The sequence below is a fragment of the Notolepis coatsorum genome, assembly GCF_963971535.1.
Source record: "Notolepis coatsorum genome assembly, chromosome: 5".
Classification (NCBI taxonomy): domain Eukaryota; kingdom Metazoa; phylum Chordata; class Actinopteri; order Aulopiformes; family Paralepididae; genus Notolepis; species Notolepis coatsorum.
Window position 1 is genome coordinate 86,215,825 of NC_140169.1, and position 144,179 is coordinate 86,360,003.

At 44.8% G+C, this 144,179-nt stretch overlaps 1 protein-coding gene across 2 annotated transcripts; it reads left to right on the forward strand.

Annotated features, from left to right (window-relative positions):
• Nucleotides 1-2,304: 2,304 nt before the first annotated feature.
• nus1 (NUS1 dehydrodolichyl diphosphate synthase subunit) lies at nucleotides 2,305-64,275 on the forward strand. 2 transcript variants are annotated; one of them, XM_084314790.1, is made up of 6 exons: nucleotides 2,305-2,877; nucleotides 17,225-17,356; nucleotides 37,435-37,587; nucleotides 51,061-51,160; nucleotides 63,894-64,108; nucleotides 64,224-64,275. In XM_084314790.1, the coding sequence occupies exons 1-5, from the start codon at nucleotides 2,511-2,513 to the stop codon at nucleotides 63,982-63,984; spliced, it is 843 nt and encodes a 280-aa protein (XP_084170916.1). In that variant the 5' UTR covers nucleotides 2,305-2,510; the 3' UTR covers nucleotides 63,985-64,108; nucleotides 64,224-64,275. The 2 variants fall into 2 exon arrangements, with proteins under 2 accessions (XP_084170916.1, XP_084170917.1); XM_084314791.1 differs by lacking the exon at nucleotides 17,225-17,356.
• Nucleotides 64,276-144,179: the final 79,904 nt, after the last annotated feature.

A 144,179-nucleotide genomic window follows, 5' to 3' on the forward strand; every position in this document is an offset into this window, starting at 1 on the left:
CCCAATGAAGTTAAATGACTGGACTTTGTGAGAGGGTCGTCATAGGAATGTTGGGTCATAATATAATTTACATGATTATTAAATCTGTTAATACATAATGAGGAATGTGTAATTTGACTTTTTGTGTGTCTGGAAACCAATATGTTTTTTCTGTGGTTTATCTTTTTTTATTAGAAGAATTTATGCAAATGTATACATTCCAATTATACATCTTTCATTTCATTCCCAATTCCTATCCCCTAACCCCACCCCATCCCACCCAAGGAGAGCGACAACAAACATACATATAATACACATAAATAAAAATAATTAAACATAAATATAGATGTGACAGAAAAAACTATGCAAAAAAGAAATTAAGTAAAATTTAAAAAAATAATAAGAAGAAAAAAATAAGAAGAAAAAACAACAGTAATGATAATATATAATATAAATAATACTCTCCATTCTGGTAGCATGTTTTCCAGATAGTTATAAAAAAAATTGAAAGTAAATTGAACCCCCTCAGCTAGACCACCACAATGCCATCTCCCCAGCCATACGTGGTCCAGCAGTGTCAGAAAGGTAGGTGGGGGGGCGGATCTGGGCTTGGGGCTCTAGTGGGCCGGGGGCCTGGCGGTCGGGCGGGGGTGGGTGGGGGCTCTGGGGGCTCGGCTCTGTGCATGGTGGACCAGGATATGGGGGTGTTCTATCTCTCGGGGAGGAGGGCGGGAGGGAGGGGTCTCTCACAGGGGGATCAGAGAGTGCTGGGCCCCGTGTGGGACGGACCTGGGATGCGGGGGAGCCCGGTTTCTAGGGGGGGAGGGTGGGAGGGGGGGGGGTTCCTCTTGCGGGGGTCTGGGAGGATGAGCGCAGCCGAGTTCAAGGGGCCCACATCATTGTACTGTTGTGTTATTGATGTTATTGTATATGTTGTGTTGTATGTCTATAAATGTTCAATAAAAATTTAAGTTTAAAAAAAAAAAAAAGTAGGTGGGGGAAGGAGGGGGGTCATGGGGTCCAAAGTTTGGAAGGAGAAGGGACTTAGGTCATATGGGTTTTGAAGTGAAGTAGGAAGGGCTGCCATGTTTTGTGGAAAGTATCTGTGTGGCCTTGTGTTGTTGATTTTCTCTATATGTATGAGAGAGACATGACCTCCCTCATCCAGTGTAAATGTGAAGGGGGAGTGGCTGCCTTCCAGTTGAATGAGGCGTCTGGCAATGAGTGAGGCAAAGGCCATGGCATTGGATTGCCCAATAGAAATAGCGGCGTTCTCTGGTGTCAGACCAAATAATGCAATGAGAGGGCATGGGTCAACATTCACAGCAAAGATATCTGGCATCGGTCGCATGTGGGATCCATGCCAGGATTTATCTTCGCAAGTCTAGTCTTTGACCAATATAGACGGTGGAGGAGCTTGAACTGTATCAGTGAATGGCGGGCACATATTGAGGATGAGTGTATTCGGGGCAAGAGCCTTTTCCCATTCTTTGTCTATAAATTGATGATGAGTTGATATGTTTTTCTTTTGAACGACCAATCAGTTAACAAATGGGTATAGCCCCAAAACCTCAAATTAAAAACAGCCACGGAAACATATTTTCATTCTGTAGTTGACCACAGAGTTCTACTGAACACTAGAGAACAGGTACATATGAGTTTACAGTATTTGCTGTATTTTGTGGCTGCCAAGGGCTATTTTTTTTTCTTTTTCTATCGTATTCTCAATACACCCTACCCTATACAGTCAGTAGGTACACCACATGAGTTCAATGCTGTAAACCACGTGGGCCGTTTTCCTATAATAACACTTGTGGTTAAAATAGCATTGAGTGGTCATCGTTGACAGGGACTTAATACATTCATCTGAATGAATACACACACACACACACACACACCACACACACAGGGAGGGAGGGAGAGAGAGAGAGAGAGATAGAGAGAGAGAGAGAGAGAGAGAGAGAGAGAGAGAGAGAGAGAGAGAGAGAGAGAGAGAGAGAGAGAGAGAGAGAGAGAGAGAGAGAGAGAGAGAGAAATGTTGTATGGGAAAAATCATCAAGTAATGCAATTTCATGCACGTGAAATCGTGAACAAGTTTTACGATTTCAATGTCATCCTTAGAATAAAAATAAAACCAGTTTAGGGGGGGGGGGTCTTATTATACCGCGGTGTCAAATCATGTCTGCCACCAGAGGGCGACAAAATATCCCAACGAAAAAAGAAAAGAAAAAACGCCCACCGCTCTTCCGTCCAATCAGCGAGCTACGTGTATCACCGGTTCAGGGTTCAAGGGTCGCCGCCGGTTTTGATGGATGAAGATGGCAGCCGGTGGTCTGAGACTCTGAGGTGTTGGCAATGATGATGATGATGACGCTAAACGGATCGGAGGAGACTAAAGTCGATTAGCAACAACAACTACCCCCATCATAATAATAACTACCACTGGAATGCAGCTCCATAGAGTCTTCTGACAACACATCCTGTTTCCTGAGAGACGGAGAGAGAGAGAGAGAGAGAGAGAGAGAGTGATCATGGCGCTGGTCTATGAGCTGGTGTGGCGGCTGCTCCACGTCCTCCTCCACCTCCACAGGGCGCTCGTCACCTGGTGCCGCGTCCGCCTCCGACACTGGAACGGGCGGCTGTGGAGACGGGCGGTGGCCGCGCTGCGGAGCCCGGGGCCGGGGGTAGGAGCAGCCCTCCCGGGGTGGAAGCGGGCGGGTGGTCGCCGCCTCCCCCGGTGGAGCAGCAGCGCCGACAGCAGCAAGTGTCTGGAGAAGCTGCCGCGGCACGTCGGGCTGCTGGTGGCCGAGGACGAGCCCAGCTACACGGACGTCGCCAACCTCGTCGTCTGGTGCATGGCCGTGGGGATCTCCTACGTCAGCGTGTATGACAATCAAGGTAAAATAATAATAATAATAATGCTCATCATTCTTTTCGTTTTTGTATGGGTGCTGATTGATTCATTGATTTTAAATTGTATGAACAGATTGCAGAATGGGTACAGTGCAGCTCAATACTATACAAAAACCAAATTACAAACATCTCAAAACTAACTGGTCAGACTACTGCTTGACCTTACTCCTAGAACCCACCTCACCCCTGCCCACTTTGACAACCTAGGATGGCTTAGAGTAGACGACAGAGTACAGCAACTTGCAATGGGCCTGGTCTACAAGATACACTACATGACCAAGGTACCCATGTACATGTCAAAATACTTCCCAAAGGTCAGTGAATACCACGATCACAACACCAGAGGGAGCTCCACAAATCATGTAAAACCCAGATTCGGCTCAAACAAGGGACTAAACACGTTTCGCAATTGTGCCACATCAATGTGGAACGCCCTACCCAAAGCTGTAAAGGAATGTGAATCACTACCCACTTTCAAAAACACTCTCAAAGAACACCTACGGGAGACTGCAATTCGGAACTGGCCCCTGTAAATGTCCTAACCCAGTTGTACAGTAAATGACCACGTATGGCCTTGTCAGTATTTCAGTGTCCCCCCCCCCCACCCCACCTACCCAACCTCCTCCAATGATTATGTACAGTTTCTACATCAAATGTATATACACTCTTTTCTGGACACTTTTTGTATCACAAACAGTACTGTATTTGCAAATCTGGTATGTTATAAATGTATAGATGTAGCAGTACTGTCTATCTGTATGTCGTGTGTGTGTCATATTATGTTATGATGAATTGAAAATGGGGGACCCTGATGTAAACAAGATGAAAGTCTTTCTCTGGTTTGCATCCTCTTAACAATTGTATGTATTGAGCCGTACTGTACTGTACCCATTCTGCAATCTGTTAATAAAGTTTTCAATCAATCAAAGGGGATGCAGACGAGAGAGACTTTCGTCTTGTTTACGTCAGGGTCCCCCATGCTGCTGCTTGAACCGGAACATCTCGGGTCGTCACGTGTTGTGTTGGGCATGTTTTTGTTGTATCTTGGCCTCGTATGTAGGACCACACCGTATGTATATTTTTTCTCCCACAATGTACAGTCTCCTCCCCATCATATGTATATAATCTTTGTTAGGATCTATCTGTAACAGTACTGTATATTTGCATATTGTATATGTCACAAATGTAAGTTATGTAACAGTACTATATACCTGTATGTCATGTATGTCCCCATGCCATAATAAATGTCATGTATGTTGTGTATGTCATAAATGTCACTATGAATTGAAAATGGGGGACCCTCATCGATGTAAACAAGACAAACGTCTTTCTCTGGTCTGCATCCCCTTAACAATTGTGTGTATTGAGCCGTACTGTACTGTACCCATTCTGCAATCTGTTAAATAAAGTTTTCATTCATTCACACAAACTCGTGCGGCTTGTCCATAGATTGATTGATTGAAATGTATTAACAGATTGCAGAATGGGTACCTGGGTACAGTACAGCTCAATACACACAACTGCTAAGAGGATGAAGACCAGAAAAATATGTTCGTCTTGTTTACATAAGGGTCCTCCATTTATTTAAGGGTCCAGTTAGCAGTCTAATTCCATCCGGATTTATATCTTGTCAGTTTTCGCCACATCCACAAGGCTACGTTCAGACAGCAGGCAAAAGTGGCCTGAATCTGTATTTCTTTGCTCATGTTACTCTGATCTGATCTTTTCCATTCAGATATTTGCCACTTTCAAGTCAAGTCAATTTTATTTGTAAAATATAGAAAAATTATTTGGTTAAGTTTCAAACAATGTTAATTATGTTTAGAGCAAGAAATAATACACTGCCAGAAAAACTACAAAATCTTTTTCATTTAGAAAGTGAGTTTAGTAGGAGAAAATACAATTTTAAACATCAGTTTGCACGTACCACACTTAAACAGATGTGTCCATCAGTTATTGGTGTAAAGTTGTGGAATTCTCCCCATAGCGAGCTTAAGGGAAGTAATAGTGTTTATCAATTCAAAAAAAATTATAAAAAAGAAATATTTAGTCAGTATGAAAATCAAATGTGATATGAATAGTGAGATCTTTTCTTTTTTTTTCTCTTTCTTTTATTCTTTATTATTATTTAATTTTCTTTGTTTAACTGTGGATTGTGAGTTTCTGTATAATGGTATAAATTATTATTTGTATAAATTAGGTTGTACGCCGACCATTAAGAAAATATTTTTTTAGTTTAGGAATAAGGGGCAGGTAACTATACGATTTATTCTTCTTCCTGCTCCTTTTGTCCATGGAATGTTATTTATGATTGTGTAATGAAGAAACTCTGATTGTATGATTCCATGTGGCAAATAAAAACTCTGAATCTGAATCTGTATAGCACATTTTAAACAGCAGTTGACAAACTGCTGAACAGTTTGAATAAAAATCAAGGTACTACTTAAAAACCATAGCAAGCAATTTAAAACATGTATACATTAAAATCACATCAAAACTAAGCAGATACTCTCATATGTGCAACAACAAGATACTATCACAACAATATACTAGCATAACAAGATACTGTAGCATAACAAAATACTGTAGCTTAACAATATACTAGCATAACGAGATACTAGTCTTCAACATACTAGTCTTACAAGATGCTAGACAAACAAGATACAAGATAATAGAATAACAAGCTAATGGAATAACAAGATACTAGTTTCAAGTTCAAGTTTCTTTAATAGTTGTCATACAGAAGTACAGAATACTTTTATACAAAATGCTTCTTACTGTTACGCTCCAGAGACTGTGCAAGACAAGATAAGTATGAAATAAAATAACATAGTATAGCATGTAAATTAGAAGTAAAAAAAAATGAGGTCACAGTGTTCAGTATAGACATATGTACAGGGAGCGAAATTAACTTTTTGACTCACCGGCCAGTGGCGGGTAGATGGGAAGAATCTACCCGCCAAGCATATTTCTTACCTGCCAACTTTTTTTTGATAAAAGAAAAAGTATTATTATTTTATATAATTTTTCTTTTTAATAAAATATATATATTATATAATCATACTTGTGATTGTGTTATCTGCGAGACATCGCCACCTCGCTGTCTGCAAACAGCTCCACTGTCTGTGTGTATACTCGAGTGGCCTCCAGCTCCAGCAAGGATTCTCCGGCGCTGCAGCTGGACCCTAAACGCTACATTCAGCATGCAAAAGAATTCTCCTGAGCTACAGCTGAACCCTATTCATGCGATGTAAGCCAGGGACTCGAATACGCATGTTGTTGTTGTAGGACATTGATGTCAGGAGCTTTCTAGCCAACGGAGGTATTATGCACTGGACTATTGCTGGAGCATTTGTTGATGTCGGGAGCTATCAGTAGCTAGCCGGCTGGATAACGTTGCACAATGCCTCATGTATTAAACTAAGTGAATAGTTGACTGGGTCATTTTGTAACGGTAGCTAACGTTATCGCCACCACGCAACAAGTCAAAATGCTCGCTATCTGCAAACAGCTCCACTGTCTGCGTGTATACTCGAGTAGCCTCCAGCTCCAGCAAGGATTCTCCGGCGCTGCAGCTGGACCCTACTGGAGCTAACGTGTACTAGGTAGCTACCTATCCAACGGAGGTATTATGCACTATTAGACTTGCTGGAGCATTTGTTGATATCGGGAGCTATCAGTAGCTAGCCGGCTAGATAACGGACAATGCCTCAGTATTAAGCTAAAAGTGAATAGTTGACTGGGTCATTTTGTAACGGTAGCTAACGTTAGAGCAGTCAGCAGACTGCCCGGCCCGACTCTAGCCTCTCTGTTTACATGGGGTTGGGAGGGGCTGGAGGAGGGAGGAGCAGCGCATTGCATGTCTGTGTGCTTGAGACAGCGAGTGAGAACTCCGCTAAGAATTGGATCATGTTATTCGATCGGTTTTCACATGACTATTTCGTTGCCCGCCACATGGCGGACAGACCTCTCAGTCCCACCCGCCAAACGTAAAATCTGCCCGCAAATGGCGCTTGGCGGGCTTTAATTTCGCTCCCTGCATATGTACAATGTTCGATGCAGAATAGACGTAACTGAGTTACCATATAATATACAATACTGTGCAGTGTACTAATACAATACTATATAGTGCAAGGCAGAAATGGGATGAGGTGCAATTTAGGTACAATTTACAGTGGGTGTACGAGTTGTAGTGCAAATCCTTTATCAATAAATATAAAGTGTGTTTGTGTGGTTTAAGTGAGTGTGGGTGTGTGTGCTGTGTGCATTTGATGGTTGTTGCATAGTGTTTATTGTTCGTTTAGCAGCCTGATGGCCTGGGGATAGAAGCTTCTTCTGAGTCTTTCTGTGCTCGCCTTAAGACTCCGGTATCGCTTGCCTGACCGCAGCAGTTCAAAGAGGCAGTTGTTCGGGTGGCTCGAGTCCTTAATAATTATCTTAGCCTTCCCCCTGCACCGCTTGTTGTAAATGTTCTGGAGGGTGGGAAGCCCCCCTCCAATTGTGCGTTCGGCTGAACGTGTCACTCTTTGTAGTCTGCTACGGTCTTGTGCAGTGCTAGACTAGAAATATATTAGAAGAACAAGATACTAGACTTGCAACACACTAGAATAACTATACTTTACTAATAATATATACTGTAACTAGATTAACAATATACTACTGAATAACTAACGTTCTGTATCGTTAGTGGCTTAGCTTGGCATCGCTACTGCACTATCTCGCGTACGTGCACGCGTACTGAATAAACCACAAATGTACCTCTAATACCAGTATTAGTCTGACCACACCCCTCATCAGCTTACCTTCATAAGCAGGTGTGTGGTCACCTGCTCTCCTCCTTCTCGCTTTCACCACAAGGAAGAGGTGCCTCGGTAGATCCCCACACTTGACACCATGATGGAAGAAATTGGATTAGGAACAGCTTGGGAAACAAGGATACGTTGACATCATATCTTTATTTTCTCTCTCACTATTTTCGAGAAAATACGGCGATATTGTCTTCGTACTGGAGTGTCTAGAAGATGATGATCATTCTAAAAACCCTCCACCGGTTTTCGTATTGGGAGCACGCCGCTGCATGCTTCTCAACTGCAGTTCCTTGCTGTGTTTGTTGGGGTGAAACCTGTCAGGCCACAGCTGAACTGTCGGACATGCCACTGTTGTGAGGAGCGGTGCGTTCCAGGTTGGGTGAGTAGTGTTTGCTGGCGGGCTCCACTTGTCTGTTAGTGCTATGGGGGCTACTTGACAAAGTTTATGGAAACCGGCCCCAGGCTAGGGTCCTTTGTTTAGCCGCCTAGGCGACAGAAGGCCTTGGTCTGGCGACCATTATAGTTTTAACTAGTGGGCCGCGACCATTGACACTGGTGATCCCTGTGTGTTCTGGACGAGTGGATTCTCTCTGTCACCGTGTTAAGACCCCATCTTTCATATCCAAATGAGAGTATTCCTTCACGAGGGGATATGTGCATGTAATGTGCGATAGCGGCAGATTCATGTTCAAAGTCAGCTATACAGGCCAGTTGGTACTGTGCTGATTCCGCCGGACGTGGTAATGTCACCGTTGTGAAGCGGTGTTGACGTCTTGTTTTCTCTTTTCTCTTAAAAAGTGAGGAGGGGTTCAGAACGGCGGCCTGTCTGGGTGAGTGTTATGTCATTGTTTACATGTTCATGGCTTACGGTTAGCCGGTCAGTGGCCTGGCGCGGGGTAGCTTAGCTCTCGCGCGCCGCCGGGAGCTCGCTTCTGATCGCGTGCGTCGTTAGATCGGCGTCTCGCGAGCGGAAGCAATAGCACCCGAACGGTTGGAGCAGCCGTTAGCTTGATGCTATTCTGTTGAACGTGCTTTGATTTTAACATGTTTTACACTCTTGACCACGACGTCATCCTTGACAGGGGATGTTCGTCGACCCTGCCTGAGCCTAGACGGGGATTGCGTCAACAAAGAGGACTGTAGCAACTGGTGGAGCGGCGACGCTGCCCGGGTCGAACAACACAGGACGGCTGTGTTCTACGGTGTCTTGTGACTGCACTTCGCTGATCTGCGTTCCGGGTAGGTACGGGGTTGGCCAGACCTCATAACACGTCTTCTGGTTTTACTTTGCTAAATGTATTGTGAATAACAGTGTTTTTTCCCAAAACGTGTGTTGTTGCAATGCATTTGGGATACGTTGCGGGTTGTGTGTGAGCTGTTTTTGTCACTGGCAGTTAGCTTCTCCGTGCAGATCGTGATGTATTGATCTGGTTGTTGTGTGAGAAACATCATGGTGTTTATGTGTACCGTGTACTCACTACTAAGGCAACTGACCTATGAAGCTATGCTTGGTGACAAGTGAGTAAAAGAATGTTCTTTCTCAGACTGTAATGACAATGAACAGTGAGTTCACACATTAACAGGTTTTCCTGTTTTAACTGGCCGTATTGAGGGTAAAATAGGAGGATTGTGTTTTTCCCCCCCGGTTCCCTGGGGACTTTATCACCTCCTATCAGACATGTTGTGCATTAATTGTGTCTTTTGTGTGGTAGGGATACGATGTGACTCTTAGCTTGATTGCTGAGGTTGTGCTAAATCTGCTGGAGAAACTTATTTCCTAAAGGGAAATTGGTTTGGTTGCTGTCATGTGTGCTTAGCAAGGCCTGTGGTCGATACTAATCAAGAATGATGTATTCTCTCATTGTGAAGAAAACGGCGTTCCTCTGTTGAGTGTTTTTGCCATTTTTTGTAGGTGATGATGGGTTGTGTGTGTCATGTGACCTACGACTGGGTTGTACTGGCCACAGAAGCACATGTGTATGTTGGACCGGGGTTCTTAGAGCCTTCTCTATTCTGTGTTTTTCCTTAGTAAAAATCAGATAGCAGGTTAGCTCATGCGCTGTGTGGAGCTGTGAAACGCTTCATAGAGCTGACTATGACATATTCTCTTTTTGTCGTTACGTCGTATCATGGGTGTGGGGTCGTAAAGGGGTGGACTGGTAACCTTTCCTCTCCCCATTGTTCTGTCGGTCAGGGGTACACCCCCTGTCCTTCAAGGTTCCCGTCACGTGGCGGTTCGGCACGTTACGGGGGGGGGGGGGGGGGGGGGGGGGGGGGGGAGGGAGTTCCTGGTCCCACGGCCTGGTATATTGGGCGTGTGCACCGCAGGAATTCCCCCGCCATAGAGTACGTCACCGTGCGCGTCTCTGTTGGTAGGACTTCCGTGTGCTGTTCAGGTCCATGTGATGGATCTGTTTTCAGGGGGGGTGGTCAGGGCTCCTCCTCACCAAGCGCCTACTCAGGCCTTCTGTGAGTTCGGACTCCTTCTTCCATGTGAGGAAGCCTCCATCAGAGTACAGAGCCTTCCTCCTCAGATTGTCAAAGTGAGTGGACCCTCTAGAAGGGTCCTTTTCTATTGTATGTATATTCGATTCAATTCGTTTATTGAGTGTGTATGGGTTCGGTGCCTCTTCCCCGGAGGCCCTAAAACCAGTTTTTTACATGGCTCAAGGTGCAATATATTCTTTTCAATCTGTACAGCTCGCGTGGGAAGTCTCTCTGGGGATCCCCGTCTCTTTCCTATGGGAGGGTGGTGGGATGTAAAAATGTGAACATTTTTTACCCCGGCTGTGTAGACTGGGATACATACTGTTGATGCTTCCTTCTTTCTATTCCAGAAGTGTTGGAGTTAGGGAGTGTCACACCCCTCTTGTCGTTCCCCTGGGCGCCTTGGGGATTCAATGACAGGTCTAAATAGCCTGTTCATTGATGGGGGTGTGTCCCGACGCACGTATAGTGCTAGCTCGCTGTAAACAGGCGATTGACTGGCACGCCTTGGTTGCTTGTGGTTGAAACAGCGTTTTTATAAAGCAACTGAGATGGGGGTTTTTCCTCTTCCGGCGACCGCATCCCATGACCTGGGTGGGTTGTCGACGGATTCTCGTTCATGTCTGGGGGATGATGACGGGATGGATCTGAACATATGTAGTGGGGTCTCACGCCCTTGGGGTGGGCCACCAGGCGCGGTTCGTCCGAACGTCTGGGTGGCGCCTTCTTTTCATGTTAAGATCAACACGCATATCTGCCCTTCTCCTGGAGTAGGCATGTCGGCGTGGTTAGGGCACGGGACTGGTTCTGGTCACGCTGGTCCAGATCAGTTGAACCCGTTGTCCGCCGGGGATGCAGATCTGCTGTTCTGGTACCCTGAGGGACTTGGGCTTTTTTCAGGGGGAAAAATGCCAGGTCGGTCTGGGTGTCACAGGGTTAAGCGCTATGGAGACCCTGGTTGGGTATGTTTTTACTCAGCACTGTCGTCATGGCTTACAGCCATGCCATTCTGTACGCGCTCGATCTCGTCGGATCTCGGCCGCTACACAGGTTGGTCCTGGTTAGTACTTGGTTGGGAGACCGCCGGGGAATACCGGGTACGGTGTGCTTAGGGGCTGGTTCTCCATTGTTTTTCGCTCCTCTCTCACGCATGGCGAAGAGGGGCCTGTGGGGGTGGTTTTTTGACCTCCTCTGGTGACCCTGTGCTTCCCGTACCGCCAGGCCCGGTCCGAAGTGATGTTTGCGACCCGTAGGCCTGGGTTAACCCTTTTTGGAAACTGAAACACTTGTACTGCGGTATAGCCGGTGTATACCCGCAGGTGTGTTTTGGAGTTTTTTCTTGAGGGGTTATAGGAACAACCACCGCATTGGGTAACACCGAGGTGGTTGATTCCCTGGTGTGTTGGAGCAGTGTCAACTCCCGGGTTCACCGTTTGAGGGTGCCCCTGCACGTTCATGACGTCTGCCAATCGTGTCAGCCTTCTCTGCCTCGACCCCTCTGGGTGGGGGTTGTTAAATGGAGGCTTGGTCATGCAACACCGCCAGCTTACGCTCCTTCCGCCGGGGCGGCTGTGTTCAGCTGTCCCCTCTGGCGCCTGTCTCGTCCGCAGTCTCCAGGCTAGGGTTAACAGCCTGTTGCCTGGTTTTTCCCCGGTGCGCTGCCTGCTTCCGTTGGTTAACCTTTTTTGTGTGCTTACGGCCATGCTGACTGCCTATTCTGCAGGGTCAGTGTGCCAGGCGGTGTACTATTGGGGGGACGGGGCCCGCTCGGCTTACGGCCATACCGACCTGAACACGCCCGATCTCGTCCGATCTCGGAAGCTGGGCAGGTTCTGGCCTGGTTGGTTCCGCCTGGGAATACCAGGTGCAGTAACTGAGGGGCCTTTGTCCGAATACGCTGGCGATGTGGGGGGCGGGGCACTACGTGCCCACCTGGTGGGGTCTTGATGCTGGCATCATGGACTTCTCCGGGCCCCCATTCTAGGGAGTCCAGTCCTTTTGGTGGGTCTGGGTCTTCCTTCGTGCTCCGCTGCTACGGCCTTGCCACGGGGTTGGGTTTGCCCTTGACCCCGTGATTCTGGGGGCAGTAACGAGGTTGTTCCTCCGTTCGTTCCCGGGTGGCATGCGGGTTGTGCGTGTGTGTAGTCGTGGGGTCAAGCCACGGTCTGCTCACCCTGTGCGTTGAGTTGCTTGAGTGCCTCTTCGCACGGTCGGGTCCGTCGCCCTCCCGTGACGTCCCTAATAGGGGGGCTACCCTCCATTAGGGGGGGTCGGGGGGGCTCGGCCCTCCCTGTTCTGATGGTTTTGGGGGGCTGTCAGCGGGGTGTATTTGTCAGCCAAGTGGCTCCGCTTGGCCTCCCTTGTGCAGTAGCGATGCCAAGCTAAGCCACTAACGATACAGAACGTTAGGTTATGACTATAACCAAGTTCTGTTAGTTAGGGGCGATGCTTGGCATCGGACGGCCGCTGCAGCCCTTGTCCTCACCTTGTGGTGAAAGCTTGGGAAGGAGGAGAGCAGGTGACCACACACCTGCTTATGAAGGTAAGCTGATGAGGGGTGTGGTCAGACTAATACTGGTATTAGAGGTACATTTGTGGTTTATTCAGTACGCGTGCACGTACGCGAGATAGTGCAGTAGCGATGCCAAGCATCGCCCCTAACTAACAGAACTTGGTTATAGTCATAACCTAACGATATACTACTGAATAACAGATACTAGCCTAACAAGATACTAGTTTAACAAGTAGGGATGCACCGAAATTTCGGCCACCGAAAGTTTTCGGCCGAAAATGACCAAAAATGGCCTTTCGGCCGAAAGAGTTTTTTCACCGAAAATATATCACCGGAACAGAAACAACCTGTAACCTAACGCGTGTTGTTGTGATGAACTGATGATGTCATCAAAACGTGGCTTCAGTCATTACATGCGCTGTTTCTATGTGTCGCGCTGTTTCTATGTAAACTCAGCGCGCAACGCGTCCAATAAATGCGTCTTTAACATGCTTTATATCCTTATTTACTATATGCCCGTCGCGGTTAACTTAAGAGGGGGGATTGTGTTTCTCACATTGACGCTGTCTGTCGTTGATAATATAATCTGAAGAGCATTATTATTATTACCATTCTCGAGAATACACGTTGCGCGTCTACTGTGCCAAAGTCAAGAGAGCACATTCATCTGCGGACTAGAAGGTGCGCTCAGTAGAGCACAGATGTCCGCCACTTGACTTGGAATTAATGTACTGTATGCATTCAGAAGTGCTGAATAAATGTTTTATGGACCCATAATAGTGATTATTTAAGTTTAGCCATAATCATATATTTTTCCATAATCAGGTAGCTGAACAACATTGGTAAAAAGAAAATTCTATTCTATGAATCATTTTCGGTCTTTCGGCATTCGGTTTTTGGCCAACTGTTTCCTATTTTTGGTATCGGTTTCGGCCAAGAATTTCCCATTCGGTGCATCCCTACTAACAAGATACTAGACTAACAAGATGCTAGAATATCAAGATACTAGCCTAACAAGATACTAGACTAACAAGATACTAAAATATCAAGATACTAGACTTGGTAGACTAACAAGATACTAGACTAACAAGATATTGTGTGGGTTGTGTCATGTGTCGTTCCACTGAGACTGTTGTTGGGTTGTGCGAAGCCACTGATGTGACTGGAGAGGCTAAATCAGGATTGTTCCATATGTGTCTTTATTAACACAGTCGCTGATGAATAAGCTGCAGTCGTGCTTATTTTCCAGTCCCTTTATGGTTGGCTATATTTTGTGGAGTGGCCATTTTGGCCCCATGGCTCCACTTTGGGCACCCATTGCTTTACGCTAAAATACATATGCCTAAACTTAGGTCCAAAACTAGGGTTGGGCACTGAAAATCTGTTCCAAATTGGAACACTGTTTGCAAAATTTAGATTCCAAAGACATTTTTAAGACGTTACATTTTTAAAAAATTTGGATTCTGATGATAGGTTGCTATTTAACAAATTTCACTTGCGCTGGTTTCAGTTTCCGTGGCGGCCACCAGGGTTTCTGCCTGCATCAGTTGAATGGTTAGAGCTCCAACCTGGAGCACAACAAGCTGAATGGTTAGAGCTCCGTCCTGGAGCACAACAAGCTGAATGGTTAGAGCTCCATCCTGGACCACAACAAGCTGAATGGTTAGAGCTCCGTCCTGGAGCACAACAAGCTGAATGGTTAGAGCTCCGTCCTGGACCACAACAAGCTGAATGGTTAGAGCTCCTTCCTGGAGTACAACAAGCTGAATGGTTAGAGCTCCATCCTGGACCACAACAAGCTGAATGGTTAGAGCTCCGTCCTGGAGCACAACAAGCTGAATGGTTAGAGCTCCGTCCTGGAGCACAACAAGCTGAATGGTTAGAGCTCCGTCCTGGAGCACAACAAGCTGAATGGTTAGAGAGCTCCATCCTGGAGCACAACAAGCTGAATGGTTAGAGCTCCATCCTGGAGCACAACAAGCTGAATGGTTAGAGCTCCGTCCTGGAGCACAACAAGCTGAATGGTTAGAGCTCCGTCCTGGACCACAACAAGCTGAATGGTTAGAGCTCCGTCCTGGAGCACAACAAGCTGAATGGTTAGAGCTCCGTCCTGGACCACAACAAGCTGAATGGTTAGAGCTCCATCCTGGAGCACAACAAGCTGAATGGTTAGAGCTCCATCCTGGACCACAACAACAACAAGCTGAATGGTTAGAGCTCCGTCCTGGACCACAACAAGCTGAATGGTTAGAGCTCCGTCCTGGAGCACAACAAGCTGAATGGTTAGAGCTCCGTCCTGGACCACAACAAGCTGAATGGTTAGAGCTCCGTCCTGGACCACAACAACAACAAGCTGAATGGTTAGAGCTCCGTCCTGGACCACAACAAGCTGAATGGTTAGAGCTCCGTCCTGGACCACAACAAGCTGAATGGTTAGAGCTCCGTCCTGGACCACAACAACAACAAGCTGAATGGTTAGAGCTCCGTCCTGGACCACAACAAGCTGAATGGTTAGAGCTCCGTCCTGGACCACAACAAGCTGAATGGTTAGAGCTCCGTCCTGGAGCACAACAAGCTGAATGGTTAGAGCTCCGTCCTGGACCACAACAAGCTGAATGGTTAGAGCTCCGTCCTGGACCACAACAAGCTGAATGGTTAGAGCTCCATCCTGGAGCACAACAAGCTGAATGGTTAGAGCTCCATCCTGGAGCACAACAAGCTGAATGGTTAGAGCTCCATCCTGGACCACAACAAGCTGAATGGTTAGAGCTCCGTCCTGGAGCACAACAAGCTGAATGGTTAGAGCTCCATCCTGGACCACAACAAGCTGAATGGTTAGAGCTCCGTCCTGGACCACAACAAGCTGAATGGTTAGAGCTCCGTCCTGGAGCACAACAAGCTGAATGGTTAGAGCTCCGTCCTGGAGCACAACAAGCTGAATGGTTAGAGCTCCGTCCTGGAGCACAACAAGCTGAATGGTTAGAGCTCCGTCCTGGAGCACAACAAGCTGAATGGTTAGAGCTCCGTCCTGGAGCACAACAAGCTGAATGGTTAGAGCTCCGTCCTGGAGCACAACAAGCTGAATGGTTAGAGCTCCGTCCTGGAGCACAACAAGCTGAATGGTTAGAGCTCCATCCTGGACCACAACAAGCTGAATGGTTAGAGCTCCGTCCTGGACCACAACAAGCTGAATGGTTAGAGCTCCGTCCTGGAGCACAACAAGCTGAATGGTTAGAGCTCCGTCCTGGAGCACAACAAGCTGAATGGTTAGAGCTGCGTCCTGGAGCACAACAAGCTGAATGGTTAGAGCTCCGTCCTGGAGCACAACAAGCTGAATGGTTAGAGCTGCGTCCTGGAGCACAACAAGCTGAATGGTTAGAGCTCCGTCCTGGAGCACAACAAGCTGAATGGTTAGAGCTCCGTCCTGGACCACAACAACAACAAGCTGAATGGTTAGAGCTCCGTCCTGGACCACAACAACAACAAGCTGAATGGTTAGAGCTCCGTCCTGGACCACAACAAGCTGAATGGTTAGAGCTCCGTCCTGGACCACAACAAGCTGAATGGTTAGAGCTCCGTCCTGGAGCACAACAAGCTGAATGGTTAGAGCTCCGTCCTGGAGCACAACAAGCTGAATGGTTAGAGCTGCGTCCTGGAGCACAACAAGCTGAATGGTTAGAGCTCCGTCCTGGAGCACAACAAGCTGAATGGTTAGAGCTGCGTCCTGGAGCACAACAAGCTGAATGGTTAGAGCTCCGTCCTGGAGCACAACAAGCTGAATGGTTAGAGCTCCGTCCTGGACCACAACAACAACAAGCTGAATGGTTAGAGCTCCGTCCTGGACCACAACAACAACAAGCTGAATGGTTAGAGCTCCGTCCTGGACCACAACAAGCTGAATGGTTAGAGCTCCATCCTGGACCACAACAAGCTGAATGGTTAGAGCTCCGTCCTGGACCACAACAAGCTGAATGGTTAGAGCTCCGTCCTGGAGCACAACAACAACAAGCTGAATGGTTAGAGCTCCGTCCTGGACCACAACAACAACAAGCTGAATGGTTAGAGCTCCGTCCTGGAGCACAACAAGCTGAATGGTTAGAGCTCCGTCCTGGACCACAACAACAACAAGCTGAATGGTTAGAGCTCCGTCCTGGAGCACAACAAGCTGAATGGTTAGAGCTCCGTCCTGGACCACAACAAGCTGAATGGTTAGAGCTCCGTCCTGGAGCACAACAAGCTGAATGGTTAGAGCTCCGTCCTGGAGCACAACAAGCTGAATGGTTAGAGCTCCATCCTGGAGCACAACAAGCTGAATGGTTAGAGCTCCATCCTGGACCACAACAAGCTGAATCGTCTAGATATATTCAATCTACCTCTCTCAATTTTTTTTCTCTTTTCTTCTCTCTCTTTATCGCTTTCTGTCTTGTTCTCTTGTTCTACCCTCTACTCTCGGTCTCTCTCTTTCCGTCTCTACTTTCTCTCTACTCTCTCTGTCTCTCTACTTTCTCTCTCTATTGTTCCTCAGGAGTCTTTCGGAAGAACAACTCTCTCCTCCTGGAGGAGATCCTGAGACAGCAGCAGGACCAGCTGGGTCCTGAAGGATCTAAATACAACGTGGAGTTCCTCAGCAACGGCAATGACAAGCAGCACAACCAGGGTAGGGATGTGTCTTGTGTTGTAGCTCTCTGACATCAGCTGACTGTAGAGGCTACTATTTAAGTATCGATTCAGCCAACAAAATAAAACAACAAAAAACCTTTCTTGATGTTGGGAAAAAAGCCAATAAATACAAGCCAATAAATGGTTTGATACAACGCAAAGCCCAATGCTTAATCGTTGTTTCCTATTGGTATAAAAAGTATATGTCCCGGTGGACGTTAAGAGGTTAATGAGGCTATTATTATTATTTACTGTAGCAACAAGATAGCCTACAAAGAACATAAATAGCCTGTCTCAGACTGACTCGCATGCATGCATGGTCTCGATTCCAGCCTGGGGAATCGCCCCGCATTGACTTTCCACCAGTCAGTCGGATTTGTATCCAGGGATGGGGAATGGCTTCATTTAACTGTTACGCGAGGTGGTCTGCCATATGCCGACCCGGCAAACTTCTAGTTGGCAACACAGCAGTGGTAACTCGCCAGTCCTCGGTGATGTAGTAGCAAGTGACGGTAACATAGCTTTCGGTCACCACGGCAGTCCAGCTGTCTGTCGTCAATCCAACCTTGCGAGCACTTGTACGTTAGCTAGCTGTGCAAGCAACTTTGCATCGGTGTAGCTCTCCTCGTTGTGCCTCAGGATGGGATATGGTACGCTGGCTCAAACGGGTGTATCATTTGCAGAAATTTTTCGCCGTTAACCATATTGATCATGCCGTTTAATGCGCATATTGGCGTGGGTTATTTTTTCAAAATCAATGCTTCTCTTAGCCTGCTTAATTTTGGAAGTTGCCATCACTCGTGTTTTTCCCCCTTGCTTATCTTCCAGACACAGAGGTAGTTGCCTCCTCATCATAGTTATATTGCGCCCTCTTATCTGTTCATTGGCTACAATGTAATAAGAGACGGACAACATTGTAACATATCATTGTTTGATCGAGTAAATGTCATGTGTTCGAGTAAATGTCCTTTGTAGTTTAATTTAATTTTAATAAAATTTGTATTACTTTTATTTCTAATCTATGTTCAATTGGGGAGGGCTGTTTGGGCCCCTTGTGGTGGTTTTTTGTGGTTGCGGCCCGGACCGTTGGCGTCCTATTTTTCTACAACGGAGTTCGGCGATTTGCGAATCTGATTGGCCACTGACGTTTCTGGTCATGTGACATGTGCGCCCAATAGCGTGACGATCTGTGTCTTTGCCCATTTCCGCGTCGAACAGCCTGCAAAGCACCTGGCGTTCTATCGCCTAACCCTAACCCTAACCTTAACCAACTTCGAAAGAGTGCCTAAGCTTAACCGTCGGAATCAGGGCAGGCGTTCTATCGCCATGCTCTAAGACAGGGGTGGGCAATTATTTTTCCCGGGGGGCTGAATGAGCAACTGAAAATATGTTGGAGGGCCGGGCTAAAATTCCAAACTCAATTATGCATAATATACATTTTATTTCTATATAAAAAGCAGTAAATGGCATTGTTTTGACCCCTGGTAAGAGTGTATGTTATTATTTGGCAATTAAAAGGTGAGGTTAGCTTTCAAAAATATCATTTATTCAAATAGAATTTATTTCCAAAATGATAAACAAAATGTGAAACATTAACAAAGGGCATGTATGAAAAGGTGCTATACAAATAAAGTTATTATTTTGAGTTTCATATACTATTGAAACAAGGATTTTCTTAGCTTTCTAAAGACATCACATCATCTTATAGCCAAAATAAACAAGACATGAAAAGTGGCCCAGTAGCCTTTTTTACTCTACATGCCTATATTAAACATTTAATGTTTTCAGAACTGTGCAAAAAAAAAAAAAAAAAAATATCAAGTGTCCCATTTCACTTGTTATATTTCCACATTTTAGTGTTCTTCAGCAATTTTTTTCCCCCATTCAGTGTGATAAATCCAGTTTCTGTTGAGCTTTAACAAGTCCATCAAAGTCAGGTTGCATGTCTGAGGTGGAGATGCGAAGCACAGCTGCCAGATGTTCATCAGTGAGAGAGGATCTGTACCTGGACTTGGTAAACGTCATGACTGAGAATGTCTGTTCACATATAGGTGGATCCAAAGAGAACCAACATCTTCTGAGCATGTCTCCTCATGTTTGGAAAGTTCTCCTCCTTGAGAGCAGAGTAGAACTCTAGCAGTGATGCTGACTTAAAGTGCTCTTTCAGTAGTGAATCAGACTGCAGGTCAATGAGTTCAAGCTGAACATCAGTGGGTGCACTATCAACACTGCAGGTAAAGGGAGAGGAAACCAGCTGCATTTCATCCTCAACCGTTTTGAAATCTTAAACGCCTTGAAAATTCATCATGCAGTGCTCCCAACATGGATGAGTACCTGTGCCGGTGATCAGCTGATGGTTTGACTTCTTTCAGTGTTTTCATGTGTTTGAGATTGTTGCTGCCTAGTTGCCTTGAAATTAATTGCAACTTTGTCATGAAGGCTTTCACATGATCATGATCAAAAATGCCCTTGCCCTGCAGTTGTGTGTTCAGTAGGGATGGGTACCGTTCACATTTGAACCGATACGGTACCGGTACCTGTGAATCGATACCGGTACCCAACGGTACCTTTTTTCTGTACTTTAGTCTCTAAAAATGTAATCTACCTACCTCAGTTGTGAAAAAAGAAATCCAAACTTCAAATAACCACACTTTCGACCGTTTTCGGCTTGCCCCGACTGCTTTGTTGTTGAATCAAGTCAAATCCTAGGTAAGCGTATATTGTTCGTGTGAACGTTGACATGAAAAGATTTTTTTATTTTATTTTTTTTTTATTATCATGTAATCTTTTGCGGGCCGGTCAGAATCATCCGTACAATGCCCAGGTCTGCTCTAAGACAAACTCTAACCTTAACTGACTTCAAACGAGCGCCTAAGCCTAACCAGTGTAGAAACTTGCGGTCCCACGATTGGGCGTACATGTCACATGACCAGAAATGACACTGGCCAATCAGATTTGCAAATCGCCGAACTCCGTTGAAAAATAACAGGCGGACCGGTGGGGGCCCCTGGTTCGGGGTCTCGGTGAGTCGGAGTGTCAAAGAGGCATGATGCTCTGGGTCGCTGGGGCTCCGGATTCGGGGTCCTCACGGGTTGGCGACCTCGGTGGTCGGTGCTGGAGATGATGGGTGCTCAGGCGGTCTAATATGATTGAAGGTCTTGTCATTGTCGTTGTTGTTATTATTATTTATTGCCATTGTGTCCCTTGATGTCTTGTTTGCTGGTGTTGTTACTGTATTGTGTTGTCTTGATTCATGTTGTTGGAAAAAGGAAAATAAAAAAGATTTGATAAAAAAAAAAAAAAATAGATAGTTCGTTAGAGAAATTCAATAATCTAACATGCCTTTATTATATGCCTTATGCACACTGCCCGCCAGCCTTTATATGCGATGGGAGAGATACACTTTACATTTTGACGGAGAGAAGATAATCTCCCGATTCAGATACAATTGAACACAAACGGTTCCAAAGATATGAATGTTTCTCAGCATATTTTCACACCGCCAACGCCAACAAAGTACTGGGTCCGTTGTCTTGGGATGGATTTGGTAGCTGTCATCTCTGCGCGTCTCATCTCCGACACCTGAGACAGAAAGTACTTAGCCACTCCCCTCCGACACAGCTAGTTTTTTCACACATCGAGGGAAATTATACTGCCAGCACTATCTAACAATAATTTACACATTTACAAGTCGTATTACGTTTTGCAAATAAGGAAATGGATAGAGAACATTTCAAAAGCACTCTAAATAAAAATTGACCTATTTCTGAATCGTCGCACCGGCATAATCCGACCTAGACTGTGCCGCATCACATTTAATTCTATTGACATTCATACAGTATTCTAATCTAAGAGAAAATTTACCTTGAGCCTTAGTTACTATCCATAGAAAAGATAAGAGGGAACCATGATGTGATGTTGTGTGTAGAGAGGATGACCCACAAGTCATGTGAGGACAAGAACCTTCAGACGGAAGGAAAACATCAGTGTGTCGAGCTACAAATCGTCCAATGGCACAGAGTTTTGCTGACACATCCTCTACAGTCTACACACATCACATGTCATGGTTCCCTCTTATCTTTTCTATGGATACTAGGGCTGAGCCCAAATGTTCAGACCTTCGTTCGTTACGTTGGCATTCGAATTCTAAATCAACATTCGAATTTTTTATTTAAAAATTTTAACTTACAAAAAAAATATATATTTTTTCTGTGTCTATTCCTTCTGTTTAAACCAATGGGGGCTTTCTTCACAGTTGCAGATAAAGATGAGGCTACACTAATATTATAGTATTATAGTATATGACTCGTCATAAAAATTTAAATAAAACATTTATCATAAATGATGTAGCCTGTCTGTAGGGCTGGGCGATATGACGATATTATATAAATATCGGGTACAGTTCATTAACGATACACTTTTTTAACGTATCGTGGATATCGTGATGTTTTGCCCAAGAGGATTGTGTCGCGTCAATCTGGTCCACACGTTCAAACTTTTGAACAACGCCGCCCCCACACACACTACTGCATCAAAGTTACTACTTATGATTAACAAATGCATTCGTTTTGTGGCATTAACGTTATATAGTTACACGTTCAATAACATCAGCGTATTTACCCGAACATATTAGCAACGGCCGAGGTCGACCTAGATACAGTAGATAGCAAGCATTACTCGTTCATATCTCAGCCCGTGCGTCGCTGAGTTGTGCCCATTCTGCGGTCTGTTAATAAAGTTTTCAATCAGACAGATGTATGGAAAGGCTTTTATTCTAACATTCGTTGCAGTAAAATCATTATGCCTCGTTTAGTCATCCTGCGGAGCTAAACGTCGACCGCGGGGAGCTAACGTTGTTGTTGTCGTTGAGCTCTCGTCAAAATCAATGGCGGATATAGCGGAAGTAAAAAATGCATACACGCTTGCCGATTGGTGCTAAGAACAGCAGGGCGGGTGCAAGCGGTGTGACGTAATTGGCAGACTCGACTGTCAATCAAAATTATTCTGTTTGCCGTCTGAATGAATTAAAACTTTATTAACAGATTGCAGATTGGGTACAATACAGTACAGCTCAATACAATAACAGTGGACTGGAGGATGAAGACCAGAAAAAGACTTTCGGCTTTTTTACATAAGGGTCCTCCATTTTCAATTCATCAAAACATTTAGAGACATACAAATATACAGTAGTTTCATAAAAATGCTAAAATGCTATTGATTGATTGATTGATTGATTGATTGATTTAAAATTGTATTAACATATTGCAGAATGGGTACAGTACAGCTCAATACATATAATTGTTAAGGGGATGCAGACCAGAGAAAGACTTTCGTCTTGTTTACATCAGGGTCCCCCATTTTCAATTCATCATATTTTATATCTAAATCATATAATATCTCATTGCTAAATATATGCAATATATAATCTAATAATCTAAATCTAATATATAATATAAAAATGCTAAATGCATGGGTATTTTGTCTTTAATGTTAGCTTGCAAACTCAAATACTGTCTTGGTAAGCCTCATAATGAATTGTTTGGGGAAAAAAAGAAAAACATTGTGATGTGTATCGCCGAAAGGTCAGAAAATATCGTGATATCTTATTTAGGCCATATCGCCCAGCCCTACCTGTCTGTATCCGCTTGGCGCTCGGCGCTCCATCAAGATGTCACCATCACTTTCGTATCAACCGTGCCCTTATTGTATTATTTATGTTGACGAAACTGATGAGTTATATTCATTAAAGAAAGTTGATTTAATAAAAAAAATACTTTATTCAAATTGAGGATTTAGTTGGAGGATAACATTTTATTTTTTTATTTTTTATTATTATTTTAAATTAAAAACGAAGGTTCGAACGTCCGTTTGAAAAACCCTGACGAAGCTTGAATCCCAAAACCGGCTTCGGGGACAGCCCTAATGGATACTAACGTCAATTGTCTCTTAGATTGGAATACTGTATTCATGGCACGCTGAATAACATGCACCCAGTGGATTTAATGTCCCAACATCTTGGCATCCTTAAATTAGCTGGTTGCATCGTTTTCAGACTCTTTTCAGTTGTATCATGCATTTCCTCTGTCCTGCACCTTTTAAAAAAAGATTTTAGCTTGTTCTATTTTTATTTTACTTAATAATCAGTATATCAGTCATTATTTAGCAAGTGTGTGTACAGGGAACAAAATTAAGTTTGTGGCTTACCAGCCAAGGTGGCTGGTAGATTAAAAAAACTACCAGCCAGGCAGATTTCTTACCAGCCAAAAATTTGAAATAGCTTTTTAGCATATTGCCATGTGTAATTATTATTACTTATATACAGGGCTCTACGCTAACCTTTTTCCCAGGGAGCACATGTGCTCCTAAATAAAAAAATATTAGGAGCACACAAAGAAATTTAGGAGCACAGTGACATTTTTTCAAGTAACAGAGTTTATTAACAAACTTTTTATTACATGCATATTATACTGTGCGTGTGCATACTAAGGTCGCTTTCACACAGGGGCTGTTTGGTCCGGACTTTCGGACCAGAATTCGATAGTCCGGTTTTTCGGGTTTGTGTGAATGCGTGTCGAACTCTGTTCGCGGACCAAACAGGCGAACTCTGGTCCGGCTGAAAACGTAGGTCTCGGTTCGGCTTCAGCGGACCAAACGCGAACCAAATATAGGAAATGATTATTATTACCACTGCTCGCAGCATTCATTCACTGCAAAACAAGCACACTGCATCTATCTCTCTATCTATCTATCTATCTATCTATCTATCTATCTATCTATCTATCTATCTATCTATCTATCTATCTATCTATATCTCTATCTATCTATCTATATATCTGTGCATCTTGGGAAGAAGGAAGAAAAAACGCGGCTTATTATATTATTAATAAAACAGCTACTTGTGGGCTCTCATAAAAACACCGTGGTCTACAAGTTGTTTAGCGAGAGGATGGTGGTAATGTGCTTCAATAGAACAATGGATCAATGCCATGTCAAAACTCGCTCCGCTGATCTGGAGGGCTCGCAGACAGTCCACACACAGACACACACACACACGCGCGCGCACACACGGGCTCGCGCCACACACACATTTCCACTGTCCAATAGCCGAGCGCCCTTTTCGACCGCGTGACATTGTTCAGAAGGTCTCGGTCCGCCTCACAGATTTTTTTTTTTTTTTTCTTTTTAACTTTGACCAGTCAGCTGGTTCTTTTTAGCGTTTATCGCTTTTTCTGGTCAAGCATGACCGACAGAAACAGGTTGAATAGGATATAGATTGGGGGAAAGACACTCTGAGAAAATACGGCGAGTCCGGGAGTCGAACTCGTGTACCCCAGATCCGTGACGCGCACGGTTGTCCCTGACGCCGAAATAGCGTCGAGATACGCGGTGAGCTACTGGAGCTCCCCCGCCTCACAGATTTCTATGTGAACGCAGGCGAACCAAATGAAGAATGCAACAATGTTGCAACTTCACCCCCAGAACCGCACCGAGTCCACCAAAACTATATGTGAAAGCGACCTAAGGGACAAACATCTGTGGAAATAGCACACACCACCAAAATCACACATTGACCCATGCCTACTAGACGCAAAGGATATCTGTTGTCAAGCTGCTGCTTTTGTATGTTGTAATGTTGTCACGATACCAACATTTTGACTTTGATACAGATACAGATAGGAAAGGTAATGGAATATATTATTAGATGACGGAACATTCTTTATACAATTATTTAATTCATTATAATTTCAACGCTATTGAATAATAGTTAATTAATACAATTATTCTGTTACAGCTACTGAGCTGCTAGCTACTGTCCATCAATATCTTCCTTTTGAATGAAATAGGTTCAGGAGAGATGTAGAGAGAGGGAGAGAGCGAAACACACACGCACTACACACACACACACAGTGTGTGTATATGCCCCACTAATATATACCGTGATTTGTGTCGTGATGATTCTGAAGTGTGTTCTTTATTAACGTCACGGCTAACACCCCTGATGTGGTTATTGTCAATGGAAATCTTAGGGAGGTGTTGGTTCTAGAGGTTAGTTGTATTGTTGCTGTGCATGGCGGTGTGAGTGGCACACACTTCGGTCACGACATGCTTCATCAGGGGGGGGGTGTCTTGGATGGGGATGTGGTGGGGATTGATGTGTGGGGTGTTCGGGGGGGACTGGCTGTTCCGGGGGGGTTCACATGCCTTCGAGTAACACTGTACTTATTGTACTTAATTTATGCCTATCCTTATGTCTGCACGTTCTACGTTGCACTACTTTTATTGTCTTTTATACCTATTCTTATGTCTGTATTTTATACATTGTTTTTATTCTGTCGACATGCTGATTTTATGCCTATGTTCATTTTGTGCTACTTGCTGTGGGGCACTTTGGGCTGCGGTCCATATGTGAAGGGTGCTATATAGATAAGAGGTTGTTATTATTATGGCGGCCGGGTGGTGCAGCGGTCTAAGCGTCTGCCCACCACCACAGAGACAGTGAGATCGAATCCAGCTGTGGTGCTTCCGGGTTGGCCGACCGTCCATACTAACACAATTGGCAGTGTTAGAGGGTGGGAAACCCGGCGAAGGTAGGTCCTGGCCGTTGTAAAACAGCGACTCCTACAGATCGGTCGGGGCGCCTGCACAGCGAGGTCGGATCCTGGTGGAGGTAGTGTCCTCCACACGTTACACTCCCCCAGTGAGAGTCCGCGCTGCCAGGTGAAAAGAAGCGGTGGGCTGGGTACACATGTGTCGAAGGAAGCATGTGATAGTCTCCGCCCTCCCAGACCGACGGTAGGGGGCAGAGCACGCAACGACCAGGTAGGGGATTGGGAATTGGCATAACGACTAACATTGGGATGGGGGGAAAAAGAAAGGGGAAAAAGAGAACGTTAAAAAAAATAGTTATTATTTATTATTATAATAATAATAATAACTTTATTTGTATAGCACTTTTCATACAGAGGTTGCAGTTCAAAGTGCTTCACAACAGTAAAAAATACAGGCATGAGCGAGCATAGCAAGGTATGGTAAATCAGTGTTTCTAGCATCCTAATAGGCTCTCTATTCAGTAATACAAATAATAAAATAGTTTAAAATGATTAAGTTTAAAAATAGTCTAAAAATTATAAAATAGAACGGACATACAACAGTAAAAAAAATACAGGTATAAGCAAGCATAAAAATTAAAAATGTAAATAGCAAGGTTACAGTAAAGTGTGATAAGATTGTTCAATCAGATGAAAATGGCCCAGTTAGGAGAATCAACCTTGGCTAGGCGGTGAGGTTCACGATGTACCTAACTGGAATGGTAAACAACTTTGCTAGATTTAGGTCAAAAGTCATCTTCTCACAACAGAGCATCACTCCAACATCATAGAACCGACATATGAATTTCATTGGAAGTGTATGAAAGTAGGTAGGGTAAGAATATAGCAAGGTATGGTAAATCACAGTGTTTCACATTAGGATCTAGCATCCCAATAGGCTCTCTGTTTACAGTTTGATTCAGTAATACAAATAATAAAAATTGTTTAAAATGATTCAGTTTAAAATAGTCATCATTAAGAAGTAAAAAGTGTGATAACCGACACATGAATTTGATAGGCAGTGTATAAAAGTAGGCAGGGTAAGAATAGTGCAGGTAAGTACAATTTGTGTCAGGATATCCCTGATGTGTGTTTTTTTTTTTTAAACTTACATTTTTATTAAACATTTATAGACAGACAACACGACATACAATAACCTCAACAACACTATTAAACAGACATAAATAATAAAGAAAAAAATTTTAATACCCAAAAGACGAAAAATAAAAAATACTGACTTAAGCAAATAAAAAACATAAAACAGTTGTCATACCTTAAACAAAAATAAAATTAGAAAACATTAAGTGTGTGACATGGGTTCAGAGACCCTCTTTGAACCTCTTTCCTCCTTTACCCTTCGCCCTCTTGTGGTGTATTTGGTTCTTCCTCTGTGATGTCGTTTTCGTTCCCCTTGTAATCCTCCCACTTTCCCCATCTTTCTCCAAATTTCTCTTCCTGTAACCTCAGCATGTGTGTTATCCTCTCCATATCCTGTATCTCTTCCACTATTCCTACCCATTGTGCTATTGTCGGTGGGTCTTCCTTGTACCACAGTCTCGTTATTGCTTTTCTGGCCGCTATCAACATTATCTTTATTAAATATTTGTCCCCCCCTTGTATTCCCTCGTGTGTCAGGTCTCCTAAGTAAAGCACCAGTCCTATTTGTGGTAACCCGTATCCTAATATTCTGATCATTGCCTCCCCTATCTCCTCCCAATACCCCTTCAGCTTCTGACATCCCCAGAATATGTGCGTGTGATTTGCCCCCTCCTTCCCACACATCCTCCAGCATGCTCTTTGTGTTGGTGCATATTTTCCCTTCAGCTCTGGGGTTATAAAGAATCTGATTATGTTTTTCCATCCAAACTCTTTCCATATCCTCGATCCTGTTGTTTAATGTTGCACCTCGCATATGTTCCCCCATTCCTTCCCTGTTATTTCTATCTCTAGCTCTCTCTCCCATTTCTCCCTTATGTAATCGGTCGTGTGTCCCTTGCTGTTCATTATAGCCCGGTACAGTGCTGATATTACTCTTCCTTGCCCCCCTTCGTATGCCCATACTATCATCTTTATTATTCCATTCTGTTCTTCGTCTTTGGCACCCCTTATTTCTTTGTTGTAGTAGTCTCTAACCTGTAGATATCTGAAGTGGTCCCTGTTTTCTAGTCCAAATTTCTCCTTTAATTTTTGTAGTGTCTGCATTTCCCCCTTCTCTATCATTTTGCATATCGCTGTTGCCCCCCCCTCTCCCACCTTCTGAATCCATGGTCTAACCTCCCTGGTTTGAATCTCTTGTCATGTGCTACCCATCTCAGAACCCCTGACTGCTTCTCCAATTTGTGTGTTTTTACTACTCTGTTCCATATGGTCAAGGTGCATTTGGTGATTGGATCTAATAGTCCCTCTTTTTCTTTAAATAGTTCCCTATCTCCCACCAGAGCTTGTACCTTGTATCCCTCCCCTTCTTTTTCAATGTCTTTCCATCTTGCCTCATATCTGTCGTTACACCAGCACGTCACTGCTCTCAGTTGTGCTGCATAGTAATAATCTTGTAGGCTGGGTACTGCCATCCCTCCCTCTTCCTTTGGTAGTTGTAGTGTTTTATATCTGACCCGTGGTCTTCTCCCCGCCCATATGAACCTCGATATCAGTCTGTCCCACTCCCTGAATTGATTCTGTGGTATTTGTATCGGTAGTGACTGGAATAGGTACAGTAACCTTGATAGTATGTTCATTTTAATGACCTCTATTCTTGAATTGAAGTCCAAGGGCATTACTGTCCATCTCTCTAAGTCTCTCTTGATGTTCTGATTTATCTGTGTATAGTTCGCCTCAAACAGTTTCTCCACCCCTCTCGTGATGTTCACCCCTAAGTATTTAATCTTGTCCATGTCCCATCTTATCCCGTACTGTTCCCTAATTTCCGTCGTTGGGGTATAGTTCCATGCTAGTCCGTCTGTGTCTTTGTCACGTTTAGTTTGTATCCTGAGTAGTGGCCATATTCCTTCAGTAGATCCATCAGTGCCGGAAAGCTCTTGTCTGGTTGCCTCATGTATACTATCACGTTGTCCGCAAATAGGCCTAGTTTATATTCCGTTCCCTTTATCCTTACTCCCTTAATGTCCTCGGTCTGTCTGATCAGTTGTGCCAGTGGTTCTATGAAAACGGCGAAGAGCGTTGGTGAGAGACAACATCCCTGTCTGGTAGCCCTCTCTAATCTGATTCTATCCGTCAAGCTGCCATTCACCTTAACCCTCGCTGTCGGTTCTTGATATAGCGCCTTGATCATCTTCATCGCCCTCCCGTTCAGTCCGAACCTCATCAATGTTTTATATAAAAATTTCCAGCTCACACTGTCTATGCTTTTTCTGCATCTAGGCTAATCAGTACCGCGCTACCACCTTGTTTTTGTATCTCCTCTACTATGTGTAATGTCTTTCTCACGTTGTCCTGTGTCTGTCTCCCTTTAATAAATCCAGTTTGATCTTCATCTATAATGTCTGGCATAAACGTCTCAAATCTCTTTGATATTATCGATGTATACATCTTGTAATCCACGTTGAGTATGGACACAGGTCTGAAACTACTACATAATTCTCTATCCTTCCCTTCCTTCGGTATCGTGGTGATTATGGCTTCCTTCCACGAGGGGGGGCATTTTTCCCTCTTCCATCGTGTGTCTGAACGCCGCCCCTAACATGGGTGCTAATTCCGTTCTAAATGTCTTGTAGAATTCCGATGGGAATCCGTCGCTCCCCGGAGACTTGTTGTTTTTAGCTCTACTAATTGCCTCTTCCAGTTCTCGTTCCGTAATTATTTAATTTAATTCATTCTGTTCTTTCCCTATCGATGGTAACTCTAGCTTCTCCAGATATGCTTCTATTTCCTCTTCTCCCGCTGCTTTTGGCTGTGTGTATAGTTTCTCATAGTATTCTCTAAATGTCCTCTCTATTTCAGCTGGGTCTCAATATTTCATTAGTCTTTATATCCCTTATTGTCTATATCGTGTTCAACTTCTGTTGCGTCCTAATTCTCCTAGCCAACAATCTGGTCGCTTTTGGTCCCCCTTCATAGTACGTTTGTTTCATGAACCTCGCTTTCTTTTCTATTTCCGTCAATAATTCCCTATTTATCCTGGCCTTTACTTCTTTGATTTCTCCGAGCGTTTCCTGTTCTTTTGATATCTGGTGTCTCCCCTCTAGCTTCTTCAGCTTCCCTATCAGATTGTGATATGTCTCTGTTCTGGCCTTCTTCAGCATTGCTGTCTTCTCCATCAATTTCCCCCTTATCACTACCTTCAGTGTGTCCCATAGAATGTTCGGATCTACCGCCCCGTTGTCATTTTCTTCCTTATACCTGGCTATCTCCTCCTTGATCTGACTCACCACCCCCTTGTTATTTAATATTCTTACATTTAGTCTCCAGATCGTGTTCCTCCGTCTCCCTTCTAGATCTACTGTCAGATATATGGCACTGTGATCCGATATGTCCGCTACTCCTATTCTGCTCTCCCGTACCCTGTAACTGTCCCCCGTCGTCATCAAAAAGTAGTCTATTCTCGCATATGTCACGTGCGGGTGTGAGTAATGTGTGTATTCCCTGTCCATGGCGTGCATCCCCCTCCAAACATCTGTAATTCCCATTTCCGTCATCTGAATATTCATATATCTACTGATTGGTGCCCGTCCTTTTCTAGTACTCGTGGTGTCTAGGTCGTGATTCAGTACTACATTAAAATCTCCCGCGCATACCAATATCCCTTCTAGTTCCATCACTATCATATCAAAAATGGTCTCATATAAATCCCTCTCACTCTCTGGGGGTGCATAAACATTCACTAACGTAATCATTTGACCCTCCATTTTTCCCTTCACCAGAACAAACCTTCCCTCCTTGTCTCTTACTTCCTTGATCAATTCAAATTTGACTGTTTTTGATTAACGTGATTACTCCTCTCCTCAGGTTCCGTTTAAAGGAACTATAGTATGCATTTTCATATCCAAATCTCTTCAGTTTCTCATGATCCTGTGCTACCAAATGTGTCTCCTGCAGAAAAATCACTTCCATCTCACTTTTTTTACACTTCAACATCACTTTGCCCCTCTTTATCGTATTATTCATTCCATTAACGTTTAACGACATCATTTTTATACCTTTAACCATTGTCATCTTTCTTCTTCTTTCGTCTGTCAGTCCCCCCCATGTCACATTCATTCCCCCCTCCGGTTGTAGCCTCCGCTCTCTTCACCGAATACATATAATGATTAACATAAATAAAAAACATAAACTTTACATAAAGTGCTCCCAAGGCGTTCGGGGGGTCCCTGTGTCCCCCCCTGTCCCCTGCTGGTGGGTGAGGAGTAATTGCTCTCCTAGTGAGAGGCCTCCTCCTGACGGCTTGGGGGTTTGAAACCTTTACCCCCAACCGCTCGTCATATTTGTCCAGCTTTCTTACTGTTTTTATTGCTGTCGAGCTCCTGGTCAAAAGCGCTCCGTCCTTCATTCTGATCAAAGACCCCCATTTCCTAGGTCCCTCTCAATGTGGCTCATATGTTCCAGGCCTGTACACTGCGATGATATGATCGCAAATTGCCCCCTAATTTGGTCCGTGTGAGTTTAAAATAATATCTGGGGGCAAGCTTGCGAGTGGTGATTTCAACCCTTCATTCGCATTTCACTCCTAAATTAATCCATACAAATTGTAGTAAAACATTAGCCTACAACCAGGGCTGTACAGTGCAATATAATGTTGCGGTTGTAATTTCATTAGACAGACCAGCGCGGACCTTTAATAACATGCAATTTAATTGACACGAGCAATGAGCTAACAGTAGCTGCTAACCAAGGTTACCATTAGGATTATGCTAAGCTAACTAGCGATCTCTGCTAACCCTGGAAAACGGTCAAAGCGGACTCCACAAGACTAGTTCCATTCGTGAGGAAAGGGGGTGGGTTATATTGACAACGCTTGACAACAGAAGTTTAAACATAACTTCATATTTATTGGTTATTCATTTCTGTATATCATTGAATTTCCATCTCCGTGTGTCTCCATCTCTTCCTGTTTACATTCGAGTGTGACGTCATCACCTACGGCAGCTTAGACTATCAAAACGCGAAGGGGGGGGGGCTGGCTCTCTTGTTCGTTCTCGCCCCCTCTCTCTCTCTCTCTCTCTCTCTCTCGCTCTCTCTCTACATTCAATGATTTAAAGTAGCCAAATGTTACACACAGTATAAATACTAACTGGATAGTTGATGATAAAAACATTTAATTTCATTATCTGAAATATTCTAAAATCATTAAGTCTGTGTGATTATTATTTTCTCACAGTAGTGTGTGTGTGTATATATATATATGTGTGTGTGTGTGTGTGTGTGTTTGGCTAAAGTGGATAGAAAACACAGTACTGTGTAAAAGGCACCCAAGAGTTTTTATATAAATTGTCTTAGATGTAAATAATTTTTTTTATTAGTGTGTCAGTAGACTACTCTTAGTACATTTTCATTAAATTATTTTTTAAAGCATCTTCATGGTTTAATAATGCAAACATATGTTGCAGGGACTTATTATAATCATCATATTGGCGTGACTGTATGCATCAAAGGGTTAAATCAAGCATTTTTGATGCATGTCAAAATATCGCGATATCATTTAGAGGCCATATCGCCCAGCCCTACTATAATGGTAAAATAGTTATTTAAAAATTTGCCCCTAAAAAATATTCTTTGCCCCTAAATTTCTCATTTAGGGGCAAGTGTGCCCCTAGTGAAAAAGCTTAGCGTACAGCCCTGTGTTCCAATGTCCCTCCTTCCTCCCAAACCCGTGTGTGGTGTCTTCTGTGTACCCCTTTTTACTTTCTTTTCCTCCTCTCTATTTTCTATGTGATGTCTATTTATCCCCTTAATCCCTTCCAACTGTGTTACTCGCAGCGTGTGTCTATGTCAGGGTTTCCGTTAGAAAAAATTGTTGCCGGCCTCAGTGTCCGGTAGATTTCAATCTACCGGTCAAATGAGAGAAATTCCGGTCAGAGTTTATTGAGCTTAAAAACAATTGATAGGCAAAAGAATGACAACAAAACAAAAGAATGACATCATCAAGGCATGTAGATTTATAATATTTTTACTTAAAACTAGGCTACTTTTGTGTATACAGTCATTATATTCCAAATAAAATAAGTCCTGAGACTCCGTTCTGCTGCCGACTTTAAATCAAATAGGTGTCTGTGGGCAGTCGCCCGACATTAATAAACAACAGTCTGTTATAATCACATTTTTATGAGCTAACGAATTCCGTTATATTGGACATTTGTATTAATTATATCAAGCGAAGAACTGAGAAATTTGGCAGAGAGAGACGGCAACATTATCGTGGGTTTGCGTGACGACTCTCTCTCTCTCCACCTCCCAATGACTTATTTGCGAGAGTATGTCGATGCAGAGCAGCAGATTCAGCTGTTATTGGCTCTTTTCTGGGGACCGCACAGCAGCGCCCCCCACCCAACATTGAATTGCCAATGGCTGAATTGGAGTACTGCTGGAGTACTGCACTGTGCTGCTGCTGCTCCGGCTCTGCAGCTTCACAAAAGTTCGCACATCCAGCACTAAGCTCTCGCTGACAACGTCGTTGTCATTATTAGAAGCAACGATGAAACAAATGTAATGATTGTTTCGTTCATCGCATAGGCTATAGCCTATTTTAATACAATTCAAATAATCAAATTGTGCTTAGACTCAGGGAATTATTTTCACCGGACATTAAGACCGGAGAGATTAAATATGTCGGACTTCAACAGATTTTGCCGGTCAAATACCGGTAATTACCGGCTAACGGAAACGCTGGTCTATGTACTTGTTTCAATATGTTCTGTGTTCCGTCTATCATACCTAATTATATTTCCATTTATTTCCTCCATCAGCATGTGTATTATGTGTCCATGTATACGTTATGTTCGTTCCTATATCCTGCCTCTACCTGGGAATGTGTGTTTATGTATGTTATTTCAGTTTCTATATTTTGTCTCTATTTGGATAGTTTTTTCAATCTCTTGTGCGTGTACTCATCCGTTCGTCTCCTCCCGCCTCCTCTCCTTCTCCGTCTCTGGCCTCCTCGTCCGTCTCCGCCTTCGGTCTGTCACGTCTCACCTCTGCCTTCTCCTCTCTCCTCCCTCCTCTCCCGGGTTTCGATCTCCTACTCTGGTCCATCTGCGTGCTTTCTCAAATCTCTGCTGCAGGCTCCGCATCTGGCCCTCCTGTCCCCTTCCTTCTCCGTCCTCCGCCATCTGCATCCTCCGTCGCCTCATCTCCTCCGCCGCCTCCCGCGCCGTCGCGTACGTCACCGTCCCTTCCTTCCAGTGAATCCTTAGCGAGGTCATGGGTGATTGGAACTTCATTCCGTTTTCTTTCAGAATTCTCTTCAGTCCCGCGTAGGACCTGCGTGTTATTGCTACCGCTGTCGAGTAATCTTGATCAAACGACAGTCTTTTCCCCTCGATTTCTATCTTCTTGGTCGATGCGGTTCTGAGTATCAATTCCTTAATCTCAAATCTCAGAAAGTTAATAATCACCGCCCTCGGAGGTCTGTCCGGTTTCGGTCTCGGAGCCAATGCCCTGTGGGCCCTCTGTATCTCCATTTTTTCCAGTCCCGTCTCCTTCAGTTGTTCCTTGATAAGCTTTTCCACATATTGGATCACCGATTCCCCTTCGACTCCTTCTTTCAATCCCCATATTCTGATGTTATTTCTCCGTGACCTCCCCTCCATGTCCGATATCTTTGTCTCCATCTGTTATTGTTTTTGAATCGCACACGTTAACACCTTGTGTATCTCTGTGTTCCATTCCTCCATTTGCGCCGTTCTAGTCTGTACCTCTGTTACGTTTCTGTCCTGTTCCGCCATCTTCTCATCCACCCTTTTGAGTTCTGTATTCATTTCACCTCTGAAGTCCTCCTGTTCCTTCCTCAATTCCTCCCGTAACTTCCCAATATCATTTCTTATCGTGTCCGAGTTCAGTTTTATGGTCGCCTGCATCGTGTCCGAGTTCAATTTTATGGTCGCCAATATCCCGGCCTGCATGAGCAGGCCCATCCTGGCATTTCCTTGTCCGTCTCAGCCGAGACTCCCCCTTCCTCCGCCTGCTCCTTCTCGGTCTCGCCTCGGGGGTTCTGCTCCATCGAACTCTCCTCTTCCTGTGAGTTCTCCATTTCTCTTTCCTTCATAATTGTTTTCTCCTCCTTCCTTCTCGTTTGCATCTGATTTTTGATCACTTTTCGTCACTTTTCGGGTCTTTATTTCTCAGTTTTTCGCTCTTTTGACCAGGAGCCTCACCGCATGCGTGCTACTCTTCCGCTCTCATACCGGAAGTCCTCGTCCCTGATGTTTCTATAATAATATTTCCTCTTGCCACTAGGTGGTAGCAGATATCTATCTTCAGATATTTGCCTGCATTACCCCACAGTGAAATGCCTGAGCAAAGAGATAGGTTTTAAGCTGTCTTTTAAAGATGTCTAGCGAGTTGGCTTCTCTGATGTTTTGGGGTAGTTTGTTCCATAAGAAATGTATGCATTGAAATGTCTAAGTCGACGACATTGAAAATGAGGGTGACCTCAATGGTCCTTTTCGAGAATAAATAAAGGTTTGAATACTTTCAACTACAGCCTAGAGGAAGCCATTCTAACCAATATGATGAAATATCAACAACTGGTGCCATTTCACAGCTGGACTACAAGTGTAAGCCTTTAGTTTCTATATTTGGTAGCATAGGTCATGTACACAAGCTGGTTGTCTGGCTGGTCTCTCTTAGTCTAAGAGAAGGGCCAAGCTGTTAGCAAGGTATTGTTCAGTATGGAGGAGACGCTACTATTTGTATCCATGAAGCCGTTTAACCTGCTACTAGTGATTGGCATCGGTTTTAAAATATTTGAATGGTCGTTATATTGTAAACCTTTTTGCGAACTTTAGAAGGTGCTTTTCTGTCCATTTTAGTCCGTAACGTTAGAGTGTGGATGCAATTTCTTTGTTGACACCGGATCAACCAATAGCAGCTCTCTTTGTTGCGACGACCTCGCAACAAAGATAGCTGCTATTGGTTGAGCGCAAGATACGTGACCGAACTAGCACCAATTACGTAAAATAAAACTGTGGTGACAAAATATCCGTTCGTGAGGAAAGATCTAGTCCCGACTTTAAAATTATGATTGCGCAAAATGTGCTATTTTGTCAATGGAGAACTTTTTGTTCCTAAATCTACACCAATATATCTTTCACCCAGAGTGAAAATTGTGTAATTCGCAGAGGTGGGAACAGGATGAAACGATCCAGCCTTCACCATACCTGTTGTTAATGCTGTGGAGCTTTCAATTTGTTTTGGACACTTTTTGTGCTTTTTGTAGCCATTGTAGCTGAGAGCATGTTGAACCTATAAATGCTATTTAAATCCAATGTTTTTGAAAACTTTATTTATTCTCGAAAAGGGACACTGAGGTTTCACCATCTGTGATGCCGTCGAGATTACAAGTTGAAACAGTTCAGAATACATATAAAAGATATAAATAACTGCGCATAAATGGGACAAAACACACACAAAGAAAAAAAAAAGAAATTAAACAGTTACACACTGAGGTAGGGAGGTTTGTGATCATGTTCTTAAATTAAAAACAGGTACATACTGAAGTAGGGAGGTTTGTGGTCGTGTTCTTAAATTGTCCATAGGATAGTAGGGTATTGATTTTGAGAGTGCGTTGAAGATCATTCCAGTAAGCTGGTGCATCAAAACAAAAGGTAGACATACCAAGTTGTGGCACCTCAAATGTAAGCCATCATTTGAGCTGGTTAGATAAGGTTGTTATTACAAATATAGTTAAGGAATATTTTAAATGAGCCATCGACAGTGAACTGTAGAAATTAGATCGAGCCATTTGTTTATAAAAACATAGAACATGGTTTAATATCTGTGCTTCCACAGAGATCAGTTTATAGAGAGACACATGTGTACACACAAGCGTCTGACCAGAAAGTGACCAAGAGGTCTGGTCAGACACAGATTAAATACATAATTGAAAGTACGTACATTAGACATCCAGATATGACTGAAAGGTAAACAAAATCTGCCCAAAGGGGAGAAATGAATAAACAAGCCTTGGCTAGGCGGTGTTATTGTTATGTCTTTCACACCAGAGGCCAAATGCTCCTAACCTTGGTCGTTGTTAAAGAGACAGTGTCACTCTGTAGCCTAGTGTCTGGGCTGTTCTACTAGTTGACCTATATTAAACTAGTCAAGCTGTACAGAGATTTAAACACTGATGGACATGGATAACATTTCCATAACAAGGTCCATCATTCAAATCTAGCATTCTTGTGATACATGGTGGCAATTTTCCACCAATGGCCTTAAAGATGAGCAGATACCAGTGCCTATTTTGCCTCTCTGATAGAGAAGACCAAAAATGTGCAATGTGATTTTATTCAATAACGTATCTAAGTTGTGTCCTCAGTGCTGTGGTGCCAGTCGGGGGTGAAGGTGTTGTCTCCAGAGGATGGAAAGCAGAGTATCGTCCAGGCAGCTCAGAAGATCTGTCGCTCCATCGAACAGAAGGAGAGGAGCTCCAAAGACATCAACGTCACCATGCTGGACACACTACTTAGAGGTGTGTGTGTGTGTGTGTGTGTGTGTACACATGTGTGTCATGTGTTCTTTTGCAGACACGAGTTTACTGTACAAAAAGCTAAGAAAGGGATTAAAAGGAGATGTATTTCTATTGTTGGGGTTAATTTATGGAGCAATGCTGATTTACATTTATATAGAGTGAGTAATTCACTTTTGGTTTTCAAAACAATGGTTTATGTAGATATTTTTGGGGGTTACAAATGTGAATATTTTTATTTTGTTAATATTTTTCTGTTTTTAGATGGTAGCTTAATTTGATAAGAATATAGTTGGGTCCATAAATATTTGGACATTGACACAATTTTGTCGATTATTTTCTCCCTACACGACCACAATGGACTTGAAATGAAACAATCGAGATGTAAAAATTTAAGTAAATGGAAGATTGCTCCACTTCTACAAGGTCCATTGGCATGTTCCTGGTATCTAGGGACATCTATGGATCAGAAATATTGTGGCCGTTACTAGGCTTGAGTAAATTGTAATGAACCAAAGGAGAATAAAATGGTTCCATCTTTGACTGTGACTAACACCATGCTAACATTGACCAGACGTGGAAAATTGCCACTGAGCTCATTCAGCACCTTCTTGAGATCAAGTGTACAAATCTAAGTAAATTAATAAAGGGCAGATGATTTAGGTTTTTTTTGTAGATACAGTAATTCATTTAGCCATCCGGACACATATGAATATAGAATAACAGGCCTATAAATGACCTTATTATGGCCAATCTATCGATCTGGCCAAATCTCCTCTTTCCCATGGCAGAGTTAAATCTGTATAGGCGCCCGTTACAGGGCAGCAAAGACCGTGAATGAAATCTACTGTACGTTTTTTTTAGACGTTCACAGAAAGGTAAAGAAACAAACTACATTTTCTTTTTATCCACTTTTTCTCCTTTTTCAATTTTTCTCCCATCCCAATTTCGTGTTTCCAATTCTCCCCTCTCCTGTCTTGAACGTTGCTCAACTATGCCCCCCACTGGTCGGTTGTAGGGAGGATAGAAGCCTTGCATCATGTGTCCCCTCCGGTACATGAGGAGGCAGCCTGTCACATCTTTTCACCTGCCAGCGTGGACTCTCATTGGCGAGGTGTAACGCATGGGAGGCTCACACTATCCCCGCCATTTCCTGTCTCTGCTGTGCAGGCGTCCCCCAACCGACCTGTAGGAGTCGCTGTCCACAACGTCCAAACTACCACCCATCGACTTCCACCCGCTGGCTCTGCCAATTGAGCCAGTATGACGGCCGGTCCAAGCCGGAGGCAATGCTGACACCCGGATTCGATACCGGAGTCCCTTGCATTGGTGACGAGCGCAATCTCCGCTGCGCCACCCAGCCGCCCAGAAACAAACTACATTGTATTTTATGGCAATAACGTTCAGGTTTGTTCGACCCGTGAGATATAATCATGAAAATAATGTCTGAATTGTTCGCAAAGAATATTTTCAACAGCTTTGATAGAGGCTGACATGAACTGAGTAGTGTAGTTTTATGAAATTTCTCTCTCTCTCTCTCTCTCTCATCAGGTTTCCACCAGGATATACTGTATATCAGTGGGAAGCGTACCTGAGTTAACCGGGCCTTCATAATCCCCCCCCCCCCCCCCCCCCCCACCCACCGCAGATATATATATTTTTTTTTGCGATGTAAATGCTTCAATCTGGTGCACTTTGAGAGCTATATAAAGAATGACATCCTCAAGGCATGTAGATTTATAATATTTTAACTTAAAACTAGGCTACTTTTGCGTATACAGTCATTAATATTATATTCCAAATAAAATAAGTCCCTCGATACTCTGTGCTGCGATCAGAGAGCGTCCGCCAGAAATGCGGCTACGGAAAGTATAGACGTCAGTCAGTGGCCAATCAGAGAGCGTCTGCCAGAAATGTGGCTACGGAAAGTATAGACGTCAGTCAGTGGCCAATCAGAGAGCGTCCGCCAGAAATGCGGCTACGGAAAGTATAGATGTCAGTCAGTGGCCAATCGGAGAGCGTCCGCCAGAAATGCGGCTACGGAAAGTATAGACGCCTCCGTGCTGCTGCTGACTTGAAATAAAATAGACCGTGTCTGTGGGCAGTCGGCCCGACACTAAACAGCAGTCTGTTATAATCACATTTGTATGAGCTAACGAATTCCGTTATATTGGACATTTGTATTAATTATATCAAGCGAAGAATTGAGAAAGCAGAGAGAGACGGCAACATTATCGTGTGGTTCAACGTTGCGTGATCGCTGAAACCAATGCCGATCTCCTCCCAGTGAGTTGTCATTATTAGACATGCTTGGTGAAGCAACAACGAAACAAATGTAACTATTTTAATACAATTCAAATTGTGCTTAGAGGGAAGTTACGGTATGCAAAGAAAGATCAAGTCAAGAATTGCCAAATCAAACGCACAGCAGCCCAGCCAATATTTCAAGACAGACAATCAGACATATATTTGTGTGGAAATAAAATGCGCAGCGGCAGATTAATATAATCAATATAAATTAATTTGTTTCACTCACCATTTTGACGTGGTTCACCTGAAGACGAAATCCATCCTCCTGTCCGTTTGGGTGAACTTTTCAATGGCCCGGTCATAAAGCTGATCAGTCCTTTCAGATCCAGGAGCATTTCTTTTTCAATTGACATAGAGGATAATGCAGAGAGTCGGGATTGTCCGGTTGTATTCCTCACATATGTTTTAATTCGCTTGAGGGCAGAAAATGTCCTTTCCACGGTTGAGGTGGTGACGGGGATAGTTACAACTAAACACGTCAGTTTATATAGCTGCTTCATGCTTTCACTGAGTTTTTTTTGTTGAAGAAATAGAAGAAGGTCAGATGGGTCCTTTCCCTGAAAATCTGCCATAGAATACATGACACAGAGTTCGGTTTTCAGCCGTGGCAAGTCAAAACGCGGCCCGTAGCTGTCAGTCAGGCTTGTGAAAGCAGTTTCAGGGAACGTTTTCTTATAGATGGTGAACTGCGTGGGATCCAGAAGGGAAAGGAATGAAAGCTTTTCGTGATCTTTAAAACGAGTTGTCATTTGATTTAGAATATTGTCAATAATGCCATCATGCACCTTCTTGTAGTACAGGGGTGGGCAACTTTGTATATGGTGAGGGCCACAAAATGTCCACAATCAATCTGGGGGGCCGCATTGTTTATCGGCAGTCCCGCCAGTAGTACCCCATCACTCAAATAGCCCTAATAGTCACAAGGTATATAAACAATTATAATTTGTTGTAACTTTGTTTTTATTCCATTTCAAATGCATTTAGTAATGCAATTTCAACTTTATGAATTTATAAACAGCTGAATTTAAAAGTATTGCTGTGTAACCCCAAATATATACAAAAATGATCAATTATAATTAAGGTTTCTAATAAAATAAATGTATGAACTTAAAGCCCACTGCTCAACAAACACAAAGCAGCATTCCTGCTGCATTTCACTACAACAGTAAATCAAAAGTGCAATAATAAATGATTTTGTTAAATGTATAAACTTTTATCCTGCTACTAAACAAAACATTATAACACTGAAATGCATGTTATGGATATGAAGCACTCAGGAATGTTTTGTTTAGTAGCAGGATAAAAGTGTATACATTTAACAAAATCATTTATTATTGCACTTTTGATTTACTGTTGTAGTGAAATGCAGCAGGAATGCTGCTTTGTGTTTGTGTTATTAGTGTTATCTGAACACTACAAAAGTAAACAAGTAAAGTGGCAAGTAAAGTAAAGTGCAATACTACATGCCTCCCATTGACCCTTTATCAAACTGGCATGACATTCACCCTCGCCCCACAGTGGGTCAATAATGGTTATAATAATAATAATAATAATAATAATAATAATAATGGTCCCCTCTACACCTCTCCATCATCTCCCCCCCCCTCTCTACACCTCTTGATCATCTCTTCCCCCCTCTCTACACCTCTTCATCATCTCCTTCCCCCCCCCCCCCCCTCTACACCTCTTCATCATATCCTCCCCCCCTGTCTTTAATGAGACACTTGTGGTCTCTCTTGTTGGCGCACAATAGCAGGAATGTCAACTTCAATGTTTGTGCATGCAATCTGCATCAGATGAAATAATGTTTCATCCGACAGCCTGTTTCTCTCCTTTGACTTGATGTGCTTCATGTTTGAGAAATTGCTCTCGCATATGTATGTGCTCCCAAACATACTGGCCATAGAGAGGGCAAAGTCCCTGAGGAGTGGGAAGCGGGGCTCAGGTAGCAGTTTCCAAAACGAAATTCCCCTCTCATTTCTCTTTGCTTGAAAAAAAGGATCTGACTGTAGCTCGCACAGTTCAAGCTGCAACGGTGGGGGCTGCTCTGACACCGTAGCGGTGAGGGGGCCGGCAAACAGCGCTATCCGTGACTGCATGCCGTTGAAATCTTCAAACCGATCATTGAATTGCATTTGCAGTGTTTCAATGTCGCTCCTGTACTTTCCGACGGCTCAGCCATCGGATTTCTGTGTGTAGCTGCAAGTCGCCATAATCAGTGTCCATCTCTTCCAAAAAGGAGACAAACTTTCTATGGTTTAGTGACCTGTTGCCTCCACGAATTAGATTGGTAACCTTGGTAACCAAATCCATAACATGGCTGTAGTAGTCAAGCTTCTTGGCACAGAGAGCCTCCTATATCAGATAAAAAAAAAAGAAAAGCGATTTAACGACTCTCGCATATAATTTGACTACACTCGACTCGCATTGGTCATTATTAGTGACCCACAATAGATGGAAATTATGTTAGCGAACTTACCTGATGTATAATGCAGTGCAGCATTGGACACTCAACGCCACTCTGCCTTAGAAGCCCGGCGAATCCTGTGCGTTTTCCTTTCATTGCCGGTGCTCCATCGGTAACAACAGCCGACAGTTTATCAAAACCCCCATATTGCTGCACGGCACTTTCAACAGCGTTTCATATGTCCACACTAGGGCTGACCCCTATTAGTCAAATAGTCGACTAATCGATCGAAAGGAGCCATAGTCGACTGCCAACTCTTCTTAGTCGAATACAATACAAAAAAATAAAAAAATACAATTTTTTTTTTTTTTTTTTTTTTTTTTTTTAATATTGGCCTGGGGCCGCATGGAACGTCGGTGAGGGCCGCATGCGGCCCGCGGGCCGCCAGTTGCCCCTCCCTGTTGTAGTATGTACGTGGATCTCTGCACGCTCTGCGCCCAGGTGGCACACCGGTGGTGTTCACTGTCTCGTCATAGAGTTGATCAAAACGTGGCCTTTGCTCCTCAATGCGAATGCAAAACTCGTCCACCCGTGCCAAACAAAACTGCATGTCAAATGACTTGCTCTGCAAAATGTCAAAAAGTACATCTGCATGGGAAAACATTTCGTAAAATGTTGAAATTAAAAAGCTAAATTCAAAGGTGCTCAAGTATGATATATGAGCATCAGCACCGCCTGTAGCAGTATCGTCAAATTCCTCATGGTGGTCAACTATGTACTGGAACACGTCCTTAAGAGCATCTTTCTGTTCAAATACAGTGCAAACCAATCTTGATGTGAAATTCCACCTAGTTGGTGCAACTCGTGGCAGTCGCCTTTGACACATCTGGTCAAGCACTTGCGTACGTTTGGGCGATTTAGTAAAGAACGCGGCCATGGAAGACAGGTGTGAGGAAGATTTTGCATTCTTGAATTTTTTTTACACCTTGAGATAAAACTAAATTAAGGACATGTGCATAACAGTGTATGAAAAGCGCATCGGGGACCCTTTCCTTCACTTTGGCTTGGACACCGTTTAGTCCCGAGGCCATAACCGGTGCACCATCGTAACACTGCGCTACAAGTTTATCTGTGCATGCATATTCCTCCAAGAAATTAAGAGCCAGGGTTGCAACCTCTGCTGCTGTTTTGCCCCCCGACACATCCACATATTTAATGAACCTCTCTTTTACGCCACCGTCTGTTACATAATAAAGAACAATCGACAGCTGTGCAGCATTGCTCACATCTGACGTTTCATCCAGCATTAGAGCTACACATGACGCGTTCCTTATTTCTTCTTTAATTTCGTCATTCATCACATCAGCAACAGCACTTATCAAATCGTTCTGTATTTGACTTGAGGTTCCAATAAATACCTTGGAAGTGGTCAGATGGTAGTGCAAAGCTGGATCATATTCTGCTAAAAATGACAAGCTCCAGGTAATTCCCCCGGTTCAAAGATGTTCCACTCTCATCATGGCCCCTGAAAGCCATCTCCTGTTTCCCTAGGAAAACCACACAGTGTATAAGCCGTTTTAAAATCTCCAGATTTTTTTTTCACCTTTTCGTTGTGCATCGTTGTTTCTCTCCGTCTCTGTTCATCCAGCTGTAAATTAATGCACCGAAATTTCGGTGGCCGAAAACCTTCGGCCGAAAATGGCCAAAAATGGCCTTTCGGCTTTCGGCAGAAAGAGTTTTTTCACCGAAAATATGTCACTGAAACAGAAACAACCTGTAACCTAACGCGTGTTGTTGTGATGATGTCGCGCTGTCGGGAGTCGCACTGTTTCTATGTAAACTCTGCGCGCAACGCGTCCAATAAATGCGTCTTTAACACTTTGATTGCCTAAGGCTAAATTCATGATATACCATCCGTTGCCAGCTCTATTTAACATGGAGAAGTTCCCCTTCTTTGCAGGGCTATAACTTTTTAAATTCTATTGCTAGATTGCCATTATTAGGGCCCATTCAAGGTCCTATATGTATTGTTCATAGTGTAGCAACGTTAAACTTTTTCATTCACATATTCATAGTAAAATATGGTCTAAAGTATAAGTATGTTTTCATCTCTTTCTGCAGCTTTCTCCAGAACGTGATTTATAGCCCCAAATGCATTATATTGATGATGAAATACAGTTTGATAGCGATCGGTGCCAGATGAAAAATGTCAAATGGACGTGCTTCTAGGAGTTTCTATGTATCATCTGATGATGACCGGATGGGCGGGGGATCGTTTATAATTCCGTGGGCAACGTTATACCATTCATCTAATGTGGGTCAAATGTTCATCATAGCAGTTAGTATCGAACACGGTAATAATAAACGCTAAAACTCACCCCAGTCTCCGCGGGCCGTTGGGCGATCAGCGTGGAGAAGACAGTTTTCAATTATGGGATGTCGAAATACCGGATCTATTTCCAGGTTGTATAATAGTATATACGTCCAAATAACGTTGTTTATTGAGTTAGGGCGAGCAATCTATTATCCAGTGTTTCAAGATGGAGTCGCGGGAGCTATAGAGTGCCCGGAAGTAATATGGGTGATCACCACTTCATCCACATGACTTCCTGTTTGGCGCTTCTGCCGATCGGCCACCAGATAGCGCTCTTGAACCGCTAGAGGGTTGAGAGGAGGCCAGCACTGTGTCTCAGGGCTGCGGAGGAAAAATATGATTTCGATCACAGATTTTTTAAATATTGATATTAAAGACGAGTTAGGGCGTCCTCGGCAACTTTAGCATGGCTAGGAAAGACGCCTAAACACGTTTTCGGCACTTAAAGTGTTAACATGCTTTTATATCCTTATTTACTATATGCCCGTCGCGGTTAATCACTGAGTGATCGAATATGCATATTATTCAGAGCGAGAGGGGGGGGGGGGATTGTGTTTCTCACATTGACGCTGTCTGTCTGTCGCGCGTCTACTGTGCCAAAGTCAAGCGAGCACATTCAGCTGGGGACTAGAAAGGTGCGCTCAGTAGAGCACAGATGTCCGCTGCGGCAGCCAGAGAAAAGATGGAATTAATGTACTGTATGCATTCAGAAGTGCTGAATAAATGTTTTATGGACCCAGGACCCATAATAGTGATTATTTATTATTTAGTTTTGCCATAATCATATATTCTTCCATAATCATAATGTTCCACAACATTGGTAAAAAAAAATTCTATTCTATGATCATTTTCGGGCTTTCGTTTTCGGCCAACTGTTTTCTATTTTCGGTATCATTTTCGGCCAAGAATTTCCCATTCGGTGCATCCCTACTGTAAATCAATCCTTGCGTCTCCAAATGTTTTCAGACTAATTGTTGCCTTAACACTTTGATTGCCTAAGGCTAAATTCATGATATACCATAGGTTGCCAGCTCTATTTGTCTATGTAGAAGTTCCCCTTCTTTGCAGGGCTATAACTTTTTAAATTCTATTGCTAAATTGCCATTATTAGGGCCCATTCAATGTCCTATATGTATTGTTCAGGGTGTATGAAGTATAAGTATGTTTTCATCTCTTTCTGCAGCTTTCTCCAGAACGTGATTTATAGCCCCAAATGCATTATATTGATGATCAAATACAGTTTGATAGCAATTGGCGCGATATAAAAAAATCCAACTGGACGGACTTCTGGAAGTTACTACACGTAATCTGATGTTGACCGGATGGCCGAGGGGGCGTTTATAATTCCGTGGGCAGCGTTATACCATTCATCTAATGTGGGTCAAATGTTCATCATAGCAGTTAGTATCGTACACATTGAAAAATAACGCTGAATCTTACCGTATCTTCCTCGCGCCGTTGGGCGATGAGCGTGGAACAGACATTTTCCTATTATGGGATATAGAAATATCCGGTCCATTTCCAGGTTGTATAATAATATATACGTCCAAATCATGTTGTTTTTTCGAGTTATTTGCAGCGATCGATGTTCACTGTGTGAAGACTGAGTCTCTCTAACACTAGCGAGTGCCCGGACCCCATATGGAGTGAGTCCTACCGGGTTAAAGCTAACATCCGTTTTTTCGATCTGCCGATCGGCCACCAGATGGCTTGAACCGCTAGAGGATTGAGAGGAGATCACACTTGTGTCTCAGGGCCCCGGAAAGGAAATATGATTCCGATCACAGATTTTTGAAATATTGATATCAAAGACGAGTTACGGCGTCTTCGGCAACTTGAGCATGGCGGGGAAGGACGCCTAAAAGCGTCTTCCGGCAGTTAAAGTGTTAAGGCAGTGCTTCTCAAACTTTTTCTGTCAGGCCCCCCTTTGGCGGACCAAAATATCTTGGGGGCCCCCCCCCCCCCCTCGCCCCAACAAAATAGTCATGAAATGGGCCATGTTTAAATGTATTGAAATAACACCAATATCGTGACCTTTCAAATTGACAACACCTTCCCTCGCGAGAGCCACCTTGCCTCGCTGTGAAACAGCACTGCAGAATGGTCAGCTCCCATCTCCTCACACAGCGCAGAGAACAGGCGCGCTTTCAGGGCTCGGGTTTTGATGAAATTTACCACGTTTATAACTTCTGTCAAAACCTCATTCAGCTCAGGGCTAAGCTGTCTTGACGCTGGCGCCTCTCTGTGAATTTACAGTGCGTCCATTGCGCGTTTGGCGAGACCCCCTTGATGAGCGCCTGTAGCCCCCTCCTTTTCCCTGCCATGGCCTGCGCACCGTCAGAGCAAAAGCCCACACAGTTCTCCCATTTCAGTCCATGTTCTGTCAGGTAACTGTCAATAATTTTGAAGAGCTCATCAGCTGTCGCTCTGTTTTTGACATATTTGCAAAACAGCAGATCTTCACTCAGTGACTGGGAATTTACAAAGCGAACATAGGAAATAAACAAACAGTCTTTATTGCTGTCAGTCTTTGACAAGGCAACACGCATGTCAATCCTCAAGGCTCAACTTGGCCCTATATTTTGTTTTCAGAGCTGTCATGGATGAAAAGCCAGCTTCACACAGATATGTGGTGCTGAATGGTATCAACACCTTAACTGCTGCATCATGAGATACTTGGTACTCAGCACCACACTCTGAAACTAGCTCTCCAGGTGGTATCAGATGAGATTTCAATGAGTTCTTCCAAGAGTTTGGATGGAGATGTGTCAGGAAGCTTTGTCTCAATGTTGTCTGTAAATTTTTTTTTTATCGAGAGTAACTTGGTGATCCTTTTCTGTGTTTTATTAAATAATGATTTTCAGATTTTGAGAAATGGTCAAACTTATCCAAATACGGTATTTTCATGGAGAACAGTGCAGCTGCAACAGATAGCACTTTAGTGATAATTTTCTGTAATCAAAATAAAACGTTTTTTTTTTTTCTTTTTTTTTTAATCTCAAGGCCCCCCCTGTCATGCCTCTGCGTCCCCCCTGGGGGGCATGCCCCCCACTTTGAGAAACACTGCCTTAAGGTGACTTGCCGAGCCTTCATGCTTTTGTGCAGACTTTGTTAAACAGCTAAGGTTATCGAAGCCTCTAAAGTTCCACGCACCCTTGTCGGTCCCAAACAACAAACATTCCCAGCAGAAAAGCTTCTTCTGTGAAACCGAGCCAGTAATCCAGGGGTACCGTTCCCAATTGCTAGCCTGGAAATGTCGCTCGTAACCGGCCTTTGATGCCTGGCTGATTTCCAGTCCTTCTGGGGTTGGGCGGCCTTTTTTGACCATGTCCATCTTTTCATTGAATGTTCTTCTTGAAAAGGGAACTGTTAATAAATCCGCAACAACATCGACGGTATCATTTGCTGCTGCCATGTTTCATTCGTTTGTTTAGCTCGTGTTGTCTTGCTTGATAGTTCGCTACGGTAGCCAGTTTTCGCGTTTGCCGTTTTGCGCTCTGATTGGCCGACACAGCCAGTACCGAGGCTTCGATAACGGTACCCTATCCCCCCCTCTCACAGTGAGCTGTGGTGTTCCACAAGGAAGCATACTAGGACCGCTACTGTTCCTAATTTATGCAAATGACATGTCGTCAGCTTGTGACTGCAACTTGTTCCTGTTTGCGGACGACTCAGCCCTGCTGGTCTCTGACAAGAACAAGTTGCAGGTTGAAAAAACCCTCAGCTCGGAACTAGGCAGAATCTGCATATGGCTCGCTGATAACAAACTATCATTACACATGGGCAAAACCGAGTCCATTCTCTTCGGTTCAAATAACAAACTCAGCAAGACCGACGGCTTCTCAGTTACAGTGGGTGACAATATTGTCACAAGGAAAGATGAAATTACCTACCTGGGTTCCATCCTAGAGGCTAATCTCTCCTGTGACAAAATGGCATCCAATGTAATAAAAAAAGTCAACCAACGAACTCGATTCTTGTACCGGATCTCCTCTCTGGTAAACAAGAATACCCTGAAGACTCTGGCAGGAGCACTCATTCAGGGGTACTACGACTATGCTTGCACCTCATGGTACCAAAGCACCTCAAAGGCGCTAAAAACAAAATTACAAACATCTCAAAACAAACTGGTCAGACTACTGCTTGACCTTACTCCTAGAACCCACCTCACCCCTGCCCACTTTGACAACCTAGGATGGCTTAGAGTAGATGACAGAGTACAGCAACTTGCAATGGGCCTGGTCTACAAGATACACTACACGACCAAGGTACCCATGTACATGGCAAAATACTTCCCAAAGGTCAGTGAATACCACGATCACAACACCAGAGGGAGCTCCACAAATCATGTTAAACCCAGATTCGGCTCAAATAAGGGACTAAACACGTTTCGCAATTATGCCACATCAATGTGGAACGCCCTACCCAAAGCTGTAAAGGAATGTGGATCACTACCCACTTTCAAAACCTCTCTCAAGAGACACCTACGGGAGACTGCAATTCAACACTGGCCCCTGTAAATATCCTAACCCAACCCCCTCCAATGTACAGTCATTTACCTAGTATGGTTTTGTCAATAGTCCAATGTACAATTTTGTTTGTTTGTACAGAGTCTTCCCCCCCCCCCTCAATGTACAGTTTTGCTTGTTTATACAGTGTGCCCCCCCCCCCCAACCACCTCCAATGTAAATTACCCAGTATGGTTGTCAATATCCCAGTGTACCCAACCCCCCCCCACCCAACCTCCTCCAATGTACAGTTTCTACGTCAAATGTATATACTCCCTTTTCTTGACTCCTTCTGTATCACAAACAGTACTGTATTTGCAAATCTGGTATGTCATAAATGTATAGATGTAGCAGTACTGACTATCTGTATGTCATGTATGTCATATATGTCCTGATGAATTGAAAATGGGGGACCCTGATGTAAACAAGACGAAAGTCTTTCTCTGGTCTGCATCCCCTTAACAATTGTGTGTATTGAGCTGTACTGTATTGTACCCATTCTGCAATCTGTTAATAAAGTTTTCAATCAATCAATCAATCAATCAATCAATACTAGTTCGCTACGGTAGACTCTCTAGATTAGAATACCTTGGCATCTAAAAGACTACGCCCATTGACTACAGCTCCAAATGTGATTGGCTGATCAAACTGTCACTCCACACCTGGGCTCCTGTTAAGCTGTATTGGGCAGGTCATGCTAGAATACCCGATGGAGGAAAGTCTGCCCAGTGACTTGTGAAAAGAAATCTCCGATTGGCTGTTATTTTCTCCTGTACAAAAACGCTCTAATGCGCAGTGAATGGGTCGAAAACAACTATGGCGAGCGAAACAGTGCGGTTTTAACAGATTAGCGACACAAACTATTTTAATACATTTGATTAAAAAAAAATTAAAAATATAAATAAAAAAAAGTAATCTTTAAAATTAATATTTTCTTTCTTCTGAGGCTCACAGGGCCTTCTCTGAATACCTTGAAGGCCCTGAGAATTCGCCACTGCTGTATATACACTCATATTTAGCTAATAACACTTAAAATCATTGGTAAACTAATTTGGTGCTGAAAATATGTTATGGTCTTCTTTACTCTTGGCTACATTTGAAAAAGAAACGCAACATTAATTAATACAGACTATATTGATCTTTTTATGACGTGATATTAATTTTAAGGCTTAAGGGGTTAAGTGCAGACGTTGAGCTTTAGTTTGAGGGTGATTACATCCACATCCAATCACGTGTAGGAATTACAACCGTTTCTACATGTGCCCCCTCCCCCCTTTTTTAAGGGACCAAAAGTAATTGGACAATTGGCTGCTCAGGTGTTCCATGGCCAGGTGTGTGTTATTCCCTCATTATTTCATTTACAAGGAGCAGATAAAAGGTCTAGAGTTAATTTCAAGTGTGGTATTTGCATTTGGAATCCGTTTGTTTCTGAATGAGGTCCAAAGAGCTGTCACTATCTTGTGAAGCAACCCATTAGGGGATACATGCACACAACATGTTAACAACAACATTCATTTTAGACTCACAAAACGTTTTTAAGTGAAGGATTAGCTAGCACCCGCCCACACAAACACACACACGTCCACATGTTCACTTTCACTTTCTCTCTCACTCTCACACACGTGTGCAGCACACACACAGAAACCGTGAGGAAGCGTGAATCCTCTGTGCATGGCTCCCTCTGGAAATTAAACCAAGACTAATATAAAGTGTTATCGACAGATACTGCTGATATGTATGCAGATGATACACTAATATAAAGTGTCCAAATAGATGGATGGATAGATGGATAGATCTATAGGGTGTTTGTGTTTGACCTGTATGTAGATGACAGACTAATATAAAGTGTCATCATCCTCTCCGTGCTTCTTTTTCAGAGTCTAACAATATTCCGGACCCAGAGCTGGTCCTGAAGTTTGGCCCCATCGAGAGCACACTGGGCTTCCTCCCCTGGCACATCAGACTCACCGAGTTCATGTAAGGAACTCTCTCTCTGTGTGTGTGTGTGTGCACGTTTTTGTGTTTTTTTATTTTAAGAATACACGCACCACAAAATAAGCCCAATCATGAAATCGCATAATGAGGAGGTCTTCCTGATTTGGGGACCAGTTCGATGTCTTGATTTTGTTTGACGGAGCTATTGTAATGTCAGGGTTTTATATTTCACATAAACCTGTGTGTATGCGTGCATGTGTGTGTTCATGTGTGAGTTACAGGTGTCATTCATGCTACCAAGGACTTTCGCTTCCCCTCCTTGGCTGAAACCTTTTCTTGTCAGGCCCCCCTTTGTTAATTGGAAACATCTACCCCCCCCCCTAAAGTTTCTACAGAACTTAGAAAATGGCCAGCATTTCAAAAAATACCGCACCATCTATTTTGTATTTTTTCTACTGGTCTCTTTTCATTTAAACAGTGTTCTGTTTAGGGAAATACATTTTGAGTGCCAACGACGAGATTAGTCGTGCTAACTCGCCATGCGTTGAGTGCCAATGACGAGTTTTCTCGTCTTTTAATCGTTATTTCTTTTATTAGCGATATCTATTCATTTTTCATCCATCCAGCCTGATGTTATCATTGTGAATGGGTCTGACCTCGAAAAGGGCAAATACCGCCGCCTATGGTAATGAACATCATTGGATTGGATTGGGTGGCCATGTGCATCAGAAAAAAAGTCCGGTCTGGGGTTTTCCCATCTCTGGCAAGCAGTATCGTGTTACCAGATTGACTGAGGACCCTCAGAGCAGAGTCGATTATGTGTTTTGGACTATAACGTTGGATCAATAAACACGATCAATATTTGGAATGGCGATCAGGAATTGGATTAATCTTTTTGCAGAACATCTGATGTGAGTTAAGGACTCTATTTTACCAGTATTGGGTTAATCAGATGTTTTTTTTCTCAGCCATCGCAGTGTGTGTGTGTGCGTGTATGACGTTAGCACTGACCAGGTCATGGATAATCGATTTTTCAGCCCGCTTCTCTAGCGTGCATAAGTACACATATACTATCGATAATCTAGCGTTTATTTGAAAACGATTCATAAATCAGCCGAAAAATTACAACGTGTTTTGTGTATTCCACTAAAGAACTATTATCGCGACTCCAAAATTTCGACAGAAAGGTAATTACTAAAATGCTGGCTGTTCGACTAAATAAACACCTGTCAACCATCATTCACCCTGACCAAACAGGGTTCATTCCGAATAGATTTTCCTTTTTCAATGTCAGACGCCTCCTCAACACCATGTATGCTGGTCATAGTCGGACTAGGGGTGCTGCGATTTTATCACTTGACGCACAGAAGGCGTTCGATCAGGTTGAGTGGCCTTATATGTTTGAGTCACTGCATAGATTCGGGTTTGGTGATACATTTATATCCTGGGTAAAGCTCATATATGCCAGTCCAACATGTTCAGTTATAACCAACGGGGAGAAGTCAACCAGGTTTCCACTGCTCCGTTCTGTCCAGCAGGGTTGCCCTCTTTCGCCGGCGCTTTTCGCCGTTGCGCTCGAACCCCTTGCCCTAAAAATACGCAGTCACCCAAGTCTTGTAGGCTTGAAAGTTGGAGGCGCCGAGACACGCATCAGCTTGTATGCTGACGATGTAATATTATACCTACACAATTCAGAGATATCGATTCCCCCTCTTTTAGAATTAATTACCTCTTTCGGTGAGCTATCCGGATACACAATTAACTGGACAAAGAGTGACTTTATGCCTCTTTCTGACACCTTCACTCCCGGTTTCCTGGAAAATCTCCCATTCAAATTGGCAAAAGATCGCCTCACCTATCTTGGTCTGACCATACCCAAAGATCCTAAATTAATATTTAAATTGAACTTTGCCGACTATGTTTCAAGGCTAAAACAATGCATTGAAAATTGGAAAGTGCTACCCCTCTCCATGATAGGCCGCATAAACTCTGTCAAGATGGTTTCTCTCCCCAGATTCCTATACCTTTGTCAAAATCTTCCCATCTTTCTCACAAAGTCTTTTTTCAAGGAACTGGACTCTGTAATTCTGTCTAGGGATGCCCCGATCGATCGGCCACCGATCGTTATCGGCCGATAATTAGTATAAATATGCGATCGGGGAATTCCGATAATTAGTCATATTCGCCGATCGCGGAAACTGATCAAGTGGATATCTCACTCGCTTGTCTCAGACGCACAGGACCTGCAAACTGCTCCTCCTCCCTAGCCCCGCCCGTACCCGTGTAGAGTTTGTAAACACAGCTGAGTCTAGATAGTGCATTCGACCTGAGCTAACGTTAGCTACCTAGCTATCGTTAGTGTTTAAACAAAATTACCCAGTCAACTATTCACTTTTAGTAGGCATAGCTCCTGATATCAACAAATGCTCCAGCAAGTCTTGTAGTGCATGTTGATACCTCCGTTAGCTCGCGTTAGCTCGCGTTAGCTGACGTTAATTCACTGTTCAAAAACGAAATGTCCGATTGAACTAAATAGTTGTCTTAACGTCATCTAGCCGGCTAGCAGTAGCTACAGATAGCTCCTGATATCAATGTCTTATAACATTGATTGAATGCGTATTCGAGCTGAGGGCTTGCTGAATGTTAAATGACCAAAGCATAACGTTACCAATAGGGTCCCGCTGCAGCGCCGGAGAATCCTTTTTGGTAGCTGGAGGCTACTAGAGTACACACAGACAGTGGAGCTGTTTGCAGATAGTGAGCATTTTGACTTGTTGCGTGGTGGCGATGTCTCGCAGATAATACAAGTACAAGTCTAATTATATAATATATATATTTTATTAAAAAAAAAAAATTTATATAAAATAATTTTTAATTTCTTTTTAATCAAAAACGATCGGTATCGGATCGGTATCGGCCGATATGGCTCACGACGATCGGTGATCGGTGGCAAAAAACGTGATCGGGGCATCCCTAATTCTGTCTTACATCTGGAATTATAAGAATCACAGAATCTCAAAAATGCACTTGCAAAAACCTAAATCTGAGGGAGGGCTGGCCTTGCCAGTATTTAGGCACTACTACTGGGCTGCCAATGTAAGGGCTCTGATGTACTGGCGGCAGGGGACAACAGGTGAATTGACTCCTGGGGCCCCCTTGTGGCTGAGAATGGAGGCTAATTCCCTTATTAACTCATCCTTGCCAGCTATGCTATTTGTCAAACCAGGGGTACCCGGGATCTTAAGAAGCTTGAAACTAAGTTTTGTCGTGGAAAACTCTGTCAGAATTTTAAATCAAATCAGGGGTGCTTTGAGCCTACCAGATGTTTCTATCCATGCACCAATCTGTTTTAATCACACTTTTTCGGCTCCATGGACAGACGGGGGCTACCTTGCCTGGAGTGGGAAGGGGCTAGCTTCCATTAAGGACTTATACATAGACGGTCACTTTGCATCCTTCGATCTACTAAAGAGGAAGTTTGAGTTGCCCGGCACCAACTGGCTCAGATTTTTACAAGTCAGAAATTATGTTTGATCCAAAGTTCAGGCTTTCGAAGAGCTCCCAATTGAACATTCTTTCTTTGATATATTGCTGAGCCCTCCCCACTCCATGCACCTCATCTCTAGGTTTGTGTGTCTGTTTGACAACTGTAATATGGCCTCTACTGAGAAGATTAAAGAACAATGGCAGGAGGAACTCGGTATTGATCTATCTGATATTATATGGGATAGGAGTCTGTCTATAGTGCAACTTGGCTCAGTCAATAGTAGACACCAGCTGATCCAATTTAAAGTTGTGCATCGTCTCCACTACTCTAAGCATAGATTGCACAAGATCTACCCCTCTGTTTCACCTCTGTGCGACAGGTGCCAGGTATCGGAGGGTACACTTTCTCATGCCTTCTGGTTTTGCCCTTCACTAACAGGATTCTGGGCCAAAATATTTGACTGGTTCTCTAAGGCCTACAAGATAACTATACAGCCGGGGGCAGAGCTTGTCCTCTCTGAGCTTTCCTACAGCTGTACAACAATCTTTGACACTGGGGACAACGGTTGCTAAAAAACAAATACTGATGGAGTGGAAGTCCTCCTCAGCACCTTCTTTCCAACTGTGGATGGCGGACATGACCTCTGTCATACGGATGGAGAGACTAAGGTTCCTGAGAACCGATTCACTTAAAAGGTTTTCAAAAATCTGGGACCCGTTCTTAGCCTATCTCGATGAGGCTAGAGGTGGCAGCTGATTCGCCCGTCTGATCTCACAGTCCCCCTATGAGGGACCCCAAACACAATATTTCTCAGTCATGTATGGCTGGTAACCGTGTTGTAATAGCAAATGTAAAAAATTTGTTATTATTGTTTTTTTTTCTTTAATGCATTTTTTTTACTTTCACTGAGTGTGTCTGTATGTCATGTTGGTATACTGTTTGTCATGTTTGTACAATGTTCTGAAAAATGTAAAATAAAATATATAAAAAAAAAAGAACTATTATCGCGGAAGTTCTCTGGAATTACTAGAACTCTCCAAAACTATACTTGTATTCAAAACGGTATAAAACGGAAATGTACCAATGAAAAAACTATCCGGTTTCGTACATGTTGACTGCAAGCAAGTCATTGATAAGCGAGGGGTGTTTTAGACCCATAGCCATAATTTAAGATATAGTTTAAGCCTTCGCAAATTTCCCCGACCTCCCATTGACTTCAGCGCTGGCACGGAACGGCCATATATGGTCAAAGGGGTGTGGCACTCAATGTGTTAAAGTGCATGGCAGCAGCAATGAACAAGATATTGTGCGGAGTCACATACACACACTACCAATCTTTTTCTCTCTCCACGGACATAACGATGCACAGCAATATATCGGATGCTTAATGCGTATTGTCAGTCAAAACATTTGTAATACTTACATTACCTACTGTTTATCTTTTAGATAATGCTAAGCTAGCTGTATTCCAACGCAACAAACCTTTTGCAGTACTAGGGATGGGTACAGAATCCGCGCATCACGTTGGTACTACAGAGTACCGATTCACGTGAGATCCACCGGTGCCACATTTCGGTACTGTAAAAATAAACGAAACCTATGAAGTGTGCCGCACGTCAACATCAACACGCTCACCTAGGATTTGACTTGATTCAACAACAAAGCAGTCGGGCGATGGCAAGCCGAAAACGGTCGCAAGTGTGGTTATACTTTACAAAGCTAGATGCGGACAACGCTCGCTGCAATTATTTATTCCCCCCCCCCCCCCAACTTTTTCTCCTCGTGTTTTTCTCCCATCCCAATTTAGTCATGCCAATTCCCCCCTCCTCTTCCTGGTCGTTGCTCGTATGTGCCCCCCACTGGTCGGTCTAGGGAGGGTTGATAGATACTATCACATGTCCCCTCCGATACATGCGGAGTCAGCCAGCCACTTCTTTTCACCTGCCAGCGTGGACTCTCATTGGTGAGGTGTAACGTGTGGGAGGCTCACACTACCCTCACCATCTCCCTCCCTCGCTGTGCAGGTGCCCTGACCGACCTGTAGGAGTCGCTGTTTACAACGACCAGATTACCACCCCATTGGCTTCCCTCCCGCTGACTCTGCCAATTGAGCCAGTATGACGGCCGGCCCAAGCCGGAGGCAACACTGACAGCTGGATTCGATACCAGTGTCTCACGCGTTGGTGACGAGCTCTTAGTCCGCTGCGCCACCCAGCCGCCCCTCGCTGCAATATTATATATTATATACTAACAAATTGTTCTAAATAAATAATAATGATAGATAAGCTTGCCTCATTTTTATGTGTGGATCACTGCTGGAAGAGCCATAGCTCTCAGCATTGGACTAGAATTACAATGAGCACCGTGTGTGTGTGTCCCAACATGCTTGTGTGTCAGCAAGTGTGTTTGTTCGAGAGAGAAAGAAAGATGGCAAGCACCTTTTGTCGGTGTGTTTATGTTGAAATATATGAATGAATGAGTGAGTGTGTATGTGTATTTATTTGATTGTGTGCTTATGCTGTACTCATCTTTTCCCTCCAGTTGACCTAATCCAAGCCGGTAGTGTGTTGTCTGTGTAGATTACCAGTGAAACCAGTCTGTAGCTAAACCTTCAGGTTTGACCATTCTGTCGCTGGGCCACTGTAAGCAGCTCCGCTTCCACTGTGGCTCCGTAAGAAGAGTCGCTGTTTCACCCGCTGTCCTCGGACCTCGTCATAGTGTTGTCATGATGCGTTGTGTCCTCACTCCCAATATGGTGTAATACCATAAACTAGGGCTGGGTAATAAACCGGAAATCTACCAATACCGACATTATGACATCTCTTACTGACCTGGTTTTGCTCATATCGTTGTTGCGGCTGACAACCATATTGCACATTGCATTTTGCACTGCAAAAGAATTACACACAAGAAAGTGACAATAAAGGAATCTGAATCTGAATATCGGTATGTTAGACAAACATTATAAACCTGTTGACAGAGGGCCAACACAATAGAGAATGTGATATTTGTGTGCTGGTGTTTTAAAACATTTATTATTGTTTTATTACAGTTATCACTACTGAGGTAAAAGTGATAATATACTGTGATATGGATTTCATGTCACCAGCCAGCCCTGCCATAAACACACATCATTGGCCCCTGTTGTAATGTCACGATGATCATCTGTGATTACAATCACCAGTTGTTTACCTACCAGGATGTCAGCCATGATGATGATGATGGACTGGATACTGAGGCTATGTTTAATTACGGTAGTCATTTAACATTAACAAGCCCTCGCTGACTTCTCATCTGCACTTCCCCTCAGGAAGGAATCCCTACTGCCATCTTAACCCTTTCACTACCACACTACTTAAGGTTAACCTTTCACTACCACACTACAGACGGTTAACCGTCTGTAGTGTGGCAGTGAAAGGGTTAACCTTCTGTAGTGTGGTAGTGAAAGTGTTAACCCTTTGTCATGTGGCAGTGAAAGGGTTAACCTTCTGTATGGTCCCAGTGAAAGGGTTAACCATTTCACCACCACACTACCAAATGGTTAAGTAGCGCTCCATTACTATGACAAACTAAAGTGGACTTTGTGAGATCCACCCTTAACACTTTCCGTGCCAGCAGGGGGAGCCAAAAATAGCGCTTGAGTGCCAGCGCTGTAGTCAATGGGAGGGCGATCACTAGGGATGGGTACCGAATTCGGTACTTTTGAGGTACCGAACCGAAACACGTCGGTACTACCGAGTATCGAATCAAGTGAGAAACCGAAAAAAAATATTTTTTTATTTTTTTTTTATTTTTTTTAAAGTACCGAAAAAAGGTACCGTTGGGTACCGGTATCGATTCACAGGTACCGGTATCGGTTCAAATGTGAAAGGTACCCATCCCTAGCGATCACATTTGTAGTCAAGGACTACAGCCCCCTCAGCATCGACGGGGCACCAGTTGAGAGAGTGAACAGTTTCAAGTACCTCGGAGCCCACATATCCGAGGACTTGACATGGACCACACACATTGACAGTGTTGTGAAGAAGGCACGACAACGCCTCTACTTCCTCAGGCGCCTAAGGAAGTTCCAAGTCAGTCAGAAGATCCTTAGGAACTTCTACTCATGTACAATAGAGAGCATCCTGACCGGCAACATCACCTCCTGGTTTGGGAATAGCACTGCACAAGACCGTAGCAGACTACAAAGAGTGACACGTTCAGCCGAACGCACAATTAGAGGGGGGCTTCCCACCCTCCAGAACATTTACAACAAGCGGTGCAAGGGGAAGGCTAAGAGAATTATTAAGGACTCGAGCCACCCGAACAACTGCCTCTTTGAACTGCTGCCGTCAGGCAAGCGATACCGGAGTCTTATGGCGAGCACAGAAAGACTCAGAAGGAGCTTCTATCCCCAGGCCATCAGGCTGCTAAACGAACAATAATCGCTAAACGAACAATAATCACTATGCAACAACCATCAAATGCACACAGCACACACACCCACACGCACACACTCACTCAAACAAACACACTGCAGCACCCACTCTCCACACTTTAGATCACACAAACACACTTACACTTTATATTTATTGATAAAGGATTTGCACTACAACTCGTACACCTACTGTGAATTGTACCTAAACTGCACCTCGTCCATTTATGCCTTGCACTATATAGTATTGTATATTAGTACACTGCACAGTATTGTATATTGTATGGTAACTACGTCTACGAACATTGTACATATGTCTAAACTGAACACTGTGACCTCTTTTTTTTACTTCTAATTTTTACTATGTTTTTATTTCATACTTATCTTGTCATGCACAGTCTCTGGAGCGCAACAGTAAGAAGCATTTTGTACAAAAGTATTCTGTACTTCTGTATGACAACTATTAAAGAAACTTGAAACTTGAACTTGAACGCATAAACTATATCTTAAATGATGGCTATGTGTCTAATACACCCGTCGCTTATCAATGACTTGTTTGCGGTCAACATTGTTGAAACGGAGTGTTTTTTAATCGGTTAATCTCCGTTTTATACAATTTTGAAAAACACTCGTTTTTTGAAACTTCCAGAAAAAAATTTTATTCTGCAGGAATTGCGCTTTACTGGAATACACAAAACACGTCATTTTTCGGCCTATTTATGAATAGTTTTCAAATAAACGCTAGATTATCGATAGTATATGTGTACTTATGCACGCTAGAGAAGCGGGCTGAAAAATCTATTATCTTATTTCCTGATCAGCACACACACTCACAGCCACACACACATGGGACACGCTGAGATATAGGTGAAAAGAGCTCTGATTATCCCAAGACTGGTAAAATAGATTCCTTACCTCAGATCAGATGTTCTCCAAAAAGATTATTCCAATTCCTGATCGCCATTCCAAATATCGATCACGTTTATTGATCCAACGCTGGGTACTGGAAATACTGATTCCACGCTGTTCTGAGGTTCGGCAAAGACTGCAATCGGCTCGGATTACATGCCTTACTTCTTTTCCTCATGCGTTTTCATTCAATCCAATCCAAAGGGTGCATTACCATCCGGCAGACGATAGGGGGCGGTATTTTCCCTGTTCAAACTCAGACAGAGTCCCAGTGGTAACGTGAGGCTAGATTGATGAAAAATGAATGGAACCCGATAATAAAAAAAAATAACTATTAAACGAGATTTCTTGTCGGTTGGCACTCAACGCATGGCATGAACTAACAAATGAACTAACATTTGAGTGCCAGCATGGGGCGCACGATTTATCGCTTGAATGCCAGCCTTTTGGGACTGATTTTCCGATATTTCATGATTTACGCAGAGCTATTTCTATATTCTATATTAAGGCTATGTGTCTAATACGCCTGTCGCTTATCAATGACTTGCTTGCAGTCAACATGTACGAAACGGATTGTTTTTTCATCTGTACATTTCCGTTTTATACCATTTTGAAAAACAGACGTTTTTGGAAATGTCTAGAGAGAAAAAAATCCGCAGGAATCTCCCTTTAGTGTAATACACACATGTTGTCATTTTCCGGCTGATTTATTATCGTTTTCAAATAAACGCTAGATTATCGATAGTATATGTGTACTTATGCACGCTAGAGAAGCAGGATGAAAAATCGATTATCTATGACCTGGTCAGCGCTAACGTCATATACACACATAGGGGACACGTTGTGAAATATGTGGGAAAAAACATCTGATTACCCCAAGACTGGTAAAATAGATTCCTTACCTCACATCAGATGTTCTGCAAAAAGATTATTCCAATTCCTGATTGCCATTCCATATATCGATCGCGTTTATTGATCCAACGTTATGTACTCGAAACACATATTCCACGCTGCTCTGAGGGTCCCCAATGAATGCAGTAGTCTCGGGTTACCTTGCCTGAGAAGTAAAATGTGGAATCCGGGTTTTTCGAGGTCAGAGCCAGTCCCAATGATAACCTGAGGCTGGATTGATGAAAAATGTATGGATATCGCTAATAAAAGCAATAACGATTAAATAACGACATTTCTCGTCGTTGGCACTCAACGCATGGCGGCCAACAGCGAGATTTCTCGTCGTTGGCACTCAATGTGTTAAGGGCAGTGGGAGCGAGTTGACCGTGACTCAGAGGCGACTTTTAGCCAGAATGCATTGTGACTTTTTGTCGTTTCCTGTGCGAGAACCAATGACTGAACAAACTATATACAAGTGTAAAGTAAACAAACAATATCAAGATAATTATAATAATCAACTCATCTGATATTTCCGGACTCATTACTCTGTCTGATCACTTCACCTTTACCCACCTAGAGATTTTGATGTTCCTGTTGTCTGCATAAGGGCAAGGGCATTGCATTGCATTCCATTCCATTCCCTCCCCCCCCAAACTCTAGATGGCAGTATAACCCTGTCATTACCACTAACACACTGTAGGTAGAATATTGGTTCTCAAACCTTTTCATGTCAACAACCCCCTAATTGATATGTAACGAGCCTTGGACCCCCATTTGATAGGATTGTTGTCCCAGCGACCCCTGTCTGAGAAAAGCTGTTAAATATGATTTAGTTCAGACTTTCATAACTGTGTAGGAGGGGAGATGGAGAGAGTGAAACCTATGATCAGAATTAGGGCTGCACGATTAATCGTAAAAAATATATAAAATAATCGCGATCTCTATTCATAAATCTATGCAATCTCATTTCTAAATGACGACGATTCTGATGTATTTGCGTCAAAATGGTGATCGGTTGCATTAAAACACTCGCTCCTTAGATTCCCCTATGCATTCACGTCACGCTGCATTCACGTGTTGACTTATTTGCTTCGGAACAATCCCAGTTGCGATATCAATCACACTTACACAATGTAAAGCAAAACACGCTATTAATTCAACATTCAATATATTTTCTTACTTTTGTGTTGACTTGTCAGTCACCATATTCCTGTTTTTTGGGTTCCAGGTGAGAGGTAGGAGCTGGAAAACAACAGTTCCATAGCCTGAAGTCTTATAGTCATGCAGTCCAAAGTTTATAAAAATCCCACGGAAATTTTTTTTGTAGAAAGGTTTTTGTAATGTGTGTACCGGTAAAAAATTAGGGCTGTCTTAAATACTTCGAAGCTTCGCTCGATTTTTTAAATCAACTCTGCCTCTCTTTGTTAACTACAACAAGCAATGCCGTTTGTTATTTAAGATGAGGTCGGACTCGGCACTGACATATTTTTGTTACAAGAGACTTAAGTTTAAGTCACGCACTTTGATATATGTTATGTTGTCTGTTTTAAGAAAGAGTGCAATAAATGTTTTTATTGAAAAAACAAGAATCGTGATCTCAATTCTTAGGGAGAAAAATCGTGCAGCCCTAATCAGAATACTCGTTCTTGTGTTAACTTAGTGAATAGAATATTAGTAAAAGTTTTCACTACTAACCCATTTATCTGGGGAGCCCCTGGAATCCCCTCAAGGCCCCCTGGGGCCCCCGGACTCTTATCAGTTCCTCTCTCATCCCTGCTCTCTCCTGCTTCCAGGGGTTTCAGTCGACTAGTCTTATGTGTCGTTTGTGTTTGTTCAAGACGAGATCTGTTGAAGATCTGTGCGATTGTGTTGCAAGTTATTGTCATTCTGCAAAGGAATGCATGAGTGCAGGAGTGACTCGTCTCTGGTTCCAGAACACACGATGCCTGATGCTGAATCATTTTCCAGGAAGTCATTCTTTCAGCATAAAAAAATAAATATATTTTTTTATCACTTTTTTTTCGTTCTCTTTTTTTTACATGGATAAAACAGGACATGACGACACATAATACAAGAATAATAGTAATAATAATAAACAGAACAACACCAGACAATAATAATAATAATAATAATAATAACAATAACAAGAATGACAATAGAATGACAGTAGAACAACAAAAATAATAAATACAGAAACTAAAAACAAATATTATCACAAACACCACAAACGATATTAGACGTCGTTTCCTCCCCCACTCCCACCCCAGGACCCCCCAGGACCAACACCCCAACCCCACTCCACTGCTAGATAGTGGCTTAAATGTTCTCGGCTGCTGCGACCCACAGCTCAATGCTGGCCTGTCCCACCCCAATTATACCTGCAGTAGAGATTTCCATATAAATGACATCCAGTAGCGTCGGAGACCAATTAGCATAAAAATAAATATATAAATAAAATTACTAATCAACTGAAACAATCTTCAGCAACTCTGATAGACGGGCAGTAATTTGAGGCAGTGGATATAGGCAATTTAAACCATAATGGCCATGAATATCTTTGTTCCTTAATTTGTCCTTTGAATATACAGAAAGTCCTGACTAATTGACTTTCTGTCTCTCTCTCTCTGTCTCTCTCTCTCCGTCTCTCTCTCTCTCTCTCTGTCTCTGTCTCTCTCTCTCCGTCTTTCTGTCTCTGTCTCTCTCTTGGTCTCTCTCTCTCTCTCTCTCTCTCTCTCTTGGTCTCTCTCTCTGTCTCTCTCTCTCTGTCTCTCTCCCTCTGTCTCTGTGTCTGTCTCTCTGTCTCTCTGTCTCTCTCCCTCTGTCTCTGTGTCTGTCTCTCTCTCTCTCTCTCTCTCTCTCTCTCTGTCTCTCTCTCTCTCTCTCTCTCTTGGTCTCTCTCTGTCTCTCTCTCTCTCTCTGTCTCTCTCCCTCTCTCTCTCTTGGTCTCTCTCTCTCTGTCTCTCTCTGTCTCTCTCCGTCTCTCTCTCTCTCTCTCTGTCTCTCTGTCTCTCTCTCTCTCTGTCTCTCTCTCTCTCTCTCTCTGTCTCTCTCCCTCTCTCTCTCTCTCTCTCTAGCTCCCTGCCTTCCCATATAGACGTGTCCTACGAGGACTTGTTTGGCGCCCTGCAGCGATACGCCACCTGTGAACAGCGGCAAGGCAAGTGATTGGCGGGACGCAGATTAGGCCCCGCCTTCCAGCCAGGAAGAGGAAGCGAGGGATGGAAGATGGTCGCCTCCCTCCATCCCGCTGCTGAGTCACTGATAGATAGACTATGTTTACAGTTGGAAGGTGAGAAGAAGAGAAACGGTCTGAACCACCCCCCCCCCCCACCCCCCCCCCCCCTTCGCCTCTCCCAACAAATAAACCAACGTCTATTCTAAGAACGTGTCTCCCTGTCTTTCAGTAGAGGCTCCTCTGCTCTGCCAAGCCCACATGGATGGTACCTGACTTCTCACTACTGGAATTTGCCGTGTTGAAATATCTGATGGACCGGAAACACAGTACCGACCCCCCCCCCCCCCCCCCCCCAAATGCCCATTTGTTATTCTAGGGGATTTTAATCCGTTTCTCACTGAATAACACATTGGACTTCAAGGAGAAAATGCTTCGCCGTGCTAAGCCATCTCTGCTATTAGTCTCTGTGTGTTTATACTGGGAAATGTAGTCCCAAGGGAAATGTAGTCCCAAGGGAAATGTAGTCCCAAGGGAAATGCAACATCTGCCAGGTCTCACGGAGCAGGCACAAACGAGGAAGGAACAAACGAGGAAGGAACAAACGAGGAAGGAACACAAACGAGGAAAGAACACTCACCGGGAGGGACAAAGATGGCGCTGTAAACACCTAAACCCTCCTCTTCTCTCTGCCTGTGTCTTAACGCCCAGATGCTACTGTTCAACGCGTGCGCTTCTCAGTAGTAATGATATTAATTTTATGTTTCTTCAGCAAAACAAAGGATTTATTTTGCTCCGGGGTCTCCAGGTGGAGGGTGTTCTGGGTTGACGCGGCGTACAAGTCCTTCCACGAGATGTCTTAATTTAAGAGGGAGAAAGTGAATGGATTTATTCGTACTTTAGAGTATGTGAATCTTTCTGACCGTGTGTGTGTGTGATTACAATGGCTGTGTGATTTCACCATCCAAAGTACCGGCTCCGTCCATAGTGTAAAGTTCCAATGAGGAAGATGTCATTATTTTGTAGTGTTTTCGTTTTTATTTTTATTTTTTTATTTTTTAGCTCTACTGGTTCTAAGTCTAGGGGAAGTTGTCTTATGTGGTTTAAAAGTGTGTTCTTCCTCTGCTGTTTTGTCCTCATCTTCTTCTGGTGTTGTATGAAATATCAGTGTGTGGAAAAGGGTTCGTTTCTGTGGCAACGATGAAATAGGGAAACTACCGCTACGGTAAATGGGACTGCATCCTGGTTCAACCCCTAGCTCCGTGCCCTTGAGCAAGACACTGAACCCCTGACTGCCCCAGATGAGCAGGTTGGCGCCTCCTTGCGTGCTGCTTGCCTCTGCCCTCTGCCCTCTGCCTGTGTGCGTGCTGCTTGCCTCTGCCCTCTGCCCTCTGCCTGTGTGCCCTCTGCCCTCTGCCCTCTGCCTGTGTGCGTGTTGTTTGTGAGCCAACGTGTGAATGTGAGGCATAAGTTGTAAAGTACTGTGCGAGCGGTCGGAAGACTTGAAAAGCGATATATAAATGCAGTCCATTTACCATTTTATATATATATAGGGCTTTTATCCAGAGCGCTTTACAACTTAACATAAGTGAGACGAGGCGTGTAGAAACCAACACGCTATTTCATGTAACTTCCAGTGACACAGGAGCCCGCTCGCTGAGAAACTCTATTGTTTACAGTTTATTTTTTTTACAGCCGACCCCGTCTGTATTTGTCTCATCATCGTTTGAGCTGCTCATCTATCAAAATCAAACGGAGGACATTTTAATTAGGTTTTTATTATATGACTTCTCCAGTATTCTAGTTGTTAAAAAATATCAAATACCGCGTGGGAAAAAAAATTCAATCCATTTTCCATGTTGAATAATCATTTCTACGACACCTGTCCTCCACCAAATCAAATTTGAACCCTGAATGGCTGTCAAATGAAATCCAATCAATCAGCGGATCTTTGAAGATGGTTCAAATACATACATGAATCACCCAGCTGCTTTTGGAATTATTTTGCAAAGGAAAAGATGTCTTGTGTTTTATGTCTCTTGTGGCATCATCACACATTGTGTTTCATGTCTCTTGTGGCGTCACACACATTGTGTTTCATGTCTCTTGTGGCGTCACACACATTGTGTTTCATGTCTCTTGTGGCGTCACACACATTGTGTTTCATGTCTCTTGTGGCGTCACACATTGTGTTTCATGTCTCTTGTGGCGTCACACACATTGTGTTTCATGTCTCTTGTGGCGTCACACACATTGTGTTTCATGTCTCTTGTGGCATCATCACACATTGTGTTTTATGTCTCTTGTGGCGTCACACACATTGTGTTTCATGTCTCTTGTGGCGTCACACACATTGTGTTTCATGTCTCTTGTGGCGTCACACACATTGTGTTTCATGTTGGAACGATGTGGAGTTGATCTAATTGAGGCTCAATGTTCGAGCTCAAAAGCGAAGACTCTTTACATTTTAACCTGCCATTGAAACGATGATGCAGTAGTTCTCATAGGAGACGAGTAACATGTCCACATTATAAGACCAGGTGTTTGGTGCAGTAATATCTTGGCACCACAACACTCACCGGGATCATTGTTGTTGTTGTTGTTGTTGTGACCATTTGCTCTGCACCGTCTCATTAACCCTTTCACTGCCGCACTACAGAAGGTTAACCCTTTACTATCACACTACCGACGGTTAACCTTAACCTTCTGTAGTGTGGCAGTGGAAAGGGTTAACCGGTGATGTCATTGGTTAGCTCGCCAAGAACAATGCGTGTGATCGCTTGATTCATCAGTGTGTGTTTATTCAATACATGTTACCGATATGGATTATTATTCCATAATGGACAGTAAACCATAAAGTTGATACTTCAGAGAGTCTTGAGCACCACGCCCCTCTACTAAATACATGAAGACGGTCATGTGGAGCCAAGCGGAGAGAGGAACATGATGGGACTGTGTTCACCTAATATGTATGCCCTCCCAGACGCTGGAAGCCTTAGCTGTCACGGTCTCTCGATCCTTGAAGAGGGGGAGGAAGGGAGAGAGAGAAAGGGAGGAGTCGTTTCCCTCGAGGGGAGGAAGGAAGAGGGGGAGCGAGGAAACTTTCAAGCTGACCGAAATCTTCGATAACACCATGATCCCAGCAATGTGTGCAGGCAAGCGTGCGTGTGTGTGGTAAGGATTGTTCTTCGTCTAGAGATCACATTTGGAAGCAGAGGAGAGGATGCAGTGAAAATATCGGTTGCTGTGTTTGGATTTGTGATTTTTTTTAATTTCTGTGGTTTTTTGGACCGCTAGCCCTGTTTTTTAACATACCAATGACGATGTCGATCCGTGGAGTCCTTTCTCTGCACAAATCTATGCTGCTCCTCATTCTAACTCTGGCTAGTTAATCACAAACCAATGCAAAGTCAATGGGGTCAAGCTCCCATCTGTACAAGCTGACTGAGGACAACTGAATTCAACTTTGAGTGCTGTGGAGTATTTAAGCTTGTATGTAGAGGCAGGAGCGCCCCCCTGTGGCAGTATGAGGAACAGCATGGCTTGTGCTGAGAAAGGACCCTACCGTTCGACGACATCATGGATAAGTAGTAAATTGGGCTCGGGTTCCAAAAATCACAACTATCCCTTTAACGGTCGTTTAGTCTCAATGTGGCGCATCAGTACTAACGGTACAGTAACTGTGTGATCGAATGAAGTTAGAAGATAAGAGTCTGTCGGACCCATTCTGACTATCTAGGAGCAGTCGTCAGCCACACAGTGCACTGCCATAAAAGACTAAACTCGAGAGGTCGCACAACTATTTCCTCAATAACATGGTCCTCCGTGCCTAATTCTGCCTCCTAGGGCGAAAACTGTCTGCTAGAGGGTGAGGACATGTTTGTGGACCAACCAACAGAACAAGCTATAGAGCTGCTGGTCACACAAAAAAAAAAAAAAAAAAACACAACTTCAATGAATGAATGAAAACTTTATTTAACAGATTGCAGAATGGGTACAATACAGTACGGCTCAATACATACAATTGTTAAGGGGATGCAGACCTGAGAAAGACGTTTGTCTTGTTTCCATCAGGGTCCCCCATCCGTTATATGCAGATTCCCCCTTTTTATGTTTTTTATTTTCCCTTTTTTTACATGAAACAAGACAAGCAATACGGTAACAGTAATAATCAACGATAAATCACAGGACAATAACAGAAATAATAATAACAATAATGACAGTCCAGTAATTAAATCGGAATGAAAGTAGACTAAAAGACATACAAATAATGTTCTATGCAGATTCCTAATGGTTTAGTCAGTTGCATAACTTCAGAAGAATCATGAAAAAATCCCATCCTTTTGAACTGACACTACACTTCAGAGCCATTCGTCTGGTGTTCCATTCATCCTCAGTGCTCCTGGCTCTAGTCTACATGGCTAACTTGTAAATAAGAAGATGGATGAATGGAGAGGATGAATACAAATACACAATAATAAAGGTGTGACCTTGTAGGAAGCTTGTACTTTATAAGCAGGTGAGCGTAATAATTCTGGCTCCAGTTGTTGACTGTGCCATTGCAACCTGGGACTGGGTGGAAGGGGTTAAATGGAGATTTTGTATGAGGGAGTGGGGGATCACGTTTTTCCCTTGTGTTTAGTTCAAGCCAACGGTAACCATGGCGACCGCATTGTTGTTTGTCTCACTGTGTATATGTACGTCTGTAAATAAAATGATAACTATGTAAAATTTGTTTTTATTGATTTACGAAATGAAAACTAAATGACAGACATGCAAATTGACCTGTGAACTATTTTGAAAATGAAAATATAGATATTAAAAGAAATTCTAAACAGTTTTTTTGGTTTCCTCTCTTTAATAATATCTCAGTCTGCCACATTATTTATCAATGAATCTTGAGAGAAAATCTTGACTAAACATCATCACATATGTTTCATCAATATAATGGGCTGTGTTCCCTCAGCCCTACCCTGTGTTCCCTCAGCCCTACCCTGTGTTCCCTCAGCCCTACCTTGTGTTCCCTCAGCCCTACCTTGTGTTCCCTCAGCCCTACCTTGTGTTCCCTCATCCCTACCTTGTGTTCCCTCAGCCCTACCTTGTGTTCCCTCAGCCCCACCTTGTGTTCCCTCAGCCCTACCTTGTGTTCCCTCAGCCCCACTGTGTTCCCTCAGCCCTACCTGTGTTCCCTCAGCCCCACCTTGTGTTCCCTCATCCCCACTGTGTTCCCTCAGCCCTACCTGTGTTCCCTCAGCCCCACCTTGTGTTCCCTCATCCCCACTGTGTTCCCTCAGCCCTACCTTGTGTTCCCTCAGCCCTACCTTGTGTTCCCTCAGCCCTACCTTGTGTTCCCTCAGCCCCACTGTGTGTTCCCTCAGCCCTACCTTGTGTTCCCTCAGCCCTACCTTGTGTTCCCTCAGCCCTACCTTGTGTTCCCTCAGCCCTACTGTGTTCCCTCAGCCCTACCTTGTGTTCCCTCAGCCCTACCTTGTGTTCCCTCAGCCCCACTGTTTGTTCCCTCAGCCCTACCTTGTGTTCCCTCAGCCCTACCTTGTGTTCCCTCAGCCCCACTGTTTGTTCCCTGGCTCCTACTATGCGTTCCCTCAGGAAAAAACAATCTGAGTCAAGTAATCATGAGTTTGTTTATTACTGATAGTGTTTTCTGTCCGTTTTGACTATTTTGGTTCTCGGGAGTGTAATTTTTAATATGAAGGTTTATCATTGATCTGAATGTTCACTTCCGCATCTGTACCTCACATTGCATCAAACTCCACCACTACGGTGGTGAGGTGAATACGGCGAACACTGTGAAGGAACATTGTTGCCAACATTATGGAAAACGTGTACTCTTCTCCAGAGTAAGACACAAAGATAGATACCAATTTCCTGTGCATTCAGTAGAAAGCTTGCCTAGCTTAGCATAAATGAATGGAAGCGGATACGGATCAGCTAGCCTAGCTATTGGCCAAAAACACCTCTCCTAAGCTAGTTGATCTGTATCCGCTTCCATTAATTTGTGCTCAGCTAGTCTAGAAGTAGCTTGCAGCTGGATAGGTTTCTACTGAATGCACAGAGGAAATTGCTATCTATCTTCTTATCTGACTGAATAAACGCTAAAAGCGCATTTCCCATAATGTTAAAAAAAAATTAAAATCTTTTCCCCCCTTCTTTTTCCGTTTTTCTCCCCTCCCAATGTTAGTCGTTATGCCAATTCCCAATCCCCTTCCTGGTCGTTGCGCACTCACCAGAGACTATCGCATGCTTCCTCCGACTGAAAGGGATAACCTGAGAGCCGTGAGTTCTTAATTGATATAGTTGTGGACCAGTCGACCAAAAGATTCGCGGAGACAGAGTATTTCAAACGGAGCCTTTATTTCATCACACAGAGAAGAAGAGAACTCTCCTGCAGCCCATGGGCTCCGCTCCTCGCCAGCATCAGAAGAAGGAAGAATACATCACAGTACATGTCATTTATACAGAGGAGGAGGAGGGGTGTATGTGTGTATATGTATCCGTGTGTGTATGTATGCGTGTGTGTGGTGTGGTGTGTGCTAATCTGTGTGTGTGCTTGTTTGTGTGTGTGTGTGCTTGAGTGTGTGCCTGTGTGTGTAGAGGAGGCGGCTAGGCGTAATGGGCCTGGCTGGGCGGTCACTAATCTAAACAATTGCCATATATGGTCTGTGTGTGTGTGTGTGAGAGAGGGACTGGGGATAACGACTTCCAGATGTCCATGACCGCCCCTCCTTGGTGTGTGTGTTTTCGTGTGTGTGAGGCCGGATGTAGGGAGACAAAGAGCCATGGCCCCAACAAGGCATGCACATCATGGAGAGACAATGGGAGCTCAGATATATAAGATATTAGACATCAAATATTACTAGATCAATGAACTAAAAACTATCAATCCCCCTTTTGACATATATAAATCAATATGTCAACAGTTCATTGATGGATCTGTACCCGTCGATTGTCACCTCATTACATGCATCACATCTAATACCAGACGGGATAACAACACCAGGAGAGCAGAGAGAGATATAGAGGGAGGGGGGGAGCGGGAGAGAGAGAGAGAAGAATGAGAGAAACACAGATTTGCAATTTTTCCAGACGATACACGTAACCCCGTTGGACCCCCCCTTACTCATTCACCTAACCAAGAGGAACCCACCCCTCTATTACAGTGCACCCCTGGTCCCGTCTTCTAGGGCGTGGGTCTCCTCCTGAGCTGGTTCCCGTTCCAGGGTGCGGTCCCCTAGACAAAAGTGTCTCCTCTGGTCTGCTGCCTTCCCAGTGTCTCTGGACTGTCCTCCACCTCTCGCCAGCTAGCCCACCGTCACTCCAGCTCAGCTCAGTGTCTCCCCTGCTGCCGCTTCCCCCGTTCTCGTCGTGGACGATCTGCGGTGCTTATGATCTGCGGTGCCTGCTGTGCCTGGCTGCAGTGTTCCTCTCCGGCCTCTGCTGCTCAGCTGCCATCTCCTCCGGTCTGCCTCTCTTCATCCTGGCCTGTCCTCCGTCTCCTCCTGCCTGTCACCGTCGAGGGTCGTCTGGTGGTCTCGTCACGGACGTCTGAGGGGCTGCTGGTATCTCACCCCTGGTTCAGACGCGCTGCAGACAGCTGGTAGTGAATGTCTGGATCTTCTGCATCGTCTTCTCCTCCGTGTCTCCATTCCTCGTTCCGTCCTTGGTTGCGGCTGGCCCACATCAATTCTCACTTTGGAACCTCCATTTGAAAGGGATAACCTGAGAGCTGTGAGTTCTTAATTGATATAGTTGTGGACCAGTCGACCAAAAGATTCGCGGAGACAGAGTATTTCAAACGGAGCCTTTATTTCATCACACAGAGAAGAAGAGAACTCTCCTGCAGCCCATGGGCTCCGCTCCTCGCCAGCATCAGAAGAAGGAAGAATACATCACAGTACATGTCATTTATACAGAGGAGGAGGGGTGTATGTGTGTATATGTATCCGTGTGTGTATGTATGTGTGTGTGTGTGGTGTGTGTGTGCTAGTCTGTGTGTGTGCTTGTTTGTGTGTGTGTGTGCTTGAGTGTGTGTGCCTGTGTGTGTAGAGGAGGCGGCTAGGGGTAATGGGCCTGACTGGGCGGTCACTAATCTAAACAATTGCCATATATGGTCTGTGTGTGTGTGTGTGTGTGTGTGTGTGTGTGTGTGTGTGTGTGTGTGTGTGTGTGTGTGTGTGTGTGTGTGTGAGAGAGAGGGACTGGGGATAACGACTTCCAGATGTCCATGACCGCCCCTCCTTGGTGTGTGTGTTTTCGTGTGTGAGGCCGGATGTAGGAAGACAAAGAGCCATGGCCCCAACAAGGCATGCACATCATGGAGAGACAATGGGAGCTCAGATATATAAGATATTAGACATCAAATATTACTAGATCAATGAACTAAAAACTATCACGACATGTGTACCCAGCCCACCACTTCTTTTCACCTGGCAGCGCGGACTCTCACTGGGAGAGTGTAACGTGTGGAAGGTCACACTACCTCCCTCCAGATCCTTCCCTCGCTGTGCAGGCGCCCCGGAGGCAACGCTGACAGCCGGATTCGATACCAGTGTCTCTCGCGTTGGTGATGAGCGCTTAGTCCGCTGCGCCACCCAGCCGCCTGCATTTCCCATAATGTTGGCGTGTTTCTTTTAACCCTTTCACTACCAAAGGGTTAACCCTTTTACGGCGAAAATACAGAATGTTAACCCTTTCACTGCCACACGAGGGTTAGTGTGAGAGGGTAGTGTGAGAGTCCGCACTGCCAGGTGAAAAGAAGTGGTGGGCTGGGTACACATGTTAACCACCCTGTAGTGTGGTAGTGAAAGGTTAACCTTCTGTAGTGTGGTAGTGAAAGGGTTAAGGAAGCTCATGTGTGGACCTAAACTTAATAGTTGCTTTCACCGTCACCATTTTGCATGTGAATTTTTGCAATTGAATAAAACCACATTGTTATTAGGAGGAACGCAAATCATCTGCACAAAAATGGCTGCAGAGAGGAAGGCGGTTGATGGATGGGGGTCCAGATTTGGGACGTCTTCATGCCGTTTCATCGTTTCACACATGAATACTCTAATGGGGCAACTGTCCAGGATGTTGCAGTGCTGGTGAATTGGGATTCCATCCTAATATGTGGCATATTATGGTGTTTAAATTGTTGTTACTGAAACTGACCAATCATTTTATTCTGTACCTTTCTAAAAGCTCTGTAGATGTATTATTTTTATTTTTATAATTACATGAAAATGTAATCTATAGTACCTTTTAAACATTTTTAAACGTATTCGGCTTGTGCACCGTTGTCCCATTGGATTGTTTTACAGCTGGGAGCTACAGCCAAGTCAAGTGCCCAGAAAATCATCTTGAAAACTTTAACTTTTTTTAATTTGTTTTTGAATTAGGGGTAGGTTGCTCTATAAGCCTTCGGCTTCAAACCTATCCTTTTCGTTAGTTTTTCGAATTTCTTTACAAATAAACAATTTGTTTATGTTTATTTATTTGTATGTGTAAACATTTGAAATAAAATATTCACATTCATCATCTTAACTGGTTCATATATCATCCAGTTAATGAGATTTTAGTCAATCAATTTGTCTGACGTCAGACAAATTATGGTCATGAACATAACCGTGATTATCCTTTTAAAGCATGAAGTGACTCAGGGAGTTCCATTATCTCCTCAACATCATTTAACCCTTTCACTACCACACTACAGAAGGTTAACCTTTCACTAAAAAAGTTAACCTTCTGTAGTGTGTTTGTGAAAGGGTTAACCCTTTGTCGTGTGGCAGTGAAATGGTTAACATTTTGTATTGTTGCAGTGAAAGGGTTAACCATTTGGTAGTGTGGTAGTGAAAGGGTTAAAGCATTAAGTGACTCAGGGAGTTCCATTATCTCAACATAAAGCAGGAAGTGACTCACGTTCCATTATCTCCTCCGCGTCTATACTTTCCATAGCCGCATTTCTGGCAGACGCTCTCTGATTGGCCGACGCCAGTTTCTACACTGGTTAGGCTTAGGCACTCTTCGAAGTTGGTTAAGGTTAGAGTTTGTCTTAGAGCGTGACGGCAAGTTCTTTCGACGGTTAAGCTTAGGCACTCTTTCGAAGTTGGTTAAGGTTAGAGTTTGTCTTAGAGCATGGTGATAGAACGCCAGGTAGTTTGCAGGCTGTTCGACGCGGAAATGGGCAAAGACACAGCTCCTCACGCGATTGGGCAAACATGTCAGTGGCCAATCAGAGAGCGTCAGTCAGTGGCCAATCAGAGAGCGTTCGCCAGAAATGCGGCTACGGAAAGTATAGACGCATCTCCTCAACATAAAGCAGGAAGTGACTCAGGTCCATTATCTCCTCAACATAAAGCAGGAAGTGACTCAGGTCCATTATCTCCTCAACATAAAGCAGGAAGTGACTCAGGTCCATTATCTCCTCAACATAAAGCAGGAAGTGACTCAGGTCCATTATCTCCTCAACATAAAGCAGGAAGTGACTCAGGTGCATTATCTCCTCAACATAAAGCAGGAAGTGACTCAGGTCCATTATCTCCTCAACATAAAGCAGGAAGTGACTCAGGTTCCATTATCTCCTCAACATAAAGCAGGAAGTGACTCAGGTCCATTATCTCCTCAACATAAAGCAGGAAGTGACTCAGGTCCATTATCTCCTCAACATGAAGCAGGAAGTGACTCAGATCTCTTCAACATCTGAAAGCATTTCAACTTAGGCTGGTAAAGCTATGCCTCCTAAAATGTGAATCGGAAATACAGAAATACCGGCTACAGGCTTTCCGGTTTCCGGGCACCCCCTGATCTGTTTATAGTCCCCAGCGAAACAAACAACAAGCAGGTCTGTCAGCCTGTCGAGGGAGGCGATAACGAGGTTGTTTCTGGGGGGAATACATTTTCATGAGCACAGTGTCGTGATTTCAGGGGCGGGACTTTTACATTTACATTTAGTCATTTAGCTTACGCTTTTATCCAAAGCGACTTACAAGTTCTGTACGACAAGACAGCAAGAAGGGTACAACTCTATCAGCTGAGTAACGATGTTCATCAAGTGTTGCGTGTTACAGTGTAGGTTAGTTTATTAGGACAAGTGCATGACAGTAAGGTTAGTCAGGTTTTTTTTTTTTTTTTTATTATTATCATTTCAGATAATGGTTGAAGAAGTGAGTCTTTAGTCGACGGCGAAAGATTGGACGGGATTCGGCTGTCCTAACTGGGATGGGTAGTTCATTCCACCATTGTGGGGCAAGGACTGAGAATAGGCGGCTTCTCTTTGATGACCCTCCGGGAGCTTGGATAGGAGTAGGTCTGAGGCGGCCAGAAGATGCAGAGCGTAGGGGTCTTGAGGGTGTGTAGTTAGAGACCATTGACCGGAGGTAGGCGGGAGCGGTTCCCTTTGCTGCACGGTATGCTAGGTCGAGGGCCTTGAAGCGGATACGTGCAGCAATGGGGAGCCAGTGTAGGTCCCTAAGAAGTGGGGTGACATGGGCCGACTTCGGTAGGTTTGAGATCAGGCGGGCCGCTGCGTTTTGAATGAGTTGAAGAGGCTTGGTGGCAGTGGCCGGGAGGCCAGCTAGCAGTGCGTTGCAGTAGTCGAGGCGGGAGATGACTGTTGATTGGACGAGGAGTTGGGTGGCTTCTTTTGTCAGGAAGGGGCGTATCCTTCTGACGTTGCTCAGGAGGAATCTGCAGGTTCTGGTTGTCGCTGCGATGTGAGCAGAGAAGTTCAACTGGTCATCGAGGACAACACCAAGGTTCTTGGCGTCGGGGACGCGGTCACAGCTGCATTCTCGACTGTGATGGAGAGGTCGGTCAGGGGGGAGGATTTGGCCGGCAGGTGGAGCAATTCTGTTTTGCTTAGGTTCAGTTTGAGGTGGTTGGTCGTCATCCAGGCGGAGATGTCGGACAGACAGGCCGAGATCCACTCAGAGACGTGGATATCTGAGGGAGGGAAGGAGAGGAAGAGTTGAGTATCATCGGCATAACAATGATATGAGAAGCCGTGAGACGTGATAATGTTACCCAGTGATTTAGTGTAGAGGGAGAAGAGAAGGGGTCCTAGGACCGAGCCCTGGGGGACACCCGTCCGGAGGGGGCGGGTGGCCGACAGAGTCCCTCTCCATGACACTTGGTAGGAGCGGTCGTTGAGGTATGATGTCAGCCATGTCAGCGCAGATCCAGCCACTCCCATTCCTGCGAGGGCCGCGAGGAGGATCTGATGGTTGACTGTGTCGAAGGCTGCAGATAGATCTAGGAGAATCAGGACAGAGGAGAGGCCTTTCGCTTTTGCTAAGTGAAGTGCCTCTGTGACCGCAATGAGGGCCGTTTCTGTGGAGTGGCCAGTCCGGAAGCCAGACTGATTGGGGTCTAGGAGGTCATTCTGTAAGAGATAAGCAGTAAGTTGGTTGGATACAGCACGTTCAAGTGTTTTAGAAAGAAAGGAAAGAAGAGAGACAGGACGATAGTTGGCTATGACGGTGGGGTTCAGGGTTGGTTTTTTTATGAGGGGCGTGACTCTGGCTTGTTTTAGGGAGGTGGGGACCACCCCCGAGTTGAGTGAGGAGTTGATGGTTGCAGTTAGGAATGGGAGGATGTCCGGTGCTATGGTCTGGAGGAGTGGGGAGGGTAGCTGGTCCAGCTGGCATGTAGTCGGACGGTTCGACGTTACCAGTGTCAGGGTCTCGGCTTCTGTAATGGGAGAGAAAGATGACAGAGTGAAGGATGAGGTTCTCGATTCAGCGTTTGGAATGGGTGGGGGTTGGGAGAAGGAGCTGCGGATGTTCTCCACTTTTTCCTCAAAGAAGATCGCAAAGTCTTCGGCAGAAAAAGATGAGGGGGGAGGGGGTGGGGGGGAGGGGGTGGGGGGGAGTGAGGAAGGAGGACATGGTAGCATGCAGTTTGCGAAGATTCTTGGCAGAGGCCTCGATCCTATGGTGAAAGAAAGAAGCTTTGGCATTAGTAATGGTTTTGGAGAATGTTAACAAGAGGTTGTGATATGTGTCGATGTCAGCAGTGAGGCGTGACTTTCTATACTTCCTCTCAGCCGCTCTCAGGACCTGTCTTTGTTCTCTCACTGCATCCGTCAGCCATGGACTGGGTGGAGAACGGCGGGCAGGTTTCTCAACGAGGGGACAGAGCTTGTCAAAGGAGGTTGCAAGGGCTGAGCGGAGGGTGGAGGTTGCCATCTCTGTGGGGAGAGCAGAGAAGGTGTCACTCAAAGGTAGAGCGGATATTATGTCAGAGGAGAGGGTGGAGGGGGATAGGGAGGCCAGGTTACGTCTGAGTGAGACTTCCTACCTGATTCCCACTTTCGGCCGTAGTGCTTTACCAGGCTTTATCTCTCGAGATAAAGCTGGGAACGAGGTTAATTTCAACTGCATTAGTTGCTCCATAAGCAGATAATGGCCATGATTTGATTGGTCTGCAGCCCGATAGCAAACTGGCCCTGAACTGCATCCGATCAATCTGTTTGATTGGTGTGTGATCAGCTCAGTAGCAGGTAATGGTCCCTGAATAGCATCGGATCAATTTCTTTGATTGGTCCGATCAGTCCGGTAAACAAACAAACAGTGGCCGTGAATAGCATCAGATCGATGTGTTTGATAAGAGCACGACAGGCCCGGCCCCGCTGAGCTTGTTATTTTTACATAAATCATTGAGAACATTGTGCATTATAGGCTGAAGGTAAAGCAATAAATAGTTCTGTGTAGCGAGAAGGAACACGCGCAGACAGAAGAAAACATTAACACACACACACATACACACAAACACAACACATGCATACACACACACACACCCATCTCAATAATAAAAGAGGCCTTGAGGCAGTACTAGTGGAGTTATAAAAAAACACACGCCCAAGGTCTTTGTTTTTATTGAGCGCTGTGACGACTGCCTCTGCTTCATTGATCTCATTGCTGTGTGTGTGTGGGGCAGGCATGCGTTGTTCATGGGACGGGGTTGCACTCCCACATAAGTACTCGCTATTTGCATATCAATAGCGCCGGTCGTCAGGTGTGTTAAATACGTTCTCAGATACATTCACACCTAACTTTTTGTGAATGACATGCGTTACATTCCATTCGTAGAGGCAATTAGGAACTGTCTGTAGTCTGCTGCTCAAGCGAGGGGACATTTATGGGCATTCGCGGGAGCGCGCGCATTCGCGGGAGCGCGCGCACGCGCCGGGAGCGCGCGTGCACGTGGCACCATTAGGTGCGTGCAATCCCAGTTGATTTCAATAACGCACCACTGGTGTGGGGGGAGGGGGGTTATGAGTGAGTGAGTGAGTGAGTGAGTGAGTGAGTGTGTGTGTGGTTATGAGTGAGTGTGTGGTTTTGTTTGGGTGTGTGCATGCATGTGAATGCGTGTTTGTCTGTGCGTGCATGTGAATGTGTTTGTGTGTGTGTGCATGTGAAAGTGAATGTATGTGTGTGTGCGTGAATGTGTGTTTGTGTGTGCGTGCATGTTAAAGTGAATGTGTGTTTGTGCGTGCGTGCGTGTGAAAGTGAATGTGTGTTTGTGCGTGCGTGCATGTGAAAGTGAATGTGTGTTTGTGCGTGCGTGCATGTTAAAGTGAATGTGTGTTTGTGCGTGCATGCGTGTGAAAGTGAATGTGTGTTTGTGCGTGCGTGCGTGTGAAAGTGAATGTGTGTTTGTGCGTGCGTGCGTGTGAAAGTGAATGTGTGTTTGTGCATGCATGCGTGTGAAAGTGAATGTGTGTTTGTGCGTGCGTGCGTGTGAACGTGAATGTGTGTTTGTGCGTGCGTGCGTGTGAAAGTGAATGTGTGTTTGTGCGTGCGTGCGTGTGAAAGTGAATGTGTGTTTGTGCGTGCGTGCGTGTGAAAGTGAATGTGTGTTTGTGCGTGCGTGCGTGTGAACGTGAATGTGTGTTTGTGCGTGTGAAAGTGAATGTGTGTTTGTGCGTGCGTGCGTGTGAACGTGAATGTGTGTTTGTGTGTGCGTGCGTGTGAACGTGAATGTGTGTTTGTGTGTGCGTGCGTGTGAAAGTGAATGTGTGTTTGTGCGTGCGTGCGTGTGAAAGTGAATGTGTGTTTGTGCGTGCGTGTGAACGTGAATGTGTGTTTGTGCGTGCGTGCGTGTGAAAGTGAATGTGTGTTTGTGCGTGCGTGCGTGTGAAAGTGAATGTGTGTTTGTGCGTGCGTGCGTGTGAACATGAATGTGTGTTTGTGCGTGTGAAAGTGAATGTGTGTTTGTGCGTGCGTGCGTGTGAACGTGAATGTGTGTTTGTGTGTGCGTGAACGTGAATGTGTGTTTGTGTGTGCGTGCGTGTGAAAGTGAATGTGTGTTTGTGCGTGCGTGCGTGCGTGTGAAAGTGAATGTGTGTTTGTGCGTGCGTGCGTGTGATTCTGTGTGTGAGAGAGAGCTATATAGTGTGGCAGAGAGACGCCACAGTGTTCTGGTTTCTCTCTTCCTCTGTGCGCCGGAATGCTGGTGTTAGAGCGGAGCGATGCTGCAAGGGAACAACTGGCAAGGCAATCAATTCTGAAGCTTGTGTGTGATGGAGAGATAAGAGGGATGGTGAAAGCCAGAGCCATGGCCTTTCATACACTCTTAGAAACGATGTGTTGAAATAACTAAACACGGGTATGTACAATAAAACAACACGTGTTAATAGCAGAACAATGAAGAACATTATGGGAAATATACCTGCAAGCATGGATGTGGGGGCCAAGCGTAGGCATACCTGTACCTTTGTAGACATTGGGCTACAGATTATGTGCGAAAAGTATACACAGCTTAAAGGTCAACCTCCACGTTGTATTTTTGTTCAATAAACAATGTGGACTAGGCCAACAGTGACTTTCATGAAGAATTGTAAAAAAAAGTATTGAAATTGACCCAGTTTTAGCGTTTTTATCAAAACATTTTGTCTGCCCAACACAATCAACATGCACTTGCATATTTTAATCAATGGTTTATAATGTGCACGTGTAATGTCGTCACAACAGGTATTGGTCACCAGGGGTATCACCAGGGGGCGCTGAGAGTCACACAGCTAGTGGCAGGCAGAGAGCCTTGCTACCATAGATATATGCTTGCTACTACTAGCCGAATGGAAATGTATCTGTTTCACCTCACTATTGCTCCGTGATTATAGCCATCCATCCATCTCTAAAGCTAACCACGTTACCATATTTGTAATAATGTAAATCATTGTGTCGTTGTACACATTGTGTTTATAACGTTAGTAGATAACATAGCTTAGCTTGGTAGCTATTGTGCTAACAACATATCCCGACATCCGGCTCGCTGGCCGGCATGAACGGCCGACCCAAGATGGTTCTCTCCTCTCTGTACACCCCGACCCCACGGGTGCCCTGCCGGGGGGCCCATGGACGCGACGGCGGCGGCAGCCGCAGGGCGCCCGAGCCCGCAAAGGCTAGTGTTACACGATAGCTATGAGCTAACTAGCGCTGCGGGCTCCGGCGCCCTGCGGCCGCCGCTGTTGTCGAGTCCACAAGCTTCACTCGGTGCATCAGTCACGAAAGGGGCTATGATGAGCTTGGCAAGCCAGAGTAAAACACAGTTTTCATTCAATCAATCAATAACAACATTAACCAGACTCTCGTTGTGTCTATTATGCTAACGCTAACGTTACCTCATTGTGTCTATTCTACACAGATAGCCTCTCGTGTCTATCTGCTAACGTTAGCATTAGGCTAACTAACGTTACGTCCCTAACCCCCAACAACAAGCGTAACTAATCAGCGATCTTTTTGTCAGACTAAACTCTCCGCTCGGTGGCAAATTGTGTTGATGTCGGTTTTGTTTCATCAATAAATGAGGCAGAATACACAGTGACTGTATCCTTTTTTATTCCACTCGTTTCTTGCTGCAAACATACAAAAGATATCCTACGCGAGACATTAAAGATGGCGGCGCGGACATTCTGTTTTCGTTCAGACTCCCCAAACAGTGACGTCACGCGTCTCTCTTCTGACCAATCAGTGGTCTGCAGTTTTTCACGTGTCATTTCTGGAGCTCTCATGCTGATCACCAGCAGCCCCGCCTCCCCACACGGAGACAAACTGAGTACTTTATTTTAGTGGAAAAGCAACATTAGATTCGGCTCATTAATATGCAAGCCACACCTGTTGTGACGTCGGCGTTTTGATAAGCTTTTTTGATTCGCGCGTGCATGTTATTCGTGCGTGGACCTTTTTAACTCTTTCAGAGTGGCATTTCCGGTGTCAAATGGAAATAAATAAATAATGAAATTATATACCAATGATGTAAACTACCCATAATTGATCAGTAGGGTTTAACCTAGAGGTTGGCCTTTAACTATTTGCAGCTTCAGAATCCAGACAATCACACAAACATTTTGAAGTGTAATATGCCTTCCTCTCTTAAAAAGTGTAGGAGAGGTGATGAATTAGAAACACAACATTGATTCTGTCATTTTCTGCTTCAAGTTAGAGCGTGGCTCCATTGGTCTCAATGGAGGGGGGGGGGTTGTCGTTCAACCTGTCACAGGGTGAAAAATATACATCAGAGCTTATTTTTTTATTTTATTTTACGAATCCCAAGAGTCATGTGAACGTTTTTATATATAGTATGAGTTGTGAAAAGGGGTGGCAGTTTAGAAAATGTGTGAAATTTTTCCAAAATGCAGCTCTCCCCACTCTAAAATCTGTGAGATTGTACAGAAGACCAAAAGTGTACCTTGCATGCTTGCCAAAAAGTAAGAATAATAATTAAACCAACTAACCACTTAGAAAATCGGACATACAGTTAAAAAGTTACAGGCATAAACGCGACTCCAACTTTGACATGTTGGTGGCGCTAGAGTGCACGAGTTGTCAACATGCCACTTGGTGACAGAGATCATGTGAGGGTCCACCACAGTCTGCCAAATGTGGTTTTGATACATTAAAGCATTTCTGAGACATGACTCAACTTCCTGTTTGGCGGCTTTGACACCAAATTCAATTGGCTGTCAAAAGCGAATGCATTGGAAAATCAAAAACAAAAGTCATACCTGTCTAGACAGTGGTCTACAGATTATGTGTACCATGTTTCGTGAATATTGGGGAAGATTGTTTATTGTTTAAAAGGATCCCCATTAGCTGTCACCTAAGTGGCGAGCTAGTCTTTCTGGGGTCCACACAGAAAGACAACAGAAAACACAAAACATAACAACATGAGATACATATGACAATCACAATTAACAATGATAATCTAAAAACAGTAAAACATTGTAGACATCATTATCAACATCAGAATATTTTGCTCACATATTTAAGTAGTGCATTCTCAGGTGGTATTTGAAAGACACTTTACTATTCAATTTACTTATGTTCAGTGGGCAGTTATTCCAATGATTGATGGCACGATAAACAACAGTCCTCTTTAACGCATTTGATTTTGGACGTGGTAACATAATCTGTCCATCAGCTGACCTAGTAAAATAAGAATGAACCTGACTGCATCTGACAATTTGTTTGTATAAGAAAACCGGTTGAGACGAAAAGACAGTGTTCCTGAAAAATGTAACTGTTGAAAACCAGCCTATTCTCTACCGTTAACGTTAGGTTATGACTATAACCAAGTTCTGTTAGTATGGTGACGCTCGGCGTCACTCTCTGCACTGTCCTCGCACACGTGCACGCGCACTGAATAAAGACCACAATGTACCTTTAATCCCAATATTTGTCTGACCACACCCCTATCAGCTTACCCATATAAGCAGGGGTGGGGCCACCCACTCGCCTCCTTCCCAAGCTTTCACCACAAGGCGAGATCAAGGACTGCAGCGGCGTCGGACGCCGAGCGTCACCATACTAACAGAACTTGGTTATAGTCATAACCTAACGTTCTGTATCGTATGGCTCTCGCTCGGCGTCACTCTCTGCACAAGGGAGGCCGAGCGAGAGCCATCGGTTGACAAATACACCCCGCTGAAAGCCCCCCACAACCATCAGAACAGGGAGGGCCGAGCCCCCCCGACCCACCCTAATGGAGGGCACCCCCCCTATTGGGGGCTTCACGGGAGGGCGACGGACCCGACCGTGCGAAGAGGCACTCAAGCAACTCCACGCACAGGGTGAGCAGACCGTGGCTTGACCTCACGACTACACACACGCACAACCCGCATGCCACCCGGGAACGAACGGAGGGAACAACCTCGTTACTGCCCCCAGAATCACGGGGTCAAGGGCAAACCCAACCCCGTGCCAAGGCCGTAGCAGCGGAGCGCGAAGGAAGACCCAGACCCACCAAAGGGACTGGACCCCCTGGAACGGGGGCCCGGAGAAGTCCATGATGCCAGCATCAAGACCCCACCAGGTGGGCACTTAGTGACCCCGCCCCCCACATCGCCAGTGTATTCGGACAAAGGCCCCTCAGCCGAGCGGGCCCTGTCCCCCCAATAGTACACCGCCTGGCACACTGACCCTGCAGAACAGGCAGTCAGCATGGCCGTAAGCACACAAAAAAGGTTAACCAACGGAAGCAGGCAGCGCACCAGGGAAAAACCAGGCAACAGGCTGTTAACCCTAGCCTGGAGACTGCGGACGAGACAGGCGCCAGAGGGGACAGCTGAACACAGCCGCCCCGGCGGAAGGGGCGTAAGCTGGCGTTGTTGCATGACCAAGCCTCCATTTAAAAAGCCCCCACCCAGAGGGGTTGAGGCAGAGAAGGCTGACACGATTGGCAGACGTCATGAACGTGCAGGGGCACCCTCAACCGGTGAACCCGGGAGTTGACACTGCTCCAACACACCAGGGAATCAACCACCTTGGTGTTACACAATGCGGTGGTTGTTCCTATAACCCCTCAAGAAAAAAACTCCAAAACACACCTGCGGGTATACACCGGCTATACCGCAGTACAAGTGTTTCAGTTTTCAAAAAAGGGTTAACCCAGGCCTACGGGTCGACGAAACATGACTTCGGACCGGGCTCGGTGATACGGGAAGCACAGGGTCACCAGAGGAGGTCAAAGACCACCCCAACAGGCCCCTCTTCGCCATGCGTGAGAGAGGAGCGAAAAAGAATGGAGAACCAGCCCCAAGCACACCGTACTTGGTATTCCCAGGCGGTCTCCCAACCAAGTACTAACCAGGACCAACCTGTGTAGCGGCCGAGATCTGACGAGATCGAGCGTGTACAGGTTGGCATGGCCGTAAGCCATTACGACAGTGCTGAGTAAAAAATTTACCCAACCAGGGTCTCCATAGCGCTTAACCCTGTGACATCCGGACCGACCTGGCATTTTTCCCCCTGAAAAAAGCCCAAGTCCCTCAGGGTACCATAACAGCAGATCTGCATCCCCGGCGGACAACGGGTTCAACTGATCCGGACCAGCGTGACCAGAACCAGTCCCGTGCCCTAACCACGCCGACATGCCTACTCCAGGAGAAGGGGCAGATATGCGTGTTGATCTTAAACATGAAAAGAAGGCGCCACCCAGACGTTCGGGCGAACCGCGCCCGGTGGCCCACCCCCAGAGCGTGAGACCCCTCTACATATGTTCAGATCCATTCCGTCATCATCCCCCAGATATGAACGAGAATCCGTCGATAACCAAACCAGGTCGTCGGATTTGGTCGTCGGAAGAGGAAAAACCTCCATCCCAGTTGCTTTATAAAAACGCCGTTTTAACCTCAAGCAACCAAGGCGTGCCAGTCAGTCGCCTGTTTACAGAACACCCCGAGCTAGCACTATACGTGCGTCGGGACACACCCACATCAATGAACAGGCTATTTAGACCCGTCATTGAATCCCCAAGGCGCCCAGGGGAACGACAAGAGGGGTGTGATACTTCCTAACTCCAACTCTTTTTAGTAGAAAAGAAGGAAGCACCAACAGTATGTATCCCAGTCTACACAGCCGGGGGTAACATTTTTTCACATTTTTACATCCCACCACCCTCCCATAGGAAGGAGACGGGAATCCCCAGAGAGACTTCCCACGCGAGCTGTACAGATTGAAAAGAATATATTGCACCTTGAGCCATGTAAAAAATGTGTCTTAGGGCTCTCCGGGGAGGAGGCACTGAACCCATACACACTCAATAATCGAATTGAATTGAATACATACACAATAGAGTAAGACTCCTTCTAGAGGGTCCACTCACCTTGACAATCTGAGGAGGAGGCTCTGTACTCTGAAGGAGGCTCCCTCCTCACGGAAGGAGTCCCAACTCACAGAAGGCCCGAATAGGAGCTTGGTGAGGAGGAGCCCTGACCACCCCCCGAAACAGATCCATCAAATGGACCTGAACAGCACACGGAAGTCCTACCAACAGAGACGCGCACGGTGACGTACTCTATGGCGGGGGAATTTCTGCGGTGCACACGCCCAATATTCCAGGCCGTGGGACCAGGAAACTCCCCCCCCCCCCCCCTCACCCTGTAACGTGCCGAACTGCAACGTGACAGGAACCTTGAAGGACAGGTGGGTTTACCCCTGACCAACAGAAAAAAGGGGGAGGAAAGGTTACCAGTTCACCCCTTTACAACCCCACACCCATGATACGATGTAATGACAAAAAGAGAGTATGACACAGTCATAGTCAGCTCTATGAAGCGTCTGACAGCTTCACACAGCGCATGAGCTAACCTGCTATCTGATTTTTACTAAGGAAAAAACACAGAATAGAGAGGGCTCTCCAAGAGCCCCGGTACCAAACTTACACATGTGCTTCTGTGGCCAGTCCAACCCAGTTGTAGGTCACATGACACACACAACCCATCATCACCTACAAAAAATGGCAAAAACACTCTACAGAGGAATGCCGTTTTTCATAATGAGAGAATACATAATTCTCGATTAGTATCGGCCACAGGCCTTGCTAAGCACACACGAAAGCGACCAAACAATCTTTTCTTTTAGGAAAATAAAGTTTCTCCAGCAGTTTTAGCACAACCTCAGCAATCAAGCTAAGGGTTACATCGTATCCCTACCACACAGTGACACAATGTAGTGCAACAACATGTCTGAAAGGAGGATGAAGAAGTCCCCAGGGAACCGGGGGGAAACACAATCCTCCTACTTTACCCTTAATACGGCCAGTTAAAACAGGAAAACCTGTTAATATGTGAACACACTGTTCATTGTCATTACAGGCTGAGAAAAGAATCATTCTTTACTCATTTGTCACTAAGCATAGCTTTATAGGTTAGTTAACCCCCTTAGTTGTGAGTACACGGTACATATAAACACACATGATGTTTCTCAACACAACAAACCAGATCATTTTCACATCTGTAACAACAACCCGATTTGCATGGAGAAGCTAAATATCAGTGACAAGACAATTCACACATAACTCGCGTCGTATCCTAAATGTAGTGCAGCAACACTCGTTTTGGAAAACACCGTTTTCGGCGCACGCGACCAGAGGGGAGACTTCGAATCCCCCCCGCCTCTCCCCGTGAGGGAGAGGGGAGTTGGGAACCGCGGCGGCGCGCGAGGGGCTGGAGCCACCCCGCGCTGGGCCTCGGCCGATAGCAGCAAGCTAACGTTTCCTAGCCTAGTGATCACAGCAGGCTAGCGCCGCAGCTAACAGCTGACTGGCTAACAGTAGGCCACCACTAGCACATAAGCTAAGCAGCTATCACCTGAACTTGTACACAATGATATAACACTCACTCAGACAGGCCGCCATTCTGAAACCCTCCTCACTTTTTAAGAGAAAAGAGAAACAAGATGTTAACACAGTTTTACAACGGTGATTTTACCAACACCTGACGGAGCCAGCACAATACCCAAATGGCCTGTAGCTGACTTGAACACAGATCTTCCGCTACCGAACATCTATGCCCATATTTCCTCGTGAGGAATACTCTCATTTGGATATGAAAGATGGGGCTCACGGTGACAGAGAAAACATCCACTCGTCCAGAAAACACAGGGATCACCAGTGTTAATGGTCGTGGCCCACTAGTTAAACTATAATGGGCTTCAGACCAAGGTCTTCTGTCGCCTAGGAGGCTGAACAAAGGACCCTAGTCTGGGGCCGGTTTTCATAAACATTGTCAACTAGCCCCCATAGCACTAACAGACAAGTGGAGCTTGCCAGCAAAACATAACTCACCAAACCTGGAACCCACCGCTCCTCACAACAGTGGCGCGTCCTACAGCCCAGCTGTGTCTTTACCGCAACCAGCACACAGCAAGGACTGCAGTTGGAAAAGCATGTAGCGGCGCGAACTCCCAATATGAAAACCGGTGGAGGATTTTTAGAATGATCATCATCTTCCAGACACTCCAGTACGAAGACAATATCGCCGTATTTTCTCGAAAAATAGTGAGAGAGAAAATAAAGATATGATGTCAACGTATCCTTGTTTTCCAACTCTTCTCCTACCATCACATCACTTCAAGTGGGGATCTACCGAGGCACTTCCTTGTGGTGAAAGCGAGAAAGGAGGCGAGTGGGTGGCCCCACCCCTGCTTATATGGGTAAGCTGATAGGGGTGTGGTCAGACAAATATTGGGATTAAAGGTACATTGTGGTCTTTATTCAGTGCGCGTGCACGTGTGCGAGGACAGTGCAGAGAGTGACGCCGAGCGAGAGCCATACGATACAGAACCATGAGAGTTGCCGGTGCATAGTGATCATGTTTGTTCTCATGGAACAATGTAAAACTAACCTTGCAGCTCTGTTCTGGGCAGTTTGCAATTTCTTTAGTTGACCTTTGGATGCAGAGGACCATACTGGTGCACAATAATCTAGGTGACATAAAATTAAAGATTTCGCCACCTGTCCCACAATATATGTAGGGACATAAGAAAGACATTTCCTCACCATGGAGATACCACTCCCCATCTTATTCACTATGGTATCAATGTGTTCTGCCCACGACAGCTGGCTATCAATTATTATGCCCAGTAATTTTACTTTATTTACCTGTTCTATGGGTTTGTCAGACACGTTCAAACTCATTTTTGGTATTGATGACAATTTATGACTCGAACCCAAGATAATTGATTTGGTTTTTGAGATGTTTAGTACCAACTTATTCCGTTTTATCCAATCAAACACTATATTTAACTCAGCTGATAAAACATTGTCCAGTTCACTGACAGTTTTTGCAGCATAGTACAATGTGGAATCATCAGCATACATTTGTACAGTTGCTTTACACAGAACTGATGGTAAGTCGTTTGTGAAGATGGCGTATAGGAGTGGTCCTAGGCAGCTCCCTTGCGGGACCCCGCAGTCTAAGACCTTAGAGTGAGACCAGCTGCCAGTGTAATAAACCCTTTGTGTCCTACTTGTGAGATAACTCTTCATAAATATGATGGCTGTTGGACAAAACCCATAGCATTCTAGTTTACCGATGAGCAGATCATGGTAGCAGTGGTTCTCAACTGGTCTAGCCTCGGGACCCAACATTGTCCTTAGTCATTAAGTCGCGACCCAAATCTTTTAACGACTATGATTTAAAAAATAAAAATAAAAAAATTGCAGTAATACACAATCTTTCATGCACTGTTAAAACATGAAATAAAAACAAAAAAGTGCAACTAGGGCTAAAAACCCAATGAAATAAAATAATAATAAATAATTATGCTTCTTAGCAGATTTCTTAGCTTAACATAACAGACATAAGTTTGGGGGAACTAATGGGATAACTGGGGTTGCAACAAAAGTGCAACTAGGGCTAAAAACCCAATGAAATAAAATAATAATAATAAATAATTATGCTTCTTAGCAGACTTCTTAGCTTAACATAACAGACCTACAGTAAATTTGGGGGAACTAATGGGATAACTGGGGTTGCAACAAATGTACAACTAGGGCTAAAAACACAATGAAATAAAATAATAATAATAATAAATAATATATCCTTCTTAGCAGACTTCTTAGCTTAAACATCCCAGGGAACTAATGGGATAACTGGGGATGTTGTTTGCTCCTGACAAGAGTCTCAAAGTCTGGGGTGATGGTAGACAAAGTAACTCTGAGGTCATGCTCAATGTCCAATCTGTTCCTCTGCTTTGTCTTCAGCTGGACCAGAGCTGAGAAGCCACTTTCACAAAGATAGCTAGTGCAAAAAAAAAGTATATATTAAAAAAAAAAAAAAAAAACTTTTTTTTATTTATTCTTTTTACATACATACACATCCGCGACCCACTCAAAATGTCCCCGCGACCCACTTTTGGGTCGCGACCCACCAGTTGAAAAACACTGGTCTATGACATCGAATGCAGCACTAAAATCAAGTAATACTGCACCAGTCATCTTTGAGTTATCAATTTCCTTGAGCCAGTCATCTGTCATTACTGTAAGGGCAGAACAAGTGGAATGATTAGGTTTGTAAGCATGTTGAAAACTTGTGTTCAAGCCGTTACAGTCAAAGTAATCCTGTATTTGTGAGTGGACTATTCTCTCCATCAGTTTACTGATAACTGGGAGAATAGTGATAGGTCTACTGTTCTTCCCAGTGAGTGCTAGTCTGCCATCTTTAGGTAAGGGAATAATTTTACCATCTTTCCAGACAGTGGGATAAACACCTTTCATTAAGCATGCATTTAATATATGACATATCGGACCATAAACATAGTCAGCTGCCAGACCAAGTACCTTACTATCTAGCATGTCAGTACCTACTGAGCTATGTTCAGGAAGGGACTTCAACAGCTTCCTTACTTCCCGCTCATCTACACAATTAAACTTAAAAGTGCAACTCTTGTCTAACATCACATTCTCATAGGGGCATGCTTATCAACAATCTTCATGAAGCCTTCCATAAAGATATTTAAGGAGGCCTCAGGCTCCTCAGCAGTATACACATCAGCCCAGTCAATATCACCAACATCTGCCAAAAAACTGTCAGGAATGAATTTCTTGAACATCCTTTTATGTATTATATTGACCTTGCATTTAGGAATTTTAGTTTTCCTGGTAATTGCTATAATATTATGGTCACTAAAGCCCACAGATCGAGAAACCGGTTTAATGCAGCATTCAGGAATATTTGTGTAAATATGGTCTATGCAAGTGGCAGAAGTATGGCCAGCACTGTTAGTGAAGACTCTGGTTGGTTGAGAGATAATCTGAGACAGATTACAAGCATCGATTAATGATACAATCTTTTGTTTCATTGGACATTGATTCGCAAACCAGTCTATGTTCATATCCCCAAGTAAAAAAATATCACCATTCACATCTGTAACTCTGTCAATTAACACACATAAGTCATTAAGGTATTGCACATCAGACCCGGGAGGTCTATAGCAGCAGCCGATCAGCACCGGCTTTAGATGAGGAAGATGCACTTTGACCCACAGAGATTCTAAACTATCTGACATGAACTCAGAGCAGTGTTGTCGGAAAGTGATTTCTGATATATAATGCTATGCCACCCCCATGTTTATTCCTGTCCCTTCTAAATATATTATAGCTATCAATGGCCACCTCTGTGTCAAAAACAGTAGCATCTAGATGGGTCTCCGATATGGCCAAAATATGAATGGTGTTTTCTGCAATCAGATAGTTAAGTTCATGTACCTTATTTCTGATACTGCAGACATTCAAATGGGCCAATGGGAAGATCTGTAGGAGAAGTAGCATTTTAAGTGTTTTTCACAAAATGCTAAATAGCGACAATCCAATATGGCGGCAAATGACATCATAGGATGCGTTGAACTCGGCTTGAGCCAAGGATTCCAACGGTACCTTGTTTTTGAACATCTGTCTCATGCTTCAAAAGTTGTGTGCATGGGACATGGGACTTGGTGACAGGGGTCCGTGGACTGACCGGAATCAGGCTGCCAATTTTCATAACTTTCTCCCATACGGTTCTATGCTGACCTCTCCTGGACCGCAAATACAACCGCGGTCATCAAGAAGACCCAGCAGAGACTTCACTTCCTGAGGGTGTTGAGGAAGAACAGAGTGGAGGAGCAGCTGATGGTTACCTTCTATCGCTCTGCCGTTGAGAGCCTGCTGACGTACTGCATAACAGTGTGGTACACCAGCTGCACTGAAGCAGACAGAAAGGCGATTCAGAGGGTCATAAACTCGGCACAGAGAATCATCGGCTGCCCTCTCCCCTCCCTGAAGGACTTACACAACTCCCGCTGCCTCAACAGAGAAAAAAACATTACTAAGCACAGCTCACACCCTGGCTTCCACCTGTTCGACCTGTTGCCATCGGGCAGGCGTTACAGGTGCATCAGAGCCAGAACAAACAGGCTCAGAGGCTTCTTCCCCAGAGCTATCACCACCTTGAACTCTAATATGCACCAATAACTCACCCTTTCCCTTCCTCCCACACTGTGCAACATCCTACCCCTCAAGTGCAATATCCACAGTGCAATACCCACCCACTACCGTCTGACACTGTGATTGTTATTTTGTATATTGTTATTTTGTATATTGTTATAGCATTTTATGTATTTCTTTTACTACTTGTGTGATTTTATATTTGCTTCCACTACTGCACCTTAAGTTTGAGTCCCAAATCTCGTTGTATGCAAATATAATGACAATAAAGTACAATATAATCAAATCATGAGAAGAATAATAAGAAACGGTATAATCCCTCAAGGTGGCCTACGCAGCTTCGCTCCCCCACACCTCTCTCTCTCTCTCTCTCTCTCTCTCTCTCTCTCTCTCTCTCTCTCTCTCTCTCTCTCTCTCTCTCTCTGTCTCTCTCTCTCTCTCTCTCTCTCTCTGTCTCTCTCTCTTTCTCTCTCTCTCTCTCTCTCTCTCTCTCTCTCTCTCTCTCTCTCTCTCTCTCTCTCTCTCTCTCTCTCTCAGCCCATAAAACCCCTTTCCATCCTTTTTCATCCGTCTCTCCACACCCTTTACATGCACTCATTTATCATCTCTGAACGCTCTCTCTCTCTCTCTCTCTCTCTCTCTCTCTCTCTCTCTCTCTCTCTCTCTCTCTCTCTCTCTCTCTCTCTCTCTCACCACCAAACGCCAGACGACATGCACATGTAATCAAATCCTGCGTGACATATTGGCATTGTCAGTGTGCAGAATCTCATACCTACCACCACCCCATTAATAGCAGCCAGGTTGGTGGCCAGAAGTGAACAAATAAAAACTTAATTCTCTTTCAGATTGTTCTCCTTGTCACAAGCTGCCTACAAATTGTGAGAATTGGGATAATCATTTGTTCCAATCACTGGTAAAATCAATCAATCAAATCATTTCTTTAACCGAATACGCATCATTGAGATTAAAATATCTTTTTCAAGAGCGATCTGGCCAAGCAAGGCAATAAAATACAGATAAAACATTCACAGCAAGCTCCAATTTCAGGCAAGTTATCAAACAGGCAAGTTATCAAGCACAGTTGCACTGTCCGAGGGAACTGAATTAGTAGGACTTTAAAATGGCTTTAAATTCTCCGAGGGTGACCAGTCCTGGTAATTTTAGGTCCTCCTGTATCTTGTTCCAGGATAAAGGAGCAGCATATTTAAAAGCCCTTTTTCCCAATTCAGTTCTCATATAGGGAACATCCAGTTTTAGAGCAGCTTGAGAACGAAGGGCATACTTGTATTGCTTAGTGCACAGAAGCACGCTTAGGTACGAGGGAACCAGTTTAAGCAGAGCTTTGTGCACAAGAGAGAGCCATCGAGAAAATCGCCATACTTGTAGAGATGGGTAACTTGCAATGGCATATAGGGGGCAATGGTGCACTCGATTGCCACATCCCGTGACAAAGGGTAAGGCAGAATGGTACACAGTATCCAGCTTTCTAAGGTACTGATCAGGTGCATACATGTAAAGTAAGTCACCATAATCGAGTAGGTGTAAGAAGGTGGTCGAGATCCGGTGACTTCTCACTTTAAGTGAAAAACAGGACGTGTTTCTGAAAAAGAAGCAGAGTTTAAGCTTCGACACAAGTTTATCTATGTGAGACAGATTTAAACGTATGGTTCTTGTCCACTATAATGCCTAGATATTTGTAGGAAGCAACCCTTTCAATGTCAGTCCCTCCAGCAGTAACACGTGTGGGAATATCAGCTAGGCGTCTCTTCCAATTTGAGAAGAGCATAAACTTTGATTTGCCAGTGAAGTCACAAAGGTCTATGTTCTGGTTCTGATGTGATCAGAACCGGCTTGATCCTACTCTGCGTTGTGAAATTGTGTCTCCTAAAAACCCTTGTACTTTCAAAAGACCAACTGGTCTTGTTCGACAGCAGCTAAGCAGGAGAAATGACGGAGAAGGTGTACTAGCATCTGTTTAATTCAAAGTTAAGAGTGTAATTACAATAGTTCTGGTTAAATTACAATAAAGAACACTATAATATTCAAGGTACCGGAGCACTATGCCGCTCGTCCTACTAAGAAAGCAGATTAAAGAATGATAGGTGTTGAGTTGTTGATGTTCTTTGTTGTCTGGCTGACAAACAAAGAATAGTCTTTTCTCCCTCCAAAAGCTCTTTTCCGTTGGTTCTCCTCTGCCCGCGCCGTCCGCTGTGTGAAGGTGGGTGTCGTCCTGTGTTGTTCCATTTCAGAGTCCCTCTACCGTTCCAACACCCCCTCTTATCCCTGAGCCAGACACCCTGGGCGTGACGTCACCAAGTGACCTCCCGCATAGGATTTCCAGCCAATCGCGAGCCTTCACAGAGTATTTGAAAAAGGAGGAGGGCCCTTAAGCAGACCAATTTACTTATGCCTTCTCTTAAGTCAGAGTTCAATTGCCTAGACTAACCTTGATATCTGTTAGTATTTACGCTTCAAGATATATCCAATTGATTTGAGATTGATTTTCTAAATACAAACATATTACTTTTAACTAATAGAATCTTTATATGATATGAGAATCACCGTCTGTTACCATCAAGCCTAGTTTCAAACCTAAGTAAAACTAGTCTTACTATGCTGGGGATTAAGTCTTCAAAACAGTCTTTCTGGCTTACATTGAATAGCTACAAACAGTTTATACTTAGCGTTCATTAATAATATGTTCCCCCATGATTTACCAAGACTCTTTAACCTAGATACCACATTGTTTTGAGTGATTGCCTCTGAGCTAGTATAATCACATCCCAGGCCGCGAGGCAGGAGATAACAAATTCATGTGATGTGGTCATCCTATTATTTTAGCTGCTTGCCCACACCATTCAGCTGTTGGCCCACACCCATGTGTAACCAGTTTCTGTGTTGTCTTGAAGGAAACCTGTTTATTCAGTAAATAACAGAAGAATGTGAACTGTCCCAAACGGCTGACAACACTTGTATGTAAATCTATTCAAGTGAGATTTTATCAATGGTTGAAATAGAATCTCGGACGCTTGCCTCATCCTCCCCCAGCTACTCCCAACCATTTGGCTGGGGCTCCATAAAGCCTTTTGTTCGAATGTTTACCGGCAAGGGGGAAGTTGTCATGTTAAGCCTGTATTTAAATCTAACAGGTTTCCTGTTTGCCCACCTGTGGTTCCCCAGAAAGACAGTGTGGTAATATTGCCTTTGAATTCCATAACTAAAATGTGTGAATAATTAGGAAACCATAACATTATGCCTTGTATACTGGTTAGCAGCAGAGTGGGCTGCAGGGCTAAATGAGGAAGATACTAGAGACAGTTGCAGCAGAAAACAGACAAAGGTCACACCTACTGTGACCAGATAACGATCACACAGACGGGGGCCATTGACACCAACCCACACCCGAAGGACAAGAACCTGTTGGGGCCAGTCCCCAACAGGAAGACAATGACGGGGGCCACTAGAAGCCCACTCAGTTTATTGAGTCAAGACCCACCCAGAAGATCGAGGAGGTGGGGGCAGCCGGCCCCCACAGCGACACCCAGGAGATCGATTGGGGAAGACCGCCCACAGAAGATCGCCTGATTGGACCAACTGTATTAGTAAAATGTGCTATTATTGGCCCGAAATGAGAGTACTTAAGAGTAAAACATAGTGTTATTCAGGAGCCCAGACCACCCCAACCCCAGGTCTGTGGCTCCACCCCTCCCCACCAGAGATACTGTGCTGCTTTTGATGTAAGTAAGCTGGATGGAACCATTATGTTTGGTTAGAATAGAATGTAACTTAGCTTAGAAACCAGGCTTACTTATATGCAAAAAGGGCTTACAATATTTTCTCTATGTTCAAATTATGTTAACAAATGACTGTTTTATGTACCTACCTGTTGGGGTTTGAGATACAAACCGTGTTGATTCTTTGTACAGAGCAGACATGTTAATGTTTTCTGATAATCCTTGTATGTGAAAGGCAACCTTTTATTCACTCTTGGCCCTGGGACAAATAAATCAGTTGAGTTGAAATAGAGGTCTGGTTGTCTGGCTTACACGTTTATTTCTCATCTGCTTAAGTCAGATGAGGAGACCAACAATTCTATCACTTATGATCCTTTCTCCTCCTTCCAGATAACAATCTCATTGTACTGTACAATAACCTTAGATTATTGTAGGATTCTATAGGAATATACTACAACAGACCCCCCCAGTATCGGCCCTGACCAGAGCGTATCCTAATGGTGAATCTGCCCAACACTTTAACATAGCAGATTTCCATAATAATTGGACAGTTCTGAACAGAGAATTCCACCACAGTCCCCCGTTGGGGATTATATATCCCCACATATCTGTTAATATTCTCTCAATCAAACTGTTCATACACCATACAGATACTATAACCTTTTAACCTTAGCAAAATCACATAAAAAACCAAAAACATTCTTTTTCTACATCTCTTTCTTATGTATACTTATCGTCACCCAAACATCTTTATTTTCAGTCCATTTTCATTATTGTGTGCAGTCTTTGACACCATATTTCGTACCAGGATCAATTTCCACTGGTTTCCCTTGGGGTTGTCAAATTCTGACTTGGAGCAGGGAGAAGGGGGGTCAATGTTTTCTGGATTGACCTGGCCACTCCCTCCTCATTTCTCAGAGCTGGTGCAGTTCAAGACTGCTGATCTCCCTCTTAATGCTACCACCAACTCTGGGAGGTAGAATCAGAAAGCCAGTTGACTTCCGATCCCCCCCCGTCTTCTGTCGAGGCCTCGTGCCTCGTGCTGTCACTCGAATAGGGGCATGACCCCCTGCTGTATTGGCCTGTTCAGTTGAACCATGAGCTCTTCTCTCGGATGTCAGTTGCGTCGATCTTAGGTGGGGTGATTAGATCTCCCCTCTGGCGCTGTCACGGCTGTTGAGGAGGTTGTGTTGTCTCCTGCAGTCGTCGCTGGCTCAACCCCCGTTGACCCTCGGACTAGTGGAAGAGGTTTGATTCTCCCCACCCTCCGCCTGGTCGTTGATAGGGGCGATAGAGGCTCCACCCCCTCGCTCGATGACACCCGGTCAGTTGCTAAGGCCTTTCAGCCTGTCTGTTGACAGCCGGAGCAGTTGATGAGGCCTTGCAGCCTGTCTCCTCGTAGATTGCCTGTCGTTTGGCCTCTCTCGTTCCCCTCCGAAGCCTCAAGACTCGGTCACTGCGTTGGCCGGAACTCTCAACGCTTGAGAGTTAGGCTTCTCCTGGATCTCTTGGTACCCGCAGTGTTGTGATTCCCCATGGAACCGCTGGGTAGACACTAGCCAGTGTCCTGGATCAACAGTACCGATGGAGTCGTTGGTCTTCCTCGTACCACACTCTGATGACTGCTGACTCCCCAATCTCCCATTCGTATCCTGCAGTGAGTATATATCGCTTCGGTGGACAGCGCAGGTTACTTCTACCACAACAATTGATTGAGAATCCATATTTTTCCTCCCTCAGACACTCTTTACTGGTCTGAGTTTGACAACTTTCTTTTCCAAATCATTTATCTATATATTTCATGGCTTCTAGATCGTTAATATTCAAAATTCAGAAAAATTCACATGGCTCTCATTATATTATGCTGTCAAAACAGTATAACCCCACCACCCTTTGATGTGGAATAAAATTCTAAACATCATACCTTCATTCCTGGACAGCTGCCACAGGGCCCGGACAGCCAGTACTGACGCGACCTCTCCCCCAGTAGTCCTACACGTACGGCAACAAATCACAGTCCGCCTTAAACACACATCTTCCACACGCTCTGCCAGCCTCTACTAAGCCGTCAGAGTCCCCCACAAGCCAATTATCAATTGCCCATGTCCACACCCTACACAAAGGCTATTCGGCCAATGGCGACCAAAACCTACTGAGCTTATCAATGTACAGAGAATCATCTTTCCCAACACTTTCACCAATCATGACACAACCCCCAGATCCTAGATCTGGATTTTTAATGAGCGGAGAACAAAAACCATGAACCAGCTCCAGTCCATTCACATTGTTCTCAGTCCACTATATAGACATATACTACCTAGTCCTGCTGTGTCGAGATCACTCCCAGCCTGTCAGGTTTCCTAAGAAAAAATATAGAATAGAAATAAAACAAAGAAAAACATGCCCAAAACAATAATTGAAAACAATAAACAAAACTTGTGAGCATTTCTTTTTCAACTCACTCTCAGAAACAAAATTAACCTATTATCTAGGGGCGTATCCACCCCCGTATATACTAAGAAACAAAATGAAAACTTCCGGCCTGAGGCAGAAATTGCTTACAAAAAAAATCTAGGAAAGAAAAAATAAAACGAAATAAACTTCATTATTCATGATTGTTAATCTCCATCTATCAATATCATAAAAACCTAGGAACGACTATGGGTCTTTTTAATTTCTTAATCATGCAGTCCACCCTTTGACCAATCTGAATGTTGATCAAGCATGGATAATCTACTGACCACTAGCTGCCGCAGTGTCACATCATTTCACTGTCTAATATTGAATACCTAATAATAACTGTTTAACATTTGATTTGATGTTCTTGTTAGCCCGATTAGTTCATGCATCCGCCAGTTACTTCATCACGCCACGTTAATCATACATCCATTTTAGTAACTTCCACTCATAACCTAATCACCTAACCCCTCTATTTATTTTTTATTCTATTTTTATTCTACTCAGTCGTATATATTTTTTATTCAATTCACTTTCATTTTTATTACCTATCTATATTCTTTATTCTGCCGGCGGCTTCTGCAGACATGACCTTTGAAAATGACCTATCAGTCCACAGATCCAGCAACCCTGTCGTTGTTCCCTCGGTTGTGGGGCCCTGTGGGCCCCCCGCCTATAATCGGATGGCCCTGGGTTCATCGGGCCCAGTGTCTGTCCTTGCACTCTGCCATTACTGCTTTGACCCTTACCTCTGACAGTCCCTTCCTGGTTTCTCCCCCTTTGAGCCTGGTCTGGGGAGAAAACCACGTACCTACTTTGTTCAGCCACCGTCCTTTTTTGACCAATCTCCAGCTGTGTCTTCATCAGGTCTCGATGAACTGCCTCATGTCGTTCGAACGCTGCTATAAACGCTCTCTGTATCTCAGCGCTGGCGGTCTGATTTCCCATCTCCGGGCCCCACCTCTCATCTTGACCCTGGTGCTGAGGGGGGCCTGGACAGGGGGAGCTTGCGGTCTGTGGGCACTGTCCCTGATACCGACCTTGGTTTTGCCCGTATCCACCTCTTCTGTTCCCCCATCGAGGGCCTCCTGTTCTGGATAGATAGTCCCGCTCACAGTCTCTAGAAATATGTCCGAGATTCCCGCACGGCCAACACACAATTGACCGCGCTTTGGATCCATTCGCGCTCTGGATCCATCCACTTTTGTTTCCACCTTGTCCCTGTGACTGCCAAGGTGTTCCCCTTGGCTTTTGTTGTCGTTCTGGCGCAGGACCCCCCTGTGTCCCCAACTGGGCCCGTCTCTGGTCATTTGGTTCCCCGTTGGAGCCCGTCTCCCCTCTTGGCTGTGCGGACTGGACTAGGGCTTGGAGGTATTCCACTACCTGTCCTGCCTCGGTTGGCTGTTGTTCTTGAGGGAGGCACGTCCTCCGCTCTTCCTCAACCCTGGCCCTCGCTGACTGGCTCCTCGTCCTCGGGCCACGTCTCTCAGTTTGGTACTGATGGTGGGGGTGGGGGAAACCTAGGCAAGGGACACTGGTGGGCTGTAGAAACTGTTCATGTATTATCTCATACCTGCTGTCGGTCTCTATTCCAGCCGTACGGCCAGAGTCAACTCCCTGGGACTGCTGCAACAACATCGCTCTCCTCAGTTGCTTTCTTTGTCTCTTGGTTAAATGGCAGTCACCTGCAATGGACACTTCAGCGTGGATCGGCTCGGGTAATACAGTTGTCTCTGGTTCGCTCTCCTCAAAGACCCCCTGTGTTGGAGTTAAAGACATTATTTCCAGTCCCTCCGTCACACTGGTCTCAGGAGGGGAGTCAGTCACATTCAAATCAATCAGGTTAACGTCACTGTTCAATTCGGTCAATGAAATGTCTGCAGAAGTTATCGGCATTTCCCCACTACCGGCATTATTTCTTTTCATCGCCGTTTGTAATCTCTTTTTCTGTTTTTTGATTTGGGTATGCATTCTATACCGGCCTCCTTTCTTATACTTAAATACAAGGTTTTGTAAAGGCCTGAATATCTTTGGCCATTGTTTCTTCACTTTTATTGTGACATTTCCAGTCGTTGAAATAGACAGATTGTCTACCCTTTCTATGGTTATTGCATCTAAACCTTCAGTTGCTCCTATCTGTGTATTTGCCATTCTCACCACTTTCAAACACTTGTAATATCACCGTTTGGAAAGCAAGTTTCTCTGTATTTCAGACTACTTTTACAACCTTGAGTTAAATTCACTCACACTGGCAGAGTTATTGGTGCCGACAGGAATTGACAAAACGCTTAGTGATACTACACCCAGACTTCAACAGTCAAGTTGATCCCCCGTTTGGAGTTTGGAATTGTCAGCACTGCCTCTGTCCGCCCTGGAGCAGCTATGGAGAAAGAAAGAAAATAAACACACTTAATTAGCAGTGGCATTTCCCTTTCACAATCCATCATTATCTTTAAGCATGGAATGTCGGGCATCTTCTATACTAATATCACTTTAGAGAGCGTTAGTGCAATTTTCTCGAATCTTAACGACCCGGCCTTAGTTGTGTTCTGTTCTGTTGTCTTCATCGGAAAACTGGATCTCCCAATCCCTTTGTCATGTTCCTGCTTCACATGACTCTGGGGAACCCTATTTCGCATCAGCCTTTTCCGTCTGTTGATCAATCAGAAATTTGTTATTCACAGCCTATCATTTCTAAACACTTGTGCTGGATATGGTAATTTAGGTGAATAAAATCACTTCTTCCACTTTTTCATAAAATATTTAACCTCTTATTGCTCGCCAAATGACTATGTGTCTATTTAATTCTAACATGTCCTTCTATGTGTAGCTTTATTTATTTCTATCTGAGAAAGCCTAAAAATGTATTCCTCGCTCACATCACATTTTACATACCAGTAATACACATATTTCACACATAATTTTGCACCCAATTACTACACATTCCCCCGTAACACCTAATCCCTAGGTGTTAGACCCATATCTCACGAGAAAAAAATTAATTTCCAGTGACTTATGTCACCGAATTCCCGTGGCTTGGAACAGTGTCCCTCAACCTGTTCATTAAACTACAGGTGCAGACACTATCCCCATATTGAAATCCCTGCAGACCAATGATATCCCACTGGTCCGCCATCTGCAGCCCAAGGCCTCTCCCCTTCCAGTAGCGACCTGAAAGTGAAACCCCGGGTTCCCCGCACAAGGACATTCAAAATCCATACAACCAACCTAAATATTCACACATAACATGGCCCAATGCGCACAGTGTGGCAGCGAGCTACGACGAGCGCACACATGACGCATCCCCGTAAATGCGCGCAGGTAGACAGCGAGCTACGACGAGCGCACACATGACGCATCCACGTTAATGCGCGCAGGTAGACAGCGAGCTACGACGAGCTGTCTACCACCGCACGCCACGACATCCGCAGTCCCCAGTAGGGGAGTTGGGAGCTGGCACCCCCGTTGAAATGAAAAGAAAAATTACACGCCTTGTCCATCTACCAACATCGCCATTGCAGGTGCAGCCGAGCAGAGTGACCCCTCATACGCAGGTCCATCTGCGTAGAGAGTCCCAAACCTAACCTCAAAGCACGCTCCGACTTACGGCCCACCATCATGAACGCAACACCCAAGACACTGACACGTAGTCCTGGAGAGAGCCAGAGAGCATGGCCCCACCGCTTGCTGCTACAACATCATCACCCTGACGCCGGCCAATACCACTACCAGCACTAGAAACCCACAGAAAATAACAATAAACTGCACTTGAAACCTACAGAAGATCCCAATAACCTGCACTTGAACCCTACAGAAAATAACTATAAACTGCACTAGAAACCTACAGAAGATCCCAATAACCTGCACTTGAACCCTACAGAAAATAACTATAAACTGCACTAGAAACCTACAGAAGATCTTCACAAGCTCCAGTAAATATACACTCATATAGTCAAGCTTAAAATGCCACCCTTGATCCCACCATGACAAGGTAAAGAAAGAGAGAGAGAGAGAAAGAGAGAGAGAGAGAGGGAAGGAGAGACAGGGAGGTGGGGAGTGAGGGGAAGGGAGGGCAGGAGAGAGAGTGAGGCGGTGAGGGGGGAGAGGGAATGGAAGAGAGGTGGAGGGGGGTAGGGAGAGAGAGAGAGAGAAGGGGGAGTGAGGGGGGAGAGGGAATGGAAGAGAGGTGGAGGGGGGCAGGGAGAGAGAGAGAAGGGGGGGTGAGTGAAGGAGGGAGGGAGAGAGAGAGGGAGAGAGAGAGGAGAGAGGGAGGGAAAGAGAGAGAGAGAGGGAGGGGGGGAGAGAGAGGGAGAGGGGGAGGAGGGGAGGGAGAGAGAGAGAGAAAGGGAGGGAGAGAGAGGGAGGGAGAGAGAGAGGGAGGGAGAGAGATAGAGGGGGAGGTGGGGAGAGATAGACGGAGAGAGTGAGAAAGAGGGGGAGGAGGGGAGAGAGAGGGAGAGGGGGAGGAGGGGAGGGGGGAAACCTGGGCCCCACATTCCACCACTAGATTAAACTATTTCACCAAACTATCACAGCATAACAATCTAACTCTACTATCAAACTAACCTCTAAAAGAAACATCTCCTGTGTGTAGAACCACATGAAACCAAAAGCAGCTTCGAATGGAAACTTACCCTGGCCTCTGCTGCCCCCTACTGCATTCCTAAACAAACACCATCTTCCTCTCAAAAATGGCCGTCTGGCGCCCCTACTCAAGATGGCCGCTTTATCGCGAGATATCCCGAGAGTCTCGTCATGCTATGTCGTTAGCACAGGTAGCTTAGCATATTATCTTAGTTAGCTTTTAGCTCAGCGCAGGTAGCCAGCACGTCCACCGCTCCACGCACCCCTATGACGTCACAACCGGCGACCACTTAGCAACATTAGCTCCGTTAGCGCGGCTAGTTAACATTAGCTTAGCTTCACCCTCGATACAATAATAACGTTCCCCAACGGCCCATTGTCCCGTTTCGCCGCGCGGGCCGACACCTCGCAATGTTAGCGCAACACCGCTCCACCCTACAACAGAACTTAAATCCTCTCAAAACGCCAGTGTACAACCTTAAACGTGTCGAATCCGAAAATTTTAAAGTGCCATACACATCCCCGTAGTCCCATGATACTTCCGATCGACTACATACACTCGAAACCATGCCGCCCCGTCTCTAGTTTTAGCTCGAACGCCCCCGCGGCTAACGTAGCAGCTAATGCCGCCGCGTTCCAACGGCCCCCGAAAAAACCGGCGTTCAACTATTACATTTCCCCACGGCTGTTGGTCATTAAAATTTCATAATAATACAACAATAAGCTCTCACGTTTCGTCAGTCATTCCTAACCTCTAGCCGTCATTCAAGCATACATACTACTGCCACACCTAACCATAGATAAAATTCAAACATCCCTTCAGATTCGATCTCTTGCCATTGTTAACAAAGCGCCCGCGCGGCCATCTTTAAAGATTCACATTCGATGTTTACATTTTTCAATAGTTTCCGCGCGTCTATTAAAAACGAGATTAAGTGCAATAGTTCACTTTAACTGTACTGAATGTTTAGATTACAAACAGTATTTTGAACCGAATCGTTATCAAGTACTACTTATTCACCGAAATCACGACGGACATGTATCGGAATATGACCCAGAGTCTATACGCACTAAAATGGATTTCCGCCGACTATAGTTTTCTGTAATCCACAAATCTCCATTTGTAGACAAACCTAGTCAACCTCGTCTTAATCCTCTTCGATCAAACCTTAATGTGGGAATGATCTCCATTTAGTCCGGCCGGTATTCGTCCAGAGAGCTCGCCCCGTCGAATTGAAACGGTAGCGGCTGCCTCCGCACAATACTTTCCAAAAACCTACGTTATAGCTCCGGAGAGGCCCCCCCCCCCATATTACGTCCACGTTAATGCTCGCGACCCATAACTCCCATTTATCATATTGACGCCCTCCATACTCACATCTCCTGATTACGTGACCCAAACAATGTTGAATTATAGTATTAATGACCCCACGTCCTGCCGATGGATCAGATCCCCGCCGGTCGCCATTTGAGAGACGACTCCCAGCTGAAACCCGCTCCATCCCGCAAGCGTAGACACACAACTCACTCATTGTCCAGACACGTAAAAAATTACCACCTCAGCTGTGCACGTTCCCGGGAAAAACGACTAGGTTTGTCCATTACCCGGGAGACACCCCATCGGACCTTCCTAACACCAGATGGTCATTTCATCTCAATGTAGTCCGACACTTCAATTCGCGAGACGCGCATCAAACACTCTCGCCGGCCGATTAAACTAATCAATATGATAACAGTGTTATGCACCCCAACGCCTCATTCTATACCCCTCCCCGAGAGCAATATATATAAGGTATAATTCTATCAACCCCAGTTTGAACTGAGTGTCCTACGTATTTCATCATTATTACGGCTTGTACTCACCTATTTTCAGGTTCTGATGTGTCGAATTCCTCCGGCAGCTGCTCCAGTGTAACCGTAAAAAAAATCAAAATCAAGGACGCTTCTCGTTCAGGGTTAACGGCACCAATTGAAGTCACAAAGATCTATGTTCTGGTTCTGATGTGATCAGAACCGGCTTGATCCTACTCTGCGTTGTGAAATTGTGTCTCCTAAAAACCCTTGTACTTTCAAAAGACCAACTGGTCTTGTTCGACAGCAGCTAAGCAGGAGAAATGACGGAGAAGGTGTACTAGCATCTGTTTAATTCAAAGTTAAGAGTGTAATTACAATAGTTCTGGTTAAATTACAATAAAGAACACTATAATATTCAAGGTACCGGAGCACTATGCCGCTCGTCCTACTAAGAAAGCAGATTAAAGAATGATAGGTGTTGAGTTGTTGATGTTCTTTGTTGTCTGGCTGACAAACAAAGAATAGTCTTTTCTCCCTCCAAAAGCTCTTTTCCGTTGGTTCTCCTCTGCCCGCGCCGTCCGCTGTGTGAAGGTGGGTGTCGTCCTGTGTTGTTCCGTTTCAGAGTCCCTCTACCGTTCCAACACCCCCTCTTATCCCTGAGCCAGACACCCTGGGCGTGACGTCACCAAGTGACCTCCCGCATAGGATTTCCAGCCAATCGCGAGCCTTCACAGAGTATTTGAAAAAGGAGGAGGGCCCTTAAGCAGACCAATTTACTTATGCCTTCTCTTAAGTCAGAGAGTTGAATTGCCTAGACTAACCTTGATATCTGTTAGTATTTACGCTTCAAGATATATCCAATTGATTTGAGATTGATTTTCTAAATACAAACATATTACTTTTAACTAATAGAATCTTTATATGAGATGAGAATCACTGTCTGTTACCATCAAGCCTAGTTTCAAACCTAAGTAAAACTAGTCTTACTATGCTGGGGATTAAGTCTTCAAAACAGTCTTTCTGGCTTACATTGAATAGCTACAAACAGTTTATACTTAGCGTTCATTAATAATATGTTCCCCCATGATTTACCAAGACTCTTTAACCTAGATACCACATTGTTTTGAGTGATTGCCTCTGAGCTAGTATAATCACATCCCAGGCCGCGAGGCAGGAGATAACAAATTCATGTGATGTGGTCATCCTATTATTTTAGCTGCTTGCCCACACCATTCAGCTGTTGGCCCACACCCATGTGTAACCAGTTTCTGTGTTGTCTTGAAGGAAACCTGTTTATTCAGTAAATAACAGAAGAATGTGAACTGTCCCAAACGGCTGACAACACTTGTATGTAAATCTATTCAAGTGAGATTTTATCAATGGTTGAAATAGAATCTCGGACGCTTGCCTCATCCTCCCCCAGCTACTCCCAACCATTTGCTGGGGCTCCATAAAGCCTTTTGTTCGAATGTTTACCGGCAAGGGGGAAGTTGTCATGTTAAGCCTGTATTTAAATCTAACAGGTTTCCTGTTTGCCCACCTGTGGTTCCCCAGAAAGACAGACCCCCCAGTATCGGCCCTGACCAGAGCGTATCCTAATGGTGAATCTGCCCAACACTTTAACATAGCAGATTTCCATAATAATTGGACAGTTCTGAACAGAGAATTCCACCACACCAGCATTTAACACAAGTCGGGTTAACCGTTCAGTGCCAATCACAAGTATAGTTGGGTTTTAATCGTTATTTCTTTTATTAGCTATATCCATTCATTTTTCATCCATCCAGCCTGATGTTATCATTGGGAATGGGTCTGAGCTCGCAAAAGGGCAAATACCGCCACCTACGCCTTCCAGCCGGTATTGCACTCTATTAGAAATGGTGTAGTTTCTTTTCTGGGCCGATCTGAGCCGTGGGTTTAAATACTCCGGCAGGACTAGCATTTACAAGGTTACATCTGCGATGCTGCCCCCCCCCCCCCCTTCATATGCATTGCTGGACAATGTGGGACGGACCTCCACGAGCAGTATTTGGAATGGCGATCAGCTAATTGGATTATTTCTTTTGCATTACATCAGAGACCAGGGCCCTCATTCATCAACGTGTTCTACGCACAGATCTGTGCTTACCCTGTGCGTACGATCATTTCTAAGCAAAGAGTGGGATTCATCAATTTCGATTTGAACTTGACTCCGTGCTTACATCTACGCACAGGTCAGACCAGGCGTACCTGGCGCCCAGTGGTAGAATATATTATTACAACAAGGAAATGAGCTTCTGTGCATAATAACACTGGCATGTTCTGTACGAACCGTAGTTCATTATAGTTCATTGTAAAATAGCAACAGTAGTGTAATTATGGTCAAAACCCTATAAATAGCATTTGGAATAATAGATCTTTCTCTCAGAATGAATGCAGCATGGTTTATATAGCGTTATCGGAATATACGGGGTGTAGGCTACTGACTGACTGCGCTCTGCGTAGCTTGATTGATTGATTGATTGAAAAGTTTATTAACAGATTGCAGAATGGGTACAGTACAGTACAGCTCAGTACATACAATTGTTAATTGGGGATGCAGACCAACTTTCGTCTTGTTTACATCAGGGTCCCCCATTTTCAATTCATCATAAATCATAAAGCTCAACTCGTTATTATTTTGCGCACAGACCGCCGAAACACGGGAACGTTTTGATTATATTTAAAAGGCTTTACGTTAAACGAAACAAGTGGAATTTCGAAGCTGTAAGCAGAATAAGTCATATGAATATAGTGTTCTTCCCCCTTTTTACTGTATAAGAAATAATAGAAAACGCATTGCAATGACACCATGCAGATAGTGGACAGACTATATGATGGGATTCAAGTTCGCGTTTTTGTTGCTCATAGGCATGCTGTCAGAGTATGATATCTTAATCAAACATTCTAGAACATTTGTCGTCACAGATCATGTCCTAATAGAACATAGGCTATGGCATGGATCGTGATATTGTGTGGACTGTTATTATTACTGTTGTTATGTACTAGAGGCCTGGTCACTCCTGTGTCACCAGGGCAGGCAGGTGAGGGCTGCCAATTAGCCAATTAGTGCTGATTGGTTACCTGCTGGGGAGCTTCAAAGGCAGACCCAGAAACACACATGCACTGTCTGTGCCTAGTGAAAGAGCTGTCAGGTTCTTACAGTCCTTGTCCGTTGGGTTACCAGTACATTAGTTTATAGTTATATTAGTAGTTCCTTGTTTTAGTAGCATTTTTGAGTTAGAGCACAGGGTTTTGGTGGTGATTACACATAGGTTGCGTACCCATGAGCCAGGGTCGTAACAATTGGGCGCTCGTCCGGGATCTTTTACCCCTAGAACTTTGTTTGGTGATTTTTTTTTGTGTTGCACGGGGTGTCATCATATTATGGTTTGGGTGGTGTTCGTTACACATGGTGTAACGTGGGGGCTGAGCCATTTTCATCAAACAGGTGAGTATGCCGTATTTGTTTGTAATTTGATGTGACTACTTATGCTGTTAAAATATATAGTTTAGTAGGCACCACATGTAGATAGGGATATTATTTTCTGGTTGTTGGTTAGCGTCCGGTGCACCGCGTACTCCTGGGGCGGTCAATGAAATGATTGTATATGATCTTTGACTGGTAGCAGGTGTGGTTGAAGAAAGTTAGGTCTACAGGGCATTAGTTTAAGGGTAGGTAGGTTAGGGCGGCTAGGAAACAGGTAGTGTGGTAGGGCTTGATTTAGTGTTTCTTAGGGTAGACATGTGGTAGGCCGGGGTTTTCTGCAGTTTAGACGTAGAAGCATATGTGGTCACATCAGGTTAGAAGGCGCACCTGTTTGGAATATTTTGTTGGATTTATTTTGTTTGTTTAAGTGTTTGGTGAGCATACCTGGTAGCACCTAACACCCTGCGTGTATGACACGTCTATTTAGGGTGGGTGTGTTTTTTTTTATTATTTTTGTTTGTTTGTTTGTGCAACCTGGAAAGGTGCGCTCCGTAGAGCTCACATTTCCACCGCGTTCCCTTCTGGTTGTTATTGTTGGCAATTAGCATTATTCATGGTTCTTCAGTGGTTCTTCGTTGTTCTTCAGTGGTTCGTTGGGGGGGTCTTCGTGGTTCGTTAGTGGTTCTTCGTGTCTGTGAGGTTGGGTGTGTAGCTTGGGGTGTCTAGTTCAGTGACAATGGCTTCCATCAGGGACTTTGTTGATCGCCCGTCTCATGACTTATTAGACAAATTTTCCAAAGAACAACTGCTCGAGCTTGCTGTGCACTACAAGGTCGAGCTTACTCCCAGTGAGAAACGTTTGAAACCATCTGCCTTAGGTGCTTTGCGGGTTTTGCTCATTAGGGAACAGGTGCTTGAGGAGAGGGTGGAGGAGCCTCCATCGTCTGGCGCGTCTCCGCTATTACCTGGTGTAGAGGGTGAGTGGAGGATTAGGGAGTTGGAGTTTAGGGAAAGGCAGCTAGAGCGAGAGCGTGAGGAGAGGAGAGAGGAGCGTGAGCTTAAGGAGAGAGAGAGGAGAGAGGAGCGTGAGCTTAAAGAGAGGAAAGAGGAGCGGGAGCTTAAGGAGAGACAAATGTTGCTGGAGGAGAGACAAATGTTGCTGGTGCACGAGCGTGCGCAGAAGGAGCTTGAGTTTAAGCATGCTGCCTTACAGGCGGGTGCTCTGCAGCCAGAGTCACGTTCCGGGTTTGATGTAGGCAGGAATATTAGGATGGTGCCACCATTTTTTGAGAAAGACGTGGAAAGATATTTTCCCCTTTTTGAACGGGTGGCAACCACATTGAAGTGGCCTGATACCGCCTGGACACTGCTGCTACAATGTGTTTTGGTTGGTAGGGCACAAGAAGCCTACACTGCTCTGTCCCTTGAACAAAGCGCTGATTATGAGCTGGTTAAAGCTTCCATTTTGAGGGCTTATGAGTTGGTCCCTGAGGCCTATCGTCAGCGTTTTAGAGGTTATCGTAGGTCCGAGGGGCAGTCTTATGTTGAGTTTGGAAGGGAGAAGGAGAACCTGTTTGACAGGTGGTGCACTTCTCAGAAGGCAGAGTCAAGAGAGCAGCTTAGGCAGTTGATTCTCCTAGAGGAATTTAAAAGATGTGTTCCTGATACCGTTTCCACACATCTAAATGAGCGTGGGGTATCGAAGATAGGCGACGCCGCTGTCTTCGCCGATGAGTTTGTGTTGACACACAAGTCCGTGTTTTTGGAGGACTACCGTGTTGAGTCCGGGGATAGGCGTCCTGTTCAGGGGGGCCGTTTCCCAAAACCTGTGTCTGCTGGTCAATTAACTTCACCTCCTAGGCGGGGTGGTTCTGCTGGTGCATTCCCAGAAGGGATTATCTGTTTTTACTGTAAGGAACCTGGTCATATTGTTGCTGGATGCCCGGTGCTTGAGCAGAAAAATGTCAGAACCGTGGCTCTGGTAGAAACCATATGCAGGACGCCTATGCCAACGTTAGATGGGGATGGGGAAGGTATCAAACGTGTGGACAAAGAGCTCGAGGGTTCCTCAAGGTTTAGGATGAATGGATTTGTTTCCCTGACTAATGCACTAGAGTCCAAACAGGCTATAACAATTTGGAGAGATACCGGTGCTTTTCAGTCCCTCATTCTGGAGGGGGTTTTGCCATTTTCATCAAACTCTTCTTTGCATTCCGATGTCGTTGTTCAGGGCTTTGGGGGTGGATTTGTGGATGCACCTTTGCATGAGGTCACGCTCAATTCTCCCTTAGTATCAGGCAATGTTGTTGTGGGGGTATGTTCTCACATTCCCATAAAGGGGGTGTCCTTCATTCTAGGGAATGATTTGGCTGGTGACAAAGTGTTGGCTACTCCGGTTGTAACTCCCATTCCTGTGGTTTCTGAGGTCTCTAATGAGCTGGCACAGAAACATCCAGGAGTGTTTCCGGTGTGTGCTGTGGCACGAGAAATGTCAAAGGACAAAAGTGATGTTGTTGATACTTCGACTTGGGACATTACACTTAGTGACACATTCTTTGTTGAATTAAAAGGTGCACCTGTTGAGAATTTTGGAAAGCACACTGTGGATGTACCTCTGCATAATTATTCTCTTGATTGTGGTTTTGTGTTAGGCCCGGTGGTGAAACCAGAGTTGACAGGCGTGCCGGAGAAGCATGTGACAGGAGATGATATGGCAGCGCAATGTCTCAAGGTCTTCCCAGCCTGTACGGTGGCTGAGGCCACGAACGAATTGGAGGAGGAGTGTGGGAAGGATGCTATGAGAGGTGCTGTTTTTTCATGTGACACCGTTCTAGTTGGAGGGGCTACTAAGCTTGATTTAGGCTGCCAGCCTTCCCACAATAGCTCTATTGTCCCTAATGTTTCACTTGTGGGCAGGGATGGTCCCAGTATGTCAGTTGATGATTCTGACATTGATCCACATGTCCACACTGATTCTCTGCCATGCACTAGGTGTGATGGTCACCCTAGTTACCTGTGTCCTGTGGAGCAGGAGCCGCCTTCGCGACCTGGTCTGTTGAGTGGCAGCCATTTTGATTTTGATCAGGACAAAGTTATTTTGGGTGACGCCATTTTAGATGGTGTTCCAGACGTTATGCTGGCTGTCGTACTGCCAGGTTCCCGGTACACTGGGGCTGTACCTGAGGCGGTACAGCCTACTCTGGATGTTCACGGTGTGCAGTATCCTGAACTGCCAGTGCCAGGTGGGATGGATATGGGTGCGGTGGTGGTATCAGTGATTTATGGTTTTGTTGTGCTGTGGTCTGTTCTGTTAAGCGCAGTTCTCAGGTTGATTTTGGTTTGCAGTATAATTTTGACAGATCGGTATCGGTGGTCGTGTTCGACAGGGGCCGACCCGGTTCTTGCCTTGAACCATTTTTATGTTTACGTTGGATCCTCCAGTTTGCCCCTTGTTGTGTATACAGACCATAACCCTTTGGTTTTTCTTCGCAGCATGGTGAATTCGAACCATCGTTTGATGCGATGGAGTTTGTTCCTCCAGGCGTATAACTTGGATATTCGCCACATTCGTGGGAGGGACAACGTGCTAGCAGACGCCCTCTCACGATCATAGTGCCGGTGTTTGTGGTACCCGTTATCGCTGTTGTGGTAGTGGCCCTGACAACTAAGGGGTCACAGTTGGTTTTTGTTTTGTTTATGGGTTGTTGTGTAGTGGTTGCCTCTTGGGCAACCAGTTTGGTGGGGGAGGTGTTATGTACTAGAGGCCTGGTCACTCCTGTGTCACCAGGGCAGGCAGGTGAGGGCTGCCAATTAGCCAATTAGTGCTGATTGGTTACCTGCTGGGGAGCTTCAAAGGCAGACACAGAAACACACATGCACTGTCTGTGCCTAGTGAAAGAGCTGTCAGGTTCTTACAGTCCTTGTCCGTTGGGTTACCAGTACATTAGTTTATAGTTATATTAGTAGTTCCTTGTTTTAGTAGCATTTTTGAGTTAGAGCACAGGGTTTTGGTGGTGATTACACATAGGTTGCGTACCCATGAGCCAGGGTCGTAACACTGTACACCGGTACCACCCATTGTGACAACAGCCTTGTGAGTCCCGCACACAAACATGATGGAATTCAAGTTCATGTATTGAAAGGCAGGCTACATCATACATGCAGTGAGATTCATTGTTCTTGTATATGCTCTCGTATTATATTGTTTATATAGGCTACCCAATACTGACATCAAAATAGATTGTAGTATGCCTCTAGAAATCATATGCAGCAGGTAGAAAATTGACGGAAGATCCATCGCGATTTGGAATAGAATTGAGGAGAACTTTAATCCCTGCCCCTGGGTATTAATCAAACAACACGGGAAAAGGCAGTCATATTCCAGCGCGGTCTTTATTAGCCGACAACAAAATAGATGCCTCTAAAAATCATATAGCCAATCGAACACAACTAATAAAGGCATTCATATTACAGCACGGTTATAATGACACACAACCAACGCCAAACAGTGGTCAACGAACGGTCTTTATTAGTATTTTGAGCTGTCCAGGCAGAATTGCAGCAATGGTCTTAGGGAGCCGTTGATATCTGACATCACCGTTTACAAATCCGCCTTTTATTTATCCCATAATACGCGATAGTGTCTTCTTGGTTCGACAGCAGTGAATTCTCCGTGGAGTTTCTCAGAGTCCCGCTCGGGTCAGTCCAATATTTCACATCCCATGGGGGGTGTTTCCTCATTTTCATGACCATATATGGATAATCATGCACGAGCATTGACGGTAGAACAAAGTGGTATTCATCAACACGGAGGAGCATAGAGCCTGCTTACGCACCGTGTGATGAATCCCGACTTCCCTGTGCGTACACTAGTTCTACATTCCGTGCTTACGTGTGGAAATGTTCTACGCACACTATTGATGAATGAGGGCCCAGGTAAGGACTCTATATATAAAATTTTGCGTTGATCTGATATTTCTTTCTACCGCGATCGAAGCTGTCTGTGTGTGTGTGTCCAGTACTGCATCATCTACTGTTCTACCATCCAGAGTGTTGTCCAGTACTGCATCATCTACTGTTCTACCATCCAGAGTGTTCTCCAGTACTGCATCATCTACTGTTCTACCATCTAGAGTGTTGTCCAGTACTGCATCATCTACTGTTCTACCATCCAGAGTGTTGTCCAGTACTGCATCATCTACTGTTCTACCATCCAGAGTGTTGTCCAGTACTGCATCATCTACTGTTCTACCATCCAGAGTGTTGTCCAGTACTGCATCATCTACTGTTCTACCATCCAGAGTGTTGTCCAGTACTGCATCATCTACTGTTCTACCATCCAGAGTGTTGTTCAGTACTGCATCATCTACTGTTCTACCATCCAGACAGAGTGTTGTTCAGTACTGCATCATCTACTGTTCTACCATCCAGAGTGTTGTCCAGTACTGCATCATCTACTGTTCTACCATCCAGAGTGTTGTCCAGTACTGCATCATCTACTGTTCTACCATCCAGAGTGTTGTCCAGTACTGCATCATCTACTGTTCTACCATCCAGAGTGTTGTCCAGTACTGCATCATCTACTGTTCTACCATCCAGAGTGTTGTCCAGTACTGCATCATCTACTGTTCTACCATCTAGAGTGTTGTCCAGTACTGCATCATCTACTGTTCTACCATCCAGAGTGTTGTCCAGTACTGCATCATCTACTGTTCTACCATCCAGAGTGTTGTCCAGTACTGCATCATCTACTGTTCTACCATCTAGAGTGTTGTCCAGTACTGCATCAACTACTGTTCTACCATCCAGAGTGTTCTCCAGTACTGCATCATCTACTGTTCTACCATCCAGAGTGTTGTCCAGTACTGCATCATCTACTGTTCTACCATCCAGAGTGTTCTCCAGTACTGCATCATCTACTGTTCTACCATCTAGAGTGTTGTCCAGTACTGCATCAACTACTGTTCTACCATCCAGAGTGTTGTCCAGTACTGCATCATCCACTGTTCTACCATCCAGTGTTGTCCAGTACTGCATCATCTACTGTTCTACCATCCAGAGTGTTGTCCAGTACTGCATCATCTACTGTTCTACCATCCAGAGTGTTGTCCAGTACTGCATCATCTACTGTTCTACCATCCAGAGTGTTCTCCAGTACTGCATCATCTACTGTTCTACCATCCAGAGTGTTGTCCAGTACTGCATCATCTACTGTTCTACCATCCAGAGTGTTGTGTCCAGTACTGCATCATCTACTGTTCTACCATCCAGAGTGTTGTCCAGTACTGCATCATCTACTGTTCTACCATCCAGAGTGTTGTCCAGTACTGCATCATCTACTGTTCTACCATCCAGAGTGTTCTCCAGTACTGCATCATCTACTGTTCTACCATCCAGAGTGTTGTCCAGTACTGCATCATCTACTGTTCTACCATCCAGAGTGTTGTCCAGTACTGCATCATCTACTGTTCTACCATCCAGAGTGTTGTCCAGTACTGCATCATCTACTGTTCTACCATCCAGAGTGTTGTCCAGTACTGCATCATCTACTGTTCTACCATCCAGAGTGTTGTCCAGTACTGCATCATCTACTGTTCTACCATCCAGACAGAGTGTTGTCCAGTACTGCATCATCTACTGTTCTACCATCCAGAGTGTTCTCCAGTACTGCATCATCTACTGTTCTACCATCCAGTGTTGTCCAGTACTGCATCATCTACTGTTCTACCACCCAGAGTGTTGTCCAGTACTGCATCATCTACTGTTCTACCATCCAGAGTGTTGTCCAGTACTGCATCATCTACTGTTCTACCATCCAGAGTGTTCTCCAGTACTGCATCATCTACTGTTCTACCATCCAGAGTGTTCTCCAGTACTGCATCATCTACTGTTCTACCACCCAGAGTGTTCTCCAGTACTGCATCATCTACTGTTCTACCATCCAGACAGAGTGTTGTCCAGTACTGCATCACCTACTGTTCTACCATCCAGAGTGTTGTCCAGTACTGCATCATCTACTGTTCTACCATCCAGAGTGTTGTCCAGTACTGCATCACCTACTGTTCTACCATCCAGAGTGTTGTCCAGTACTGCATCATCTACTGTTCTACCATCCAGAGTGTTGTCCAGTACTGCATCATCTACTGTTCTACCATCCAGAGTGTTCTCCAGTACTGCATCATCTACTGTTCTACCATCCAGAGTGTTGTCCAGTACTGCATCATCTACTGTTCTACCATCCAGAGTGTTGTCCAGTACTGCATCATCTACTGTTCTACCATCCAGACAGAGTGTTGTCCAGTACTGCATCATCTACTGTTCTACCATCCAGAGTGTTGTCCAGTACTGCATCATCTACTGTTCTACCATCCAGAGTGTTGTGTCCAGTACTGCATCATCTACTGTTCTACCATCCAGAGTGTTGTCCAGTACTGCATCATCTACTGTTCTACCATCCAGAGTGTTCTCCAGTACTGCATCATCTACTGTTCTACCATCCAGAGTGTTGTCCAGTACTGCATCATCTACTGTTCTACCATCCAGACAGTGTTGTCCAGTACTGCATCATCTACTGGTCTACCATCCAGACAGTGTTGTCCAGTACTGCATCATCTACTGTTCTACCATCCAGAGTGTTGTCCAGTACTGAGTCATCTACTGTTCTACCATCCAGAGTGTTGTCCAGTACTGCATCATCTACTGTTCTACCATCCAGACAGTGTTGTCCAGTACTGCATCATCTACTGTTCTACCATCCAGAGTGTTGTCCAGTACTGCATCATCTACTGTTCTACCATCCAGAGTGTTGTCCAGTACTGCATCATCTACTGTTCTACCATCCAGACAGAGTGTTGTTCAGTACTGCATCATCTACTGTTCTACCATCTAGAGTGTTGTCCAGTACTGCATCATCTACTGTTCTACCATCCAGAGTGTTGTCCAGTACTGCATCGTCTACTGTTCTTCCATCCAGAGTGTTCTCCAGTACTGCATCATCTACTGTTCTACCATCCAGAGTGTTGTCCAGTACTGCATCATCTACTGTTCTACCATCCAGAGTGTTGTCCAGTACTGCATCATCTACTGTTCTACCATCCAGAGTGTTGTCCAGTACTGCATCATCTACTGTTCTACCATCCAGAGTGTTGTCCAGTACTGCATCATCTACTGTTCTACCATCCAGAGTGTTGTCCAGTACTGCATCATCTACTGTTCTACCATCCAGAGTGTTGTCCAGTACTGCATCATCTACTGTTCTACCATCCAGAGTGTTGTCCAGTACTGCATCATCTACTGTTCTACCATCCAGAGTGTTGTCCAGTACTGCATCATCGTCTGGTATAATAGTGTAACAGGCTTTGGTTGTTCGTTATTGATGACTCTCAAGGCTGTTGTTATTTACCACTTTATGTCTTTATTGCAAACATCCGATATGGCTTCGGTACAATTGACTGGATGCATCACCTCTGTACGTAACCGGAAGACTCATTGCTATAACTTCCCATGCATCAAGAGAGCGCACCCTAGGTGCCACACCCTCTTATACCTTTCCCAGGTCAGCCCCTGCCCCCTCCCCTCTACCAACCCCGGGCCCGCGTGACCAACAGCGTCTCCTGCCAGCCCAAGTTGGTAGAGGCAGAGCGCAGAGCGATAGCTCTGCCGACCAATGATCCAAATCCCAGGGTTGCTACAATAGCATCACGGTCCAGGCAAAATCGCCCCTCAAGGATAATCGGCAAATCCATCAACCAAACATTCATGGAAAGTTACACTACAACATGTTAAGAATGGCCCATGAAATCAGAAGATCCCTCACATGTATTACACACAGAATACGAGCTGCTACCCTCACATAGACACTTCAGATCCCCCAAGTGGGAACTGAGAAGATTCTAAAATGAATTTGTAGCACACTCTTAGCAAGCAGGATAGAAACGTGGTCCAACCTACAAAAAGGGCTATGCAATACAAAATAACCTTGGACTTATGGGACTGTGCCACATCAGATTAATAATGTTGGTTGGGAGGGAAGGAAGGGGTTAATAACATTGTTTCTATGATGTCTTGTCTGTATGTCTGTCTCTGCTGTAACATGGTTGTCCTATGTTCTTCTTTTTTGTAACACAGTATTGTGTGTTCCGACACAAAACGAATTTCTGTATTAACAGACCATAAAGAGCTATCTTATCTTCAATGAGAATCTTATTTTGTCCGGTTTTAGAGCCTGTAGGACACCTGCTTCCACTTCAGCAATATTAAAACGTCTGGCTAAGAGCAAGGAGAAGGCCACTACCTCTGTGTTTTTAATACATTTCTTATGATGAGCCTCTTTACTCATCTGTGTGCTTTCCCGTTGTTACATGCAGACTTTGTACGGAGTGAATTCTCGGTGGTCGAGGTGGCTGCGTATTTGTTTTACATTGTTGCAGAAAATACCCTGTGTTCTGTGGGCGAAGAAACAATCACGTCTAAATCTATGGAGGTATGTGTCTGGTGTCAGGATTTTAGGCCAGCCGAGCTGCTCGCACTGACTGGACCATCTGTGGGTATAGCGAATGTATGTGATGAATATATTCCACATGGTTGAAAATATCTATAGATTGGGGAATTAAACATAATAAAGTATTCAAAGTAAAATAAATACATGTATGAAATATATCCGATTAACGTGCTTGGAAGCTGAGGAGGCATATCAATCAATTAAATGCAACCCAACACACAGTCCACAGAAATAAAACTGGATTCCGGACTGGGCTTTTAACACGTCTGTCTCCTGTAAAGAAAGTGACCCTAATCTTCTGTAAGTGGTGTAGGATAAAGGAGTGGTGTGTGTACATAATGCACTCATGTGTGAGCACGCACACACACACACACACACACACACACACACGCACGCGCGCGCACGCACGCGCGCACACACACACACACACACACACACACACACTCATACACACACAAACCCACACACTGCTGAAGCCGCATCGTCCAGCATATTTCCTGCATCTTACTGTTTTTCTCTCTCTTGAGATCTCTCTCCCTCTCTGTCTATCCATTTCTCCCCCCCCCCTCTATCTCTCTCCCCCCCTCTATCTCTTTCTCTCTCTCTTTCTCACCCCTCCCTCTCTCTCTCCCTTCCATCTCTCTCTCTTTCTCTCTCTCTTTCTCACCCCTCCCCTCTCTCTCTCCATCTCTCTCTCCCCTACACTCTCTTTCTCTGCCGTTGCCATGGAGACGTGGGAGGAGAGGTGAGACGGAGTGCTGGTGCATGAAAATGTTACCATGTCAACCTCCACCTGATTGTATAATTACATCTCTCCAGGAGAGGAGCGTCAGTCGTAAATAAAGACAGGAAGCAGGCGGCAGACAGAAGAACTTGGTAGAAACAGAATCGGAAGAAGAAGAGGAACGCTGGCCCAAAGGGAGGCATTCAGCACTGGGGAGACCGGCATGAACAAATGAAAAATAATGTAAACATGGAGGACACTGACGTTTATGATTTCATTTATTTAAGTTGATTGAGTGCAGTGGAGGCCAAACAAAAGAAATCGGATCTGAGAATTACATCAGAATATTTATAGAAAAAACATGTGACAGGGAAACATTAAGGTATTACATTATTAAATGAAATCTTACATCCTGAAATAACCATGCATGGCTGGAGTTTTGTTTTCATTCCTACTGTCCAACTGATCTCATTCAGACTTTTGTATTAACTTCAAGAGATTGATGGCATCTGTCTAAGAGCTGCACAGAGGAGGCCTCTCAATGTCATGACATTTGGTTGTGACTGGTTGTGTGATCGGCATGCAGGGACGTAATGGAGACAGCCAGCCACCCAGAGACCCAGGGCCCCATTATGAAAATGGCCTTTTCCTGTGTTTTGCATAGTTTTTTTTTTTTTACAGAATGAGGGGTTGTCCCGACACTGAGAAAATGTGAAATATGTACATAGTGCAGAACAATCGCAAGACCTTGTACGTGTATGTGCGTGTGAAGATATGTGCGTGTACAAGATGGCGGCTCGATTGCAAATCTTCTATTTTCTACCAAAAGTTTAATCTAAAATATGTTTATGACAACATTCTTTTCTTTTTTCAACTTATTGTTTTTATTCAGCACAAAATTAAGACAGTACAGACAAATACCTTGTATAACACATTCTCAACTACCAGCATGCCTGTAATGTCTCAGTAATAGACAGCTATGCTTGGGGAAGGGGAGGGGGCATGTGGGAAACAGATAAAAACAGAAAATAATACATGAGTGGATGAAAACCACCAGTTAAGCTGGATAGCATCATACAGAGTGTTGAAACATAAAGACAGATTAAGAAAAAAAAGAATAATAATGATGATGTAAAAATGAAGTTAGTAGTTACAGTTTAGATGCAATCACAGTTGTGTATTGAAGGAATGAAAAACACATTTAGATTAGGTAAGTATTAATGATGAGATAAATCAAACGAAATTGAAAAAGAAAATGACAATAGAATGAAAAATAAGATAAAAAAACAAATGTAATAAGGTGCCTTTATAGCCCTATATGCTCAATACGTGCCCACTTTCTAGCAAACTGTTCACCTTGCAACCTAACCAGATGAGTCATCCTCTCCTTGTCATGGATTTCTTTAACTTTGTTTAGCCATTGTTTCTGTGTTGGGGGACTGGACTTCAACCAATTAATTGTGATAATTTTCTTGGCAGCAGTTAACAGTATTTGAAGAAGATACAAATTTGTCGAGAGGCAGTTAAATCATTTTGTGTCCTGTACTGTGCAGGACAGTGATGCAACAGTAGCAGGACAGTGGATCACAGTGATGTAGCAGGACAGTGGATCACAGTGATTAAACAGTAGCAGGACAGTGATGTAGCAGGACAGTACATCACAGTGATGTAGCAGGACAGTGGATCACAGTGATGTAGCAGGACAGTACATCACAGTGATGTAGCAGGACAGTGGATCACAGTGATGTAGCAGGACAGTGGATCACAGTGATGTAGCAGGACAGTACATCACAGTGATGTAGCAGGACAGTACATCACAGTGATGTAGCAGGACAGTGGATCACAGTGATGTAGCAGGACAGTACATCACAGTGATGTAGCAGTACAGTGGATCACAGTGATGTAGCAGGACAGTACATCACAGTGATGTAGCAGGACAGTACATCACAGTGATGTAGCAGGACAGTGATGTAGCAGGACAGTACATCACAGTGATGTAGCAGGACAGTACATCACAGTGATGTAGCAGGACAGTGATGTAGCAGGACAGTGGATCACAGTGATGTAGCAGGACAGTGATGTAGCAGGACCGTACATCACAGTGATGTAGCAGGACAGTACATCACAGTGATGTAGCAGGACAGTGATGTAGCAGGACAGTACATCACAGTGATGTAGCAGGACAGTGCATCACAGTGATGTAGCAGGACAGTGCATCACAGTGATGTAGCAGGACAGTACATCACAGTGATGTAGCAGGACAGTACACCACAGTGATGTAGCAGGACAGTACATCACAGTGATGTAGCAGGACAGTACATCACAGTGATGTAGCAGGACAGTACATCACAGTGATGTAGCAGGACAGTGCATCACAGTGATGTAGCAGTACAGTGGATCACAGTGATGTAGCAGGACAGTACATCACAGTGATGTAGCAGGACAGTGGATCACAGTGATGTAGCAGGACAGTGCATCACAGTGATGTAGCAGGACAGTGGATCACATTGATGTAGCAGGACAGTGATGTAGCAGGACAGTACATCACAGTGATGTAGCAGTACAGTGGATCACAGTGATGTCGCAGGACAGTGCATCACAGTGATGTAGCAGGACAGTGCATCACTGTGATGTAGCAGGACAGTTAAAGGTGTATTCCATCCAAATGTTAGCAGGACAGTGCAGGACAGTGCATCACAGTGATGCAACAGTAGCAGGACAGTGTACAGTGGTAAAATGGCTGCAGCCTGCAGGATAGTGGTAAAATGGCTGCAGGACAGTGATAAAATGGCTGCAGGACAGTTAAAGGTGTATTCCACCCAAATAGTGTTAAAGGTTATAACCCAAATGTGTCTTCCCTGAATGATTTTAAAGGTGTATTCCACCCAAATGGTTTTAAAGGTTCTAATACCCAAATGTGTCTTCCCCGAATCATTTTAAAGGTGTATTCCACCCAAATGGTTTTAAAGGTTCTAATACCCAAATGTGTCTTTCCCGAATCATTTTAAAGGTGTATTCCACCCAAATGGTTTTAAAGGTTCTAATACCCAAATGTGTCTTCCCCGAATCATTTTAAAGGTGTATTCCACCCAAATGGTTTTAAAGGTTCTTGTAACTGAGGGGTTACAAAACCCTGACTGTATTAAAGATTGTGATAGATTAAACCACTGCTAATTATTATTATTATTACTTGCCAGAAAGTACAGTTATAATATGGCAGACACTCAGAATAATACGGCACGGTGACAAAGAAATATCATTTATAGTATTTATTATTATGCAGCAATTGTACAGAATGGGAAGAAGCTTGTATGGCGAAGAATATGAATAAAGTCAGTCAGTAGCAAAGTCAGTTGGAATGAATAATTCCTAAGCTGGGATACTAGACTAAACGCCGCCTGGCGTAGGATGGCACTATAGGGGCAAACGATGGTACCGCTGGAGACAGGGGGTATCCTCCCAGAGATTTAAGCTCTGGAGGAAAGAAGAATGTTCGGATACTCAGTCTGTTCACTTGAAGAAGAAGGGGTTTTCGTATAGATCCAGTCCTTGTAATCCAAATGCTCAGCAACAAAGCAATAGCTGTAATCCAATTGCTCGATAGCAATGATGATAGCCAGCTAGCTTCGGTCCTCGAAGCTAGCCCGAGGTAAGATCTTCAAGGTGGTTAAATCCAAACGACAGTGGGTATTAACGAGGCTCTTCTCCACGGTAGTACGTTCCACAATCACTATAATCCAACCAATACTGGTTCTGCAATCGCCGCCGTAGGTTCCAATATGCACATGTCCAGTAGGTCCACGACTAGGCCCTCCTCGTGTACTGGCACTAATTACTAAGTCCACGCACACTTGCTAAGGTTTCACTAGTTACTAAACGAATGAACTGCTGGGTAATGCTACATACCGAACAAACTGCTGTAACACGATTCACACTAAATGACGACTCTTTACTTCACATTAAGCTAAGTCGAACTTGACGTTACTGCATTAACTCTGACACTTTTACTATTCACTTCGCACGTTAGGTTCACAACACTCTGTTTAGACTAACTGCTTCACACTACATTAGAATCACACTACTGCTGCTGCGCCTTCCACGATATATATACTTAAGTGGCTTTCTAGTGCCAAGCCTCAGCTCTCGTCTCGAATCAATGCGCCGGCACCAGGCATGTTCCAACATGCCCAGACTCGCCTTTGAACCTGACTTCAGGGGCGCGTTGCCTGGCGCCGAGAACGTCAAGGGCATTATCCAATGAGGAAAGTGAATATTACTAGTATTCAAACGCAGGCTTAAAGGGATATAGCTTATATATATAAATAATATACAAGGTATATAAAACAATAAAATGTAGATTCTCAGCTTTAATCTGGCCCTTCACAACAGTTCTAATACCAAAATGTGTCTTCCCCGAATCATTTTAAAGGTGTATTCCACCCAAATGGTTTTAAAGGTTCTAATACCCAAATGTGTCTTCCCTGAATCATTTTAAAGGTGTATTCCACCCAAATGGTTTTAAAGGTTCTAATACCAAAATGTGTCTTCCCCGAATCATTTTAAAGGTGTATTCCACCCAAATGGTTTTAAAGGTTCTAATACCCAAATGTGTCTTCCCCGAATCATTTTAAAGGTGTATTCCACCCAAATGGTTTTAAAGGTTCTAATACCCAAATGTGTCTTCCCCGAATCATTTTAAAGGTGTATTCCACCCAAATGGTTTTAAAGGTTCTAATACCCAAATGTGTCTTCCCCGAATCATTTTAAAGGTGTATTCCACCCAAATGGTTTTAAAGGTTCTAATACCCAAATGTGTCTTCCACGAATAATTTTAAAGGTGTATTCCACCCAAATGGTTTTAAAGGTTCTAATACCAAAATGTGTCTTCCCCGAATCATTTTAAAGGTGTATTCCACCCAAATGGTTTTAAAGGTTCTAATACCCAAATGTGTCTTCCCCGAATCATTTTAAAGGTGTATTCCACCCAAATGGTTTTAAAGGTTCTAATACCCAAATGTGTCTTCCACGAATCATTTTAAAGGTGTATTCCACCCAAATGGTCTTAAAGGTTCTAATACCCAAATGTGTCTTCCCCGAATCATTTTAAAGGTGTATTCCACCCAAATGGTTTTAAAGGTTCTTGTAACTGAGGGGTACAATTCCCTGACTGTATTGATAAGTATGGTATCATTAAACCACTACCGCTTTATGTACTTTAACTACTGGCCACACAGTACATGATATAGATATGATGAACACTTTCCCACCATGAAACCAAGTCCACACAAATGTATAAGTCGAATATTTAATACATAGCAAAGGGTATATACAACGTTCACTTAATGACATTTATGATTTGAGTGCACTTGTAAGGCAAATGAGTATTCGTAGGCAAATCAACATTGAATGTCCAATCTCTGGTTACGCGGGAAGCAAGTATACAACCTGGTTCTTTAGGGAACTATAGCGATGGTACTGAATGATTATAGCTGGATATACTAAAGGGGGGTCCTGCTGGTTGTAAGTCAGTAGGGGGGGGGGTTAGGAGAGCCGCTGGCGATATCCCATCTGGCCAACGATTTCTTGGGAGAATTCAGAGTGCTGAACATGGTGCCCACAGAACCTTGGTCCACAGATGAATACAGTTGGGCCCTCTTGTAGACGGTAGCTGCCGGTCCACAACGAAGAGACGTGAGGCGACCTCACTCGGGGTAGAGCGCCGTCTCACCTGGACTCCTCTCGGGGGGTAGTTCCAACACTTACCAGTGTTGGCTGTTATCCATGGCATAATCAAAGCACCCAAAGCAAGTAGATAATCCAAGCCGTGTAGGGCTCGCCGTCGTCCGGGTAAGGTAATCCAATGTGCAGGTCCACTCGTCCTAGCCCAGAACTCCTCGGATGAAAGCACCACACGTGGTCTGCCCAGCCTGGTTAAGACTCTAGATAACGCGAGGAAACGATGGGGGTACTACTCACTTTATAACTCTAACCGAACGATGCACCATACATAATAGACTATTATTAACTTAATAGAAATACGTCCCACTCGACGGTATAGTGCCAAACTATGACAATTCAACTATTAATCCACACGATGTCTCAATGCCATTCTGAGGCCAAGTTGACCATACTGCACCACACGTGTATCGTGGGTGAGGCTTAACGTCTTGCCACTAGGTTGGAGGGTAAAGAACTAAGGGCTAAGGGACTAAAAAGAAAGTTCTACTTTACTTGCGCCATATATATATGCGCTGTGAACAAATAGTACCATTCGTATTTCGCCAGACGTATTCCTACGCGGAACCGGGCTAGTAACGACATGTTCGTCGGCACGATTGAACTTGAACCAAGGGGCTTGGCTGCTGGCGCCAAGTTCTTGTCCAATGAGAGAATGAAACTATTATGGGCTGTTAGTAGACTAAATGGATATTCAGTGTATATGTACAAGGAATATACAAGGGATATCAAACGATATACAAATACTATTAAATATATATCCATAAATAAATATATATATTCGGTTTAATCTGATCCTTCACAACAGCCGCCCCCTAATTAGTCCCACCTAATTAGCTAAGCAGAGACAGATTAACCGCACTGTCTACCACTCAAGGTCCGCTGTAAGGGTCAGTCAACTCACAAAGTCGTGGGGTCATGGTCGTCATCGATAGTGTCTGGGAGTCTGGGCAGTTCTATTAGCCTCGCCACGGGTCGTGTGTAAGTTCGCCCTTGGACGAGCACCTCAGCTGGGTAGTGACTGGTCGATAATCATGACGACTGTTCCTTCTGTCAAATTGTCTCTCTCTTTTACCCACTTCTGGCGGGTCTGTAGAGACGGTAGGTAGTGGAGTAGAAAGCTGTTCCAAAACTTGTCAGCTAGTACTTGACTGTACCTCCACATTCTTCGGCTGTTCGCTTCTTCAGGCCTGTACATTGTCTGGGGTAGCGCGGGGTCCAGCCGCCCCATCAAGAGTGTGTTGGGGGTGACTGGGTCGACATCTGCTATATCACTGGAGACGTAGCCGAGGGGCTTGGAGTTCAATACTCCCTCGATCTCCGTGAGGACTGTCATTAGGACTTCTTCCGCCACAGTCTGGGCCCCAAGCACGGCGTACAGGGCTGTCTTTATAGAACGTACTTCTCGTTCCCAGGTTCCACCGAAGTGGGGTGCGTTCGGGGGATTAAACTGGAAGTCAATCTGGGATGGAGCGAGGTGGGTCTTAAGTTCTGGGCCCATAGCTTGGAAGCTCTCTCTCAGCTCTCTTTCTCCGCCTTTGAAGTTTGTCCCGTGATCAGACAACAATGTAGACGGTTTTCCTTTCCGTGATGTGAATCTTCGGAAGGCCATAAGGAATGAGTCTGTGCTCATGGTTGGAAGGAGTTCGATATGTATCGCTCTGGTGGTCATGCATTTGAATACAATACCCCACCGCTTCTCGGTTCCTCTTCCTTTCTTTATATACAACGGGCCAAAACAGTCCATGCCTGTGGAGTGGAATGGCTTGTCGCCGAGTCGGAGGCGACAGGGAGGTAGGTCAGCCATCCGGGGTATGCTGGGCTGCGCGCGCCACTTTCGGCAGTCTAGACAGGTTCGCTGGAAGCGTCGCACTGCTTCTCTTCCTTGAAGTATCCAATAGCGACGTCTGATCTCCGCGAAGACTCTCTCTGCTCCTGCGTGGTGTACATCCTCGTCGTATTTCTTTATGATCAGCTCTGTGACCTTGTGTCGGCTGTTCAAGACTATCGGGTACTTAACGTCATCCGGTAGATCGGGGGCTCTCCGCAGACGACCACCCACTCTGATGAGATTATGGGCGTCGCTCTCGGGTGCCAGGTGGAGCAATCTGCTGTCTGATGGGACGGGCTTTCCTCCCTGTAGACAGTCTAGCTCGTCGGGGAACGAGTCTCTCTGGGTTCGTTGTAGTAGAAGAAGTTCTGCTTCTTCGTAGTCAGCTGCTGAAATGTCGGCAGTGGGCTGAATCTCTGGGTGGTGCCACAGGAATGTCTTTAGCTGCGCACTCTGTAGGGTAATGCAATCATCTATGTTGGGGTCTGTGGAGGCGACTGTGCTCAGTCCACAGAACATAGGTTTCTTGTTCTCAGCCTCCTCTTTACTCGCTTCCCGTGGGGTGGGCGTAGGCCACTCTTCTTCCGGGAGCTTGAGGAACTCTGGTCCGTCACTGTAGATGTTGCGACGGGTGAGGTCATCTAGGGACATTCCCCGGGTGATGACGTCAGCTGGGTTGTGTTTGGTGTCCACATACCGCCAGCTCGCTGTTTCTGTTAACTCTTGAATCTCGGTGACTCTGACTCCCACGAAGACTTTGTATCTGCATGAATCAGACTTGATCCATGTGAGTACTGTCGTGGAATCTGACCACAAGATTGTTCTGTGCACCGGAATGGTGAGTTCACGTTGGATTAACGTGGCTAGATGCGCTCCTGCTAGGGCTGCGCAGAGCTCTAGACGCGGGATAGATTGTTGCTTTCGTGGGGCTATTCTTGAGCGAGCCAGGATGAAAGCAGTGTGTATCTCTCCTCCCTTCTCTTGGGCACACAAGTAGGCCACTGATCCATAGGCTACTTCGGAGGCGTCGCTGAAGACGTGTAGATCCATCTTGCATGTCTCTGGCCTCACTGTGGGTGGGAAGTAGCTGCGGCGTATATTGACGCCTGGGAGTGAGCGGAGCTCCGTCTCCCACTCTCTCCATGTGGAGGCAAGGGGTGCGGGTATTGGGTTGTCCCAGCCCTGGTCCTTGTCCCATAGTGCTCGTACAATCATCTTTGCCCTGGTGGTGTAAGGTAGAATACATCCCAACGGGTCATATTGTCTGGCGAGTGTTCTGTACACACTCCGTCTGGTGGTCGGTATCGCCGTCGACCTTCCCTGCTCCGTGGTCAGGGGTTTGTGTCTATAGTGGAGCGAGTCTGTTTTGAAGCGCCAGACTAATCCTAGTGTCATTTCTTGGGCTTCTCCTGGGATGGTCGCCATCCAGGTCTCGCTGCTGGCAGCCTTGTCCGCGGGGGAGAGGCTGCGCAATACGTGCGGGTCGCTGCTGGCCCACTGCCTGATATCAAAGCCGCCTTTGATCAGGGAGGCGCGTAGCTTGAGTAGGAGAACCTCGGCTTCTTCTTGAGTCGAAACGCTTTGTAAACAGTTGTCCACGTAGAAACTGTTCTTCACACTGTGTCGGACCTCTTCATCTGCTGCTGGGTCCTCTGCGATGTGTTTCTGTAGTGCAAATGTAGCACAGCACGGGCTGCATGTGGTTCCGAAGGGGAGGACTTCCTCTTGATAGATGGCTGGTTGCTCATCACCGATCCTCTCTCTCCATGGTAACCGCAGCAAGGGCTTCTCCTCTGGGGAGAGGCTGCGCAATACTGGGGGGTCGCCGCTGGCCTGCTGCCGGAGATCAAAGCCGTCTTTGATCAGAGAGGCGCGGAGCAGCGCACGGCGTCGCCAGTCAATCTTCTTTACGTGTCCCGCTGTGATTAGCTTCTCAATCTCAGCGCGGTACACACTCTCTTGAGCGGGGTCTTTGGCTAGGCGCCGCTCTGTGTTCAATAGATACCGCTCCGTAGCGTCTTTCTTTGCGTGAAAGGTGGGCATTCCCTCTCGCCTCAGGAGTGGAGTTGCGTATCTCATCACTCCGCTGACTGTGACTCTCTTTGTCCCTTGCTCGAGGAGGTTTATGGCGTAAATGTCTTCTTTAGAACGAATGTCTTTCTTTTCGTTCTTAAAGGGCATTGTCTCTAGTGTCCATAGCCTCTCGACATGCTGCAGGAGAGTGGTGTCTTCTTCTGTCACTCTGGAGTGGAGGCAGGTAGTGGCTGCTGTTCGGTTAAGAGATTTAGCGAGGGGGCCTTGTAGTGTCCATCCTAGGCGGGTCTCGACTGCTGCAGGACAGCCTCTGGGTCCTGTATGGACCCGGTCTATCGGGACTATGAGGTCTGCATGGTCGGAGCCTATCAGCAGGGTCGGGGTGGCGCCGTCTATGAGCGGGATAGGTAGTTGACGCAGGTGCACATATTTATCCATCAGCTTGGCGATGGGGTAGGTGTACTGTGATAGTCCTATTTCTTGGCTGGTGAAAGCATTTGTAATCCTATACCGTCTCTCTGGCTGCCCGCTTGCTGCGATAGTGAAGGAGACATTCTCGCCTTTTATCGTCTTTAAATCTCTTCTTATTGTCCGAATTGTCATTTGGTTCTCGCTCCCCCGCAGTCCCAGCTGGGCCGCAGCGGACGCGAGCAGAAGGGTCTTCTCTGACCCGTCATCAAGGACGGTGTAAGTGTCCATGACTTTATCTTGGTAGCTCAATGTTACACGGACTACCTTTAAGAGCACTTGGGCGCCGCTGCTGCTGGCGGGGTCAATGTACATGACACTTGCCTTGGTGCTGCTCGATGGTGCAGGTGCAGGCTTTCTTCTGTTACTGTCGTGTAGGACATCTAGGTGGGCTCCGTCACACCGACTGCACCTCTTCTTTAGGCGGCACTCGGCTGCCATGTGACTGCGCGCACATCGGTAACAGCGCCTGTTGGACTTTATCCATTGACTCACTTCTTCTGCATTCATCTTTGTGAACAGGTCACATTGTGACAGCCAGTGTTCCTTCTCGCAGTATGGGCACACCATCTTCCACTTCTCTTTTCTCGAGGGGGTACTGTGGTTCTTACTGCTCGGTACTGATTCTGATTGGTGCATGACAGTCACCGATCTTCTTCCATCGTTTATTCTCCTGGGTCCCTCTCTGGAGCTTGGTGTGCTCCGCACGAACGTATCCAGTCGTAAGCTGCTGACTTCTCTCGCCAGGAAGTCGGCTAGATCGAGGAGGGATGGTTCGGGACCGTTAGGATCACGGTGGTCTCTCTGCCGCCTAAAGCGCTCTTGTCTGGCGGGTGGCAGCTTCTCTAAAATCCTCTCGACGTTAGAGTTGGCGTATAGCTCGTGCATACCCTTTTCTCGTTGCGCTCCCAGCATCCCTACCAGGGACTGCACTTTTATAGACAGGTCGTCTAATTCAAGATTCAAGATTCAAGAGTTTTAATTGTCACGGCATACAGGTATACAATGAAATGCGGCTGGTCTTGCCCGCGACGATGTGCAATACAGTGGTACAACATATAATAGAATCCAATAAAATACAGTGGTACAACATATTAATAGAATCCAATAAAACAGTGCAATAAACAGGTACATGGTGTGCCATCTCGGTATCTGTACATTAGTATTTACAGAGCATATAGGACATGCTAGTTAGCTTTAGTAGTGCAATACACTGTTCCTGATGTTATACTATTTTAAGTGGCCTTTCCTCTGGCCATAAGTGTGCGTGTGTGCGGCATGAGTGTTAAAGTGGCTGCTAGTGTGTGAGCGTGCTCAGCGTGCGTGTCGTGTATGTACTTGTGTGTGGATAGTTCAGTTTCTGTGTCTCTCGATGTTCATTGTTCAAGGCTCTGATGGCCTGGGGGAAGAAGCTTAGCCTAAGCCTCTCCGTCTTAGTCTCTAGAATTCGCAGGCGTCTGCCTGACCTCAGCAGCTGGAACAGGCTGTTATTGGGGTGGTGGGGGTCTTTCATTATCCTGCAGGCTCTGGATTTGCACCTCTTGTTGTATAGAGCCTGCAGGGGAGGTAGCGCAATACCCGTGGTACGCTCGGCTGAGCGCACCACACTCTGTAGGGCCTTCTTGTCCTGTGCCGTGCTGTTCCCATACCAGGCAGTGATGTTTCCGGTCAAGATGCTCTCTACAGCTCCTGAGTAGAAGGACTGAAGTATCTTCCCCGATACTCTGAACTTCCTTAACTGTCTCAGGTGGTAGAGGCGCTGCTTCGCTTTCTTTACTACTGTGCCTATGTGTGTTGACCATGTCAGGTCCTCTGAGATGTGGACCCCCAGGTACTTGAAGCTGCTCACCCTGTCCACGGTAGCCCCGTTAATCCTCAGTGGTGTGTGTGTCTCCCGCTGTCCTCTCCTATAATCCACGATCAGCTCCTTGGTTTTACCAATGTTCAGGAGCAGGCTGTTGTCCTGGCACCAACGTTCCAGTACCTCAACCTCCTCCCGGTAGGCCTTCTCGTCGTTGTCCGAGATCAGCCCCACCACCACCGTGTCGTCGGCGAACTTCACAATGGAGTTGGAGCTGAACTTGGCCACACAGTCGTGTGTGTAGAGTGAGTACAGCAGGGGGCTTAGAACACAGCCCTGGGGGGACCCGATGCTCAGGGTGATGGTGTTGGAGGTCTGACCCCCCACCCTGACCGCCTGGGGTCTTTCACTCAGAAAGTCCAGTACCCAGGCGCTCAGGGCGGAGCTCAGGCCTAGCTCGATCAGCTTGTCCACCAGTCTGGTGGGGACTATGGTGTTGAACGCTGAGCTGTAGTCAATGAACAACAGTCTCACATAGCCCCCCTTCTGACGGTCAAGGTGGGAGAGAGTGCTGTGCAGTACCTGGGAGACCGCGTCATCAGTGGACCTGTTTGTCCTGTATGCAAATTGCATAGGGTCCATATCACTGGGGAGAGAGGCACAAATGTGGTCCTTGACCAGCCTCTCGAAACATTTCATGACCACAGAGGTGAGTGCCACCGGTCTGTAATCATTTGGACATGTTGGGGAGGGTTTCTTCGGTACAGGGATGATGGTAGACATCTTGAAGCAGGCAGGGACTACTGACTCCGCCAGGGATTGATTAAATATGGCGGTGAACACCGGGGCAAGCTGGTTTGCACAGGACTTAAGTATGCGTCCTGTTATACCATCTGGGCCTGCAGCCTTCCTGGTGTTCACCTGCATAAATGCTCTTCTCACACTGTGTTCCGACAACGAGAGAGCGCCCCCGCCCCCCCGCGGTTGCCCCCCCCCCTCCACAACAGCCGGTGCGCCAGTGACGTCACTAGCCAGAGGGCTAGTGGCGACACTGTCTACACCGAACCGAGCGTAGAAGGAGTTGAGTTTGTCCGCTAGAGAGGCGTCGTCGCTCCCCATTGCGGGGGCGCTGACTTTGTAGTCAGTTATTGTCTTCAGTCCCCTCCACAAGCCTCTTGTGTCGTTTTGTGCCATTTGTGTCTCCAGTTTCTCAGCATATGTCCTCTTAGCAAGTTTAACAGCCTTGCGCAGAGTGTAGACTGAAGCCTTGTATTCTTCCATATTTCCTGACTCTCTGCCCAGGTTATAGGCCGTGGTGCGTGAGTTTAGGGCTGTTCTTATAGTGCTGTCCACCCAGGGTTTCTGGTTTGGGAAAACCCGCGCCGTCTTTGTGGGGACAATGCCGTCTGCCACTGTGGTTATGTAGCTTACAACGGTATCAGCATACTCGCTGACGTCACTGGCGCTTCCTTCAAACATGTCCCAGTCTGTATCCTTGAACGCATCACGGAGCTCGGCCTCTGATTCGTCAGCCCACTTTTTTGTCTCACGTGACACGACGGCTTCGCGTGATCGCTGTTTGTATGCTGGGATTAAAAAGATGGAGTCGTGATCGCTCGCGCTTACAGAGCCCATCAGTGGCGGAGCCGCCACAGCCTTGTAGGCAGCTCTGAACGGGGTGTAGCAGTGGTCGAGTGTGTTTCCCCCTCTTGTGGAGCAGGCGATGTGCTGAAAAAAAGTCGGCATCACTTTTTTCAGGTTTGCCTGGTTGAAATCACCAGCTAATGAGCGATTGTCTGTTGCTGGGGGTAGGCGGTCAATATGCCTTATCTCTTGGATTACGTAATCCCATATACGTCCATATCTCTGGTCCAGCGCTGCTAGAGCCGCGGTGTATGGGGTCGTAGAGGTGGCATAGGCTAGCGCTATATTGTGCGCTCGGGGTACTTTCAGGTGCTTCAGTAATATTGCATACTTGTGACGTTCATCAACGACATCCACCATCATTGTCTCTAAGCACATTCGGAGCTCCGTGTACTGTGCCCGATTCTCATGGGTGAAGTCTGGGATGGTCGCCGTGGATGGCTGATACATCGGCGAGCGTTGGGGGAGAGGCCTCCTAGGCGAGTCTCCTCTTGCGCCTCTCTGTGGGCTGGTACCGGCAGGGTACCATGGCCCGCTGGTCCAGGTGCTATTCCTCGGGGCTGGTCGTGCGTCATGCTCACCCGTGAATAGAGTCGGGGGTCTGTAGCGCAGCGCCGCGGGGGTATAGCCTGGGCTGTACTGGACCTCCTGGTCCGGTGGAGTACTGTGCTGTCGTCGGGCTTGGTTCTCCTCCTCTCCCTCTTCTTCTTCTATCAGGTCCTCTAGATCCTGTAGTCGTTTATTTAGCTTCTCCGCAGTGTATGCTGCTCCTTCCTTGTAGCTGGGTCTCGCTTGGACCGGTCTGGGAAGGGGGTCTGCGGGGGGTATAGGCTTGGTCTGTTGGTCAAGTTCAGGGTCGCTTGCTCGGTTAGGGGATGCTGCCCTTGACTGTTGTCTCGACGAGTTCCTTGAACCCCTGGCGGAGGGAGAGGGTGTTGCCCTGGTGATCAGCTGCTCCATTAGCTGCGCTTGTAGTCTGTCGCGCTCGGCTTGTAGTCTGTCGCGCTCGGTTTCGCGCTGGATGAGAGCGAGGTCGCGTTCTGTTTCTCTTTGGGCACCGGCAGCGGCACGCTGGGTGTCTGCTCGGTCTCTTGCCATATTCTCTTCCGTCTGAAGGCGTCTCATCTCCAGGCGTATGCGCTCTCTTCTTCGCTCCGTTGCTGTGTCTGGAGTCGATCGCGTTCACCCTGAAGTCGATCGCGTTCACCCTGGAGTCGATCGCGTTCGGTAGAGGCTGTCAGGCTGACGAGGAACGCCTGTGATAGCATCCTCTCCGCTTCGCTGGGAGAAGACGGTTGTAGAGGTGAGCCGCTCCTGGCTGTACTCGTCGGGGAGTCCTGGAGCTCTATTTCCTCGGCGCTCTCCTCATCTTGTTCCGTGCAGAGTTCTCTCTCTGTAGGGTTGTCTTCCTCCCGGGGCTGGTCGGGGACTACTTCTTCGGTATTGGCGGGGGGTAAAGGCATGTCAGCTCCCTCCTGGTCCCCACCGTGAGCTTGGTCAGTTACATTAGAACCCACTAGGGCCTCTGTGGTCGGGGTAACCTGGTCGTTAAGGTCAGACATAATTTTACTTTCTACTTTTACCGCGTTTACCGTTTGTCGAAGGCTAGGTAGTTGACTGACAGTGTAATCCTCTAAGTACTGAGGTGTCTGTCGTCTGCGCCGCGGGCGTTCTACGTTAGGAGGACCGTTTCGTGGAGTGTTCATCATAGGCCATTTCAATATTAATAACACTATATTAATATTACACTAGTTACCCTCCGGCTCGAAGGACCAATTGTAACTGAGGGGTACAATTCCCTGACTGTATTGATAAGTATGGTATCATTAAACCACTACCGCTTTATGTACTTTAACTACTGGCCACACAGTACATGATATAGATATGATGAACACTTTCCCACCATGAAACCAAGTCCACACAAATGTATAAGTCGAATATTTAATACATAGCAAAGGGTATATACAACGTTCACTTAATGACATTTATGATTTGAGTGCACTTGTAAGGCAAATGAGTATTCGTAGGCAAATCAACATTGAATGTCCAATCTCTGGTTACGCGGGAAGCAAGTATACAACCTGGTTCTTTAGGGAACTATAGCGATGGTACTGAATGATTATAGCTGGATATACTAAAGGGGGGTCCTGCTGGTTGTAAGTCAGTAGGGGGGGGGGGTTAGGAGAGCCGCTGGCGATATCCCATCTGGCCAACGATTTCTTGGGAGAATTCAGAGTGCTGAACACGGTGCCCACAGAACCTTGGTCCACAGATGAATACAGTTGGGCCCTCTTGTAGACGGTAGCTGCCGGTCCACAACGAAGAGACGTGAGGCGACCTCACTCGGGGTAGAGCGCCGTCTCACCTGGACTCCTCTCGGGGGGTAGTTCCAACACTTACCAGTGTTGGCTGTTATCCATGGCATAATCAAAGCACCCAAAGCAAGTAGATAATCCAAGCCGTGTAGGGCTCGCCGTCGTCCGGGTAAGGTAATCCAATGTGCAGGTCCACTCGTCCTAGCCCAGAACTCCTCGGATGAAAGCACCACACGTGGTCTGCCCAGCCTGGTTAAGACTCTAGATAACGCGAGGAAACGATGGGGGTACTACTCACTTTATAACTCTAACCGAACGATGCACCATACATAATAGACTATTATTAACTTAATAGAAATACGTCCCACTCGACGGTATAGTGCCAAACTATGACAATTCAACTATTAATCCACACGATGTCTCAATGCCATTCTGAGGCCAAGTTGACCATACTGCACCACACGTGTATCGTGGGTGAGGCTTAACGTCTTGCCACTAGGTTGGAGGGTAAAGAACTAAGGGCTAAGGGACTAAAAAGAAAGTTCTACTTTACTTGCGCCATATATATATGCGCTGTGAACAAATAGTACCATTCGTATTTCGCCAGACGTATTCCTACGCGGAACCGGGCTAGTAACGACATGTTCGTCGGCTCGATTGAACTTGAACCAAGGGGCTTGGCTGCTGGCGCCAAGTTCTTGTCCAATGAGAGAATGAAACTATTATGGGCTGTTAGTAGACTAAAGGGATATTCAGTGTATATGTACAAGGAATATACAAGGGATATCAAACGATATACAAATACTATTAAATATATATCCATAAATAAATATATATATTCGGTTTAATCTGATCCTTCACAACAGTTCTAATACCCAAATGTGTCTTCCTGAATCATTTTAAAGGTGTATTCCACCCAAATGGTTTTAAAGGTTCGAATACCCAATTGTGTTATGGTGTCTTCCCCAAATCCTTTTAAAGCTTATAACCCCAAATAGTTTGAATGAATAAATGAATGAAATGGGACTATGAAGTCTTTATTTGTAACACATGTGAGATGGGCAGCACACACGCATTCCTTTGGGGGGGTTGCCATTGAAATGTCATCTGCGCTTGACCCATCCTGTCATCCTTCATCCTGTCCTGGGTCCGCTCCAATACAATACCTTGCCAATCCAAGTGCTCCTGTTCATCTTCATCAGGGACGTGACAGCATTAGCGATCAGTTCTGCATGTTTTTCCATTCTTTCGTTTTTATTTTTGTATGTGTATTCCCACAAATAGCTTTAAAGGTGTATTCATCCCAAATGTTTCTAAAACTTTATTCCACCCAAAGTTAAAATACTACTTCATGTTCAACTCCTAAAGGTATATATGCTTGAATTACATTCAAGTATTCTCATGACTTCCAGCTTGCTAGCCCATACAATTCCTTCAGGAAAATGTTTGCTTTTTTAAGGAATGACAGATGACAACTTAATAGTAAAAAACTTTAATTTAACATGAAACATCATAAACACCTCCCAAAAAATCCTCGGTCTCCCCCTGCCCACACTGGATGATATATTAAGAACATGCTGCCTCCGCAGAGCTAGCAGCATCCTGAAGGATGAAACGCACGAAATCGTTCTAAATGTGTATGTGTCCGGGACATCTACTACTGTTCGATACAACAGAGAATTACTTCTCCGGATCCGCGACGATGTTCGGGAAGTTTCCCACGTTAATCCCGAGCTCAGATGCAAGGACTTCGCTGCATGTCCCTCGGCAGGTGACGGGAGCTGTCAAAGACGCAGACACCGGGGCAGGCGAGGCGGGGTGCTTGTCAAACTCTGCGAGCGCCCTTTCAAGCCTCCACTGCCTTCCATCTACCTGGCGAACATGCAGTCCTGCCGCCGGGATTCGCTGTGTTTCGCTCAGACCGACTGAAGGAATGTACCGGCAAAACCAAAGGAGGAGGGATCTGTCTTCTTGTGAATGAAAAGTGGTGTACCGATACTACGGTCATGAACAAGACCTGCAATACTAATCTTGAATGCCTAGTCATTAAATGTTGCCCCTTTTATCTCCCTAAAGAATTCCCAGCCATCTTTCTTATTGCTGTTTATATACACCCTCATTGTATTTTTAGCATTTGTCCTTGTTATACTGTCTGTGTTTTTACATATTTTTCCTGTACTGTTTACACAGTGTTTGCTCATGTACCCGTATTCCAATGTGGATTCGTCCATACATGTCAATAAAAATCTTTGACTTGACTTTTTTTACTTTGACTTGACCCCTCTCACCACCTCTTCTCCCTGTTGCCATCTGGGAGGCGATAGGCCTACAGGGCCTTCAATGCCCGCACCTCGAGGATGCAGAACAGCTTCTTCCCAAGAACCATCACTCAACTGAACAATCACCCCCCCCCCCTCCCCCCTATTGCGACCACATCTACATCTACCATGTAGCAGCATTCTACTTCTACCTCCTGAGCCACTGTCGCCCACCATCTGTCTGTCTGTCTGTCTGTCTGTCTGTCTGTCTGTCTGTCTGTCTGTCTGTCTGTCTGTCTGTCTGTCTGTCTGTCTGTCTGTCTGTCTGTCTGTCTGTCTGTCTGTCTGTCTGTCTGTCTGTCTGTCTGTCTGTCTGTCTGTCTGTCTGTCTGTCTGTCTGTCTGTCTGTCTGTCTGTCTGTCTGTCTGTCTGTCTGTCTGTCTGTCTGTCTGTCTGTCTGTCTGTCTGTCTGTCTGTCTGTCTGTCTGTCTGTCTGTCTGTCTATCTATCTGTCTGTCTGTCTGTCTGTCTGTCTGTCTGTCTGTCTATCTATCTATCTATCTATCTATCTATCTATCTATCTATCTATCTATCTATCTATTATCTTTTTGTATTTTCTAGCCGCTACTGGTGTTCCGATGAGTTCTTCTCCTTGGTATCGGTTCATGCCTTCATATTTATTCAATATATATATTGAAATTCTTTATTTGGAATTACCCCTTGAGATGAACCATCTCGTTTTCAAGGGGGTCCACAGCTTACAGAATACATACATTAATATGTATTCAACATAACAAAACAAAGAAGCAAACAAAAACCAAACACAAAACAAAATAGAATTAATAATAAACAGGTTCAAACAACATCAAACAAGAGGAACATAAGACTGTCTGTCTGTCTGTCTGTCTGTCTGTCTGTCTGTCTGTCTGTCTGTCTGTCTGTCTGTCTGTCTGTCTGTCTGTCTGTCTGTCTGTCTGTCTGTCTGTCTGTCTGTCTGTCTGTCTGTCTGTCTGTCTGTCTGTCTGTCTGTCTGTCTGTCTGTCTGTCTGTCTGTCTGTCTGTCTGTCTGTCTGTCTGTCTGTCTGTCTGTCTGTCTGTCTGTCTGTCTGTCTGTCTGTCTGTCTGTCTGTCTGTCTGTCTGTCTATCTATCTGTCTGTCTGTCTGTCTGTCTGTCTGTCTATCTATCTATCTATCTATCTATCTATCTATCTATCTATCTATTATCTTTTTGTATTTTCTAGCCGCTACTGGTGTTCCGATGAGTTCTTCTCCTTGGTATCGGTTCATGCCTTCATATTTATTCAATATATATATTGAAATTCTTTATTTGGAATTACCCCTTGAGATGAACCATCTCGTTTTCAAGGGGGTCCACAGCTTACAGAATACATACATTAATATGTATTCAACATAACAAAACAAAGAAGCAAACAAAAACCAAACACAAAACAAAATAGAATTAATAATAAACAGGTTCAAACAACATCAAACAAGAGGAACATAAGACTGTCTGTCTGTCTGTCTGTCTGTCTGTCTGTCTGTCTGTCTGTCTGTCTGTCTGTCTGTCTGTCTGTCTGTCTGTCTGTCTGTCTGTCTGTCTGTCTGTCTGTCTGTCTGTCTGTCTGTCTGTCTGTCTGTCTGTCTGTCTGTCTGTCTGTCTGTCTGTCTGTCTGTCTGTCTGTCTGTCTGTCTGTCTGTCTGTCTGTCTGTCTGTCTGTCTGTCTGTCTGTCTGTCTGTCTGTCTGTCTGTCTGTCTGTCTGTCTGTCTGTCTGTCTGTCTGTCTGTCTGTCTGTCTGTCTGTCTGTCTGTCTGTCTGTCTGTCTGTCTGTCTGTCTGTCTGTCTGTCTGTCTGTCTGTCTGTCTGTCTGTCTGTCTGTCTGTCTGTCTGTCTGTCTGTCTGTCTGTCTGTCTGTCTGTCTGTCTGTCTGTCTGTCTGTCTGTCTGTCTGTCTGTCTGTCTGTCTGTCTGTCTGTCTGTCTGTCTGTCTGTCTGTCTGTCTGTCTGTCTGTCTGTCTGTCTGTCTGTCTGTCTGTCTGTCTGTCTGTCTGTCTGTCTGTCTGTCTGTCTGTCTGTCTGTCTGTCTGTCTGTCTGTCTGTCTGTCTGTCTGTCTGTCTGTCTGTCTGTCTGTCTGTCTGTCTGTCTGTCTGTCTGTCTGTCTGTCTGTCTGTCTGTCTGTCTGTCTGTCTGTCTGTCTGTCTGTCTGTCTGTCTGTCTGTCTGTCTGTCTGTCTGTCTGTCTGTCTGTCTGTCTGTCTGTCTGTCTGTCTGTCTGTCTGTCTGTCTGTCTGTCTGTCTGTCTGTCTGTATGTCTGTCTGTCTGTCTGTCTGTCTGTCTGTCTGTCTGTCTGTCTGTCTGTCTGTCTGTCTGTCTGTCTGTCTGTCTGTCTGTCTGTCTGTCTGTCTGTCTGTCTGTCTGTCTGTCTGTCTGTCTGTCTGTCTGTCTGTCTGTCTGTCTGTCTGTCTGTCTGTCTGTCTGTCTGTCTGTCTGTCTGTCTGTCTGTCTGTCTGTCTGTCTGTCTGTCTGTCTGTCTGTCTGTCTGTCTGTCTGTCTGTCTGTCTGTCTGTCTGTCTGTCTGTCTGTCTGTCTGTCTGTCTGTCTGTCTGTCTGTCTGTCTGTCTGTCTGTCTGTCTGTCTGTCTGTCTGTCTGTCTGTCTGTCTGTCTGTCTGTCTGTCTGTCTGTCTGTCTGTCTGTCTGTCTGTCTGTCTGTCTGTCTGTCTGTCTGTCTGTCTGTCTGTCTGTCTGTCTGTCTGTCTATCTATCTATCTATCTATCTATTATCTTTTTGTATTTTCTAGCCGCTACTGGTGTTCCGATGAGTTCTTCTCCTTGGTATCGGTTCATGCCTTCATATTTATTCAATATATATATTGAAATTCTTTATTTGGAATTACCCCTTGAGATGAACCATCTCGTTTTCAAGGGGGTCCACAGCTTACAGAATACATACATTAATATGTATTCAACATAACAAAACAAAGAAGCAAACAAAAACCAAACACAAAACAAAATAGAATTAATAATAAACAGGTTCAAACAACATCAAACAAGAGGAACATAAGACAACCAAACAACAAAACACAGAGCACATATTCAAGTGATTGCTTCAAAGATCTGTTATACTATTATTGGTGGAAACATGAACAAGTAATCTCAAGGTGAGAGGACAGCACAGTTTTAAACAGTTGTGATGATGTTATAGCTCGAATATGAACTGGGAGATTATTCCAGTCAGATGGACCTTTGAACATGAATGCTTTTTTGCCAACTGAGGTAGTAACATTTGTTGGAACTTTAAAAAATAGCTGTGCACAGTGTCTTAGTTGATGTATAGAGGTGAAAGGGTCCATATACTGTTTAAGATATTGCGGATAATTGAAGTGAATACATTTAAAAATGAACTGTAACCAGTGCTGCTGTCGTCTTACTGTGGGAGCTGGCAAATTAAGATTTTCATACATGGTGCAGTGGTGTGTCAAATATGGGCAGCCAAGAGCAAATCTGCATAGACGGTTGAATAGTGTGTTTAGTGGAAGAAGGTTGGTTTTAGATGCAGTTTGGTAAACTACGTCAGCGTAATCCATGATGGGTAAAATTAGTTGCTGAACCAGTTTCTTTCTGACAGGGAGTGTGAAACATTTTCTGTTGCGGTAGAGAACACCAGCACTAAAGTTGACTTTTCTAACAATATTATCTATGTGATATTTATATGAGAGTTCTGAATCAAGCCATAGACCAAGGTATTTAATGTGATCAACTCTATGCAGTTGTGTACCGTCCAGACAAGTGATATTAAATGGTTGATTAATGGTTTTGGATGCAAGATTACGGGTGGTCCCAAAGAGCATAGTATTAGTTTTAGTTTTGTTGATTAAAAGTTTATTAGCCGAGAGCCATGATTCGAGTTTATTGAAATTTGATTGCAGTGATAACTGAATTTGAGGTAAGGTAATTAGAGATGTATATATCACTGTGTCGTCGGCATAGAGTTGAGTATTACAACCTGTGAAAATTGAGGGGAGATCATTAATAAATATTGAAAACAAGAGCGGGCCTAATGTTGAGCCTTGTGGCACCCCACATTCCTGTACTGCCAATTCAGATCTACCATCCTGTATAGCAACACATTGTTTTCTGTTGTGCAGATATGAATTAAACCAAAGCAGGGCATATAAAGACATGCATAAGGGAAGGAGGGACAGACATTAGTAATACAAAATAATATCATAACAATTCATAAATGATGGGCAAACAAACTATTATTATACAAACAAATTATTTGGGATGGGTATCAAATCTCTGCACATTCCAGTAACATAATGCTGCTTGCTAAATCACAGCAAAAATGTGGCAACTGATTTTGGTTCCAAGGAGAGCACATAATAAATTCCACAATTCCATGTGTGCCTACAAGTAATTACTGTAGTAGGTGTTTTTGTTACCAAATAATAAGGTATATTAACCTATAGCTTTTTAATTATAATTGTTAACATTGATCAGAATTAATGCATATACCGGTAGACAAATTAGATGTATAACAGCTACATTATCTATAATCCATATTTTTTTATAAGATTTTTCTCTCTAAGAAATGAGATCACGATTCTCTCACACGATTCTTATTTTTTCAATAAAATCATTTATTGCACTCTCTTAATAGACACCATAACATAATATCAAAGTGCTTGACTTAAACTTAAACATAACATATATGAAAGTGCTTTAAAAGTAAAAAAATATATATATATAACTATTTTTTTAAGTTAATTTTGAAATGCGATTCGCATAGTTTAATTTTTTTACGATTAATGCAGTGCAGCCCTAATTACAATAACATTCCCACATGATTTAGATATTCCAGATTTCAATGACTTACAAAAGTGCTACCCGATTTCTACTTACCCACATAATAAAATGGTTTCCTGTCTCAGTAGTTGCATGACCCACAATTCGTAGGAGAAGCACTTTAGAGGTTGACGACGTGATAGCCTTCATGAAAATAAAGCATAATACCACACAAGCAGTTATTCAACAGCCTTAAGTGTAGATATATTTAAAACTTGCATGTAGTTAATATTTTAAATGCCCATGACTGAATTTGAAGATTACCTAATATCAAATACTTATGTTACTACTAACATAACTGTTAAAAGTTTAAGATATCAAGGCCTACCTGTAATGATCTTGATATCTCAACACATTCACCTTTGTCCCAGTTCCTGTGCCACAGTATAAATGCGTAGATTGGCAGTGTATGTACCTGAGATAGAAATATGTGACTTAGATCATTACTGTACTATGTCTTGAGTGCAAGTTGACTGAATGTTAATTGCAATTGGCTACTTACATTTGGAATATTGCATCCGATCTGCCACACTATTGCCTCCAATGCCTTTAAAATAGATAGATCAGGTTATGTTATGCCCCATATTAAACAAAGGTTCCTAACTAGGTGGTCCTGGAGTGGTAATCAGAAGGCCACCAGCAAAGATATGTATTGTCTTTTGTGTTTACAAAGACATTGTAATAATGATTGATCTTAAGCATGGCTATAAATCCATCTGTGTCTCTCTACCCCAGTCTACAGGTCAGGTTGACGCCTAGTACAGGTACATAGGGGTGTCTCTGGGCCACGATAAATCACTCACAATCCTTAAAAGGTCAAAGATTTAATGTTGAGAAGCAATGACATCTAGACAAATTACTCAACTTCTGTTTAATTGTGTTGATATTGATATCTTTCTCTGATGTGTGGGTCATAGTTGAGTGGGGACAGAGAGTGGTTGTTCTTGTTGACCACGTCTAGCTGTGCCGAAAGGGTTAGGGTTAGTATTGTGGCTATATGATGCTAATTATGTGAGTTAGTCAACTGGCCTACTAGAAGGCCTTTTATATGAGATATTTGGTATGGTCAAATATTCAGTATACTCAAGTCCCATTATGGAATATGGGTTTATTTCTGTGGCCACTACTGATGACCATTTTGTATAATGCGTCATTGACAGCAACATCATGTGAAAATGTGCCCCATTGCATTGGAGCCTGGTGAGAGGATACAACATAGTGCTATGTTTCTAAGTACTAAAGCGATCAGTGAAATCTTGGCCTGTACAGCAATATCAGAACCTGAACCAATCCCAGCTACTCACATAACCTGGTTTTAGGTAGAAGCATAATGTCATAACCTGGCAGATCTCAAAACAAACTGGTCAGACTACTGCTTGACCTTACTCCTAGAACCCACCTCACCCCTGCCCACTTTGACAACCTAGGATGGCTTAGAGTAGACGACAGAGTACAGCAACTTGCAATGGGCCTGGTCAACAAGATACACTATACGACTAAGGTACCCATGTACATGTCAAAATACTTCCCAAAGGTCAGTGAATACCACGATCACAACACCAGAGGGAGCTCCACAAATCATGTAAACCCAGATTCGGCTCAAACAAGGGACTAAACACGGTTCGCAATTATGCCACATCGATGTGGAACGCCCTACCCAAAGCTGTAAAGCAGGGGTCAGCAACCTTAGGCGCGAGTGCCACCATTGGTACACATTATCTAAACCAACATGGCACACTAGCAAATGTGTAAGAGGAACCTTTTTGGAAATGTTGAGTTACCTCCCCATGCAGTTACCTCTTTCACAGCCATTGGCAGTTGCACAGCCTGTTATTTATGGTACTGTAGGTTGACTGATATACCAGGGATATTTCATGGTCAGAGCCAATGAGAAGGGTCAGTCTGTTGTTGTTTGCCGAACATTGAGTGTTAAACGCCATTTTGAAACTAAACACGATAACTTTAAAGGATGAGGCAGACAAGGCTGAATGTGTCCAGGTATGGCAAGCAAGCATCTCATAAAGACGGCAGCATTCTCTTATATATTTATGAGAGGAAAATGGTTATTAAAACTATTGCTATGCACGTTGCCTATATGGATGGGATAGAATTACAGATCTGTTGGAGATTTACATTGTGATGTGGTGTCATAATTAACCTTAACATTGATATGGCACACTGGTTAACAAGAACATTTTAAAATGGCACTTCGTATCAAAAAGGTTGCTGATCCCTGCTGTAAAGGAATGTGAATCACTACCCACTTTCAAAACCACTCTCAAAGAGCAACTACGGGAGACTGCAATTCGAAACTGGCCCCTGTAAATGTCCTAACCCAACCCCCTCCAATGTACAGTAAATGACCAAGTATGGTTTGCTTGTACAGTTGTACAGTGTACTTAGTATAATAGTAGTAGTAAAGTATAATTTCTGGGTACTTTTTACACCCCTGTTTATGATGAATTGAAAATGGGGGACCCTGATGTAAACAAGACAAACGTCTTTCTCTGGTCTGCATCCCCTTAACAATTGTATGTATTGAGCTGTTTTGATTGATTGATTGAAAACTTTATTAACAGATTGCAGAATGGGTACAATACAGTACAGCTCAATACACACAATTGTTAAGGGGATGCAGACCAGAGAAAGACTTTCGTCTTGTTTACATCAGGGTCCCCCATTTTCAATTCATCAGGACATGACATACATGACATACAGATAGACAGTACTGCTACATCTATGTACTGTACTGTACCCATTCTGCAATCTGTTAATAAAGTTTTCAATCAATTCAATCAATCAAACACAACTACTGTACATACCGTTAACCAAATAGACTGTGGGCGACGTACCCCCCCGCCCCCATACACAACCTACAGCATAACTTTTATATCAGTATAATACAACTCTCAAAGCCAACGTAGAGTTTGTGCACTAACTACTGTACATTTTAACTAAACAGACCGTGCGCCACTGTTATCATCCCACAGTAACGTTAACCAAATAGACCGTGGGCGACGCAGCCCCCCGCCCCCCTCCCACATATAACCTACAGCATAACTTTTATATCAGTATAATACAACTCTCAAAGCCAACGTAGAGTTTGTGCACTACTGTACATTTTAACTAGCACTTACCAGCCTCTGGAGTTGTACAATGTGGTCGAAAAGATCGCTCCTGTGAATTAGAAAAGCAAGCCCCGCCCCCAGCCTAGTGAATGAGAAAAGCCTGCCCCTAGTGGAGCAGGACAGTCCCTACACAGTACAGTACACAAAATGATCACTGTGATGTACTGTCCTGCTACATCACTGTGATCCACTGTCCTGCTACTGTTGCATCACTGTCCTGCACAGTACAGTTTATGATGAATTGAAAATGGGGGACCCTGATGTAAACAAGACAAACGTCTTTCTTTGGTCTGCATCGCCTTAACAATTGTATGTATTGAGCTGTTTTGATTGATTGATTGAAAACTTTATTAACAGATTGCAGAATGGGTACAATACAGTACAGCTCAATACATACAATTGTTAAGGGGATGCAGACCAGAGAAAGACTTTCGTCTTGTTTACATCAGGGTCCCCCATTTTCAATTCATCAGGACATATATGACATACATGACATACAGATAGACAGTACTGCTACATCTATGTACTGTACTGTACCCATTCTGCAATCTGTTAATAAAGTTTTCAATCAATTCAATCAATCAAACACAACTACTGTACATGACGTTAACCAAATAGACCGTGGGCGACGTACCCCCCCGCCCCCCTCCCACATACACAACCTACAGCATAACTTTTATATC

Bases quoted from the DNA above. Each gene is read 5' to 3' on its own strand.
- nus1 (XM_084314790.1), top strand. From the start codon at position 2,511: ATGGCGCTGGTCTATGAGCTGGTGTGGCGGCTGCTCCACGTCCTCCTC. The intron at 37,588-51,060 runs GTGTGTGTGTGT...CTTCTTTTTCAG, and splicing joins GCTGGACACACTACTTAGAG to AGTCTAACAATATTCCGGAC. The intron at 51,161-63,893 runs GTAAGGAACTCT...CTCTCTCTCTAG, and splicing joins ATCAGACTCACCGAGTTCAT to CTCCCTGCCTTCCCATATAG.